The sequence below is a fragment of the Amphiura filiformis genome, chromosome 19 (assembly GCF_039555335.1).
Source record: "Amphiura filiformis chromosome 19, Afil_fr2py, whole genome shotgun sequence".
In the NCBI taxonomy this organism is placed as follows: domain Eukaryota; kingdom Metazoa; phylum Echinodermata; class Ophiuroidea; order Amphilepidida; family Amphiuridae; genus Amphiura; species Amphiura filiformis.
This window is the reverse complement of record NC_092646.1, coordinates 3,817,974-3,960,281: the sequence shown is the minus strand read 5'-3', so window position 1 is coordinate 3,960,281 and position 142,308 is coordinate 3,817,974. Positions and strand designations below refer to the sequence as shown.

Genomic DNA, 142,308 nt, shown 5'->3' with positions numbered 1-142,308 from the left:
CAAAAATGCTTGAAGGGTGCCTTCTTTTAATCCATCCATGATACCATGATGGTCACACAACTGAAAAAAAACCCCACAAAATTGAAATTAGACGTTACTGCAACTGCCACGCCTAACCGAACTCGGTCTTAAGGGGTCACACCACTAAATCAAGTTCCTATTCTTTTATGTGTTAAGAGGTACCTAAGAAATCGTCATTTTCTCATGGTTAGAACGTGCTAGGGCATTCAAAACAAAAAATTTCTAAAAGATTGTGATATATTCTACCCTAAAACCACCATTATTTTGGTAGGTGAGTGGCTCGATTTTTAGCAGTGGTGCATTGAACATGATGTAAACCATACCAAAACCTACATCTCAGCGCCTCTATGCTGTGACGTCATTTGGTGCATGGAACTAAAAAATCATCCTAAAATCTCAGAATTGTAATATTTTTGATTATTTTATGTTTGGATGATAAGAAAAACATCCAAAGAGCACAACTATCACCAAAAAATAGGCACATCAGCCTTCATTTTAAACATTTTTTCCCATTAAAATGCACCTGATATGGTCAGCGAATTAAAACACTGGTTGTTATTTCTGCAGTCAAATAAGGTTGAAACTGATTTAGTGGTGTGATCTCTTAAGGGAGCCAAAATTGTTTATAAAGACCACTTTACATGATATTCAGTCCTTCTTAGCATATCTTGACCAATTAAAAGTGAAATATTTCAAGTTTAAATATAATTCTGAGTCAAATTAATGCATGTGCATATTTGCTAATCATGCGCTATCTACTGAAGATAGCAACATTAAGATATGATAATCATGCAGGGCCTAAGTTTTTGCTTCTCAACCTTTCAGATGTTTTTAATTTAGTCACAGGACGCATGTGAAAGTTGAGACAAATGTTTATATATCCAGATCTATTGTCAAGTAGGCAATGCCATGTAGTTGAAATTACTACTGAAACCCAGCATCCCTATTTAAAGGTTTTTCTTGTTTGCTGTTTTCTTGATTAAATCTTGCTTGTAAATAGTCAAAAATGCTTGAAGAGTGGCTTCTTTTACTCCATCCATGATACCATGATGGTCACACATCTGAAAAAAAAAAGCACACAAAATTAAAATCAGACGTTACTGCAACTGCAACTGCCACGCCTAACCGAACTCGGTCTTGAGGGGTCACACCTCTAAATCAAGTTCCTATTCTTTTATATGTTACGAGGTACTCAAGAAATCGTCATTTTCTCATGGTTAGAACGTGCTAGGGCATTCAAAACAAAAATATTCTAAAAGATTGTGATATATTCTACCCTAAAACCATCATTATTTTGGTAGTTGAGTGGCTCGATTTTTAACAGTGGTGCATTGAACATGATGTAAACCATACCAAAACCTACATCTCAGCGCCTCTATGCTGTGACGTCATTTGGTGCATGGAACTAAAAAATCTTCCTAAAATGTCAGAATTGTAATATTTTTTATTATTGTATGCTTGGATGATAAGATAAACATCAAAAGAGCACAACTATTACCAAAAAATAGGCACATCAGCCTTCATTTTAAACTTTTTTCCCCATTAAAATGCACATGGTATGGTCAGCGAATGAAAACACTGGTTGTTATTTCTACAGTCAGATAGGGTTGAAACTGATTTAGTGGTGTGATCTCTTAAGGGAGCAAAAAATTGTTTAAAAAGACCATTTTACATGATATTCAGTCTTTCTTAGCATATCTTGACCAATTAAAAGTGAAATAATTCAAGTTTAAATATAATTCTGAGTCAAATTAATGCAGTATGTGCATTGCTAATCATGCGCTATCCACTGAAGATAGTATTAAGATATGATAATCAGGCAGGGCCTAAGTTTATGCTTCTCAACCTTTCAGATGTTTTTAATTTAGTCACAGGACGCATGTAAAAGTTGAGACAAATGTTTATATATTCAGATTTATTGTCAAGTAGGCAATGCCATGTAGTTGAAATTACTAATGAAACCCAGCATCCCTATTTAAAGGCTTTTCTTGTTTGCTGTTTTCTTGATTAAATCATGCTTATAGAGAGTCAAAAATGCTTGAAGGGTGCCTTCTTTTACTCCATCCATGATACCATGATGGTCACACATCTGAAAAAAAACCCACAAAATTAAAATCAGACGTTACTGCAACTGCCACGCCTAATCAAACTCGGTCTTGAGGGTCACACCACTAAATCAAGTTCCTATTCTTTTATGTGTTACGAGGTACTTAAGAAACCGTCATTTTCTCATGGTTAGAACGTGCTAGGGCATTCAAAACTAAAATATTCTAAAAGATATTGTGATATATTCTACCCTAAAACCACCATTATTTTGGTAGTTGAGTGGCTCGATTTTTAGCAGTGGTGCATTGAACATGATGTAAACCATACCAAAACCTACATCTCAGCGCCTCTATGCTGTGACGTCATTTGGTGCATGGAACTAAAAAAATCTTCCTAAAATGTCAGAATTGTAATATTTTTTATTATTTTATGCTTGGATAATAAGAAAAACATCCAAAGAGCACAACTATCACCAAAAAAATAGGCAATCAGCCTTCATTGTAAACTTTTTTCCCATTAAAATGCACCTGGTATGGTCAGCGAATAAAAACACTGGTTGTTATTTCTGCAGTCATATAGGCTTGAAACTGACTTAGTGGTGTGATCTTTTAAGAGAAGCAAAAATTGTTTAAAAAGACCATTTTACATGATATTCAGTCTTTCTTAGCATATCTTGACCAATTAAAAGTGAAATAATTCAAGTTTAAATATAATTCTGAGTCAAATTAATGCAGTATGTGCATTGCTAATCATGCGCTATCTACTGAAGATAGCAACATTAAGATATGATAATCATGCAGGGCCTAAGTTTTTGCTTCTCAACCTTTCAGATGTTTTTAATTTAGTCACAGGACGCATGTGAAAGTTGAGACAAATGTTTATATATCCAGATCTATTGTCAAGTAGGCAATGCCATGTAGTTGAAATTACTACTGAAACCCAGCATCCCTATTTAAAGGCTTTTCTTGTTTGCTGTTTTCTTGATTAAATCTTGCTTGTAAATAGTCAAAAATGCTTGAAGAGTGGCTACTTTTACTCCATCCATGATACCATGATGGTCACACATCTGAAAAAAAAAACCCCCACAAAATTAAAATCAAACGTTACTGCAACTTCCACGCCTAACCGAACTCGGTCTTGAGGGGTCACACCTCTAAATCAAGTTCCTATTCTTTTATATGTTACGAGGTACTCAAGAAATCGTCATTTTCTCATGGTTAGAACGTGCTAGGGCATTCAAAACAAAAATATTCTAAAAGATTGTGATATATTCTACCCTAAAACCACCATTATTTTGGTAGTTGAGTGGCTCGATTTTTAACAGTGGTGCATTGAACATGATGTAAACCATACCAAAACCTACATCTCAGCGCCTCTATGCTGTGACGTCATTTGGTGCAAAAAACAAAAAAATCTTCCTAAAATGTCAGAATTGTAATATTTTTTATTATTGTATGCTTGGATGATAAGAAAAACATCCAAAGAGCACAACTATTACCAAAAAATAGGCACATCAGCCTTCATTTTAAACTTTTTTTTCCCATTAAAATGCACATGGTATGGTCAGCGAATGAAAACACTGGTTGTTATTTCTACAGTCAGATAGGGTTGAAACTGATTTAGTGGTGTGATCTCTTAAGGGAGCAAAAATTGTTTAAAAAGACCATTTTACATGATATTCAGTCTTTCTTAGCATATCTTGACCAATTAAAAGTGAAATAATTCAAGTTTAAATATAATTCTGAGTCAAATTAATGCAGTATGTGCATTGCTAATCATGCGCTATCTACTGAAGATAGTATTAAGATATGATAATCAGGCAGGGCCTAAGTTTATGCTTCTCAACCTTTCAGATGTTTTTAATTTAGTCACAGGACGCATGTAAAAGTTGAGACAAATGTTTATATATTCAGATTTATTGTCAAGTAGGCAATGCCATGTAGTTGAAATTACTAATGAAACCCAGCATCCCTATTTAAAGGCTTTTCTTGTTTGCTGTTTTCTTGATTAAATCTTGCTTATAGAGAGTCAAAAATGCTTGAAGGGTGCCTTCTTTACTCCATCCATGATACCATGATGGTCACACATCTGAAAAAAAAACCACAAAATTAAAATCAGACGTTACTGCAACTGCCACGCCTAATCAAACTCGGTCTTGAGGGGTCACACCACTAAATCAAGTTCCTATTCTTTTATGTGTTACGAGGTACTTAAGAAACCGTCATTTTCTCATGGTTAGAACGTGCTAGGGCATTCAAAACAAAAATATTCTAAAAGATATTGTGATATATTCTACCCTAAAACCACCATTATTTTGGTAGTTGAGCGGCTCGATTTTTAGCAGTGGTGCATTGAACATGATGTAAACCATACCAAAACCTACATCTCAGCGCCTCTATGCTGTGACGTCATTTGGTGCATGGAACTAAAAAATCTTTCTAAAATGTCAGAATTGTAATATTTTTTATTATTTTATGCTTGGATAATAAGAAAAACATCCAAAGAGCACAAAAAACAAAAAAAAATAGGCAATCAGCCTTCATTTTAAACTGTTTTCCCATTAAAATGCACCTGGTATGGTCAGCGAATAAAAACACTGGTTGTTATTTCTGCAGTCATATAGGCTTGAAACTGACTTTAGTGGTGTGATCTTTTAAGGGAGCAAAATTGTTTAAAAGACCATTTTACATGATATTCAGTCTTTCTTAGCATATCTTGACCAATTAAAAGTGAAATAATTCAAGTTTAAATATAATTCTGAGTCAAATTAATGCAGTATGTGCATTGTTAATCATGCGCTATCTACTGAAGATAGCAACATTAAGATATGATAATCATGCAGGGCCTAAGTTTTTGCTTCTCAACCTTTCAGATGTTTTTAATTTAGTCACAGGACGCATGTGAAAGTTGAGACAAATGTTTATATATCCAGATCTATTGTCAAGTAGGCAATGCCATGTAGTTGAAATTACTACTGAAACCCAGCATCCCTATTTAAAGGCTTTTCTTGTTTGCTGTTTTCTTGATTAAATCTTGCTTGTAAATAATCAAAAATGCTTGAAGAGTGGCTTCTTTTACTCCATCCATGATACCATGATGGTCACACATCTGAAAAAAAAAACCCACAAAATTAAAATCAGACGTTACTGCAACTTCCACGCCTAACCGAACTCGGTCTTGAGGGGTCACACCTCTAAATCAAGTTCCTATTCTTTTATATGTTACGAGGTACTCAAGAAATCGTCATTTTCTCATGGTTAGAACGTGCTAGGGCATTCAAAACAAAAATATTCTAAAAGATTGTGATATATTCTACCCTAAAACCACCATTATTTTGGTAGTTGAGTGGCTCGATTTTTAACAGTGGTGCATTGAACATGATGTAAACCATACCAAAACCTACATCTCAGCGCCTCTATGCTGTGACGTCATTTGGTGCATGGAACTAAAAATCTTCCTAAAATGTCAGAATTGTAATATTTTTTATTATTGTATGCTTGGATGATAAGAAAAACATCCAAAGAGCACAACTATTACCAAAAAATAGGCACATCAGCCTTCATTTTAAACTTTTTTTCCCATTAAAATGCACATGGTATGGTCAGCGAATAAAAACACTGGTTGTTATTTCTGCAGTCAGATAGGGTTGAAACTGATTTAGTGGTGTGATCTCTCTAAGGGAGCAAAATTGTTTAAAAAGACCATTTTACATGATATTCAGTCTTTCTTAGCATATCTTGACCAATTAAAAGTGAAATAATTCAAGTTTAAATATAATTCTGAGTCAAATTAATGCAGTATGTGCATTGCTAATCATGCGCTATCTACTGAAGATAGTATTAAGATATGATAATCAGGCAGGGCCTAAGTTTATGCTTCTCAACCTTTCAGATGTTTTTAATTTAGTCACAGGACGCATGTAAAAGTTGAGACAAATGTTTATATATTCAGATTTATTGTCAAGTAGGCAATGCCATGTAGTTGAAATTACTAATGAAACCCAGCATCCCTATTTAAAGGCTTTTCTTGTTTGCTGTTTTCTTGATTAAATCATGCTTGTAAAGAGTCAAAAATGCTTGAAGGGTGCCTTCTTTACTCCATCCATAATACCATGATGGTCACACATCTGAAAAAAAACCCACAAAATTAAAATCAGACGTTACTGCAACTGCCACGCCTAACGGAACTCGGTCTTAAGGGGTCACACCACTAAATCAAGTTCCTATTCTTTTATGTGTTACGAGGTACCTAAGAAATCGTCATTTTCTCATGGTTAGAACGTGCTAGGGCATTCAAAACAAAAATATTCTAAAAGATTGTGATATATTCTACCCTAAAACCACCATTATTTTGGTAGTTGAGTGGCTCGATTTTTAGCAGTGGTGCATTGAACAGGATGTAAACCATACCAAAACCTACATCTCAGCGCCTCTATGCTGTGACGTCATTTGGTGCATGGAACAAAAAAACCTTCCTAAAATGTCAGAAGTGTAATATTTTTATTATTTTATGCTTGGATAATAAGAAAAACATCCAAAGAGCACAACTATCACCAAAAAATAGGCAATCAGCCTTCATTTTAAACTTTTTTCCCATTAAAATGCACCTGGTATGGTCAGCGAATAAAAACACTGGTTGTTATTTCTGCAGTCATATAGGCTTGAAACTGACTTAGTGGTGTGATCTTTTAAAAAGCAAAAAATTGTTTAAAAAGACCATTTTACATGATATTCAGTCTTTCTTAGCATATCTTGACCAATTAAAAGTGAAATAATTCAAGTTTAAATATAATTCTGAGTCAAATTAATGCAGTATGTGCATTGTTAATCATGCGCTATCTACTGAAGATAGCAACATTAAGATATGATAATCATGCAGGGCCTAAGTTTTTGCTTCTCAACCTTTCAGATGTTTTTAATTTAGTCACAGGACGCATGTGAAAGTTGAGACAAATGTTTATATATTCAGATTTATTGTCAAGTAGGCAATGCCATGTAGTTGAAATTACTACTGAAACCCATCATCCCTATTTAAAGGCTTTTCTTGTTTGCTGTTTTCTTGATTAAATCTTGCTTGTAAATAGTCAATAATGCTTGAAGGGTGCTTTCCTTTACTCATCCATGATACCATGATGGTCACACATCTGAAAAAAAAACCCACAAAATTAAAATCAGTCGTTACTGCAACTGCCACGCCTAACCGAACTCGGTCTTAAGGGGTCACACCACTAAATCAAGTTCCTATTCTTTTATATGTTACGAGGTACTTAAGAAATCGTCATTTATTTCATGGTTAGAACGTGCTAGGGCATTCAAAACAAAAATATTCTAAAAGATTGTGATATATTCTACCCTAAACCACCATTATTTTGGTAGTTGAGTGGCTCGATTTTTAACAGTGGTGCATTGAACATGATGTAAACCATACCAAAACCTACATCTCAGCGCCTCTATGCTGTGACGTCATTTGGTGCATGGAACTAAAAATCTTCCTAAAATGTCAGAATTGTAATATTTTTTATTATTGTATGCTTGGATGATAAGAAAAACATCCAAAGAGCACAACTATTACCAAAAAATAGGCACATCAGCCTTCATTTTAAACTTTTTTTCCCATTAAAATGCACATGGTATGGTCAGCGAATAAAAACACTGGGTGTTATTTCTGCAGTCAGATAGGGTTGAAACTGATTTAGTGGTGTGATCTCTTAAGGGAGCAAAATTGTTTAAAAAGACCATTTTACATGATATTCAGTCTTTCTTAGCATATCTTGACCAATTAAAAGTGAAATAATTCAAGTTTAAATATAATTCTGAGTCAAATTAATGCAGTATGTGCATTGCTAATCATGCGCTATCTACTGAAGATAGCAACATTAAGATATGATAATCAGGCAGGGCCTAAGTTTATGCTTCTCAACCTTTCAGATGTTTTTAATTTAGTCACAGGACGCATGTAAAAGTTGAGACAAATGTTTATATATTCAGATTTATTGTCAAGTAGGCAATGCCATGTAGTTGAAATTACTAATGAAACCCAGCATCCCTATTTAAAGGCTTTTCTTGTTTGCTGTTTCCTCGCTTAATCTTGCTTGTGAATAGTCAAAAATGCTTGAAGGGTGCCTTCTTTTACTCATCCATGATACCATGATGGTCACACATCTCTGAAAAACCCACAAAATTAAAATCAGACGTTACTGCAACTGCCACGCCTAATCGAACTCGGTCTTGAGGGGTCACACCACTAAATCAAGTTCCTATTCTTTTATATGTTACGAGGTACCTAAGAAATCGTCATTTTCTCATGGTTAGAACGTGCTAGGGCATTCAAAACAAAAATATTCTAAAAGATTGTGATATATTCTACCCTAAAACCACCATTATTTTGGTAGTTGAGTGGCTCGATTTTTAGCAGTGGTGCATTGAACATGATGTAAACCATACCAAAACCTACATCTCATCGCCTCTATGCTGTGACGTCATTTGGTGCATGGAACTAAAAAATCTTTCTAAAATGTCAGAATTGTAATATTATTTTATTATTAATTTAGTCACAGGACGCATGTGAAAGTTGAGACAAATGTTTATATATCCAGATCTATTGTCAAGTAGGCAATGCCATGTAAAATACTACTGAAACCCATCATCCCTATTTAAAGGCTTTTCTTGTTTGCTGTTTTCTTGATTAAATCTTCAGCTTGTAAATAGTCAAAAACTTGAAGTTGGCTTATTTCTCCATCCATGATACCATGATGGTCACACATCTGAAAAAAAACTGACAAAATTAAAATCAGACGTTACTGCAACTGCTTACGCCTAACCGAAGTCGGTCTTGAGGGGTCACACCACTAAATCATTTTACATGATATTCAGTCTTTCTTAGCATATCTTGACCAATTAAAAGTGAAATAATTCAAGTTTAAATATAATTCTGAGTCAAATTAATGCAGTATGTGCATTGCTAATCATGCGCTATCTACTGAAGATAGTATTAAGATATGATAATCAGGCAGGGCCTAAGTTTATGCTTCTCAACCTTTCAGATGTTTTTAATTTAGTCACAGGACGCATGTAAAAGTTGAGACAAATGTTTATATATTCAGATTTATTGTCAAGTAGGCAATGCCATGTAGTTGAAATTACTAATGAAACCCAGCATCCCTATTTAAAGGCTTTTCTTGTTTGCTGTTTTCTTGATTAAATCTTGCTTATAAATAGTCAAAAATGCTTGAAGGGTGCCTTCTTTACTCCATCCATGATACCATGATGGTCACACATCTGAAAAAAAAAACCACAAAATTAAAATCAGACGTTACTGCAACTGCCACGCCTAATCGAACTCGGTCTTGAGGGGTCACACCACTAAATCAAGTTCCTATTCTTTTATATGTTACGAGGTACTTAAGAAATCGTCATTTTCTCATGGTTAGAACGTATTAGGGCATTCAAAACAAAAATATTCTAAAAGATTGTGATATATTCTACCCTAAAACCACCATTATTTTGGTAGTTGAGTGGCTCGATTTTTAGCAGTGGTGCATTGAACATGATGTAAACCATACCAAAACCTACATCTCATCGCCTCTATGCTGTGACGTCATTTGGAGCATGGAACTAAAAAATCTTTCTAAAATGTCAGAATTGTAATATTATTTATTATTTTATGCTTGGATAATAAGAAAAACATCCAAAGAGCACAACTATCACCAAAAAATAGGCAATCAGCCTTCATTTTAAACTTTTTCCCCATTAAAATGCACCTGGTATGGTCAGCGAATAAAAACACTGGTTGTTATTTCTGCAGTCATATAGGCTTGAAACTGACTTAGTGGTGTGATCTTTTAAGGGAGCAAAAATTGTTTAAAAAGACCATTTTACATGATATTCAGTCTTTCTTAGCATATCTTGACCAATTAAAAGTGAAATAATTCAAGTTTAAATATAATTCTGAGTCAAATTAATGCAGTATGTGCATTGTTAATCATGCGCTATCTACTGAAGATAGCAACATTAAGATATGATAATCATGCAGGGCCTAAGTTTTGCTTCTCAACCTTTCAGATGTTTTTAATTTAGTCACAGGACGCATGTGAAAGTTGAGACAAATGTTTATATATCCAGATCTATTGTCAAGTAGGCAATGCCATGTAGTTGAAATTACTACTGAAACCCAGCATCCCTATTTAAAGGTTTTTCTTGTTTGCTGTTTTCTTGATTAAATCATGCTGATAAAGAGTCAAAAATGCTTGAAGAGTGGCTTCTTTTACTCCATCCATGATACCATGATGGTCACACATCTGAAAAAAAAAACCCACAAAATTAAAATCAGACGTTACTGCAACTGCCACGCCTAATCGAACTCGGTCTTGAGGGGTCACACCACTAAATCAAGTTCCTATTCTTTTATGTGTTACGAGGTACCTAAGAAATCGTAATTTTCTCATGGTTAGAACGTGCTAGGGCATTCAAAACAAAAATATTCTAAAAGATATTGTGATATATTCTACCCTAAAACCACCATTATTTTGGTAGTTGAGTGGCTCGATTTTTAGCAGTGGTGCATTGAACATGATGTAAACCATACCAAAACCTACATCTCAGCGCCTCTATGCTGTGACGTCATTTGGTGCATGGAACTAAAAAATCTTTCTAAAATGTCAGAATTGTAATATTTTTTATTATTTTATGCTTGGATAATAAGAAAAACATCCAAAGAGCACAACTATCACCAAAAAATAGGCAATCAGCCTTCATTTTAAACTTTTTTCCCATTAAAAGGCACCTGGTATGGTCAGCGAATAAAAACACTGGTTGTTATTTCTGCAGTCATATAGGCTTGAAACTGACTTAGTGGTGTGATCTTTTAAGGGAGCAAAAATTGTTTAAAAAGACCATTTTACATGATATTCAGTCTTTCTTAGCATATCTTGACCAATTAAAAGTGAAATAATTCAAGTTTAAATATAATTCTGAGTCAAATTAATGCAGTATGTGCATTGCTAATCATGCGCTATCTACTGAAGATAGCAACATTAAGATATGATAATCATGCAGGGCCTAAGTTTTTGCTTCTCAACCTTTCAGATGTTTTTAATTTAGTCACAGGACGCATGTGAAAGTTGAGACAAATGTTTATATATCCAGATCTATTGTCAAGTAGGCAATGCCATGTAGTTGAAATTACTACTGAAACCCAGCATCCCTATTTAAAGGCTTTTCTTGTTTGCTGTTTTCTTGATTAAATCTTGCTTGTAAATAGTCAAAAATGCTCGAAGGGTGCCTTCCTTTACTCATCCATAATACCATGATGGTCACACATCTGAAAAAACCCACAAAATTAAAATCAGACGTTACTGCAACTGCCACGCCTAACCGAAGTCGGTCTTGAGGGTCACGCCACTAAATCAAGTTCCTATTCTTTTATATGTTACGAGGTACTTAAGAAATCGTCATTTTCTCATGGTTAGAACGTGCTAGGGCATTCAAAACAAAAATATTCTAAAAGATTGTGATATATTCTACCCTAAAACCACCATTATTTTGGTAGTTGAGTGGCTCGATTTTTAGCAGTGGTGCATTGAACATGATGTAAACCATACCAAAACCTACATCTCAGCGCCTCTATGCTGTGACGTCATTTGGTGCATGGAACTAAAAAATCTTCCTAAAATGTCAGAATTGTAATATTTTTTATTATTGTATGCTTGGATGATAAGAAAAACATCCAAAGAGCACAACTATCACCAAAAACTAGGCACATCAGCCTTCATTTTAAACTTTTTTCCCCATTAAAATGCACCTGGTATGGTCAGCGAATTAAAACACTGGTTGTTATTTCTGCAGTCAGATAAGGTTGAAACTGATTTAGTGGTGTGATCTCTTAAGGGAGCAAAAATTGTTTAAAAAGACCACTTTACATGATATTCAGTCTTTCTTAGCATATCTTGACTAATTAAAAGTGAAATATTTCAAGTTTAAATATAATTCTGAGTCAAATTAATGCAGTATGTGCATTGCTAATCATGCGCTATCTACTGACGATAGCAACATTAAGATATAATAATCAGGCAGGGCCTACGTTTTTGCTTCTCAACCTTTCAGATGTTTTTAATTTAGTCACAGGACGCATGTAGAAGTTGAGACAAATGTTTATATATCAAGATCTATTGTCAAGTAGGCAATGCCATGTAGTTGAAATTACTAATGAAACCCAGCATCCCTATTTAAAGGCTTTTCTTGTTTGCTGTTTTCTTGATTAAATCTTGCTTGTAAATAGTCAAAAATGCTCGAAGGGTGCCTTCCTTTACTCATCCATAATACCATGATGGTCACACATCTGAAAAAACCCACAAAATTAAAATCAGACGTTACTGCAACTGCCACGCCTAACCGAACTCGGTCTTGAGGGGTCACACCTCTAAATCAAGTTCCTATTCTTTTATATGTTACGAGGTACTCAAGAAATCGTCATTTTCTCATGGTTAGAACGTGCTAGGGCATTCAAAACAAAAATATTCTAAAAGATTGTGATATATTCTACCCTAAAGCCACCATTATTTTGGTAGTTGAGTGGCTCGATTTTTAACAGTGGTGCATTGAACATGATGTAAACCATACCAAAACCTACATCTCAGCGCCTCTATGCTGTGACGTCATTTGGTGCATGGAACTAAAAATCTTCCTAAAATGTCAGAATTGTAATATTTTTTATTATTGTATGCTTGGATGATAAGAAAAACATCCAAAGAGCACAACTATTACCAAAAAATAGGCACATCAGCCTTAATTTTAAACTTTTTTCCCATTAAAATGCACATGGTATGGTCAGCGAATGAAAACACTGGTTGTTATTTCTACAGTCAGATAGGGTTGAAACTGATTTAGTGGTGTGATCTCTTAAGGGAGCAAAATTGTTTAAAAAGACCATTTTACATGATATTCAGTCTTTCTTAGCATATCTTGACCAATTAAAAGTGAAATAATTCAAGTTTAAATATAATTCTGAGTCAAATTAATGCAGTATGTGCATTGCTAATCATGCGCTATCTACTGAAGATAGTATTAAGATATGATAATCAGGCAGGGCCTAAGTTTATGCTTCTCAACCTTTCAGATGTTTTTAATTTAGTCACAGGACGCATGTAAAAGTTGAGACAAATGTTTATATATTCAGATTTATTGTCCAGTAGGCAATGCCATGTAGTTGAAATTACTAATGAAACCCAGCATCCCTATTTAAAGGCTTTTCTTGTTTGCTGTTTTCTTGATTAAATCTTGCTTATAAAGAGTCAAAAATGCTTGAAGGGTGCCTTCTTTTACTCCATCCATGATACCATGATGGTCACACATCTGAAAAAAACCCACAAAATTAAAATCAGACGTTACTGCAACTGCCACGCCTAATCGAACTCGGTCTTGAGGGGTCACACCACTAAATCAAGTTCCTATTCTTTTATATGTTACGAGGTACTTAAGAAATCGTCATTTTCTCATGGTTAGAACGTGCTAGGGCATTCAAAACAAAAATATTCTAAAAGATTGTGATATATTCTACCCTAAAACCACCATTATTTTGGTAGTTGAGTGGCTCGATTTTTAGCAGTGGTGCATTGAACATGATGTAAACCATACCAAAACCTACATCTCATCGCCTCAATGCTGTGACGTCATTTGGTGCATGGAACAAAAAAATCTTTCTAAAATGTCAGAATTGTAATATTATTTATTATTTTATGCTTGGATAATAAGAAAAAACATCCAAAGAGCACAACTATCACCAAAAATAGGCAATCAGCCTTCATTTTAAACTTTTCCCCATTAAAATGCACCTGGTATGGTCAGCGAATAAAAACACTGGTTGTTATTTCTGCAGTCATATAGGCTTGAAACTGACTTAGTGGTGTGATCTTTTAAGGGAGCAAAAATTGTTTAAAAAGACCATTTTACATGATATTCAGTCTTTCTTAGCATATCTGGACCAATTAAAAGTGAAATAATTCAAGTTTAAATATAATTCTGAGTCAAATTAATGCAGTATGTGCATTGCTAATCATGCGCTATCTACTGAAGATAGCAACATTAAGATATGATAATCATGCAGGGCCTAAGTTTTGCTTCTCAACCTTTCAGATGTTTTTAATTTAGTCACAGGAAACAAGTAAAAGTTGCAAAGTGGAAACAAATGTTTATATATCCAGATCTATTGTCAAGTAGGCAATGCCATGTAGTTGAAATTACTACTGAAACCCAGCATCCCTATTTAAAGGCTTTTCTTGTTTGCTGTTTTCTTGATTAAATCTTGCTTGTAAATAGTCAAAAATGCTTGAAGAGTGGCTTCTTTTACTCCATCCATGATACCATGATGGTCACACATCTGAAAAAAAAACCCCACAAAATTAAAATCAGACGTTACTGCAACTGCCACGCCTAACCGAAGTCGGTCTTGAGGGGTCACACCACTAAATCAAGTTCCTATTCTTTTATATGTTACGAGGTACTTAAGAAATCGTCATTTTCTCATGGTTAGAACGTGCTAGGGCATTCAAAACAAAAACATTCTAAAAGATTGTGATATATTCTACCCTAAAACCACCATTATTTTGGTAGTTGAGTGGCTCGAATTTTAGCAGTGGTGCATTGAACATGATGTAAACCATACCAAAACCTACATCTCATCGCCTCTATGCTGTGACGTCATTTGGTGCATGGAACTAAAAAATCTTCCTAAAATGTCAGAATTGTAATATTTTTTATTATTGTATGCTTGGATGATAAGAAAAACATCCAAAGAGCACAACTATCACCAAAAAATAGGCACATCAGCCTTCATTTTAAACTTTTTCCCCATTAAAATGCACCTGGTATGGTCAGCGAATTAAAACACTGGTTGTTATTTCTGCAGTCAGATAAGGTTGAAACTGATTTAGTGGTGTGATCTCTTAAGGGAGCAAAAATTGTTTAAAAAGACCACTTTACATGATATTCAGTCTTTCTTAGCATATCTTGACCAATTAAAAGTGAAATATTTCAAGTTTAAATATAATTCTGAGTCAAATTAATGCAGTATGTGCATTGCTAATCATGCGCTATCTACTGACGATAGCAACATTAAGATATGATAATCAGGCAGGGCCTACGTTTTTGCTTTTCAACCTTTCAGATGTTTTTAATTTACTCACAGGACGCATGTAGAAGTTGAGACAAATGTTTATATATCAAGATCTATTGTCAAGTAGGCCGGCAATGCCATGTAGTTGAAATTACTAATGAAACCCAGCATCCCTATTTAAAGGCTTTTCTTGTTTGCTGTTTTCTTGATTAAATCTGGCTTGTAAATAGTCAAAAATGCTTGAAGGGTGCCTTCTTTTACTCCATCCATGATACCATGATGGTCACACAACTGAAAAAAAAACTCACAAAATATAAATCAAACGTTACTGCAACTGCCACGCCTAACCGAACTCGGTCTTAAGGGGTCACACCACTAAATCAAGTTCCTATTCTTTTATGTGTTACGAGGTACCTAAGAAATCGTCATTTTCTCATGGTTAGAACGTGCTAGGGCATTCAAAACAAAAATATTTTAAAAGATTGTGATATATTCTACCCTAAAACCACCATTATTTTGGTAGTTGAGTGGCTCGATTTTTAGCAGTGGTGCATTGAACATGATGTAAACCATACCAAAACCTACATCTCAGCGCCTCTATGTTGTGACGTAATTTTTTGCATGGAACTAAAAAATCTTCCTAAAATGTCAGAATTGTAATATTTTTTGATTATTTTATGCTTGGATGATAAGAAAAACATCCAAAGAGCACAACTATCACCAAAAAATAGGCACATCAGCCTTCATTTTAAACTTTTTTTCCCATTAAAATGCACCTGGTATGGTCAGCGAATTAAAACACTGGTTGTTATTTCTGCAGTCAGATAAGGTTGAAACTGATTTAGTGGTGTGATCTCTTAAGGGAGCAAAAATTGTTTAAAAAGACCACTTTACATGAAATTCAGTCTTTCTTAGCATATCTTGACCAATTAAAAGTGAAATATTTCAAGTTTAAATATAATTCTGAGTCAAATTAATGCATGTGCATATTTGCTAATCATGCGCTATCTACTGAAGATAGCAACATTAGATATGATAATCATGCAGGGCCTAAGTTTTTGCTTCTCAACCTTTCAGATGTTTTTAATTTAGTCACAGGACGCATGTAAAAGTTGAGACAAATGTTTATATATTCAGATTTATTGTCAAGTAGGCAATGCCATGTAGTTGAAATTACTAATGAAACCCAGCATCCCTATTTAAAGGCTTTTCTTGTTTGCTGTTTTCTTGATTAAATCTTGCTTATAAAGAGTCAAAAATGCTTGAAGGGTGCCTTCTTTTACTCCATCCATGATACCATGATGGTCACACATCTGAAAAAAAAAACCCACAAAATTAAAATCAGACGTTACTGCAACTGCCACGCCTAACCGAACTCGGTCTTAAGGGGTCACACCACTAAATCAAGTTCCTATTCTTTTATGTGTTACGAGGTACCTAAGAAATCGTCATTTTCTCATGGTTAGAACGTGCTAGGGCATTCAAAACAAAAATATTCTAAAAGATATTGTGATATATTCTACCCTAAAACCACCATTATTTTGGTAGTTGAGTGGCTCGATTTTTAGCAGTGGTGCATTGAACATGATGTAAACCATACCAAAACCTATTAATATTAAACTATAATCTAGTCAACTGGACTTACTATTTTTTGAGTGGGAAATTTTCACGTCCATTCCTGAACGCATCATCAGCCCTACTGAGGTTGTGGCGGCAAAAGTTCATTGACCTGTGAAACGGATGTTGTAGTATCACAGGTCACCACCTTTGAGTTCAACCTGAGAGGTATCTTCCTGATCGCTGAACTGTAGGCCCCGGCCAAGTTGTGACGTAGGCCGCCTCCCCTGTTAAGTGAAGGCTCCTCCCGTTTCACGTAAATCGCTTCTTTGACCCCTCTCTCAAACCATCTGCTTTCTCTGTCCAAGATTTTCACATCCTTGTTATCAAAAGAATGCTTTGTAATGTCCAAATGCGTATAGACGGCGGAGTCACTGCAACCAGTGCTGGCTCGTCTATGCTGGTACATCCGTTTAGCAAGCGTTTGTTTAGTCTCCCCTATGTACAGCTCTTCGCATCCACTGTCTTGACACTGAATCGCGTAAACGATGTTGCTTTGCTTGTCTTTAGGTTGTTTATCCTTGGGGTGGACTAGCGCTTGCCGTAAAGTGTTCTTGGGTTTGAAAGATACCGGTACCCCTTTGTCGCGAAAAATCCGACGGAGTTTCTCTGAAAGTCCGGAGATGTAGGGGATAGTGATGTTCCTACCAGACGTTACTGCAACTGCCACGCCTAACCGAAGTCGGTCTTGAGGGGTCACACCACTAAATCAAGTTCCTATTCTTTTATATGTTACGAGGTACTTAAGAAATCGTCATTTTCTCATGGTTAGAACGTGCTAGGGCATTCAAAACAAAAACATTCTAAAAGATTGTGATATATTCTACCCTAAAACCACCATTATTTTGGTAGTTGAGGGGCTCGAATTTTAGCAGTGGTGCATTGAACATGATGTAAACCATACCAAAACCTACATCTCATCGCCTCTATGCTGTGACGTCATTTGGTGCATGGAACTAAAAAAATCTTCCTAAAATGTCAGAATTGTAATATTTTTTATTATTGTATGCTTGGATGATAAGAAAAACATCCAAAGAGCACAACTATCACCAAAAAATAGGCACATCAGCCTTCATTTTAAACTTTTTTCCCCATTAAAATGCACCTGGTATGGTCAGCGAATTAAAACACTGGTTGTTATTTCTGCAGTCAGATAGGGTTGAAACTGATTTAGTGGTGTGATCTCTTAAGGGAGCAAAAATTGTTTAAAAAGACCACTTTACATGATATTCAGTCTTTCTTAGCATATCTTGACAAATGAAATATTTCAAGTTTAAATATAATTCTGAGTCAAATTAATGCAGTATGTGCATTGCTAATCATGCGCTATCTACTGACGATAGCAACATTAAGATATGATAATCAGGCAGGGCCTACGTTTTTGCTTTTCAACCTTTCAGATGTTTTTAATTTACTCACAGGACGCATGTAGAAGTTGAGACAAATGTTTATATATCAAGATCTATTGTCAAGTAGGCCGGCAATGCCATGTAGTTGAAATTACTAATGAAACCCAGCATCCCTATTTAAAGGCTTTTCTTGTTTGCTGTTTTCTTGATTAAATCTGGCTTGTAAATAGTCAAAAATGCTTGAAGGGTGTCTTCTTTTACTCCATCCATGATACCATGATGGTCATACATCTGAAAAAAAAAACACCCACAAAATTAAAATCAAACGTTACTGCAACTGCCACGCCTAACCGAACTCGGTCTTAAGGGGTCACACCACTAAATCAAGTTCCTATTCTTTTATGTGTTACGAGGTACCTAAGAAATCGTCATTTTCTCATGGTTAGAACGTGCTAGGGCATTCAAAACAAAAATATTTTAAAAGATTGTGATATATTCTACCCTAAAACCACCATTATTTTGGTAGTTGAGTGGCTCGATTTTTAGCAGTGGTGCATTGAACATGATGTAAACCATACCAAAACCTACATCTCAGCGCCTCTATGCTGTGACGTCATTTGGTGCATGGAACTAAAAAAATCTTCCTAAAATGTCAGAATTGTAATATTTTTGATTATTTTATGCTTGGATGATAAGAAAAACATCCAAAGAGCACAACTATCACCAAAAAATAGGCACATCAGCCTTCATTTTAAACTTTTTTTCCCATTAAAATGCACCTGGTATGGTCAGCGAATTAAAACACTGGTTGTTATTTCTGCAGTCAGATAAGGTTGAAACTGATTTAGTGGTGTGATCTCTTAAGGGAGCAAAAATTGTTTAAAAAGACCACTTTACATGAAATTCAGTCTTTCTTAGCATATCTTGACCAATTAAAAGTGAAATATTTCAAGTTTAAATATAATTCTGAGTCAAATTAATGCATGTGCATATTTGCTAATCATGCGCTATCTACTGAAGATAGCAACATTAGGATATGATAATCATGCAGGGCCTAAGTTTTTGCTTCTCAACCTTTCAGATGTTTTTAATTTAGTCACAGGACGCATGTAAAAGTTGAGACAAATGTTTATATATTCAGATTTATTGTCAAGTAGGCAATGCCATGTAGTTGAAATTACTAATGAAACCCAGCATCCCTATTTAAAGGCTTTTCTTGTTTGCTGTTTTCTTGATTAAATCTTGCTTATAAAGAGTCAAAAATGCTTGAAGGGTGCCTTCTTTTACTCCATCCATGATACCATGATGGTCACACATCTGAAAAAAAACCCCACAAAATTAAAATCAGACGTTACTGCAACTGCCACGCCTAACCGAACTCGGTCTTAAGGGGTCACACCACTAAATCAAGTTCCTATTCTTTTATGTGTTACGAGGTACTTAAGAAATCGTCATTTTCTCATGGTTAGAACGTGCTAGGGCATTCAAAACAAAAATATTCTAAAAGATATTGTGATATATTCTACCCTAAAACCACCATTATTTTGGTAGTTGAGTGGCTCGATTTTTTAGCAGTGGTGCATTGAACATGATGTAAACCATACCAAAACCTATTAATATTAAACTATAATCTAGTCAACTGGACTTACTATTTTTTTGAGTGGGAAATTTTCACGTCCATTCCTGAACGCATCATCAGCCCTACTGAGGTTGTGGCGGCAAAAGTTCATTGACCTGTGAAACGGATGTTGTAGTATCACAGGTCACCACCTTTGAGTTCAACCTGAGAGGTATCTTCCTGATCGCTGAACTGTAGGCCCCGGCCAAGTTGTGACGTAGGCCGCCTCCCCTGTTAAGTGAAGGCTCCTCCCGTTTCACGTAAATCGCTTCTTTGACCCCTCTCTCAAACCATCTGCTTTCTCTGTCCAAGATTTTCACATCCTTGTTATCAAAAGAATGCTTTGTAATGTCCAAATGCGTATAGACGGCGGAGTCACTGCAACCAGTGCTGGCTCGTCTATGCTGGTACATCCGTTTAGCAAGCGTTTGTTTCGTCTCCCCTATGTACAGCTCTTCGCATCCACTGTCTTGACACTGAATCGCGTAAACGATGTTGCTTTGCTTGTCTTTAGGTTGTTTATCCTTGGGGTGGACTAGCGCTTGCCGTAAAGTGTTCTTGGGTTTGAAAGATACCGGTACCCCTTTGTCGCGAAAAATCCGACGGAGTTTCTCTGAAAGTCCGGAGATGTAGGGGATAGTGATGTTCCTACCGCGAGTCACCTCACCGTCATCCTGAGTCTTACGTGCGGGAGCGGTTTTTTCGGTAGATTTGGTCTGAGCGAGTGCTTTGTGAAAGGTCCAATTACGATAACCGCAAAGGTTCAGTGCTTTTTGTAGATGTTCCCGTTCCTGTTCCTTTGCGTCCTCACTAGAGGGAATAGTGTTCGCTCTATGAAATAAAGTGCGTATTACACCCAGTTTGTGCACCAATGGGTGGTGTGATTCAAACAACAGATACTGATCTGTGTGCGTGTCCTTACGGTAGACCGATGTTTCTAGGGTGCCGTCGCTTTGCACTGTAACCAAACAGTCTAGAAATGCAAGTTTGTTGTCTTTCAGTTCTTCCTGCGTGAACTTAATATGTTCATTGACATTGTTGATATGATTGTAGAAAGGGGCTAGTTGATCTAGCCCCTTTTGCCGCCACAACATCAGTAGGGCTGATGATGCGTTCAGGATTGGACGTGAAAATTTCCCACTCAAAAATAGTAAGTCCAGTTGACTAGATTATAGTTTAATATTAATACTGTTTACTACCTGGATGAATGATAATCTTCACAAACATACCAAAACCTACCACATCTCAGCGCCTCTATGCTGTGACGTCATTTGGTGCATGGAACTAAAAAATCTTCCTAAAATGTCAGAATTGTAATATTTTTTTATTATTTTATGCTTGGATAATAAGAAAAACATCCAAAGAGCACAACTAAAACCCAAAAAATAGGCAATCAGCCTTCATTTTAAACTTTTTCCCATTAAAATGCACCTGGTATGGTCAGCGAATAAAAACACTGGTTGTTATTTCTGCAGTCATATAGGCTTGAAACTGACTTAGTGGTGTGATCTTTTTCTTAGCATATCTTGACAAATTAAAAGTGAAATAATTCAAGTTTAAATATAATTCTGAGTCAAATTAATGCATGTGCATATTTGCTAATCATGCGCTATCTACTGAAGATAGCAACATTAAGATATGATAATCATGCAGGGCCTAAGTTTTTGCTTCTCAACCTTTCAGATGTTTTTAATTTAGTCACAGGACGCATGTAAAAGTTGAGACAAATGTTTATATATCCAGATCTATTGTCAAGTAGGCAATGCCATGTAGTTGAAATTACTACTGAAACCCAGCATCCCTATTTAAAGGCTTTTCTTGTTTGCTGTTTTCTTGATTAAATCTTGCTTGTAAATAGTCAAAAATGATTGAAGAGTGGCTTCTTTTACTCCATCCATGATACCATGATGGTCACACATCTGAAAAAAAAACCCCACAAAATTAAAATCAGACGTTACTGCAACTGCCACGCCTAACCGAAGTCGGTCTTGAGGGTCACACCACTCAGTGGCGTAACTAGGGTTGGTAGCGCCCGGGGCAAGAAACAAAATTTCTTGCCCACCCCCCCGACGTGAATATCTTAGAAGCGGGCAATTCTTGAAACAACTGCGAGCGCGCGAAATTTCGGACAAATAAGGCATACCACTAATTAATTTTGGTAACTAGAAGTTGAATATCTGTGTTAAAATGTTCTTTCAATTGATTTGATGCTGAAATGCGCGCGAAGCGCGCGAAAATTTTGACTTTCATCGCTTGGAGGGGCGCAGAATCGATGCTGAATTGGTCAATTTGGCGCCCCCTAAGGGTAGCGCCCGGGCACGTTGCCCCCCTCTGCCCCCCGGTAGTTACGCCACTGACACCACTAAATCAAGTTCCTATTCTTTTATATGTTACGAGGTACTTTAGAAATCGTCATTTTCTCATGGTTAGAACGTGCTAGGGCATTCAAAACAAAAATATTCTAAAAGATTGTGATATATTCTACCCTAAAACCACCATTATTTTGGTAGTTGAGTGGCTCGATTTTTAGCAGTGGTGCATTGAACATGATGTAAACCATACCAAAACCTACATCTCAGCGCCTCTATGCTGTGACGTCATTTGGTGCATGGAACTAAAAAATCTTCCTAAAATGTCAGAATTGTAATATTTTTTTATTATTTTATGCTTGGATAATAAGAAAAACATCCAAAGAGCACAACTATCACCAAAAAATAGCCACATCAGCCTTCATTTTAAACTTTTTTTCCCATTAAAATGCACCTGGTATGGTCAGCGAATAAAAACACTGGTTGTTATTTCTGCAGTGAGATAGGGTTGAAACTGATTTAGTGGTGTGATCTCTTAAGGGAGCAAAAATTGTTTAAAAAGACCATTTTACATGATATTCAGTCTTTCTTAGCATATCTTGACCAATTAAAAGTGAAATAATTCAAGTTTAAATATAATTCTGCCTCAAATTAATGCAGTATGTGCATTGCTAATCATGCGCTATCTACTGAAGATAGCAACATTAAGATATGATAATCAGGCAGGGCCTAAGTTTATGCTTCTCAACCTTTCAGATGTTTTTAATTTAGTTGCAGGACGCATGTAAAAGTTGAGACAAATGTTTATATATCCAGATCTATTGTCAAGTAGGCAATGCCATCTACAACCCTGGACAAAAGGGTTGGAATGAAATTAGTACGGTATTGCAAATGAGCCCCCGTTCCCCCCGATCAATGTTGAATCCTGACATTTTGTTCATGTGCGCTCAGTAGTACCCAACATTGATTGGTGGGGCAGGGGAAGGTATTGAGGGGTGAGGGTAATGTTTAGACTTGACACTCAAGAAAGTGCCATTTCATCACTCTAGAAATAACGAAAATATGGCCATTACAAGGTGCACATTCTATTTTTCATTCCAACCTATTTTGTCTAGCATTGTATTTAAAAAAAAAAAAAAAAATCATCTAATTTTGGTTTTTTTGGCCATAAAATAAAAAGTAAATAAGATATGGACCTGCAATTTGGAGGCTAAGCAGCTCTTATCATTATCCTTTACCACAAAAAGTAACAATAGCTAATCCGTCATATTTAGGGACTGGTCACTAAAATTCCTAATATCCTATTTTTGGCCCTGTCTAGAAACACAATTGATCACTTTAAATGCCAAAAAAATAAGTCTACAAACTTGTAAAACATTATTTAGATCAACAAAAATCTGAAATCTATTCTGTATAAATAAATACTAAGGAAAAATAAAATATCGGGATCAACAAAAAAAAAGCGACCATGCAGGATTCGAACCCACGCTGTCAAATCTGCTCGTTTAACTGGTACGCGCTCTATCAATGGAGCTATTTAATGTTACTCGATTTGTTTGCGATAATTTAGACCATATCAATGTATGAGTTTTACGGTATGCAGACACAATAAAGATTTTAATACTATGTCCCTATACTGTTTTCAGGTTTGCATACCGTGCATTTTTCTATTTATGTCAAGTTTTGGAATCTAATTTGTGAAGAAAAGGTCTGAATACCGTGGTTCTCTATTCAATAAGCCAATTATTGTTGCATAAAACAAGTGGATTAGTTTAAAACACTTTTTATTCATTTATAAAGAATCTCTAGTACAAAAGTGCACGTTGAATTACAACGCCTCAATAGCTCAGTGGATAAGGCGACTGGCAGTTAACGGAAGGGCTTGGGTTCAATTCCCGGCCTTTTTAAAATTTCTTTTGTTTTAATTTGCTTTTGCCAATGAATAAAAATTAAATTAAATGCTTCGTTTTTGTACTGAACATTTGATTTTAATTTTTCTTTCTACAGACTTACAATAAGAACAATATAGCTATAAAACCTGCAAAATATACTACACATGTTGACTATCTACTGAAGACGAAATAATGATTTTCTATGTGTTTTGTATATTTTTTAACTTCAAAAACATTTATTTCAGGTTTTCATGTTCTGTTTCTAAGATTATACTTTCATGAATTACATTTATGATATTTCATTTACATGTAAAGGGTAAAATGAACATTTCTTGGACGTACAACACTTATAATGCAATATATGACGTTATATGAGCTACTTTAGTTGAATTGCATGAACTTCAAATTAAAGGCTGCATGTACATGAATTGACCGCTCCCTTACACTAGTGACACTAAAACAATTTTGGTTTTGTCATTGAGGAAAAGACAATAATTTTTTTTATTTTGATGTAAATTTTCATGTAAATCGGACAAAGAATAAAAAAACTATAGCTATAAAACACGTGTCATTATGTAATTTCGGGTAGCCTTAGAGACATGTATTTGAAAAGTTGAAAAAAAAATCATCTAATTTTGGTTTTTTGGCCATAAAATAAAAAGTAAATAAGATATGGACCTGCAATTTGGAGGCTAAGCAGCTCTTATCATTATCCTTTACCACAAAAAGTAACAATAGCTAATCCGTCATATTTAGGGACTGGTCACTAAAATTCCTAATATCCTATTTTTGGCCCTGTCTAGAAACACAATTGATCACTTTAAATTCCAAATATAATAAGTCTACAAACTTGTAAAACATTATTTAGATCAACAAAAATCTGAAATCTATTCTGTATAAATAAATACTAAGGAAAAATAAAATATCGGGATCAAAATAAAACAGCGACAATGCAGGATTCGAACCCACGCTGTAAAATCTGCTCGTTTAACTGGTACGCGCTCTATCAATGGAGCTATTTAATGTTACTCGATTTGTTTGCGATAATTTAGACCATATCAATGTATGAGTTTTACGGTATGCAGACACAATAAAGATTTTAATACTATGTCCCTATACTGTTTTCAGGTTTGCATACCGTGCATTTTTCTATTTATGTCAAGTTTTGGAATCTAATTTGTGAAGAAAAGGTCTGAATACCGTGGTTCTCTATTCAATAAGCCAATTATTGTTGCATAAAACAAGTGGATTAGTTTAAAACACTTTTTATTCATTTATAAAGAATCTCTAGTACAAAAGTGCACGTTGAATTACAACGCCTCAATAGCTCAGTGGATAAGGCGACTGGCAGTTAACGGAAGGGCTTGGGTTCAATTCCCGGCCTTTTTTAAAATTTCTTTTGTTTTAATTTGCTTTTGCCAATGAATAAAAATTAAATTAAATGCTTCGTTTTTGTACTGAACATTTGATTTTAATTTTTCTTTCTACAGACTTACAATAAGAACAATATAGCTATAAAACCTGCAAAATATACTACACATGTTGACTATCTACTGAAGACGAAATAATGATTTTCTATGTGTTTTGTATATTTTTTAACTTCAAAAAACATTTATTTCAGGTTTTCATGTTCTGTTTCTAAGATTATACTTTCATGAATTACATTTATGATATTTCATTTACATGTAAAGGGTAAAATGAACATTTCTTGGACGTACAACACTTATAATGCAATATATGACGTTATATGAGCTACTTTAGTTGAATTGCATGAACTTCAAATTAAAGGCTGCATGTACATGAATTGACCGCTCCCTTACACTAGTGACACTAAAACAATTTTGGTTTTGTCATTGAGGAAAAGACAATAATTTTTTTTATTTTGATGTAAATTTTCATGTAAATCGGACAAAGAATAAAAAACTATAGCTATAAAACACGTGTCATTATGTAATTTCAGGTAGCCTTAGAGACATGTATTTGAAAAGTTGAAAAAAATCATCTAATTTTGGTTTTTGGCCATAAAATAAAAAGTAAATAAGATATGGACCTGCAATTTGGAGGCTAAGCAGCTCTTATCATTATCCTTTACCACAAAAAGTAACAATAGCTAATCCGTCATATTTAGGGACTGGTCACTAAAATTCCTAATATCCTATTTTTGGCCCTGTCTAGAAACACAATTGATCACTTTAAATGCCAAAAAAATAAGTCTACAAACTTGTAAAACATTATTTAGATCAACAAAAATCTGAAATCTATTCTGTATAAATAAATACTAAGGAAAAATAAAATATCGGGATCAACAAAAAAAAAGCGACCATGCAGGATTCGAACCCACGCTGTCAAATCTGCTCGTTTAACTGGTACGCGCTCTATCAATGGAGCTATTTAATGTTACTCGATTTGTTTGCGATAATTTAGACCATATCAATGTATGAGTTTTACGGTATGCAGACACAATAAAGATTTTAATACTATGTCGAGGAAGGTGCGATGATGGCTTATAGCAGAATTAGCGCTATTATGCTAACAATGCTATTAGCATTTAATTAGTATGCTATCTCTATGCATTATAGTGCTAATAGCAACGCTAATGAAAAATCCGTTAAAACTGCTATTACCATACCACTTTTAGCGGTTTAGCAGTTATTAGAGCCTCATTTGCAAATATGTCAATAACGCTAATAGCAAGTAATAGCACGTCATATGCAATTGTGCTAAATCTAAAAAGATACTAAGTCTAGGGAAAGCGTGCTATTAGCGCTATTAGCGCTAATAGCAAATAATAGCACTTCATATGCAATTGTGCTAAATCTAAAAAGATTCTAAGTCTAGGGAAAGCGTGCTATTAGCGCTAATAGCGCTATTAGCGCTAATAGCAAATAATAGCACGTCATATGCAATTGTGCTAAATCTAAAAAGATTCTAAGTCTAGGAAAGCGTGCTATTAGCGCTAATAGCGCTATTAGCGCTAATAGCAAATAATAGCACGTCATATGCAATTGTGCTAAATCTAAAAAGATTCAACGACCAGGGAAAGCGTGCTATTAGCGCTAATAGCGCTAATAGCGCTAATAGCAAATAATAGCACGTCATATGCAATTGTGCTAAATCTAAAAGATTCTAAGTCTAGGGAAAGCGTGCTATTAGCGCTAATAGCGCTATTAGCGCTAATAGCAAATAATAGCACGTCATATGCAATTGTGCTAAATCTAAAAGATTCTAAGTCTAGGGAAAGCGTGCTATTAGCGCTAATAGCGCTATTAGCGCTAATAGCAAATAATAGCACTTCATATGCAATTGTGCTAAATCTAAAAAGATTCTAAGTCTAGGGAAAGCGTGCTATTAGCGCTAATAGCGCTATTAGCGCTAATAGCAAATAATAGCACGTCATATGCAATTGTGCTAAATCTAAAAGATTCTAAGTCTAGGGAAAGCGTGCTATTAGCGCTAATAGCGCTATTAGCGCTAATAGCAAATAATAGCACGTCATATGCAAGTGTGCTAAATCTAAAAAGATTCTAAGTCTAGGGAAAGCGTGCTATTAGCGCTAATAGCGCTATTAGCGCTAATAGCAATTAATAGCACGTAATATGCAATTGTGCTAAATCTAAAAAGTTTGTAAGTCTAGGGATAGCGTGCTATTAGCGCTAATAGCGCTATTAGCGCTAATAGCAATTAATAGCACGTCATATGCAATTGTGCTAAATCTAAAAAGATTCTAAGTCTAGGGAAAGCGTGCTATTAGCGCTAATAGCGCTATTAGCGCTAATAGCAAATAATAGCACGTCATATGCAATTGTGCTAAATCTAAAAAGATTCTAAGTCTAGGGAAAGCGTGCTATTAGCGCTAATAGCGCTATTAGCGCTAATAGCAAATAATAGCACGTCATATGCAATTGTGCTAAATCTAAAAAGTTTGTAAGTCTAGGGATAGCGTGCTATTAGCGCTAATAGCGCTATTAGCGCTAATAGCAATTAATAGCACGTCATATGCAATTGTGCTAAATCTAAAAAGATTCTAAGTCTAGGGAAAGCGTGCTATTAGCGCTAATAGCGCTATTAGCGCTAATAGCAAATAATAGCACGTCATATGCAATTGTGCTAAATCTAAAAAGATTCTAAGTCTAGGGAAAGCGTGCTATTAGCGCTAATAGCGCTATTAGCGCTAATAGCAAATAATAGCACGTCATATGCAATTGTGCTAAATCTAAAAAGATTCTAAGTATAGGGAAAGCGTGCTATTAGCGCTAATAGCGCTATTAGCGCTATTAGCGCTAATAGCAATTAATAGCACGTAATATGCAATTGTGCTAAATCTAAAAAGTTTGTAAGTCTCAGGGATAGCGTGCTATTAGCGCTAATAGCGCTATTAGCGCTAATAGCAATTAATAGCACGTCATATGCAATTGTGCTAAATCTAAAAAGATTCTAGGTCTAGGGAAAGCGTGCTATTAGCGCTAATAGCGCTATTAGCGCTAATAGCAAATAATAGCACGTCATATGCAATTGTGCTAAATCTAAAAAGATTCTAAGTCTGGGAAAGCGTGCTATTAGCGCTAATAGCGCTATTAGCGCTAATAGCAATTAATAGCACGTAATATGCAATTGTGCTAAATCTAAAAAGTTTGTAAGTCTAGGGAAAGCGTGCTATTAGCGTTAATAGCGCTAATAGCAATTAATAGCACGTCATATGCAATTGTGCTAAATGTAAAAAGATTCTTAGTCAAGGGACAGTGTGCTAATAGCGCTATTAGCGCTAATAGCAAATAATAGCACGTCATATGCAATTGTGCTAGGGAATTGTGCTAAGTCTAGGGAAAGCGTGCTATTAGCGCTAATACCGCTATTAGTGCTAATAGCAATTATTAGCACGTCATATGCAATTGTGCGAAATCTAAAAAAATTTTAAGTCTAGGGAAAGCGTGCTATTAGAGCTAATATCAAATAATAGCACGTCATATGCAATTGTGCTCAATCTAAAAAGATCCTAAGTCTAGGGAAAGCGTGCTATTAGCGCTAATAGCAATTAATAGCACGTCATATGCGGCCTTGATGGTTTTTGCTGATGGTGGGGACAGCGGTCACACTAAGTTTCTTGCCCTGCGGGGCCCTTTTATATTTGAACTCACTTGGAGTGTTTAGTTGTCGTATGGAAGTCTCCGGCCTCGGGCCTACCGGCCCTGCGGCCTTGATGCTTTTTGCTGATGGTGGAGACAGCGGTCACATTAAGTTTCTTGGCCTGCGGGGGCCTTTTATATTGGAACTCATTTGGAGTGTTTAGTTGTCGTATGGGAGTCACCGGCCTCGGGCCTGCCGGCCCTGCGGCCTTGATTTTTTTGGCTGATGGTGGGGACAACGGTCACACTAAGATTCTTGCCCTGCGGGGCCCTTTTATATTGGAACTCATTTAGAGTGTTTAGTTGTGGTATGGGGGTCTCCGGCTTCGGGCCTGCCGGCTCTGCGGTCTTGATGATTTTTTTTGTTGATGATGGGGACAGTGGTCATACTAGCTTTGTTGGCCTGCAGGGCCCTTTTATATTGGAACTCACTTAGAGTGTTTAGTTGTCGTATGGGAGTGTCCGGCCTCATGCGTGCCGGCCCAGCGGCCTTGATATTTCTTGTTGATGGTGGGGACAGCGGTCACACTAGCTTTGTTGCCCTGCAGGGGCCCTTTTATATTGGAACTCACTTGGAGTGTTTAGTTGTCGTATGGGAGTCACCGGCCTCAGGCCTGCCGGCCCTGCGGCCTTGATGTTTGCTGCTGATGGTGGGGACAGCGGTCACACTAGCTTTGTTGCCCTGCGGGGCCCTTTTATATTGGAACTCACTTGGAGTGTTTAGTTGTCGTATGGCAGTCACCGGCCTCGGGCCTGCCGGCCCTGCGGCCTTGATGTTTGTTGCTGATGGTGGGGACAGCGGTCACATTAAGTTTCTTGGCCTGCGGGGCCCTTTTATATTTGAACTCACTTGGAGTGTTTAGTTGTCGTATGGGAGTCTCCGGCCTCAGGCCTGCCGGCCCTGCGGCCTTGATGTTTTTGTTGATGGTGGGGACAGCGGTCACACTAGCTTTATTGGCCTGCGGGGCCCTTTTATATTGGAACTCACTTGGAGTGTTTAGTTGTCGTATGGGAGTCTCCGGCCTCGGGCCTGCCAGCCCTGCGGCCTTGATGTTTGTTGCTGATGGTGGGGACAGCGGTCACATTAAGTTTCTTAGCCTGCGGGGCCCTTTTATATTTGAACTCACTTGGAGTGTTTAGTTGTCGTATGGGAGTCTCCGGCCTCAGGGGAAGCCTGCCGGCCCTGCGGCCTTGATGTTTTTTGTTGATGGTGGGGACAGCGGTCACACTAGCTTTGTTGGCCTGCAGGGCCCTTTTATATTGGAACTCACTTGGAGTGTTTAGATGTCGTATGGGAGTCTCCGGCCTCAGGCCTGCCGGCCCTGCGGCCTTGATGTTTTTGTTGATGGTGGGGACAGCGGTCACACACTAGCTTTGTTAGCCTGCAGGGCCCTTTTATATTGGAACTCACTTGGAGTGTTTAGATGTCGTATGGGAGTCACCGGCCTCGGGCCTGCCGGCCCTGCGTCTTTGATGTTTGTTGCTGATGGTGGGGACAGCGGTCACACTAGCTTTGTTGCCCTGCGGGGCCCTTTTATATTGGAACTCACTTGGAGTGTTTAGTTGTCGTATGGGAGTCACCGTCGCCGGCCCTGCGGCCTTGATGTTTCTTGCTGATGGTGGGGACAGCGGTCATACTAAGTTTCTTGCCCTGCGGGGCCCTTTTATAGTTGAACTCACTTTGAGGTTTTAGTTGTCGTATGGGAGTCTCCGGCTTCGGGCCTGCCGGCCCTGCGGCCTTGATGTTTTTGTTGATGGTGGGGACAGCGATCACACTAGCTTTGTTGCCCTGCAGGGCCCTTTTATATTGGAACTCACTTGGAGTGTTTAGTTGTCGTATGGAGTCACCGGCCTCAGGCCTGCCGGCCCTGCGGCCTTGATGTTTTTGTTGATGGTGGGGACAGCGGTCACACCAGCTTTCTTGCCTTGCGGGGCCCTTTTATATTGATACCGTTTATAACAATATTATCGTGATGTGCGCTAATAGTGCACATCATTCTATTAGCGCCTGCAAAGGTGAGAAAATTTTTAGAACATTTGTGCAAATAATACGCTATTTTGAATAAAAGCGCTATAAGCACATCTTATAGCGCCTATAAGCATGTTATGCTATTAGCGCTAATAACGTACCTGATGCTAATGAGTGCTATTAGCGCTATTAGCACACCTTACGCTATTAGCGCTAATGGCGCACCTCGTGCTAATGAGTGATATTAGCGCTATTAGCGCAAATAGCGCTAATAGCACCTACCATCCGTAGAAAATGGTCAATTTTAAAATTTGCAAACGATACACTAATGAGCGCTAATATCGGTATTAGCACACACTACGCTATTAGCGCTAATAGCGCTAGTAGCAGACCTTACGCTATTAGCGCACCTTGCGCTAATGAGTGCTATTAGTGCTATTAGCGCTAATAGCGTCTACCATTTGCAGAAAATGAACAATTTGGCACATAATACAATGAGTTGTAAAATCGTTATTAGCATACCTGTCGGTATTAGCGCTAATAGCGCTAATAGCACGCCTTATGCTATTAGCGCTAATAGCACATCTCATGCTAATGAGTGCTATTAGCGCTAATAGCGCTAATAGCACCTACCATCCGTAGAAAATGGTCCATTTTAAAATTTGCAAACGATACACTAATGAGCGCTAATATCGGTATTAGCACACACTACGCTATTAGCGCTAATAGCGCTAGTAGCACACCTTACGCTATTAGCGTTAAAAGCGCACCTCGTGCTAATGAGTGCTATTAGTGCTATTAGCGCTAATAGCGCCTACCATTTGCAGAAAATGAACAATTTGGCACATAATACAATGATTTATAATATCGTTATTAGCATACCTGTCGGTATTAGCGCTAATAGCGCTAATAGCACGCCTTACGCTATTAGCGCTAATAGCACATCTCACGCTAATGAGTGCTTTTAGCGCTATTAGCGCTAATAGCGCTAATAGCACCTACCATCCGTAGAAAATGGTCTATTTAAAAATTTGCAAACGATACACTAATGAGCGCTAATATCGGTATTAGCACACACTACGCTATTAGCGCTAATAGCGCTAGTAGCACACCTTACGCTATTAGCGCTAAAAGCGCACCTCGTGCTAATGAGTGCTATTAGTGCTATTAGCGCTAATAGCGCCTACCATTTGCAGAAAATGAACAATTTGGCACATAATACAATGATTTATAATATCGTTATTAGCATACCTTTCGGTATTAGCGCTAATAGCGCTAATAGCACGCCTTACGCTATTAGCGCTAATAGCACATCTCACGCTAATGAGTGCTATTAGCGCTATTAGCGCTAATAGCGCTAATAGCACCTACCATCCGTAGAAAATGGTCAATTTTAAAATTTGCAAACGATACACTAATGAGCGCTAATATCGGTATTAGCACACACTACGCTATTAGCGCTAATAGCGCTAGTAGCACACCTTACGCTATTAGCGCTAAAAGCGCACCTCGCGCTAATGAGTGCTATTAGTGCTATTAGCGCTAATAGCGCCTACCATTTGCAGAAAATGAACAATTTGGCACATAATACAATAAGTTGTAATATCGTTATTAGCATACCTGTCGGTATTTGCGCTAATAGCGCTAATAGCACGCCTTGCGCTATTAGCGCAAATAGCGCATCTCACGCAAATTAGTGCTAATAGCGCTAGTAGCACACCTAGCGCGATTGAGAGCATTTTTAGAACTTTTGCAAGTGATATGCTAATGAGTGCTAATAGCGTTAGTGATGAAAATAGCACGACTCGCGCTAATAGCGCTAATAGCACGCATTACGCTAATGGCCGCTATTAACGATATTAGCGCTAATATCACTTACCTTGCCGAGAACAGTTTTAGCACTTTTGGTAATAGCGCGCAATTGGTTCACCACAATTAGCACGAAATAGCAGAGGTTTGCTATTATCACGCTATCGGCGATATTAGCGCTATTAACGTGGAAAAAGCAGTAAATTGCAAATACCGCGCAATTTGCAAATTTGCTAGTGAGCAGCGCTAACGCGCTAAATAACCATCATCGCACCTTTATCACTATGTCCCTATACTGTTTTCAGGTTTGCATACCGTGCATTTTTCTATTTATGTCAAGTTTTGGAATCTAATTTGTGAAGAAAAGGTCTGAATACCGTGGTTCTCTATTCAATAAGCCAATTATTGTTGCATAAAACAAGTGGATTAGTTTAAAACACTTTTTATTCATTTATAAAGAATCTCTAGTACAAAAGTGCACGTTGAATTACAACGCCTCAATAGCTCAGTGGATAAGGCGACAGGCAGTTAACGGAAGGGCTTGGGTTCAATTCCCGGCCTTTTTAAAATTTCTTTTGTTTTAATTTGCTTTTTGCCAATGAATAAAAATTAAATTAAATGCTTCGTTTTTGTACTGAACATTTGATTTTAATTTTCTTTCTACAGACTTACAATAAGAACAATATAGCTATAAAACCTGCAAAATATACTACACATGTTGACTATCTACTGAAGACGAAATAATGATTTTCTATGTGTTTTGTATATTTTTTAACTTCAAAAAACATTTATTTCAGGTTTTCATGTTCTGTTTCTAAGATTATACTTTCATGAATTACATTTATGATATTTCATTTACATGTAAAGGGTAAAATGAACATTTCTTGGACGTACAACACTTATAATGCAATATATGACGTTATATGAGCTACTTTAGTTGAATTGCATGAACTTCAAATTAAAGGCTGCATGTACATGAATTGACCGCTCCCTTACACTAGTGACACTAAAACAATTTTGGTTTTGTCATTGAGGAAAAGACAATAATTTTTTTTATTTTGATGTAAATTTTCATGTAAATCGGACAAAGAATAAAAAACTATAGCTATAAAACACGTGTCATTATGTAATTTCAGGTAGCCTTAGAGACAACCCTGGACAAAAGGGTTGGAATGAAATTAGTACGGTATTGCAAATGAGCCCCTGTTCCCCCCGATCAATGTTGAATCCTGACATTTTGTTCATGTGCGCTCAGTAGTACCCAACATTGATTGGTGGGGCAGAGGGAGGTATTGGGGGTGAGGGTAATGTTTAGACTTGACACTCAAGAAAGTGCCATTTCATCACTCTAGAAATAACGAAAATATGGCCATTACAAGGTGCACATTCTATTTTTCATTCCAACCTATTTTGTCTAGCATTGTATTTGAAAAGTTGAAAAAAAATCATCTAATTTTGGTTTTTTGGCCATAAAATAAAAAGTAAATAAGATATGGACCTGCAATTTGGAGGCTAAGCAGCTCTTATCATTATCCTTTACCACAAAAAGTAACAATAGCTAATCCGTCATATTTAGGGACTGGTCACTAAAATTCCTAATATCCTATTTTTGGCCCTGTCTAGAAACACAATTGATCACTTTAAATGCCAAAAAAATAAGTCTACAAACTTGTAAAACATTATTTAGATCAACAAAAATCTGAAATCTATTCTGTATAAATAAATACTAAGGAAAAATAAAATATCGGGATCAAAAAAAAAAGCGACCATGCAGGATTCGAACCCACGCTGTCAAATCTGCTCGTTTAACTGGTACGCGCTCTATCAATGGAGCTATTTAATGTTACTCGATTTGTTTGCGATAATTTAGACCATATCAATGTATGAGTTTTACGGTATGCAGACACAATAAAGATTTTAATACTATGTCCCTATACTGTTTTCAGGTTTGCATATACCGTGCATTTTTCTATTTATGTCAAGTTTTGGAATCTAATTTGTGAAGAAAAGGTCTGAATACCGTGGTTCTCTATTCAATAAGCCAATTATTGTTGCATAAAACAAGTGGATTAGTTTAAAACACTTTTTATTCATTTATAAAGAATCTCTAGTACAAAAGTGCACGTTGAATTACAACGCCTCAATAGCTCAGTGGATAAGGCGACTGGCAGTTAACGGAAGGGCTTGGGTTCAATTCCCGGCCTTTTTAAAATTTCTTTTGTTTTAATTTGCTTTTGCCAATGAATAACAATTAAATTAAATGCTTCGTTTTTGTACTGAACATTTGATTTTAATTTTTCTTTCTACAGACTTACAATAAGAACAATATAGCTATAAAACCTGCAAAATATACTACACATGTTGACTATCTACTGAAGACGAAATAATGATTTTCTATGTGTTTTGTATATTTTTTAACTTCAAAAAACATTTATTTCAGGTTTTCATGTTCTGTTTCTAAGATTATACTTTCATGAATTACATTTATGATATTTCATTTACATGTAAAGGGTAAAATGAACATTTCTTGGACGTACAACACTTATAATGCAATATATGACGTTATATGAGCTACTTTAGTTGAATTGCATGAACTTCAAATTAAAGGCTGCATGTACATGAATTGACCGCTCCCTTACACTAGTGACACTAAAACAATTTTGGTTTTGTCATTGAGGAAAAGACAATAATTTTTTTTATTTTGATGTAAATTTTCATGTAAATCGGACAAAGAATAAAAAACTATAGCTATAAAACACGTGTCATTATGTAATTTCGGGTAGCCTTAGAGACATGTATTTGAAAAGTTGAAAAAAAATCATCTAATTTTGGTTTTTTTTTTTAAAATAAAAAGTAAATAAGATATGGACCTGCAATTTGGAGGCTAAGCAGCTCTTATCATTATCCTTTACCACAAAAAGTAACAATAGCTAATCCGTCATATTTAGGGACTGGTCACTAAAATTCCTAATATCCTATTTTTGGCCCTGTCTAGAAACACAATTGATCACTTTAAATGCCAAAAAATAAGTCTACAAACTTGTAAAACATTATTTAGATCAACAAAATCTGAAATCTATTCTGTATAAATAAATACTAAGGAAAAATAAAATATCGGGATCAAAAAAAAAAGCGACCATGCAGGATTCGAACCCACGCTGTCAAATCTGCTCGTTTAACTGGTACGCGCTCTATCAATGGAGCTATTTAATGTTACTCGATTTGTTTGCGATAATTTAGACCATATCAATGTATGAGTTTTACGGTATGCAGACACAATAAAGATTTTAATACTATGTCCCTATACTGTTTTCAGGTTTGCATACCGTGCATTTTTCTATTTATGTCAAGTTTTGGAATCTAATTTGTGAAGAAAAGGTCTGAATACCGTGGTTCTCTATTCAATAAGCCAATTATTGTTGCATAAAACAAGTGGATTAGTTTAAAACACTTTTTATTCATTTATAAAGAATCTCTAGTACAAAAGTGCACGTTGAATTACAACGCCTCAATAGCTCAGTGGATAAGGCGACTGGCAGTTAACGGAAGGGCTTGGGTTCAATTCCCGGCCTTTTTTAAAATTTCTTTTGTTTTAATTTGCTTTTGCCAATGAATAAAAATTAAATTAAATGCTTCGTTTTTGTACTGAACATTTGATTTTAATTTTTCTTTCTACAGACTTACAATAAGAACAATATAGCTATAAAACCTGCAAAATATACTACACATGTTGACTATCTACTGAAGACGAAATAATGATTTTCTATGTGTTTTGTATATTTTTTAACTTCAAAAAACATTTATTTCAGGTTTTCATGTTCTGTTTCTAAGATTATACTTTCATGAATTACATTTATGATATTTCATTTACATGTAAAGGGTAAAATGAACATTTCTTGGACGTACAACACTTATAATGCAATATATGACGTTATATGAGCCACATTAGTTGAATTGCATGAACTTCAAATTAAAGGCTGCATGTACATGAATTGACCGCTCCCTTACACTAGTGACACTAAAACAATTTTGGTTTTGTCATTGAGGAAAAGACAATAATTTTTTTATTTTGATGTAAATTTTCATGTAAATCGGACAAAGAATAAAAAACTATAGCTATAAAACACGTGTCATTATGTAATTTCAGGTAGCCTTAGAGACATGTATTTGAAAAGTTGAAAAAAAAATCATCTAATTTTGGTTTTTTGGCCATAAAATAAAAAAGTAAATAAGATATGGACCTGCAATTTGGAGGCTAAGCAGCTCTTATCATTATCCTTTACCACAAAAAGTAACAATAGCTAATCCGTCATATTTAGGGACTGGTCACTAAAATTCCTAATATCCTATTTTTGGCCCTGTCTAGAAACACAATTGATCACTTTAAATGCCAAACAAATAAGTCTACAAACTTGTAAAACATTATTTAGATCAACAAAAATCTGAAATTTATTTTGTAGTAATAAATACTAAGGAAAAATAAAATATCGGGATCAAAAAAAAAAGCGACCATGCAGGATTCGAACCCACGCTGTCAAATCTGCTCGTTTAACTGGTACGCGCTCTATCAATGGAGCTATTTAATGTTACTCGATTTGTTTGCGATAATTTAGACCATATCAATGTATGAGTTTTACGGTATGCAGACACAATAAAGATTTTAATACTATGTCCCTATACTGTTTTCAGGTTTGCATACCGTGCATTTTTCTATTTATGTCAAGTTTTGGAATCTAATTTGTGAAGAAAAGGTCTGAATACCGTGGTTCTCTATTCAATAAGCCAATTATTGTTGCATAAAACAAGTGGATTAGTTTAAAACACTTTTTATTCATTTATAAAGAATCTCTAGTACAAAAGTGCACGTTGAATTACAACGCCTCAATAGCTCAGTGGATAAGGCGACAGGCAGTTAACGGAAGGGCTTGGGTTCAATTCCCGGCCTTTTTAAAATTTCTTTTGTTTTAATTTGCTTTTGCCAATGAATAAAAATTAAATTAAATGCTTCGTTTTTGTACTGAACATTTGATTTTAATTTTTCTTTCTACAGACTTACAATAAGAACAATATAGCTATAAAACCTGCAAAATATACTACACATGTTGACTATCTACTGAAGACGAAATAATGATTTTCTATGTGTTTTGTATATTTTTAACTTCAAAAACATTTATTTCAGGTTTTCATGTTCTGTTTCTAAGATTATACTTTCATGAATTACATTTATGATATTTCATTTACATGTAAAGGGTAAAATGAACATTTCTTGGACGTACAACACTTATAATGCAATATATGACGTTATATGAGCTACTTTAGTTGAATTGCATGAACTTCAAATTAAAGGCTGCATGTACATGAATTGACCGCTCCCTTACACTAGTGACACTAAAACAATTTTGGTTTTGTCATTGAGGAAAAGACAATAATTTTTTTTATTTTGATGTAAATTTTCATGTAAATCGGACAAAGAATAAAAAAACTATAGCTATAAAACACGTGTCATTATGTAATTTCGGGTAGCCTTAGAGACAACCCTGGACAAAAGGGTTGGAATGAAATTAGTACAGTATTGCAAATATGCCCCCGTTCCCCCTGATCAATGTTGAATCCTGACATTTTGTTCATGTGCGCTCAGTAGTACCCAACATTGATTGGTGGGGCAGGGGGAGGTATTGGGGGTGAGGGTAATGTTTAGACTTGACACTCAAGAAAGTGCCATTTCATCACTCTAGAAATAACGAAAATATGGCCATTACAAGGTGCACATTCTATTTTTCATTCCAACCTATTTTGTCTAGCATTGTATTTGAAAAGTTGAAAAAAATCATCTAATTTTGGATTTTTGGCCATAAAATAAAAAGTAAATAAGATATGGACCTGCAATTTGGAGGCTAAGCAGCTCTTATCATTATCCTTTACCACAAAAAGTAACAATAGCTAATCCGTCATATTTAGGGACTGGTCACTAAAATTCCTAATATCCTATTTTTGGCTCTGTTTAGAAACACAATTGATCACTTTAAATGCCAAAAAATAAGTCTACAAACTTGTAAAACATTATTTAGATCAACAAAAATCTGAAATCTATTCTGTATAAATAAATACTAAGGAAAAATAAAATATCGGGATCAAAAAAAAAAGCGACCATGCAGGATTCGAACCCACGCTGTCAAATCTGCTCGTTTAACTGGTACGCGCTCTATCAATGGAGCTATTTAATGTTACTCGATTTGTTTGCGATAATTTAGACCATATCAATGTATGAGTTTTACGGTATGCAGACACAATAAAGATTTTAATACTATGTCCCTATACTGTTTTCAGGTTTGCATACCGTGCATTTTTCTATTTATGTCAAGTTTTGGAATCTAATTTGTGAAGAAAAGGTCTGAATACCGTGGTTCTCTATTCAATAAGCCAATTATTGTTGCATAAAACAAGTGGATTAGTTTAAAACACTTTTTATTCATTTATAAAGAATCTCTAGTACAAAAGTGCACGTTGAATTACAACGCCTCAATAGCTCAGTGGATAAGGCGACTGGCAGTTAACGGAAGGGCTTGGGTTCAATTCCCGGCCTTTTTTAAAATTTCTTTTGTTTTAATTTGCTTTTGCCAATGAATAACAATTAAATTAAATGCTTCGTTTTTGTACTGAACATTTGATTTTAATTTTTCTTTCTACAGACTTACAATAAGAACAATATAGCTATAAAACCTGCAAAATATACTACACATGTTGACTATCTACTGAAGACGAAATAATGATTTTCTATGTGTTTTATATATTTTAACTTCAAAAAACATTTATTTCAGGTTTTCATGTTCTGTTTCTAAGATTATACTTTCATGAATTACATTTATGATATTTCATTTACATGTAAAGGGTAAAATGAACATTTCTTGGACGTACAACACTTATAATGCAATATATGACGTTATATGAGCTACTTTAGTTGAATTGCATGAACTTCAAATTAAAGGCTGCATGTACATGAATTGACCGCTCCCTTACACTAGTGACACTAAAACAATTTTGGTTTTGTCATTGAGGAAAAGACAATTAATTTTTTTATTTTGATGTAAATTTTCATGTAAATCGGACAAAGAATAAAATAACTATAGCTATAAAACACGTTTCATTATGTAATTTCGGGTAGCCTTAGAGACATGTATTTGAAAAGTTGAAAAAAATCATCTAATTTTGGTTTTTGGCCATAAAATAAAAAGTAAATAAGATATGGACCTGCAATTTGGAGGCTAAGCAGCTCTTATCATTATCCTTTACCACAAAAAGTAACAATAGCTAATCCGTCATATTTAGGGACTGGTCACTAAAATTCCTAATATCCTATTTTTGGCCCTGTCTAGAAACACAATTGATCACTTTAAATGCCAAAAAAATAAGTCTACAAACTTGTAAAACATTATTTAGATCAACAAAAATCTGAAATCTATTCTGTATAAATAAATACTAAGGAAAAATAAAATATCGGGATCAAAAAAAAAAAAAAAGCGACCATGCAGGATTCGAACCCACGCTGTCAAATCTGCTCGTTTAACTGGTACGCGCTCTATCAATGGAGCTATTTAATGTTACTCGATTTGTTTGCGATAATTTAGACCATATCAATGTATGAGTTTTACGGTATGCAGACACAATAAAGATTTTAATACTATGTCCCTATACTGTTTTCAGGTTTGCATACCGTGCATTTTTCTATTTATGTCAAGTTTTGGAATCTAATTTGTGAAGAAAAGGTCTGAATACCGTGGTTCTCTATTCAATAAGCCAATTATTGTTGCATAAAACAAGTGGATTAGTTTAAAACACTTTTTATTCATTTATAAAGAATCTCTAGTACAAAAGTGCACGTTGAATTACAACGCCTCAATAGCTCAGTGGATAAGGCGACTGGCAGTTAACGGAAGGGCTTGGGTTCAATTCCCGGCCTTTTTTAAAATTTCTTTTGTTTAATTTGCTTTTGCCAATGAATAAAATTAAATTAAATGCTTCGTTTTTGTACTGAACATTTGATTTTAATTTTTCTTTCTACAGACTTACAATAAGAACAATATAGCTATAAAACCTGCAAAATATACTACACATGTTGACTATCTACTGAAGACGAAATAATGATTTTCTATGTGTTTTGTATATTTTTTAAAAAAAAAAAACATTTATTTCAGGTTTTCATGTTCTGTTTCTAAGATTATACTTTCATGAATTACATTTATGATATTTCATTTACATGTAAAGGGTAAAATGAACATTTCTTGGACGTACAACACTTATAATGCAATATATGACGTTATATGAGCCACATTAGTTGAATTGCATGAACTTCAAATTAAAGGCTGCATGTACATGAATTGACCGCTCCTTACACTAGTGACACTAAAACAATTTTGGTTTTGTCATTGAGGAAAAGACAATAATTTTTTTTATTTTGATGTAAATTTTCATGTAAATCGGACAAAGAATAAAAAAACTATAGCTATAAAACACGTGTCATTATGTAATTTCGGGTAGCCTTAGAGACATGTATTTGAAAAGTTGAAAAAAAATCATCTAATTTTGGTTTTTGGCCATAAAATAAAAAAGTAAATAAGATATGGACCTGCAATTTGGAGGCTAAGCAGCTCTTATCATTATCCTTTACCACAAAAAGTAACAATAGCTAATCCGTCATATTTAGGGACTGGTCACTAAAATTCCTAATATCCTATTTTTGGCCCTGTCTAGAAACACAATTGATCACTTTAAATGCCAAAAAAATAAGTCTACAAACTTGTAAAACATTATTTAGATCAACAAAAATCTGAAATCTATTCTGTATAAATAAATACTAAGGAAAAATAAAATATCGGGATCAAAAAAAAAAAAGCGACCATGCAGGATTCGAACCCACGCTGTCAAATCTGCTCGTTTAACTGGTACGCGCTCTATCAATGGAGCTATTTAATGTTACTCGATTTGTTTGCGATAATTTAGACCATATCAATGTATGAGTTTTACGGTATGCAGACACAATAAAGATTTTAATACTATGTCCCTATACTGTTTTCAGGTTTGCATACCGTGCATTTTTCTATTTATGTCAAGTTTTGGAATCTAATTTGTGAAGAAAAGGTCTGAATACCGTGGTTCTCTATTCAATAAGCCAATTATTGTTGCATAAAACAAGTGGATTAGTTTAAAACACTTTTATTCATTTATAAAGAATCTCTAGTACAAAAGTGCACGTTGAATTACAACGCCTCAATAGCTCAGTGGATAAGGCGACAGGCAGTTAACGGAAGGGCTTGGGTTCAATTCCCGGCCTTTTTTAAAATTTCTTTTGTTTTAATTTGCTTTTGCCAATGAATAAAAATTAAATTAAATGCTTCGTTTTTGTACTGAACATTTGATTTTAATTTTTCTTTCTACAGACTTACAATAAGAACAATATAGCTATAAAACCTGCAAAATATACTACACATGTTGACTATCTACTGAAGACGAAATAATGATTTTCTATGTGTTTTGTATATTTTTTTAAAAAAAAAAACATTTATTTCAGGTTTTCATGTTCTGTTTCTAAGATTATACTTTCATGAATTACATTTATGATATTTCATTTACATGTAAAGGGTAAAATGAACATTTCTTGGACGTACAACACTTATAATGCAATATATGACGTTATATGAGCTACTTTAGTTGAATTGCATGAACTTCAAATTAAAGGCTGCATGTACATGAATTGACCGCTCCTTACACTAGTGACACTAAAACAATTTTGGTTTTGTCATTGAGGAAAAGACAATAATTTTTTTTATTTTGATGTAAATTTTCATGTAAATCGGACAAAGAATAAAAAACTATAGCTATAAAACACGTGTCATTATGTAATTTCGGGTAGCCTTAGAGACAACCCTGGACAAAAGGGTTGGAATGAAATTAGTACGGTATTGCAAATGAGCCCCGTTCCCCCCGATCAATGTTGAATCCTGACATTTTGTTCATGTGCGCTCAGTAGTACCCAACATTGATTGGTGGGGCAGGGGGAGGTATTGGGGGCGAGGGTAATGTTTAGACTTGACACTCAAGAAAGTGCCATTTCATCACTCTAGAAATAACGAAAATATGGCCATTACAAGGTGCACATTCTATTTTTCATTCCAACCTATTTTGTCTAGCATTGTATTTGAAAAGTTGAAAAAAATCATCTAATTTTGGTTTTTGGCCATAAAATAAAAAGTAAATAAGATATGGACCTGCAATTTGGAGGCTAAGCAGCTCTTATCATTATCCTTTACCACAAAAAGTAACAATAGCTAATCCGTCATATTTAGGGACTGGTCACTAAAATTCCTAATATCCTATTTTTGGCCCTGTCTAGAAACACAATTGATCACTTTAAATGCCAAAAAAATAAGTCTACAAACTTGTAAAACATTATTTAGATCAACAAAAATCTGAAATCTATTCTGTATAAATAAATACTAAGGAAAAATAAAATATCGGGATCAAAAAAAAAGCGACCATGCAGGATTCGAACCCACGCTGTCAAATCTGCTCGTTTAACTGGTACGCGCTCTATCAATGGAGCTATTTAATGTTACTCGATTTGTTTGCGATAATTTAGACCATATCAATGTATGAGTTTTACGGTATGCAGACACAATAAAGATTTTAATACTATGTCCCTATACTGTTTTCAGGTTTGCATACCGTGCATTTTTCTATTTATGTCAAGTTTTGGAATCTAATTTGTGAAGAAAAGGTCTGAATACCGTGGTTCTCTATTCAATAAGCCAATTATTGTTGCATAAAACAAGTGGATTAGTTTAAAACACTTTTTATTCATTTATAAAGAATCTCTAGTACAAAAGTGCACGTTGAATTACAACGCCTCAATAGCTCAGTGGATAAGGCGACTGGCAGTTAACGGAAGGGCTTGGGTTCAATTCCCGGCCTTTTTTAAAATTTCTTTTGTTTTAATTTGCTTTTGCCAATGAATAACAATTAAATTAAATGCTTCGTTTTTGTACTGAACATTTGATTTTAATTTTTCTTTCTACAGACTTACAATAAGAACAATATAGCTATAAAACCTGCAAAATATACTACACATGTTGACTATCTACTGAAGACGAAATAATGATTTTCTATGTGTTTTGTATATTTTTTAACTTCAAAAACATTTATTTCAGGTTTTCATGTTCTGTTTCTAAGATTATACTTTCATGAATTACATTTATGATATTTCATTTACATGTAAAGGGTAAAATGAACATTTCTTGGACGTACAACACTTATAATGCAATATATGACGTTATATGAGCTACTTTAGTTGAATTGCATGAACTTCAAATTAAAGGCTGCATGTACATGAATTGACCGCTCCCTTACACTAGTGACACTAAAACAATTTTGGTTTTGTCATTGAGGAAAAGACAATAATTTTTTTATTTTGATGTAAATTTTCATGTAAATCGGACAAAGAATAAAAAAACTATAGCTATAAAACACGTGTCATTATGTAATTTCGGGTAGCCTTAGAGACATGTATTTGAAAAGTTGAAAAAAAATCATCTAATTTTGGTTTTTTGGCCATAAAATAAAAAAGTAAATAAGATATGGACCTGCAATTTGGAGGCTAAGCAGCTCTTATCATTATCCTTTACCACAAAAAGTAACAATAGCTAATCCGTCATATTTAGGGACTGGTCACTAAAATTCCTAATATCCTATTTTTGGCCCTGTCTAGAAACACAATTGATCACTTTAAATGCCAAAAAAATAAGTCTACAAACTTGTAAAACATTATTTAGATCAACAAAAATCTGAAATCTATTCTGTATAAATAAATACTAAGGAAAAATAAAATATCGGGATCAAAAAAAAAAAGCGACCATGCAGGATTCGAACCCACGCTGTCAAATCTGCTCGTTTAACTGGTACGCGCTCTATCAATGGAGCTATTTAATGTTACTCGATTTGTTTGCGATAATTTAGACCATATCAATGTATGAGTTTTACGGTATGCAGACACAATAAAGATTTTAATACTATGTCCCTATACTGTTTTCAGGTTTGCATACCGTGCATTTTTCTATTTATGTCAAGTTTTGGAATCTAATTTGTGAAGAAAAGGTCTGAATACCGTGGTTCTCTATTCAATAAGCCAATTATTGTTGCATAAAACAAGTGGATTAGTTTAAAACACTTTTTATTCATTTATAAAGAATCTCTAGTACAAAAGTGCACGTTGAATTACAACGCCTCAATAGCTCAGTGGATAAGGCGACTGGCAGTTAACGGAAGGGCTTGGGTTCAATTCCCGGCCTTTTTTAAAATTTCTTTTGTTTTAATTTGCTTTTGCCAATGAATAAAAAATTAAATTAAATGCTTCGTTTTTGTACTGAACATTTGATTTTAATTTTTCTTTCTACAGACTTACAATAAGAACAATATAGCTATAAAACCTGCAAAATATACTACACATGTTGACTATCTACTGAAGACGAAATAATGATTTTCTATGTGTTTTGTATATTTTTAACTTCAAAAACATTTATTTCAGGTTTTCATGTTCTGTTTCTAAGATTATACTTTCATGAATTACATTTATGATATTTCATTTACATGTAAAGGGTAAAATGAACATTTCTTGGACGTACAACACTTATAATGCAATATATGACGTTATATGAGCCACATTAGTTGAATTGCATGAACTTCAAATTAAAGGCTGCATGTACATGAATTGACCGCTCCCTTACACTAGTGACACTAAAACAATTTTGGTTTTGTCATTGAGGAAAAGACAATAATTTTTTTATTTTGATGTAAATTTTCATGTAAACCGGACAAAGAAAAAAAAACTATAGCTATAAAACACGTGTCATTATGTAATTTCGGGTAGCCTTAGAGACATGTATTTGAAAAGTTGAAAAAAAATCATCTAATTTTGGTTTTTTGGCCATAAAATAAAAAGTAAATAAGATATGGACCTGCAATTTGGAGGCTAAGCAGCTCTTATCATTATCCTTTACCACAAAAAGTAACAATAGCTAATCCGTCATATTTAGGGACTGGTCACTAAAATTCCTAATATCCTATTTTTGGCCCTGTCTAGAAACACAATTGATCACTTTAAATGCCAAAAAAATAAGTCTACAAACTTGTAAAACATTATTTAGATCAACAAAAATCTGAAATCTATTCTGTATAAATAAATACTAAGGAAAAATAAAATATCGGGATCAAAAAAAAAAAGCGACCATGCAGGATTCGAACCCACGCTGTCAAATCTGCTCGTTTAACTGGTACGCGCTCTATCAATGGAGCTATTTAATGTTACTCGATTTGTTTGCGATAATTTAGACCATATCAATGTATGAGTTTTACGGTATGCAGACACAATAAAGATTTTAATACTATGTCCCTATACTGTTTTCAGGTTTGCATACCGTGCATTTTTCTATTTATGTCAAGTTTTGGAATCTAATTTGTGAAGAAAAGGTCTGAATACCGTGGTTCTCTATTCAATAAGCCAATTATTGTTGCATAAAACAAGTGGATTAGTTTAAAACACTTTTTATTCATTTATAAAGAATCTCTAGTACAAAAGTGCACGTTGAATTACAACGCCTCAATAGCTCAGTGGATAAGGCGACAGGCAGTTAACGGAAGGGCTTGGGTTCAATTCCCGGCCTTTTTTAAAATTTCTTTTGTTTTAATTTGCTTTTGCCAATGAATAAAAATTAAATTAAATGCTTCGTTTTTGTACTGAACATTTGATTTTAATTTTTCTTTCTACAGACTTACAATAAGAACAATATAGCTATAAAACCTGCAAAATATACTACACATGTTGACTATCTACTGAAGACGAAATAATGATTTTCTATGTGTTTTGTATATTTTATAACTACAAAAAACATTTATTTCAGGTTTTCATGTTCTGTTTCTAAGATTATACTTTCATGAATTACATTTATGATATATTTCATTTACATGTAAAGGGTAAAATGAACATTTCTTGGACGTACAACACTTATAATGCAATATATGACGTTATATGAGCTACTTTAGTTGAATTGCATGAACTTCAAATTAAAGGCTGCATGTACATGAATTGACCGCTCCCTTACACTAGTGACACTAAAACAATTTTGGTTTTGTCATTGAGGAAAAGACAATAATTTTTTTTATTTTGATGTAAATTTTCATGTAAATCGGACAAAGAATAAAAAAACTATAGCTATAAAACACGTGTCATTATGTAATTTCGGGTAGCCTTAGAGACAACCCTGGACAAAAGGGTTGGAATGAAATTAGTACGGTATTGCAAATGAGCCCCCGTTCCCCCGATCAATGTTGAATCCTGACATTTTGTTCATGTGCGCTCAGTAGTACCCAACATTGATTGGTGGGGCAGGGGAGGTATTGGGGGTGAGGGTAATGTTTAGACTTGACACTCAAGAAAGTGCCATTTCATCACTCTAGAAATAACGAAAATATGGCCATTACAAGGTGCACATTCTATTTTTCATTCCAACCTATTTTGTCTAGCATTGTATTTGAAAAGTTGAAAAAAAAATCATCTAATTTTGGTTTTTTGGCCATAAAATAAAAAGTAAATAAGATATGGACCTGCAATTTGGAGGCTAAGCAGCTCTTATCATTATCCTTTACCACAAAAAGTAACAATAGCTAATCCGTCATATTTAGGGACTGGTCACTAAAATTCCTAATATCCTATTTTTGGCCCTGTCTAGAAACACAATTGATCACTTTAAATGCCAAAAAATAAGTCTACAAACTTGTAAAACATTATTTAGATCAACAAAATCTGAAATCTATTCTGTATAAATAAATACTAAGGAAAAATAAAATATCGGGATCAAAAAAAAAAGCGACCATGCAGGATTCGAACCCACGCTGTCAAATCTGCTCGTTTAACTGGTACGCGCTCTATCAATGGAGCTATTTAATGTTACTCGATTTGTTTGCGATAATTTAGACCATATCAATGTATGAGTTTTACGGTATGCAGACACAATAAAGATTTTAATACTATGTCCCTATACTGTTTTCAGGTTTGCATACCGTGCATTTTTCTATTTATGTCAAGTTTTGGAATCTAATTTGTGAAGAAAAGGTCTGAATACCGTGGTTCTCTATTCAATAAGCCAATTATTGTTGCATAAAACAAGTGGATTAGTTTAAAACACTTTTTATTCATTTATAAAGAATCTCTAGTACAAAAGTGCACGTTGAATTACAACGCCTCAATAGCTCAGTGGATAAGGCGACTGGCAGTTAACGGAAGGGCTTGGGTTCAATTCCCGGCCTTTTTTAAAATTTCTTTTGTTTTAATTTGCTTTTGCCAATGAATAAAAATTAAATTAAATGCTTCGTTTTTGTACTGAACATTTGATTTTAATTTTTCTTTCTACAGACTTACAATAAGAACAATATAGCTATAAAACCTGCAAAATATACTACACATGTTGACTATCTACTGAAGACGAAATAATGATTTTCTATGTGTTTTGTATATTTTTAACTTCAAAAAACATTTATTTCAGGTTTTCATGTTCTGTTTCTAAGATTATACTTTCATGAATTACATTTATGATATTTCATTTACATGTAAAGGGTAAAATGAACATTTCTTGGACGTACAACACTTATAATGCAATATATGACGTTATATGAGCTACTTTAGTTGAATTGCATGAACTTCAAATTAAAGGCTGCATGTACATGAATTGAGCGCTCCCTTACACTAGTGACACTAAAACAATTTTGGTTTTGTCATTGAGGAAAAGACAATAATTTTTTTATTTTGATGTAAATTTTCATGTAAATCGGACAAAGAATAAAAAACTATAGCTATAAAACACGTGTCATTATGTAATTTCAGGTAGCCTTAGAGACATGTATTTGAAAAGTTGAAAAAAAAATCATCTAATTTTGGTTTTTGGCCATAAAATAAAAAGTAAATAAGATATGGACCTGCAATTTGGAGGCTAAGCAGCTCTTATCATTATCCTTTACCACAAAAAGTAACAATAGCTAATCCGTCATATTTAGGGACTGGTCACTAAAATTCCTAATATCCTATTTTTGGCCCTGTCTAGAAACACAATTGATCACTTTAAATGCCAAAAAAATAAGTCTACAAACTTGTAAAACATTATTTAGATCAACAAAAATCTGAAATCTATTCTGTATAAATAAATACTAAGGAAAAATAAAATATCGGGATCAAAAAAAAAAAAGCGACCATGCAGGATTCGAACCCACGCTGTCAAATCTGCTCGTTTAACTGGTACGCGCTCTATCAATGGAGCTATTTAATGTTACTCGATTTGTTTGCGATAATTTAGACCATATCAATGTATGAGTTTTACGGTATGCAGACACAATAAAGATTTTAATACTATGTCCCTATACTGTTTTCAGGTTTGCATACCGTGCATTTTTCTATTTATGTCAAGTTTTGGAATCTAATTTGTGAAGAAAAGGTCTGAATACCGTGGTTCTCTATTCAATAAGCCAATTATTGTTGCATAAAACAAGTGGATTAGTTTAAAACACTTTTTATTCATTTATAAAGAATCTCTAGTACAAAAGTGCACGTTGAATTACAACGCCTCAATAGCTCAGTGGATAAGGCGACTGGCAGTTAACGGAAGGGCTTGGGTTCAATTCCGGCCTTTTTTAAAATTTCTTTTGTTTTAATTTGCTTTTGCCAATGAATAAAAATTAAATTAAATGCTTCGTTTTTGTACTGAACATTTGATTTTAATTTTTCTTTCTACAGACTTACAATAAGAACAATATAGCTATAAAACCTGCAAAATATACTACACATGTTGACTATCTACTGAAGACGAAATAATGATTTTCTATGTGTTTTGTATATTTTTTAACTTCAAAAAACATTTATTTCAGGTTTTCATGTTCTGTTTCTAAGATTATACTTTCATGAATTACATTTATGATATTTCATTTACATGTAAAGGGTAAAATGAACATTTCTTGGACGTACAACACTTATAATGCAATATATGACGTTATATGAGCTACTTTAGTTGAATTGCATGAACTTCAAATTAAAGGCTGCATGTACATGAATTGACCGCTCCCTTACACTAGTGACACTAAAACAATTTTGGTTTTGTCATTGAGGAAAAGACAATAATTTTTTTATTTTGTTTTAAATTTTCATGTAAATCGGACAAATTATAATAAAACTATAGCTATAAAACACGTGTCATTATGTAATTTCGGGTAGCCTTAGAGACATGTATTTGAAAAGTTGAAAAAAATCATCTAATTTTGGTTTTTTGGCCATAAAATAAAAAGTAAATAAGATATGGACCTGCAATTTGGAGGCTAAGCAGCTCTTATCATTATCCTTTACCACAAAAAGTAACAATAGCTAATCCGTCATATTTAGGGACTGGTCACTAAAATTCCTAATATCCTATTTTTGGCCCTGTCTAGAAACACAATTGATCACTTTAAATGCCAAAAAATAAGTCTACAAACTTGTAAAACATTATTTAGATCAACAAAAATCTGAAATCTTTTCTGTATAAATAAATACTAAGGAAAAATAAAATATCGGGATCAAAAAAAAAAGCGACCATGCAGGATTCGAACCCACGCTGTCAAATCTGCTCGTTTAACTGGTACGCGCTCTATCAATGGAGCTATTTAATGTTACTCGATTTGTTTGCGATAATTTAGACCATATCAATGTATGAGTTTTACGGTATGCAGACACAATAAAGATTTTAATACTATGTCCCTATACTGTTTTCAGGTTTGCATACCGTGCATTTTTCTATTTATGTCAAGTTTTGGAATCTAATTTGTGAAGAAAAGGTCTGAATACCGTGGTTCTCTATTCAATAAGCCAATTATTGTTGCATAAAACAAGTGGATTAGTTTAAAACACTTTTATTCATTTATAAAGAATCTCTAGTACAAAAGTGCACGTTGAATTACAACGCCTCAATAGCTCAGTGGATAAGGCGACAGGCAGTTAACGGAAGGGCTTGGGTTCAATTCCCGGCCTTTTTTAAAATTTCTTTTGTTTTAATTTGCTTTTGCCAATGAATAAAAATTAAATTAAATGCTTCGTTTTTGTACTGAACATTTGATTTTAATTTTTCTTTCTACAGACTTACAATAAGAACAATATAGCTATAAAACCTGCAAAATATACTACACATGTTGACTATCTACTGAAGACGAAATAATGATTTTCTATGTGTTTTGTATATTTTTTACTTCAAAAAACATTTATTTCAGGTTTTCATGTTCTGTTTCTAAGATTATACTTTCATGAATTACATTTATGATATTTCATTTACATGTAAAGGGTAAAATGAACATTTCTTGGACGTACAACACTTATAATGCAATATATGACGTTATATGAGCTACTTTAGTTGAATTGCATGAACTTCAAATTAAAGGCTGCATGTACATGAATTGACCGCTCCCTTACACTAGTGACACTAAAACAATTTTGGTTTTGTCATTGAGGAAAAGACAATAATTTTTTTTATTTTGATGTAAATTTTCATGTAAATCGGACAAAGAATAAAAAAACTATAGCTATAAAACACGTGTCATTATGTAATTTCGGGTAGCCTTAGAGACAACCCTGGACAAAAGGGTTGGAATGAAATTAGTACGGTATTGTAAATGAGCCCTTCCCCCGATCAATGTTGAATCCTGACATTTTGTTCATGTGCGCTCAGTAGTACCCAACATTGATTGGTGGGGCAGGGGGGAGGTATTGGGGTGAGGGTAATGTTTAGACTTGACACTCAAGAAAGTGCCATTTCATCACTCTAGAAATAACGAAAATATGGCCATTACAAGGTGCACATTCTATTTTTCATTCCAACCTATTTTGTCTAGCATTGTATTTGAAAAGTTGAAAAAAATCATCTAATTTTGGTTTTTGGCCATAAAATAAAAAGTAAATAAGATATGGACCTGCAATTTGGAGGCTAAGCAGCTCTTATCATTATCCTTTACCACAAAAAGTAACAATAGCTAATCCGTCATATTTAGGGACTGGTCACTAAAATTCCTAATATCCTATTTTTGGCCCTGTCTAGAAACACAATTGATCACTTTAAATGCCAAAAAAATAAGTCTACAAACTTGTAAAACATTATTTAGATCAACAAAAATCTGAAATCTATTCTGTATAAATAAATACTAAGGAAAAATAAAATATCGGGATCAAAAAAAAAAAGCGACCATGCAGGATTCGAACCCACGCTGTCAAATCTGCTCGTTTAACTGGTACGCGCTCTATCAATGGAGCTATTTAATGTTACTCGATTTGTTTGCGATAATTTAGACCATATCAATGTATGAGTTTTACGGTATGCAGACACAATAAAGATTTTAATACTATGTCCCTATACTGTTTTCAGGTTTGCATACCGTGCATTTTTCTATTTATGTCAAGTTTTGGAATCTAATTTGTGAAGAAAAGGTCTGAATACCGTGGTTCTCTATTCAATAAGCCAATTATTGTTGCATAAAACAAGTGGATTAGTTTAAAACACTTTTTATTCATTTATAAAGAATCTCTAGTACAAAAGTGCACGTTGAATTACAACGCCTCAATAGCTCAGTGGATAAGGCGACTGGCAGTTAACGGAAGGGCTTGGGTTCAATTCCGGCCTTTTTTAAAATTTCTTTTGTTTTAATTTGCTTTTTGCCAATGAATAAAAATTAAATTAAATGCTTCGTTTTTGTACTGAACATTTGATTTTAATTTTTCTTTCTACAGACTTACAATAAGAACAATATAGCTATAAAACCTGCAAAATATACTACACATGTTGACTATCTACTGAAGACGAAATAATGATTTTCTATGTGTTTTGTATATTTTTAACTTCAAAAAACATTTATTTCAGGTTTTCATGTTCTGTTTCTAAGATTATACTTTCATGAATTACATTTATGATATTTCATTTACATGTAAAGGGTAAAATGAACATTTCTTGGACGTACAACACTTATAATGCAATATATGACGTTATATGAGCTACTTTAGTTGAATTGCATGAACTTCAAATTAAAGGCTGCATGTACATGAATTGACCGCTCCCTTACACTAGTGACACTAAAACAATTTTGGTTTTGTCATTGAGGAAAAGACAATAATTTTTTTTTTTTTTTGATGTAAATTTTCATGTAAATCGGATCATGAATAATAAAACTATAGCTATAAAACACGTGTCATTATGTAATTTCAGGTAGCCTTAGAGACATGTATTTGAAAAGTTGAAAAAAATCATCTAATTTTGGTTTTTGGCCATAAAATAAAAAAAATAAAAAGTAAATAAGATATGGACCTGCAATTTGGAGGCTAAGCAGCTCTTATCATTATCCTTTACCACAAAAAGTAACAATAGCTAATCCGTCATATTTAGGGACTGGTCACTAAAATTCCTAATATCCTATTTTTTTTTTTTTTTTTAAACACAATTGATCACTTTAAATGCCAAAAAAATAAGTCTACAAACTTGTAAAACATTATTTAGATCAACAAAAATCTGAAATCTATTCTGTATAAATAAATACTAAGGAAAAATAAAATATCGGGATCAAAAAAAAAAGCGACCATGCAGGATTCGAACCCACGCTGTCAAATCTGCTCGTTTAACTGGTACGCGCTCTATCAATGGAGCTATTTAATGTTACTCGATTTGTTTGCGATAATTTAGACCATATCAATGTATGAGTTTTACGGTATGCAGACACAATAAAGATTTTAATACTATGTCCCTATACTGTTTTCAGGTTTGCATACCGTGCATTTTTCTATTTATGTCAAGTTTTGGAATCTAATTTGTGAAGAAAAGGTCTGAATACCGTGGTTCTCTATTCAATAAGCCAATTATTGTTGCATAAAACAAGTGGATTAGTTTAAAACACTTTTTATTCATTTATAAAGAATCTCTAGTACAAAAGTGCACGTTGAATTACAACGCCTCAATAGCTCAGTGGATAAGGCGACTGGCAGTTAACGGAAGGGCTTGGGTTCAATTCCCGGCCTTTTTTGAAATTTCTTTTGTTTTAATTTGCTTTTGCCAATGAATAAAAATTAAATTAAATGCTTCGTTTTTGTACTGAACATTTGATTTTAATTTTTCTTTCTACAGACTTACAATAAGAACAATATAGCTATAAAACCTGCAAAATATACTACACATGTTGACTATCTACTGAAGACGAAATAATGATTTTCTATGTGTTTTGTATATTTTTAACTTCAAAAACATTTATTTCAGGTTTTCATGTTCTGTTTCTAAGATTATACTTTCATGAATTACATTTATGATATTTCATTTACATGTAAAGGGTAAAATGAACATTTCTTGGACGTACAACACTTATAATGCAATATATGACGTTATATGAGCTACTTTAGTTGAATTGCATGAACTTCAAATTAAAGGCTGCATGTACATGAATTGACCGCTCCCTTACACTAGTGACACTAAAACAATTTTGGTTTTGTCATTGAGGAAAAGACAATAATTTTTTTTATTTTGATGTAAATTTTCATGTAAATCGGACAAAGAATAAAAAAACTATAGCTATAAAACACGTGTCATTATGTAATTTCGGGTAGCCTTAGAGACATGTATTTGAAAAGTTGAAAAAAAAATCATCTAATTTTGGTTTTTGGCCATAAAATAAAAAAGTAAATAAGATATGGACCTGCAATTTGGAGGCTAAGCAGCTCTTATCATTATACTAAACCACAAAAAGTAACAATAGCTAATCCGTCATATTTAGGGACTGGTCACTAAAATTCCTAATATCCTATTTTTGGCCCTGTCTAGAAACACAATTGATCACTTTAAATGCCAAAAAAATAAGTCTACAAACTTGTAAAACATTATTTAGATCAACAAAAATCTGAAATCTATTCTGTATAAATAAATACTAAGGAAAAATAAAATATCGGGATCAAAAAAAAAAGCGACCATGCAGGATTCGAACCCACGCTGTCAAATCTGCTCGTTTAACTGGTACGCGCTCTATCAATGGAGCTATTTAATGTTACTCGATTTGTTTGCGATAATTTAGACCATATCAATGTATGAGTTTTACGGTATGCAGACACAATAAAGATTTTAATACTATGTCCCTATACTGTTTTCAGGTTTGCATACCGTGCATATCTCTATTTATGTCAAGTTTTGGAATCTAATTTGTGAAGAAAAGGTCTGAATACCGTGGTTCTCTATTCAATAAGCCAATTATTGTTGCATAAAACAAGTGGATTAGTTTAAAACACTTTTATTCATTTATAAAGAATCTCTAGTACAAAAGTGCACGTTGAATTACAACGCCTCAATAGCTCAGTGGATAAGGCGACAGGCAGTTAACGGAAGGGCTTGGGTTCAATTCCCGGCCTTTTTTAAAATTTCTTTTGTTTTAATTTGCTTTTGCCAATGAATAAAAATTAAATTAAATGCTTCGTTTTTGTACTTTACATTTGATTTTAATTTTTCTTTCTACAGACTTACAATAAGAACAATATAGCTATAAAACCTGCAAAATATACTACACATGTTGACTATCTACTGAAGACGAAATAATGATTTTCTATGTGTTTTGTATATTTTTAACTTCAAAAACATTTATTTCAGGTTTTCATGTTCTGTTTCTAAGATTATACTTTCATGAATTACATTTATGATATTTCATTTACATGTAAAGGGTAAAATGAACATTTCTTGGACGTACAACACTTATAATGCAATATATGACGTTATATGAGCTACTTTAGTTGAATTGCATGAACTTCAAATTAAAGGCTGCATGTACATGAATTGACTGCTCCCTTACACTAGTGACACTAAAACAATTTTGGTTTTGTCATTGAGGAAAAGACAATAATTTTTTTATTTTGATGTAAATTTTCATGTAAATCGGACAAAGAATAAAAAAACTATAGCTATAAAACACGTGTCATTATGTAATTTCGGTAGTTTTAGAGACAACCCTGGACAAAAGGGTTGGAATGAAATTAGTACGGTATTGTAAATGAGCCCCTGTTCCCCCGATCAATGTTGAATCCTGACATTTTGTTCATGTGCGCTCAGTAGTACCCAACATTGATTGGTGGGGCAGGGGAGGTATTGGGGTGAGGGTAATGTTTAGACTTGACACTCAAGAAAGTGCCATTTCATCACTCTAGAAATAACGAAAATATGGCCATTACAAGGTGCACATTCTATTTTTCATTCCAACCTATTTTGTCTAGCATTGTATTTGAAAAGTTGAAAAAAAATCATCTAATTTTGGTTTTTTGGCCATAAAATAAAAAGTAAATAAGATATGGACCTGCAATTTGGAGGCTAAGCAGCTCTTATCATTATCCTTTACCACAAAAAGTAACAATAGCTAATCCGTCATATTTAGGGACTGGTCACTAAAATTCCTAATATCCTATTTTTGGCCCTGTCTAGAAACACAATTGATCACTTTAAATGCCAAAAAAATAAGTCTACAAACTTGTAAAACATTATTTAGATCAACAAAAATCTGAAATCTATTCTGTATAAATAAATACTAAGGAAAAATAAAATATCGGGATCAAAAAAAAAGCGACCATGCAGGATTCGAACCCACGCTGTCAAATCTGCTCGTTTAACTGGTACGCGCTCTATCAATGGAGCTATTTAATGTTACTCGATTTGTTTGCGATAATTTAGACCATATCAATGTATGAGTTTTACGGTATGCAGACACAATAAAGATTTTAATACTATGTCCCTATACTGTTTTCAGGTTTGCATACCGTGCATTTTTCTATTTATGTCAAGTTTTGGAATCTAATTTGTGAAGAAAAGGTCTGAATACCGTGGTTCTCTATTCAATAAGCCAATTATTGTTGCATAAAACAAGTGGATTAGTTTAAAACACTTTTTATTCATTTATAAAGAATCTCTAGTACAAAAGTGCACGTTGAATTACAACGCCTCAATAGCTCAGTGGATAAGGCGACTGGCAGTTAACGGAAGGGCTTGGGTTCAATTCCCGGCCTTTTTTTAAATTTTTTTTGTTTTAATTTGCTTTTGCCAATGAATAAAAATTAAATTAAATGCTTCGTTTTGTACTGAACATTTGATTTTAATTTTTCTTTCTACAGACTTACAATAAGAACAATATAGCTATAAAACCTGCAAAATATACTACACATGTTGACTATCTACTGAAGACGAAATAATGATTTTCTATGTGTTTTGTATATTTTTTAACTACAAAAAACATTTATTTCAGGTTTTCATGTTCTGTTTCTAAGATTATACTTTCATGAATTACATTTATGATATTTCATTTACATGTAAAGGGTAAAATGAACATTTCTTGGACGTACAACACTTATAATGCAATATATGACGTTATATGAGCTACTTTAGTTGAATTGCATGAACTTCAAATTAAAGGCTGCATGTACATGAATTGACCGCTCCTTACACTAGTGACACTAAAACAATTTTGGTTTTGTCATTGAGGAAAAGACAATAAATTTTTTTATTTTGATGTAAAATATCAAGAAAAAAAAAAAAAAAAAAAAAAAACTATAGCTATAAAACACGTGTCATTATGTAATTTCGGGTAGCCTTAGAGACATGTATTTGAAAAGTTGAAAAAAATCATCTAATTTTGGTTTTTGGCCATAAAATAAAAAGTAAATAAGATATGGACCTGCAATTTGGAGGCTAAGCAGCTCTTATCATTATCCTTTACCACAAAAAGTAACAATAGCTAATCCGTCATATTTAGGGACTGGTCACTAAAATTCCTAATATCCTATTTTTGGCCCTGTCTAGAAACACAATTGATCACTTTAAATGCCAAAAAATAAGTCTACAAACTTGTAAAACATTATTTAGATCAACAAAAATCTGAAATCTATTCTGTATAAATAAATACTAAGGAAAAATAAAATATCGGGATCAAAAAAAAAAAGCGACCATGCAGGATTCGAACCCACGCTGTCAAATCTGCTCGTTTAACTGGTACGCGCTCTATCAATGGAGCTATTTAATGTTACTCGATTTGTTTGCGATAATTTAGACCATATCAATGTATGAGTTTTACGGTATGCAGACACAATAAAGATTTTAATACTATGTCCCTATACTGTTTTCAGGTTTGCATACCGTGCATTTTTCTATTTATGTCAAGTTTTGGAATCTAATTTGTGAAGAAAAGGTCTGAATACCGTGGTTCTCTATTCAATAAGCCAATTATTGTTGCATAAAACAAGTGGATTAGTTTAAAACACTTTTTATTCATTTATAAAGAATCTCTAGTACAAAAGTGCACGTTGAATTACAACGCCTCAATAGCTCAGTGGATAAGGCGACAGGCAGTTAACGGAAGGGCTTGGGTTCAATTCCCGGCCTTTTTTAAAATTTCTTTTGTTTTAATTTGCTTTTGCCAATGAATAAAAATTAAATTAAATGCTTCGTTTTTGTACTGAACATTTGATTTTAATTTTTCTTTCTACAGACTTACAATAAGAACAATATAGCTATAAAACCTGCAAAATATACTACACATGTTGACTATCTACTGAAGACGAAATAATGATTTTCTATGTGTTTTGTATATTTTTTAACTTCAAAAAACATTTATTTCAGGTTTTCATGTTCTGTTTCTAAGATTATACTTTCATGAATTACATTTATGATATTTCATTTACATGTAAAGGGTAAAATGAACATTTCTTGGACGTACAACACTTATAATGCAATATATGACGTTATATGAGCTACTTTAGTTGAATTGCATGAACTTCAAATTAAAGGCTGCATGTACATGAATTGACCGCTCCCTTACACTAGTGACACTAAAACAATTTTGGTTTTGTCATTGAGGAAAAGACAATAATTTTTTTTATTTTGATGTAAATTTTCATGTAAATCGGACAAAGAATAAAAAAACTATAGCTATAAAACACGTGTCATTATGTAATTTCGGGTAGCCATAGAGACAACCCTGGACAAAAGGGTTGGAATGACATTGGTACGGTATTGCAAAGGTGCCCCCGTGCCCCCCGATCAATGTTGAATCCTGACATTTTGTTCATGTGCGCTCAGTAGTACCCAACATTGATTGGTGGGGCAGGGGAGGTATTGGGGTGAGGGTAATGTTTAGACTTGACACTCAAGAAAGTGCCATTTCATCACTCTAGAAATAACGAAAATATGGCCATTACAAGGTGCACATTCTATTTTTCATTCCAACCTATTTTGTCTAGCATTGTAGTTGAAATTACTAATGAAACCCAGCATTCCTATTTAAAGGCTTTTCTTGTTTGCTGTTTTCTTGATTAAATCTTGCTTGTAAATAATCAAAAATGCTTGAAGGGTGCCTTCTTTTACTCCATCCATGATACCATGATGGTCACACATCTGAAAAAAAAACCCACAAAATTAAAATCAGACGTTACTGCAACTAAGGGGTCACACCACTAAATCAAGTTCCTATTCTTTTATGTGTTACGAGGTATATAAGAAATCGTCATTTTCTGATGGTTAGAACGTGCTAGGGCATTCAAAACAAAAATATTATAAAAGATATTGATATATTCTACCCTAAAACCACCATTATTTTAGTAGTTGAGTGGCTCGATTTTTAGCAGTGGTGCATTGAACATGATGTAAACCATACCAAAACCTACATCTCAGCGCCTCTATGCTGTGACGTCATTTGGTGCATGGAACTAAAAAATCTTCCTAAAATGTCAGAATTGTAATATTTTTTATTATTTTATGTTTGGATGATAAGAAAAACATCCAAAGAGCACAACTATCACCAAAAAATAGGCACATCAGCTTTCATTTTTAAACTTTTTTCCATTAAAATGCACCTGGTATGGTCAGCGAATAAAAACACTGGTTGTTATTTCTGCAGTCAGATAGGGTTGAAACTGATTTAGTGGTGTGATCTCTTAAGGGAGCAAAAATTGTTTAAAAAGATCATTTTACATGATATTCAGTCTTTCTTAGCATATCTTGACCAATTAAAAGTGAAATAATTCAAGTTTAAATATAACTCTGAGTCAAATTAATGCAGTATGTGCACTGCTAATCATGCGCTATCTACTGAAGATAGCAACATTAAGATATGATAATCAGGCAGGGCCTAAGTTTTTGCTTCTCAACCTTTCAGATGTTTTTAATTTAGTCACAGGACGCATGTTAAAGTTGAGACAAATGTTTATATATCCAGATCTATTGTCAAGTAGGCAATACCATGTAGTTGAAATTACTAATGAAACCCAGCATCCCTATTTAAAGGCTTTTCTTGTTTGCTGTTTTCTTGATTAATCTTGCTTGTAAATAGTCAAAATGCTTGAATGGTGCCTTCTTTTACTCCATCCATGATACCATGATGGTCACACATCTGAAAAAAAGACCCCCACAAAATTAAAATCAGACGTTACTGCAACTGCCACGTCTAACCGAACTCGGTCATAAGGGGTCACACCACTAAATCAAGTTCCTATTCTTTTATGTGTTACGAGGTACATAAGAAATCGTCATTTTCTCATGGTTAGAACGTGCTAGGGTATTCAAAACAAAAATATTATAAAAGATTGTGATATATTCTACCCTAAAACCACCATTATTTTGGTAGTTGAATGGCTCGATTTTTAGCAGTGGTGCATTGAACATGATGTAAACCATACCAAAACCTACATCTCAGCGCCTCTATGCTGTGACGTAATTTTTTGCATGGAACTAAAAAATCTTCCTAAAATGTCAGAATTGTAATATTTTTTATTATTTTATGTTTGGATGATAAGAAAAACATCCAAAGAGCACAACTATCACCAAAAAATAGGCACATCAGCCTTCATTTTAAACTTTTTTTCCCATTAAAATGCACCTGGTATGGTCAGCGAATAAAAACACTGGTTGTTATTTCTGCAGTCAGATAGGGTTGAAACTGATTTAGTTTTGTGATCTCTTAAGGGAGCAAAAAAACCACTTTACATGATATTCAGTCTTTCTTAGCATATCTTGACCAATTAAAAGTGAAATAATCCAAGTTTAAATATAATTCTGAGTCAAATTAATGCAGTATGTGCATTGCTAATCATGCGCTATCTACTGAAGATAGCAACATTAAGATATGATAATCAGTCAGGGCCTAAGCTTTTGCTTCTCAACCTTTCAGATGTTTTTAATTTAGTCACAAGACGCATGTAAAAGTTGAGACAAATGTTTATATTGTGATGTACCCTGTATAATTGTATGTCATTAAATAGGGAAGTTACCTTTCTAATCATGCAATACTGCGACTCCCATCAATATTGTTTCTTTGTAACCCTGCGGGGCAACCTTGAACAATATTGTTTTGAGCAATATTGTTTTTTACCAAAGATGGAAACAAAATTGTCTGTGTTGCCTGATATACAATAAAATTACCAGCATATATTACCTAAATAAGACCTTTGTGGCATATGTAATGTACACATTATCGTGTTTTTTTCTTCAGAATTCTATATATAAATCATATAATGGTAGGTGTAATAATAAAGTGATTGTGTTTCTATAGTAACAAAAGAAGTTACCTGCAGAATCTATCATTAGTAATGCTTGAATTGAGTTCGTTTGGTCTTAATTATAATTATGATGATTACCTATTAGACTTCCATGTAACAAAGTAATAACAATAATGAATGTTGCCAAATCTCCATGGTAACAATAATCGTACCGTCAGGTGGAAGAGGTTTGCTTGAGCTATTAAATCATAATAGAAGCACTACGAATTAGTATAACATCAAATTCGTATTTGACTTTACGTATGGTACGTTGCGGCTGATACAGAGAATGAACAATAGATGGTTTTGCACGAAAGGGACCAAACCTCGAGTACATCAAGATAAGAAAGAAGGAGGTAAGAAAGAAAAATAAGTGATGTGAAACAGTGGTATATCCCAGCAAACACGAAACGTTTTCGACATCATTCGCAAAAAGTTATAAAAAGGTTGTCAGAAGACGTTTAAATGTCGGGTTATATAAAGGGTATATTAAGGGTATAAAACGTTTTCTTCATAGCATTAAAACACATTTTTTGATAATCTACTGCCCAGCACAGACAAAATGTTTTACAGAAAACGTTTGAATATTAGGTTTTATAAAGGGTATAAAAACGTGTTAATAACATTCCAAAAACATTTTTGAAAACTTGATACAAAACATTTTATACAGAATGTTATTTTGGGGTTGAAAAAATATTTTGCGAAAAATGTTTGCCCAAAATATTTGCAATAACGTTTTAAAAACGTTTTCATGACCTTTATATAACCCGACATTTAAATGGTATTAAAACGTTTTGTAAAACACATGTTAAGAACATTTCTGTATTTGCTGGGTGCAAATATTTTAACATAATGTTATTTAGGTGTTGACAAAATATTTAACAAAAAATGTTTGCAAAAATAGTTTACCATAACATTTTGAACACATTTTAAAAATATTGTTGTAGTGTGTTTTCATACAAAACGTTTTAAAACATTTTCATGACCTTTACATAACCCGACATTTTAATGTTATTAAAACGTTTTTACGTAAACTAAAAGCCAAAATATAACTTATTTAAAACGTTTTAAAAAAGTTTTTGTGTTTGCTGGGTAGTCAGCTTTTCGTGACCAGGTGTTACAAAATTGTAAATGCATCGACGGCCTAAAGATTTCAACACTTTTGTTTTGTTCTAGTGAGCCAAATTGAAGTAAATTCGGTTTTAAACAGACCATCAATCAGGTAATTATTTTAGTTGTATGTAGCACATAGCTCACAAGCTCTGTGTTGTACTCTGATACCTATGATGGTCCAAGATCGGTGCTCGCTCCGCTCGCTATTCGAGAAGCGTCGCGGTTTGTGAACGGGGCTAGTTCTGTTTGTACGTGACAAATGTACCGAGCTAAAAAAAGAAATATTTCCCTTTGTTTCATATTGTCTTGGAAACTCTTTAACTGCCCATATCTTTTGAACTGGTTGTCCAAATTCAATGGGGTTTCTGCAAAATATAGTGGTTTACAATCCCAACTATAAATTCTGCTTGATCACACAACAAAAATGATGTATGTGACGTCCTAAATTTGGTTGCCAAGTTCTAGTGTAAGCTGATGGATTTTCCCTTGTTGATTTACAGTACGGACATTATGAGCTCGGAAAAGTGTGATAATCCCTTGGGAATGAAAGACAGAAACGTTTATGCTGGTTTCATACTTTCCTGCCGCTTGCCGCTTTGAAGATGATTTTACTTCACTGCGCAATCTCACCAAAAACGCTAGCGGTGACCAGCGGCAAGCCGATATATCGATCACTCCACCGCTTTACCGCGGCGGCAGCACCGCTGGAAGTTGAATTCAAGTCAACTCGGAGCGGTGCCGCTCTGACGTATGAGAACAAAATACAATTTTGGAGCGGTGCTGAGCGGCAAGAGTGGCTTTCAGAGTCATACCGCTGTCGCTCAGCGGTGTGCCGCTCCGCTTGCAGAAAAGTACGAGCGGCATGATGAAGCGTCATGCCGCTCAGCGGCAAGCGGCTGAAAGTATGAAACCGGCATTAGGCGATTTTGTTTCTTTTAAGGTGGGTCAGAGGGGAGCATGACTTATCGATGTACAAGAAATGAGACAACTACAGTTGACACACAACAAGCAATGATAAAGGAGATATAAAGGCTTGATACAAAGGGCGTGCGTGTGTGTGGGTGTGTGGGGGTGCGTGTGTGTGCATGATTTTTCTTGAGAGGGGAAACGCCCGAAACTTTCGTTTTTATATATTATTCTTATTCAATGGGTGCGTCTAGTAAAGAATTCACGTAATTTGATTGGTTTTCTGGTGTATAATATCTCACAATAGTTGATAGTGATATTAGTCAGGGCACGAGCCGCCACGCAACGGCGGCACGCTTGTTGCGCCTCAATGATCGCGCGATAATGCATTCGCGTAATACATGTGCGAGAACTAAGAACGCGATTCGGCGGCTAAGATGTTCGTGATGGTTTCGTTCATTTAAAACAACGGGGATGTCCTCACAAAAGTAACTTTATTTTTTTCTGAAAAAGGCAGTTTTTCTCGCAAAAATTACATTAAAACTGAATAAGAATGAGAATAAATGATATGATTTTGTCTTTTGCCTATCCAATGCGCCGGCATCCACTACTCAAAATATTGGCCAGCCCATCCATTATGACACGATATTGGATAGGCAAAAGACAAAATCCTTTCATTTATTCTCTAATTGGCTGTAACTCAAGAACCGCAAGACATATGGAAATAAAAATGTAATTATTGGCTTCCTCGACTCATTTTCTATAAGAGCAATGCATTACTAAGTAATATAAAAAATACATACACTGCAGGTCCATTCTCCGTTAAAGCGTCCAAGTTTGGTCTCAGGAATGACAAAATGCCAACCACAAAGAATTCATAAAATTCATTCAGAATCGTAAACTTTAATAGTTTAAGAACACAAAACAATGCATGGGTGATTTTTCAACGATATTTCATTTTTAAGCAATATTACTTGTACGTATTGGGGGTAACGTATCAGTGGTAACGTATCTGTGAAACCCTTTCCCATCTTTGTCTTAATCGTGCAAGTGTAAAAACTGACCGACTTAATACCCATACTTGATCAGTCATCACCCAATGTACTAAAGTCTGGTATGGTATTTGGCTTCATTTATCACAGCGTTTTTTCCGAGGAGAGTAGAATTTAGGTAACGTATCTGTGAAGGCATGAACGTAACGTGAGGACTTTTGCCATTAATAGACCTGATTTTTTTACTTTGAAACCATTGTGTTTTGTTCCATATATATAATATAACTATGGAGCCTGCTTGATCCATCACATATGAGAACATTCATCTAGCCAATTATTTTCACAGATTGTTATCCATTAGAAATATGGTAACGTATCTGTGAACAATATTGGCGACATAGTCTGAAAGACCTGTTGGAAAAATTTAATAATCTGTGTTGTGATGATGTATACTTTATAATTAGGGCATGATACCAGCTAATGAAAAGTACCTATAATCCATTATGTGCGTGCATGTTTAGAGAGCAGGGACACGTTACACTGAACACACCTTGGCTGGCGACATGGAGGAAAACAATGGACATGCATAATCAGCTTTATTGTTTTATACTTTCTAGGCATGTTACAACCTCTAGCCTCACACATTTTAAAAAGCAACTCCTAAGTATAAGTTATATTATTAAAAGTTTTTTCTTTCTGAAGAAACAAGTCTGAATACGACTTGACACTATGGGCGACACATATTTGGCATTTTGAACACTTTATCGGAGAATGTGCCTGCAGTATTTTTAGTCAAATGAAAAAAACTGGAAAAATATGGCATCTGCCATGTCATCGTCTTAAGGCGTGTCAGAGTAGTCATGGTCGCTGAACTAAAAAAAAAGATTTTAATGTGCACGGAATACAAAACATGCACTTTCAAAAATTGCTTAAAGGGGGTACTACACCCCTAGATAAAAATGTGTCTATTTTTGCATTTTTCTCAAAAACTAATAACACACTGGTAACAAAAGTTATGTATATTATAGGGGCAAGGAATCCAATTACTACACTGGAATTTCAGTGACCCAAGACAAGCAGTTTGTTATTTATGATAAGAAATAAGGTACCGCTAGGATGTACCTCATTTCCTATCATATATTTTTGAATCAACAGCGGGAACTATTCTTGGTGGTTATTCAATGGAGCTCAATGGATTTTTCAACCGCAAACTTCTCACATAGCACTATAACATGATTAGTCGTTTGGATTTAAGTACCAGCATTCAGCAGTTGGGGAAAAAAAATCAGCATAGTTGAATGAAATACTTAATTGTTAGTAGTTAATGGCATTATGTCAAAGTCTGGCTAACTTTGCGACTAATTTATGAGACATTGCACTGTTTCACTGTTTGATGAACTCCAATAATAAACTAAAGGTTAGATCTGCACAATAATTATTTGTGAACAAAAATATTTACGGAAATGATTGTGCTCCTGGAGAACAAAACTATGGTAAAGAGCTCCAGAATTACTCCAATAATTACATAAACAACTGAATAATGCACCAACTGCCTGCCAAGATTATAATACAGGACATTGATATGATACAGGGTCTTTGAAAGAGCTGTGCAGTCAGAAAATTTAATATATAATGGCACAACAAAAATGATCAGAATAGAGTATGATGTTGCGTGGTATTAAGGGGGTACTACACCCTCGATAAATTTGTGTCTATTTTTGCATTTTTCTCTAATAACACAGTGATAACAAAAGTTTTTAGGGCAAGGAATCCAATTACTACACTGGAATTTCAGTGACCCAAGACAAGCGGTTTGTTATTTATGATAAGAAATAAGGTACCACTAGGATGTACCTCGTTTCCTATCATATACTAAACCGCTTGTCTTGAGTCACTGAAATTTCAGTGTAGTAATTGGATTCCTTGCCCCAATAATATACATATACATAACTTTTGTTACCAGTGTGTTATTATTTTTGAGAAAAATGCAAAAATAGTCACAAATTTGGTGTGTAGTACCCCCTTAATGTACTTTGGTTCTTGAGATATGTATCGCTTCATGACGATCTTTCGTTTCGACACTCTTTACATCATAACTCAAGAACCCCTAAAAGTGTAACTGTAATATTATTATTCGTCAAGCTCGCTTCAAAATCCCCACAGCAAGTTTCTCCAGAGGTTGTTACCGTCCAGAATACCATGTTGTGACCAATTCACGACAGCTAAATACCCCAGGCTAACTACTCTAACAGGCCTTAAAGAAAGAGCAAATTATCTTGATGCTACACACAAATATAATTACCATGATTACCACTCAAGTCGATTGAAGGTTGAATGTTAAACAAAAAACAATAAAACAAAACAAAAAAACAACGCATTTGTTCTGGCTCACGACGCGAAACTCCATTTTTCTTTAATTAACTTGAAATTTACAAAAATGACAATTACAGTAGTGTTTGTGCTGTTGTGGCTTCAAGGCATTGTGATTAATGAATTCATAATCATTGAGAACTTCACACAGATTGTGTTACGCTAATGGGTGAACCGGCAATGCCACACAGGCCTACGTATCTAGAACAGAATTATCTAATTCTGTGAGCAAAACACATTTTACAGGAATATTTGTTGACATTTTCATCAAACTAGTCCAAAAACATTAGACTTGTGCATTTCGATATTTATGTGATTTCTGGCCCTGTGATTGGTTGATTTAAGTCTACCGCGAATTTGGTGGACGTCCAAGACTCAGTGCATCTAGAATTCGAGAACAGTCGGGGACTGCAGCACCTTGAACGGTCGAGTTTGCATCTTGATCTTGGAAGGCCAAGGTTAGGCGATTAATTGTATGCCATCATATTATGATACTGCAGTGAGTATTGCTAACCATCACGGGACTAACAAAACCAGTGTTTATTTGTTTTTGCAATACAGTGTGAAAATGTGGATATCGTGGGGACCTTGCTTTGGGTGTCCTTGGCGCCAAGCAATTATTCTTCTCCAGATACTATACCTACTGCCTGGTAAGTTTTTAGTGCTATCTGTGGTCTATACAGGCCTTCCCATACAGGCCTCCTTACTACTCAGTTAATCTTCTCCAGATAGTATACCTACTACCTGGTAAGTTGTTAGTGCTATCTGTGGTCTATACAGGCCTTCCCATACAGGCCTCCTCAAACATTTCAAAAGCAACAAAATAATGTAAGAGATGTTCCAATAGACATGACGAGCTTTTACACCGTCCGTGCAAGCCCTATGGAAGACATAGGTTTAACACAGTGGTCTATACAGGCCTCCTTAATACCCCTTAATACTCAGTTCTCCAGATACTATACCTACTGCTACTGTGGTCTATACAGGCTTTCCCATACAGGCCTCCTTACTACTCAGTTAATATTATCCAGAATCTTCCTGGTAAGTTATTAAAAGTAATCAAACATGTCAAAAGCAACAAAATAATGTAAGAGATGTTCCTATAGACATGACGAGCTTTTACACGTCAACAATATTGAAAGACCATCCGTGCAACCCCTATGGAAGACATGACCTAAAATCTTTTAAAAAGTGGTAATTTAAAATGGGGTTACCCTGGATGGCTAACTCCATCTGAAATCCACAGATTTACAGATGACGTCCTGCTGGGAACTGAAGAAAGTGATCCGTGAACTGATGAATAAGGACGGGGAACATGGAAAGTAGAAGTTTATGAACATCAATAAGACAGCATGATTACCTTATACACTATTACTTCTCATGAACAAATCAAAGGAAAAGTAGACAGTGTAAAATATACTTGGGCAAAAAGATTTTCTTGGAAAATAAACAGCAAAAAGAAAAGGATCCAGCTGGCATGGGATATCCCACTGGGTACTACCTACCGACCTAACATTGCCTCTGATTTGTCAATTACATGATTTCTTCACTTTAATCACCAATCAGAATGGAGCTTTGGAAATAATTCACCCCAATTTTTTGTGTGGTGAAATTATTCTAACAGTGTTGCTGATTGGGCCAATTGATAATGAAAACTTCTTTTTGGCCAATCGGCAGGTAGTTCTCATGGGGTCATCTTCAGACATCGTGATGCGGACCTTCCGCTAACAAATAAAAAACAAATAATTATAGCGCTGTCCTAAAAGTCACCGGCACTTGTTGAAGTCCGTTTGTTTAAAGATATATATAATTGTAACACATTGGGTGGGTAATTTTGTAAACTGTTCTTTCTGTTATCATACATCCATCAGTTACTTTCATTTTTCCATAGAACTTGTTCGAGCTCACCCCTGTTACGTAGGACAAGAAAAGGACCGTAATAACGTATTGCGTTGGGTTTTACCGTATGCTGAACCTTGTCGATGCACAAGTGTACAGTTTGGGGGTTCAAACTACTTAACATCGCCTAAACGAGCCTTTGCTCTCACCTACCTTGATAAGGCGTTGCTAAGCAAGGATGTTACGGAAATAAGGCGTCATTATGGAATACAATGCTCAGGTAATTACATGAAAAAATCAGAATCTCAAATAAGTAGATAAGTTTCCTCGACGGGAATTCATAACGTACGCTGTCTAGCTTTCGTCAGATATCGATATGTCTCTGAATTTATCGGGACTATAAAGGAAGTCAGTCCTAATGAAATCAAAGACACATCTGACGCCGTCCTGATGCAGACAGACATATCTGACGAAAGCTTGACCTCTCACACAGAGCGTATATCAAGTAATCACCTGGTGGTCTTGGTATGGCGGCGCTCTCGGGCTATGGGTGACGTGCGCATTAAATTAATTGCCTTGAGTGTTGGTCGGATAGGGAACCTATAGACTTCTGAGATGGATGTAGTCATTCCTCCAAAAGGTATGGCAAGATCATCAAATTTGATGATATCATCTGGTCTTGTGACATAGACCTCGGATCACAGTAACAACAATGACATCTGGGGTCTTTACCGCTCAACGAATTCATGATATAAGTAAAATAATTTTGGCAGCGTCGCACGTCAAGTCTAAATTGCTCGGTTTCATAATCATGTGTGTTTTTAAAAATACTATTGAATAGTTGATGCTACGGGACCATCTATAACCCAACAAGACGACATAATCGTGAGAGTAAGCCCTGCGATGAATGGTTCATATGTATATTGGAATGAATCTACAGCTACAGACAATTCTGGCTCTAAAACACATTCCCCGGGATCGTTCTTTGCGGTTGGAATCAACCATGTCACCTATACATTTGTAGATCAGTTCGGCAACAAAGCCCAGATGACATTCATCGTAGAAGTTATCATCGAGAGTACGTATGTATTTCTTGTTTATGGCAATATTTCTTTTCTTAGTCGTCTCCGCAATAAAACAGATCCACTAAAACTGATTTAGTCCAACCAGTCAAGTTAGCTCAATCGGTAAAGCGTTCGACTATGGTGCGAGAGGTTGCGGGTTCGAACCCTAGCGGTGGTTTAGTAAGCTCTCGTGAAAAAATGGAGTTTGCTTGAAATTCTCTTGGACAAGGAACTTGCGGCTAATAATTATAGTCTCCTTGTAAGGCAATAGAAACAAATAAGTTCGATCTGTCGATCGACCATCGATGCTTGTTCGATCCTTACTATTTAGGAACATATTATTATAATAAATAATAAATTTTGGATTTATAAAGCGCCTTTCTCCAGATCTTAGAGGACTCAAAGCGCTGTAATTTCGCTGCAATGGTGAATCATCACAATCAGATCGCATCAACTAGGTTGCTGCCGAACGGCGCACACCTATCCGCATTTAGATTGTAACATCCACCAATTATCTGTGCAGCTCCACAAATTCACAAGTTTTTGATAACCAAACAACTAATCACCGATTTTTGCGATACAGGAGGAAACCGGAGATCCCGGAGAAAACCTGCGAGAGCGAGCATGGAATCGGGATAAACCAAGTGCATATGAGTCCTTGGGCCGCGCCGGGCTTGAACCCGGGACCTCAGTGGTGCAAAGCGAGGGAATTCCCGCTTCGCTAACTCGCCCTCCCTATTACACAGTGCCGTCTCCAGAGCATGCTCCTTATCAAGATCTAGGTTGGTTAGATCACACGTATATTGCGTATATTCGTGAGATTAATGAAAGTACTATATTTTTTATGCAGGTAATTGCGGTGCTGCACTAGGGATGGAAAGTGGAAGGATAAAGGACAACCAAATAACTGCTTCAAGTTCATATGAGGGATGGTCCTATGGGCCTGAAAATGCACGATTGAATAAGACAAGAGTAACAGGCAGCAGTATAGGGGGATGGTGTGCCTTGAGGAATAACGATGATCAATGGATCCAGGTGAACCTTATGGTTTCCACAACTGTAAGAGGAATTATAACACAGGGAAGGGAAGATAAGGACCAATGGGTGACGGAGTACAAAGTTCAGTCCAGCAGCGACGGGGATTCCTGGACTTGGATTGGTGTGCACGCGAGTGATGCGACTACTATCAATGCATTGGTAAGTTAGTTTGCGCCAAAACGTTCTCATTCAACAAAAGCTTTCTTTCTTTCTTTTCTTTCTTTCTTTCTTTCTTTCTTTCTTTCTTTCTTTCTTTCTTTCTTTCTTTCTTTCTTTCTTTCTTTCTTTCTTTCTTTCTTTCTTTCTTTCTTTCTTTCTTTCTTTTTCTTTCTTTCTTTCTTTTTTTCTTTCTTTCTTTCTTTCTTTCTTTCTTTCTTTCTTTCTTTCTTTCTTTCTTTCTTTCCTTAATGGAGGACTACAAAAGCAGTTTTGGTGTTGTATGCGAATTATGCCATTGGAATTGAGTGACATAATTTTAAAAAAATAGTTTGTACCTTGCATATCTTTGATATTTTATGAAGGTTTTCATCGGAAACTCCAATCGAAGTACCCCGGTAACAAATTATTTTACGAACTCTGTTGAGGCTAAATTTGTTAGAATACGACCAACTGCATGGATATCTCGTATTTGCCTACGATTTGAACTGCTTGGATATGAAGGTAAACGTTAAAGCCATATTATAACATTTCCATAAGAAATAGAATTGTATTTGTTTGGTATTAAATGTTAGTTTTAACTGTCAGATATGTCCTCTTTTATTTTGGCCCCAAGACGAGGCAATACAAAGAAAATCGCTATTAATACCAGTGCATATATGTCGCCAATGCGAGCCACTCATTCGAACATGAGTCGTGTCGGCTCTTTTGATATGTCACGACTGCCCGCACGCCATGTGTTATGCACATCGTGTATGCGTTTGATTAATATTTCCATCGTAATAATAAAACCACGGTTCCTGCATAACAATCGTGTAAACACAGAATTTTGAAAAATATTAAGGGAACGGCAAAAAAGTAAATGTGGCTTATTTGGAGCGGCAAAAGAGTAAAAGGGGTCTTTTGGAGCTACGAACAGTCTAAATCAAGGGTCATTCTTGACCTTCTGGTTGAAAAGCGCCTGGAAAAAATACAGAAATGTGAGATATGTGCAATTTAAGGGGGTCTTTTAGAGCTAAAACTATCAAAATTAAGCGTCTTTCGAAGCTCTATTTTGATCAAATTTAGGGGGTCTTTCGGAGATGCAAATCCAAAAAAGGGGGGTAATTCCAGGGAGCATACCCGACTGGTCATTTATATTAAGTGCCCCGGGGGCCTAATACCAATTAATTCCGTGTATATTGTTTCATATACAGGGTGTCTCAATAAAAATAGGCCCTATGAAAAGTAGTGCATAACTTAAAATATCGGCAGTAAAATAATAATTTTCTTAAAGATTCAAAACCCATGAAATGTCTGCTTAACAGTGGTGCAAAAATGATCCAAATCCGTTCACGCATCACTGAGATAATTAAGTTTGTACAAATAGACACATTTTTGGAACTTTCCAATGGGGTAATACACATTAACAATAATGTGTAGTTTATTATAAAATAAATAAAAGGAAACACCAAGTGTTGCTGAATAGGAGTTCAAAATCAATCAATCCATCTCCCAAATAATGTTTTTCACCCGTTTCTCTTTGGGTTAAGGGCTCGGATAGCAACGTTTGCACAGTATTTTTTGTGGGACCTGAGAGCACATCAGACATATCGAATTGCATTATGAATACGAGGAATGTCCTTCTGATATCAATGTTTTATTTTTTGAAATTCGCGATATAACACACATTTGATGGCAAATTATTAAAATTTGATATTTTTTGTATTTTTGATATTTAACCATGCTCGAAGTTAACTTCATAAATCTAATGATATGTACTTAGTGTATGTAGCTGGGTGAAAAGCCGACCTTCAATTGAAAATGTTAACCTTTCATATTGAAGATATCGATTTTCCCCCCAAAAGACCCAATTTTTTTCTGTTTTGTAATTTGGGAAAAAATCTTTATCTTCAATATGAAAGGTAAAAATGTTCATATGATAGACGGCCTTTCGTCGTACATATCATTACATTTATACAATTTACTTCGAGGACTGGTAAATTAAAAAAATATCAACTATTAATCATTTGCCATAAAATGGCATTATATCGCGAATTAAAAAAAAATTGATATCAGAAGGACATTCCTCGTTTTCGAAATGCAATTCGATATGTCTTTATACATTTGTAAACCAACAGTAGGGCTGAACTTTATATTGGCTGAAATATGTGATTCAAGAAAAATGAGTTCCCTCAAAATGAAATGGCCATGTATTGATGGTGATAAACAACATCAATAACAGAAACGAGGCATGGTTGCTGATCAATTATCTCTTACCTAGCAACACTGGGAGTTAAGGTTTGACACTATTTCAAACTATTGCGATTTGCTAGTTCACATCATATTGCAAATGGTAGTGAGCTTTGGAAAAAATTGCATTGATATTACAGATAGACTTTCGTAGGTCCTGTGGTTCTCGAGTTTTAAAGAGGGATGAAACAACATCACTTTTATAAAACGTACATAACTCATTAACAACAATAAATCAAGCAAGGTTTGAAAGTATGAAGTTTCACAAAACATCAAGGTGTTATTTTTCAATGATATATTATTGATTTAGATAATGAAAATCGATCTTTTTTACAGCTTCGACAAACAATACTTAGTCAACCATTAACTTCATTAATTTCTTCGATTCTAAACTACAATGCAGCCCATTATTGTTATTGTGTATTGTCCCATTGGAAAGGTCCAAAAATGAGTGTATTTGTAGTTTCCCAATTATCTCAGTGACGAGTGAACGGATTTTGATAATTCATGCACCAATCTATAGCAAACACTTCATGGATTTTGAATCTGCAAGAAAGTTTTAATTCTATTTGAGTTTCATTTCCCATATCATGTATAGGAAATCCACTTGGAATGGCGAATGGTAATATTATAGATGACCAAATAACAGCTTCCAGTGAGTACAAATCGCGATCTGTAGCATATGATGGTAGACTAAATCAAGAGAAAGCATTCGTTCAAGATGCATATCATTTGGGCTGCTGGTTAGCTGGTAAAAATGATAACAATCAATGGATTCAAGTCAATCTCATGTTGCCAAAACTTGTTACTGGGCTGGTAACGCAAGGGAGACCGGACGTCAACTATCCGCGATGGGTGACACAGTATCAAGTCCAATATGGCAACGACGGTAGAAACTGGCAGTATGTCATGCATGCAATCCGTGGAAATCCAAAGGTAAGATTTCTTACATCTAAAGGTCCATTCATACTAGGCCGCAATTGTTTGCGGTGCGGTGCGGTGCCAATTGATCGATTATTTTTGCCACAACTCAACGCAATAAAATGTATTTAACTTTATTGTGTCATGTGCCTCCCCTAAATATTGAAATGATATAAGTATTTTGTCATCAGACATTAGTTTTCACTTGTTTTAATATTTATCTCCATTGGTCTGTACATGGAATATTCTGGAAACTCAATGAAAGAATACTTTGTTTAATGGAAACATCTAGAATTATAGACATGAAGGCCACAGTAGTAAGTGGTGATTTTAGTACGGCAATCATGGTACAGCACAGTGCAAAGGTAGGTATTGTGATTGGTTTATGTTGAGGTAATGGACTATTTTTAGAATTGAAGCAATGTACCATATATGGGATGATTAAATGCTGTAATATGCCATAAATAGTTAAATTTGTTCTAAAATGGTAAGAAATGATATATTAAGCCTGGATAAGAAATTATCGGGAGAGGAGATTAAAGTTCTAAAAGGAAACTCTGTGAAATTTATGTTAGCCAATATTGGTACAAAAGTTACCATAATTGAAGTCTTCAATCTTCGGTTCGCGGTTCTTGTGTGTTGGAGAAAATAAAATACGCCAAAGGCGGTAGTAGGGCCAATGGTGCTCGATTGTGCTATCGACTCAAAGAAGCGGCAGATAGAAATATCTCCATCAACGAACTGTGGTAGTTTGCTGGACTAACATAGTGTGTTATTTGTCTGCCAAGTGGAGCAGAAAGCTTGCTCAAGAGATCTCCGAGAGAGGAGCTTATGGTCAACATAGACGACCATTTGGAGAACACTAGCATATTGCATAGCAGCTAGGATATTGAAAACATAGTCATCAGGACTTTAGACTGAGATTGTGGTACACCAGGGGTTTCCTTGGGTAGACAGAACCTTGGACATTGCCGGATCTTGGATCAAGAACTGAGACCATCAAAGGAATCTCATCAGAACCTCAGCCGATCAAGATCTCCAGGCTTAAAAAATGTAGTTAAGTAAAGATAACATAAAGATATTCTTGTAGTAATACGGTTTACGTCTACATTTGAAAAATCGCATTCTCTCTATTGCGTAGACCAAAATATCAAAAAACGCGCAGTGATTGATAGTGCGCCAGGTTCGGCCGCAACCTAGTTGATGTGATCTGATTGTGATGGTTCACCAAGACAGCGATTTGAATACTCCAAGATCTGGAAAAGACTCCATATAAATCCGAAATGTATTAGTTATTTATTATTATTTATAATATACGATCAGGGAGCTAATGCACGTATTGTAGGTTCTGGAATGAAGCTGCTCTCGTGAAGTAAACCACACAGACGACGCGGACGCATCGTTGTTAATCGGTGATAAACAACGGTGAAGCATGACGGAATCCCTAAATCAATTCTGTTCATAGACAACTCTAGCAGATCAGTGCATCATCTGGCTTATGCAAAGAGCAGACCTTACCTCTTGAAACGTCCCATACAGTAAGTGTTTCAAATGGACTTGTATTGAAGAAATGCTAAATTAATGAAATAGCGTAAAAACTCGATAGTTAGTATATGTGCTTACTATCGAGCACTTTTGAAAACATGACATTGTACCAATGTCCGACACTTTACCAACTGAGCTAATGGAGTTGAGACAGACATTTGCAGGTTTACCTGTTCGTGTATAACTATGTGTATCAATGATATGCTCAAAACCCTTTACACTTTTGTGGATGGGTCTCTTCATGTTTGCATGATTTAAAAGCGCTCGATAGTAAGCACATAATGCTAACTATCGAGTTTTTACGCTATTACAGCCCTAATGAACTTACTCAATTTCCTATATAAGAATTGATTGTTCTTGTTGCTTTTGAAGGAGTTCGCTGGAAATTCAGACTACTTCACTCCAGTTACTCGATATTTTGACTCACCAGTTGAAACTACCTATATTAGAATAATACCTACTCAATGGCATACGCGGATCAGTATGCGATTTGAAATTCTCGGATGTGACGGTATGTAAAAAATGACAAATTCGTGTTTTAGAATAATGTTATTGTTTGCGTTTAATACCAGTAACTTCAACGTCGGCAACATTCCATATCTATACGGTAACCTCCCAGCTGAAGGTTCTTTCCGTAGATTTTTGCTAGTCCGAATAAGACTTGATTTTCATAAAGTCAAAATTATTTGATACCATCAGGACATAAAATTCCCCGCATTCAGAATTCAATTTGATGTGCTCTCATGTCCCACAAAAATACTGCCGAAACGTTCATACCAGACCCCTTAACACGAACTGTCAAAATCTTTTTAACAACCTGCTAAAATTTTATTTACAGACTTTCCCAACTATCTTGGATGTTTCCATGACAACGATGATCATGCGTTGCCTAGCAATCTGTACATCTCGTCTGCGCAGACTCTTTCTAAATGCTTCAAAAACTGTCGGGCTCATGGCAAGAGATATGCTGGTGTTCAGTACGGAACACACTGTTTTTGCGGTGGAGACGGATTATCTTATGATAAATATGGGATAGCAGCATCCGAGGCAGATTGTGACGTCATCTGCTCTGGTAGCGAGTTGGAAAAGTGTGGTGGACGTCAGCGGAATAATGTATATGATTTGTGGGGTAGGTGACTTTGAAGAATTAAATAAAATGAGGTTTTGGTACGCTAATGCTCTGCTTGATAGCTATAGCCTTCAACATAAAAAGTGACAAGTTTTTTGACAAGATATTTTCTCAAAATATCATGAGCTATTTCAAGAACCACTGAACAAATACTGAAATACTGGACTTGTTTGTGTTCATTCTACGCATTTTTCATACTGATTCCAAATATGTTCATGAACATATACAATTCTGACATTTTGAATTGTTAAAGAAAATTTGAAACTTGGGTCCCGCTGAAGGGTAAGGGGATAGCAGGAAAATGACTCGTTATTTATCTTATATTAACACTTTATTCTATAATTTCTTGACATGTTATCAAACAACACCAAAAATATACAATAGAATGTATTTTGGGGATGGTTGGTAGATCAGATAGCACTTCATAGCATAGGGCCGCCAGTTCGCATCCCGCTTCGAGCATTTTTCTTTGCCCATACAGTATTAATTTGAACAGGAACATGAGCAACACTGTTAAATATTACAGGGTACATGTCAAGCATTATACATGTTCAATGCTTCCCCTTTGAAGGTACTGAATGGCAGATGGTTTTCAAAGCCGCAGCAGGTGTGACGAGTCCAGATCCTTACCATCTTTGGGTATCAACACAACATGATGCATCTTTACCGTATTCGACACGATGTCAGCTCGATGTAGGTACTCAATCAACTCACTGCAAGACTTACGGTATCCTGAACTGGGATAAGTTGAACATCAGTGAGGTATGTTTGTACGTTTTCTATTGTCCTAATCACGATGTCAGCCCGATGTAGCTATTCCTCAATCAACTCACTGCAAGACTTACGGTATTCTGAACTGGGATAAGTTGAACATCAGTGAGGTATGTTTGTACGTTTTCTATTGTCCTAATCACGATGTCAGCCCGATGTAGCTACTCCTCAATCAACTCACTGCCAGACTTACGGTATCCTGAACTGGGGTAAGTTGAACATCAATGAGGTATGTTTGTACGTTTTCTATTGTCCTAATCACGATGTCAGCTCGATGTAGCTACTCCTCAATCAACTCACTGCAAGACTTACGGTATCCTTAACTGGGGTAAGTTGAACATCAATGAGGTATGTTTATACGTTTTCTATTGTCCTAATCACGATGTCAGCTCGATGTAGCTACTCCTCTATCAACTCACTGCCAGACTTACGGTATCCTTAACTGGGATAAGTTGAACATCAGCGAGGTATGTTTGTACATTTTTGAGTGTAAAGTGTGCTACAGTGTGTGGGTCAACGTCTAAGCGTTATGCTTGTGCGTTGATATTAAAAGGAAAGACATTAGCGTTTTTGATCTAAAAGTACTCAGTGATTCCAAGGATGCTTTCTATTAAAACCAGAATAATACAACTGTTAGATTGAAGTCCGTTTATGTTGGTAATTGATAATTAAATACTTGACATTTATCATGACATTTGAATATAACAGGTCAAGATCAGCTTATATTCCAGTTTGGATGCCAATGATAAAGAAATCATCAGTAAAGTGTTCAACGTGACATTCAATGCTCTCAATACTACATCGGTTGGTTGGATGACAAGGAGTCGCTTGATGTTTCATGATATCGACGATGCCGTATCCTTTTCAATCGATGGGTAAGATATACTAGTAGTTAGACTATCCATTTGAAATCCATACACCACATTATGGAAGGCATGACCTTTAACACCTCAATCGAAGGGTAAGATATAGTTAATCTATCCCAGTTGAAATCCATAGACCTTATATGACAGGCACTCTGTCAATCTCACAACTATATATTATTATCTGCCATATACTATTTCGGTCATATTTACGGCACTCTGTCAATCTCACAACGATATATTGTTATCTGCCATATACTGTTTCGGTCATATATTTTGTTATCTGTTCATAATTGATGAATTTTCGGGTTTTTATATGGTAACTACCTGTGCCTATGACAATAAATATAGTCTGCTTTATTATGTATGCATACAGATACATCGATGGAGTTCAAACCGGTAATCGATTTAGCATTTATGAATCATACTTCGTCGATGAGTGTTATGGAGGGGGCTGGTTGGCTATGATAGTCAACAAGGACGAATGTGATTGGCTTGATGAATACAACGAATATTTACCAGTTTTTCTTTACAGCTCTGAAGAAAATGGTGCATATTTGTATTACAGTAAGTTGAATTATTGCCAATGAGCTATTCTAGTTAAAATGGAAGATAATGCATTAATCTCCCACACAGGGAGTGTGAATGTCAAATGGGGTTACCAAAATGGGTTGCTCCTTTTAAAATCTACACTCCCTGTGTGGCCCGCTGTGTGGGACATTAAGGTCACGTCTTCTATAGGCGGTGTATGGATTTCAACTGGAATAGCCCACTGTATAATCGGGAATGGAACTTGAAACCTCTTTTCCATTCATACACATTTGGTCTTGTTTGTGTTTATAAATGCATCCATCCACATGATGATTACAAATCGATGGTTTACATAGCTGCCTGGTATCATATTTAGATATGTACAATATACGAAAACCCAAATGTCTATAGGGCAACTATTGTAGAAAAAACATCGAAATCAACTTTCGACAAATTTCCACACTTTTCAACTAATATTTCAAAATGAACATTAGATGTACAAGATTTGAGAAATGCTCTTTTGAAAAAGTTGAAGTTTGTTTAGTTTTTTCCTTATGCGTTTACTTAAAAGCAATTATAATAATTATGTTATACATTCTTTTCCAGGTGCAACTGCAAGCCGGGCAGACATTTTTGCCTTGCACGTAAAAACACAGGTAAGCATGTTTTGTTTGGACAAAAAAATCGTTCAAAACTTTCAGAAAAATAATGAAATACACACCTGTGAAACCTGTTTCAAATTTATTCATTTATTTAAACTTGATTTGTTTGCTCTCAGATCGGAATGCCTACTGGACACTTTCCTGTAGCTTAACTCTCTTCACACTGCAGACGACAAGTTTCAAATTAAAAAAAAAATCAAAAATTTCAGAAATGTAAATTTTCATGACCCTACAGTCATAGAAATTGTTCGTTGGCATTACTCAGTAAGTTGATGTAAGTCGTTGCGTCAACTTTCCGAGTAATGCCAACGCGTACAATATTGAGTAACGCTGACTCGATATCATTATGTTGGTCGCACTCATTTGCACTTACCTTATTGAGTTGTTACAACTCAGAAAATGAAACTAGGTTAGCATAATTTTCTAGAGGTGTGCTATAGTATACAAAATTTTGCACTGATTACAAAAATAAATATTTGAATACTGCTAATTGTGCAGAAAATGATCCAATTACGTTGATTAAGTAACAAAGTACCAAATTGGAATAACTTAAAACAATAAGTACCAGTAACTTAATATGAACGAGTTACATCAACTTACATGTTGAGTTATAATAACTCAACTAATTGGTTCTTTGAACCTTGGTCAGTTTTCGCAGTTCCCTGAACTGGAATTCAGAAGTTGGCATTACTTAAAAAGTTGACGCAACGACTTACATCAACTTTTTAAGTAATGCCAACAAAGTTGATTAGTTGACGGAACTTTTGAGCTTTTTCAGCATTTTTAAGTTCGGATAACTAAAATGAATTTTGTTTTGGCAACTTTTACACTATTTTTGAGTTGTCCAAACTTACTCCTTTTGAATTGCGCCAACAAGGCGAACAAGTTTCTATGAGTGTATTTGGAATCAGTATGAAAAATGCATTAAAATGAGTACAAACAAGCCTAGTATTGGTTTAGTAGTTATTAAGATAGCTCTTGATAACGTTGAGAAAATATTTCAAAACTTGAACTTTTTCCGTTGAAGCGCAAGGCTAACACGCAGAGCATTAAGTTCAAAGCTTGTACAAAAGACCTAGAGATAATAAGAACACCGCACGCTGCTACTTGGAAAAAGTCACTGTAAAATTATTGCACAGTTAAAAAGCCAAACAGTGTCTGATTGGGCTATTCCAGAAATAATGCACATCCCCATGATGTGGGAACTCAAGACTTTTTCCCACTGTCAAAGAAGTGGAAATCCAGAATATTTTGTTCACGAAATATTTCATGATATGTTGCATTTAGCCTGAATCCTTCAGGTCTCTAATGGTATTTATATCCACAATTTTGTACGTCGCCCTATACAGCACAGTCCAACGGCCGTGCGTGTCTCACAGCATAAGTATTCGAGGACTGGAGGATCTAGTCTATCTTGCATATATTTAGGAATTTCAATTGTTTCACCCAGTTATACATGTACCTTGAAAGGCCGAGGATAATCTGAGCACCTTCGGATTTTCGAATATATTATTTGAATAAAAAAGTTTTCTGGAATAGCGCAAGACGCTTAGTCTTATATAATATGTAGCTATAGACTTTGTTCCACCTCTATTACGGTAATGACGCACTGCTTTTTCGAGGTTACACAGTAAGCGTGCCGATAAACCGCTCTTGTACGTGGGGGTGTGCGTGTGCGCTCTGCTCGATTAACTTTACGCGAGCGATTCGATACTGCGACCAGCGAAATATTCACCCACGTCACTACCAAACTTGAAGTATAGTTTAGCAAGTGGTGAGAATGTGTCTTTCACAGGGGCATAGCCAGGGAAAAGTCGGGGGGGGGGGGGTGATGTTGGCCCCCCCCACCAAAAAAAAATTCAGGGATACATTGGGGACGGAAAAGAGTAAATTGTCCTTAAAATGATAAAAAATTGTACAAAAATTGACAAATTGGGACGAAAATTTGGCTTTGTCCCCTCATACTAAAATCCTGGCTACGCTACTGGTTTTTCACTGTGTTAGCCTTCTTTGAGTCGGTGACTCATTTCTCAATGTGTATAAGTATTAATATTTGTATGTGTGTGTGTTTGTATGATTTGTTGAGGTATATGGTAATTAGGAACAAACCAAAAGATCGATGACGTCCTATAAACGAAACTAGTTTCGTTTAGGGGGGAGGGGGTAAAAATACTCGATTACGTTTGTACAAAAACATCGGTCTGAAGAATGTGTCATTATTATTATTATTATGTCAAAATATTCAACATTCCTTTATTACGTTTCTGGCAGGGAGGGAGGGGGTCGGCTGAGAAACGAAACTAATTACGTTTATAGGACGTCATCGATCTTTTGGTTTGTTCCCTTAGCCCAATCATCATTGGTTTCTCATCATATTTTTCTTCTTCACCTTGCGTAATATTATTGCATTATTAACCTCCGCTTGTATTACATGTGTTGTATTTTACTGTGGTTATTTATGCAATGTATTTTGATTAAAATACATTCCCAGGGTTGTCGAGTGCAGATCCGTCGGAACACGCTTTTCAATACGGAATAAATGCATGCTAACCTCATCGTGAAAAAGTGTTATCCGACGGATCTGCAGTGGACCATTTTGCTCCATAACACATGGAGCGATGGGAAAAGGTTAAAGGGCATTGGACTTAGACCATTGTCCGAAATAGGTAATGAAATTAAGCGTTACTAGAGACCTTGCGGAATGGAGTTAGAAATCACAAACTTTAACGTCTAGAGGATTATAGAGGATTATGTATTCAAAATCACTCTGCCATTAAAGCCGCTTGAAGTTAAAGTTAACGCGAGAATCTATAGTGTGCCGTAAATTATGATGAAATACGTCATACTTTACTTACTTTAGAACAATAGTTTGCCTATTTCCTCATAGACTACATAATTACCACTTATGTATTATCTAGTTAATAGACCAATTATTGGAAATCTAATTTGGTTTGGGTAAAAAACATGCTACATGTTGCTGAAAATTACTGATTGAATTAAATCAAAATAAATTTTGTTCCAAACGTCACACTTGATATATAATTTTGTGTGTGCTCATAACGTACACCAAATCAGCTCGCGGAACCAAGTTTTTGGCTTGACTTCAACGCCAAGGGGATTAAGTTCCCGTAAAATGGTCTGGTTTTACTTGAGCCAGCAGTGTACGATACTTCTGGAAGAGTAAAGCAGGTGCATAACATTTTTATATATAACCTGTCATAGGTTGTGCCTGGTAAGAGAGAGAGAGAGAGAGAGAGGGGGGGAGGAGGAGGAGAGAGGGTATTGGAAGTGGACAGGGAGGTGCTTTGCTGGTAGCCAAGGGGGGGGGGCTACCCCGTGGGACATCTTCTCTTCCTTCTTGACCCTTCCCTTTTGGATGCTGGCCGCCGTGATATTTTACGCTTTTAGGCCTTTTTCTGCCATTTTAAGCCCATTTTTGTAAAAACGTTTCCTTTGAGAATCGGCCCACGCCCTCCTAACAGAAAAACCCTGACAAAATCACTGGGGAGGGGGAAACAGGAGTGCGAGTGGGTAATTATAGGAGGGTCAAGTTTGAGAGAGCGAGTACAGATAGAGGGGAGAAGGAGGGGAAAATAAGGAGAATGCAGGGAAGAGGAAACAGGAGGGGAAGGGGGAGAGAGATTCAGAAGGAGGGAAAGAAATAAAGAATATGTATTTCATTAGGCTTTGCAGAAGTAAATTGGAATATGGAATTGACAAAGCTGACGAGCCTTTATTAAATAATATTATATATATATAGGCCTATAACTATCGTAAGAATATTAATTGAGACGTATAGGGCCTAGCTAGTTTCAAAATAATATGATAAGGAGATTAACGCTGGGTCCCGACATAATCCATGTTGAGTGGTATCGCGAGTTCATCCATGTTTACTCAAACGAAGCTCGTAAGGTAGAGTCTTTTGTCTTGAAGTGGGACTAATAACCATTTGACTAAACAAAAGAGAGACATTTGGATGCAGTTGGTAACAAGCTCTTACACATGCCCTTCTTTTGAACGCACATTGATACACATGTCCCGAGTTTAAGCAACAAGTACAGAAACCAATCTGACGTTCGCGTTGAAGTGAATTTGAGCAAGAAATCCAATCAATATTTTTGAAGTTGCCGTTAAAGTTCCAGTAAAGTTCTTAACGGCATTCCGCAAGGTCTCTGCTGATCTCTTGTTAACTGCATAGTGTTGATTCAGTGAGCACGTCAATTGATAATAATACCTGCACAAAAATAAAGGTTACACGTGAAACGTATTATCACCTAAAGAAGAAAACCAAACCCTAGGAACAACTGAGATCCATACAGATCTCAGACAAGGGAAAATACAAACATCAAATACATGAAATAGTCACCCTAGTAATGGAGAAAAAGTACAAAATATGGTTCACCCATGCATACAGTTTATTCACCAATCTTTGAACAAGAACAAATAATAACGAGACAAATTATCAGAAACGATTATGGTGTGTACATTACTGATACATGTGACTTTAGTCTGTGAATGCAAAAATCAAGACAAACAACTAAGGTAGGCATAAACTCTGGTGTTAAAACTCATCATTTGTTGTCACCTGCCTATATATAACTCACCCCAAAATCTCCTTTATGATTGGCCAATGTCAATGGTATTATTACATTAGGTGCACACACATGCTAATTAGAGGCTGAAGTGAGTTAAACGAAGCGTCCAAACGAATGCCTTTTGTGAAAGGGGAATCCCTTTTCAAATCCCTTTTCAGAGGAACCCTCAATTATCGGAGCATAGTGACGAAATACATCATGGCTTTAGGAAAACCTTTTGGATTGTAGCATCAATGTACATTATTTGTGAGATAGTAGCCTAGATGAAGCAAACACACAAACCCCAAGAACAACTGAGATCCATACAGATCTGAGGCAAAGGAAAGTACCATTAAAAAATACAAAAAAACAAACAAAAAAACAAACAAGAAAAACAATGAGGACATCTTTAGGATCAATGTACTTATTTGTAGTAAGATAGTAGCTTAGTTTTTCAGCAATTACTTGATGAAATACTTTTGCTATACAGGATGTGATCGATATCATCCAAAACTTTTAGATTGTTGTAACGATGAAGCTCCTTTACTGGAATGTTATCGTCAAAATAATAATAAATAATACAATTATTGAACTGCAACGAAAAATGGCAAATAATGAACAATTCATTGGCCAAACACGTAATTATTCAAAACATAATCCATATTATGTTGAGGGCTTGCCTGGAGTTGACAATTCTGTACGGAATAAGATGATACAGATTTAACAGTCATGCCGTCGTAACACGTATCAGGAAAAGTAATCCCACCAGGGACCGGCAAATACGACTATAAGTTCGATTATATCGTTATGAACACGGCAGAGTGCCGAATACGCAAAATTGCTGTTTTAAGTAAACGGCGATTGAAAATCTTGGTACCATTCCATTGGTCCTTCTAAAAATTTAGAACATTCGTGAGCACTCATTTGAAATGTATATTATAGCAGTGAATGTACAAGATTTATTTGCAATACTCGCATGTTTTGAAACAATCGATATATCCCCTCAAAACGCGTTTTAACAACTATTCGGCTTTATGATGTATCCAAAATGCCTCTATCACCGCGCAGAGAGTCGTATTCGGGGTCGAATACGCATTCAGCTACGTGTAAACCATGGCACGAATCCTTGATTTGGGGCTTTTGTGTAGAAATTAGTGGTTGTGCTAAGGCTATGTAAAATTAACTTGGTGTATAAGTTATAAATAGTCATCCCTGTAATATTGAGCAAAAACTCGAGGATTTTAAAGCAGAAATTATAATATTAGCCTATATTTTGCGTATAATTTTATGGGATTTTTCAATTTCACGGGGGCGCACTCACATTATTGTATCATGTGGAGAATGTTTGTACTTATTTTGGTATCACCGGAGAGAGGATACCTACAGCTATACGTTGGTATCAAATATGTTAGTATAGGACATTTAATATAGACAATTCGGGGTTTCCAGCTTTACAATACTATAGATCCACCTGATTTGCTGAATTCATTAATCGCTGTTAGGTGCGATTCGTCCTAATCAAGATTTCAATATCTACGTCGGGGAGTAAGATTTATCATTGATTTTTGGTGGAAATAAAAGATAACCTGAAACGTAATCATAAGCATACAAAAACTCAATTTGCTCAAAATTCTCGTTTCGTCACTCTGCCGAATTCATAACGAAAGTGGTCAGCCACAGTAATAACGCCCGAGTAAGATAATGTATTGATGTATAAATTGAATCACTGTAAAAACATCCAGAATAATCAACATGCTTAACTCTTTTGAACAACATTTTGTTGAGTCTATTAAAGCAGCATTGTAAATTGTAGTGAAAAATTGGCAGTTTTCTGGTGTGTGTGTTTCGTTATTTTATCATGGTTATCATTATAGTCTATATTATATCTATCTCGAGTCACCAGCACCAGCTTTGAAGTTCAGCGTGTTCTGTGTTAGCTTATCGTTACTTGGTGCGTGTACATACGTGCGATCAACGTGCCGCAAATGTACAAGCAAGAAACCACGCTAAGCAACGCAGCACACGCTGACTATATAGACTATAGCTATATTCTCAAAAGACTGACATCATAATGCCCTCCTGACATCTGACAACATAATGTCCTCCTCATACTGTCATGCCGCTTGTATCCGTTTGTCTGCAATGCGCGTGCGTCACGCTGCCCAGCGGTAAGCGGCATGGCATACCAGCGAAATTCTTTTAATTGTGATCGCGGCATACTGCCGAAAAGAATCAAGTATAAACCGTTCACCGCTTAAAATCAGGAACGTCGCTCTCTTTTGACAGAATTAAAACAATATCAAAGCTTGATCGTTACTCGCGCTCAGCGAATCGCCTAAAGCGCTTCACGTGTTAATGTAGATAGGGAAGATTTATAGTAAACTGTTATTCGGCACTCTGTAATTTTCATAACGAATTATGATCATACATCATAAATGGGCAATGATCGATTTGCGAAAGTTGACGCGAAACTGATGGTTGTCCGCATGCACCCCTTTCCTTCATTGTATAATAGAAGTTGCACTATTCTGAAAATTTTCTTCGGTATAAAAGAAGCGACGAAAAAAGCCTGTTCTACGGGCGGACGAACCTTTCAAGTAAGGTCGGTCTTTCGCCGTGTTTTTATTTATTTTTTTCTGGTAAATGAATAAGCGTTGTTTTTACAGTTAAAATAAATCTACTTTTTGCCCAAAACAGCTACACGCATCAAACAATTTCCGTCTTACTCAGTCCACTTTTGCTGATTTTACAGCAAGTTAAAAAAAATCTCAAAAACGAAAAATCTGGGTCAGTCGGGCCCGTAGAACAGGGTTTGTTTTCTCGTCGCCTAATGCTAAACTCTACGTAGCTGATACCGTGATTAATAAAATAAATGCGTGAATCACAAACGTATCAAATCGCTGTAACTATAAAAAAATCATCAAGGTAATGATTTGGCAGCTGTAACCATATTGGCCAATTTCTGCTTCAAAATATCCCTGGGTAGAAAACCCAAGCCACAATCCGGTGCCACGAGGAGTCGCTCTGCTGGTATATGCTTCAAAGCTTCTTGCAAACGACTTCTTATTTCTTGAGTGGATTCCACGCGGCTTCTAGCCACAGTTACTGATCCAAGAATGATTTTGGATTTCTTGAAGTGGTCCAAAAGACTGAGATCGTTTTTGCATTCAGCATCCTCGATTGAAACTGGAATGTAAAAAAGTTAAAAGGATTCAGAAACCGTATAGACGTTATAGACTATTGTACCCTGTGCAATACTGCTTCATCAAAACCCAGTCCTCAAAGATTCCAGAGAGTAATCACGAATACCAGCGAATTTCAAGGGAAATGGGCACAAACTCAACTGTCTATGCACAGGGCTGGATTACTATAGGACCCACAATCTAGAGGGGGGCCAAAATTGACGCTTGTGTGGGTGTGGTTTTGACCAAACTAATTAACATTTCAGCTAAAGTGATCATTTTGGGGACCAGGGGCCAGCAAAAGGTAAATCCAGCCATGTCAATGCATAATACTGAAATATTTGTTCTGCTCGTTAGGCAAGTCCCATTTAAATTTGAGTAAATTGCACAGGTGAATTTTAAACTTTACCGTAAATGAAGTTTCACGATATTTAATTCACCTAGCCGAATTGGAGTTCAACAGTTCAAAGAGGAAGTCTTTAAAATTTTACCTGCTGATTGGTTACAAGAAGACTTATGATTTATTAAGCCAATCAACAACATGGTAAGAATGGTCCCAGCAAACACAAAAACGTTTTAAAAACGTTTTAAATAAGTTATATTTTGGCTTTTGGTTTAGGTAAAAACGTTTTAATAACATTAAAATGTCGGGTTATATAAAAGTCATGATAACGTTTTAAAACGTTTTGTATGAAAACACACTACAACAATATTTTTAAATGTTTTCAAAAATGTTATTGTAAACTATTTTTGCAAACATTTTTGCCAAATATTGTGTCAATACTTAAATAACATTATGTTAAAATATTTGAACCCAGCAAACACAGAAATGTTCTTAAAATGTTTTTTCAAAACCTTTTAATAACATTTAAATGTCGGGTTATATAAAGGTCATGAAAACGTTTTTAAAACGTTATTGAAAATATTGTGGGCAAACATTTTTCGCAAAATATTTTTTCAACCCCACAATAACATTCTGTTTGGAATGTTTTATATCAAGTTTTCAAGAATGTTTTTGGAATGTTATTAAAACGTTTTTATACCCTTTATATAACCCGACATTTAAACGTTTTATGTAAAATATTTTTGTTTGCTGAGCAGTAGATTAGCAACAAATGTTTTTTAAGGTTATGAAAACGTTTTATACTCTTAATATACCTTTTATATAACCCGACATTTAAACGTTTTCTGACAACCTTTTATAACCTTTTACGAATGATGTCGAAAACGTTTTGTGTTTGCTGGGGTGATAGGGATGAAAAGGATTGAGCTTAAATATTTAAAAAGCTGCATTTTTAATTGTTTACTCAGAGGAATATATCGCGTAACCATACGTTATAATATGTCGCGTAACCATATTTTATGGTGCTTTAAGAAAGTCCATGTTCACAGGTGATACCCCTTTGTCAATATGAAGTTGGTCGCGGTTTTCTACTTACTTCCATCGAATCCCAAACCATCTAATTTATCAGCTAGTTTAAGATATGAACCCTTATCGGCTTTCACATAGTCATCGTGGTCCTGTATTGAATAATTATAACAACAGAAAATAATGAACTATTATAATGTTGAAACGTGATGCATTAAATTGTATACTTTTCGGTTTCATCGTATTCCTTCAAAAGCTTCAGAAATCAGGATCCAATAATAAGTGAGTGATACCGATGTCTCCAAAATTGCGTCAAGTTTTTCGTAACGTACGAAACTAATGCTTGAGGTACGAAATAAGATTACGATATCTCATTATTGACCAGAGTGAAATAATATTAACGTCGTTATTTTGGACACTGTAAAAGTGATAGAGTTTAAGGGATCTAGAATGAGCGTTTATTGCGTTTCGACAGTATTTTTTGTGGAACATGAGAGCACCTCAGACCTCAAATTTTGATATATAACAGTCCTCGAAGTAAATTATATAAATCTAATGATATATTCTTAAAGTGTATGTAGCTGGGAGGAAAAGCCGACGGTCAATTGAAAATTTTGACCTTTCATATTGAAGATATGGATTTTTTCCCAAAAGACCTTTTTATGTGTGTGTTTTTGGAAAAAAATCCATATCTTCAATACGAAAGGTCAAAATGTTCAATTGATCGTCGGCTTTTCATCCCACCTACATACACTTTAAGTATAAATCATCAGATTTATAAAGTTTACTTCGAGTACTGTTAAATATCAAAATATCAATTTTAATGATTTGCCATAAAATGTGTATTAAATTGCGAATTTCAAAAATTATTTGATATCAGAAGGACGTTCTTCGTATTCAGAATGCAATTCAATATGTCTGATGTGCTCTAATGCCCCACAATAAATACTGCCCAAACGTTCATACCCCATCCCTTAAATTCGTCTTTAGAAAATATTAATGGGAAAGTTACATCTCATTATTATTTTCTAAACATGAATTTAAGGTCCATCACTTTTGCAGAAAAGCGAATTTCAGTGTGTGCAGAAACGACATTATTTTTGTACACTGAGCATGGGGGCGACTCGCTGTTCTGCCAAAGCGATCGAGTATAAATTCTGGCTAAATTCTTACCATATAATCCGGATAGCCCCGACAAAGATGAATATACCTCGCTACATTGGGTCCTACATTCTGGAAACATAACACTACATTGTCCATTCCATATGCTAAAGCATTGGCTGGTTCACGGGCGAATACAGGTTCGTCTAGTTGAATATGTTTGCATCCTGTAAACAAAAAAGGTTCACTGTTAGAAATATTTCAGTAAAAGAACGGTAATAGCCCATTGTCAGAGGCAGATTCCGTGTGCATGAAATGTACCCTAAGTCACTCTTCACAGTTATGGAGTAGACCATGAAACATGACAAAAAAGTGAGGGTAGAAATTGTGTAACCTGGTAACAACTCTGCTAGGGGGCATTTTTTCAAAATGGCCCCCAAATCCCATTTAATTACGCTTTAAGGCTTAAAAACGGGTACTAATGACAAACCGATCCTTTTTACAACTATTTATTAATGACATAGGTACAGAAAGGCATCATGACTCAATACAGACTGAAGATGAAGACTATTATAGAGGGAGCTTTTCAAAATGGCTGCCAAATCCCATTGAATCCCAAATGTTTGAAAAACAGCCTCTAGCAGATAATAAACTGGTTAATTATGTTAGCCAAATCCAATAAATATTACTCACGGAACTGAGCTTTCGCCATCTTGGCTGATGGCTTGATCACAGATTCGCGGGAAAAGCAGTGGACCAGTTCATCTGTGATCAAGCCATCAGCCAAGATGGCGAAAGCTCAGTTCCGTGAGTAATATTTATTGGATTTGGCTAACATAATTAACCAGTTTATGATCTCAACAATCCTACCAAATGAATCTCTTTGCTGGAGCCTCTAGCAGAGTTGTTGCCAGGTTACGAAATTTCTACCCTCACTTTATTGTCTTCATGTCTCATGGTCTAGTCCATCACTGTGAAGAGTAACTTAGGGTACATTTCATGCACATGGAATCTGCCTCAGACAATGGACTATAAAGCAGCAGCCGGTAATTGTCCGGTTTTTTCCACAGAATATCAGCTTTTTATAAAATACATGTTAAGGTTTATCTTGATATACCTTAAAAAGATTTGCCCTCATAGTTGCTTGCAAAAATGTGGTAACTCGTGCTGCGGTAACTCGTGCTACAGTTTGTCCGTCCAAAAAGATGGAAACGAATAGGGAATAAAAACAAAATAAAAAACATAAAAAAGTTTTCATACCTGCTTCCACAAGCTGCAGTATATGCGCATTGATGACAATCGCCAAATCTTGGCATAATTCTTTTTCATCAGAGTAATATTTATCTGAAATATATAAAAAGAGCGGGTGTGGCCGTTTCATCATTTTACCACAAAACTAAGTACAAGGGGGATCTTTCGTACATACAATATGATTATATTTTTTCCTTTTGCCAAAATGTAGTTATTTCAATTGATAAATATATATGTAGCCGATTGGGTTTGTAAGGTCACGAGTTCCATTGACCTTTTTGGTAAATCCCATAATTCTTTGCGCTTAGACCTGAGATGACGTCACTCCGATGCACAGATTGTTACTGCGCATTTCACGGGCTTGATATACGCAGTAACAATGTTCGGTTAACGATGTGAAAAATCGTCATGACGTCAACTGACGACATCTCAAATCCAACCGCAAAGAATTATGGGATTTACAGAGATGGTCAATCTGTTTTGCTGGACGGTTTATAGTCACAGCCTCCTCTCCCCTTTAAGCCTACGTGGTCCAGGCCCGGGGTCCAGGTTACTATTTCGGACCGAGATAGTAAGTCGAGGTTCGTGTTACTATCTCGGAACCCGATGTGATGCCCTAACGGAAACTGTACACATCAAGACATCACATGTCTATCAATAAGGCAACGACCAATATCATAATTGGATGCAACATAATAAATGACGTAAAAATAGTAGATGTACTATTTCTATGATTCAAACAAACCAGAAAGTCTCTTCCACAGTAAAGGGTAGTGCACACATGTACTGGATACACGCGTATACCTTGGCTGACCTTGTAGATTTCCTGGTCCAGCGAAACTGATCACATGGGTTTGGGGAAGATCCCGAGAGGGTATTATTATATGCAATACTCATGCAAAATATTTGGTATTATCCTGGACTGTATATATCACTTATACAAGGATTATCGTCGTGACCATAAAGGATTGACACCATAAATGAACTCACTTGCTGTGGTACTGATAATCGTCATAGGTCCTGGAACCGTCATTTTGAGAGGTTTACTTGATTTAGCCTGTAAGCAAACGAACAAATATCCTCTGATGGTAATGCATGTTTAGAAAAAATATCGGACAACACAAACACAAGTTAATTGTAATTCAACAACTTTTCCTATACCTTTGTACAGGAGCCAAGCGTTGTTAATACGTGATGAATCCACACTTTTCCAGTACCGTATACGCGAACACAAGGTTACGCGTACGTGTTAAAAATTTTTTTTTTAAAAGCGCAGTGATTTATAGTGCGCTACGCACAGGCACAACGCTTAGACGTTGATCCACACGCCTCAGCACACGTTACGCGAGAGCGAGTAAAATTCGCCATGCCTGGAACTTGTGTAAGCACTTTCTTAATCTGTTATTAAAGTAACAGCTAAACATTACCCCTTTATTCTTTTGTTTTATTGCGGATATCAACAGAGAAATCATCGACCTTCTTGTAAGGTTGTGTGACAAAGACAAACGGATATTCCGAATGAAAAATCATGTGGATTAGACTTTAGCTTGTTTTCGTTGTTGAAAGGGATTCATGTTTCACCGTTGTTCATCACCGATTAACAACTAGCGTCCGGCGCGTCTGCATGGTTTACTTCATCATGGCGAAGTAAACCACGCAGATGACGCGGATGTATCGTTGTTAATCGGTGATGAACAACGGTGAAACATGATTGAATTGAAGTGACTATCGGTAAACAAAATATGCCTCATGTTATGAATATTAGGGTATAGAATATGGAACAAAGATGTGATTTTGATTAGCACCACATGTTTAGAATATTCCTCTGCACTATGCGGGGAAATCAATGGCGTAGACGGTGAGCATTTTCATTTGGGCCCACCCCTCCTTGCAGTTGTAGAGCTGTTTTTTTGCCATTTGCGTCTAAAAACTAGGTGTGACATATTTTTGTTGTTGACTATATTGGGAACTAAGTTGGGCTCTCACCCCATCCCCCAACATGGACTTGTCTCCTTGTAAAATACCAGCTACACTACTGAAATAAATCTAGAAAGATGTACTCTGGAGGACGGAATTATTATAGCATCCCTTGCATGTTTATTAAGCTATAATCTTGGTGACTAGGCCCACTATAATTTCGGATTTCGTGATTTTTACGAGTTCGTGAATATCGGTAGTTATAGCCTATATACTAACCTGAGCCTTTTTCCATTCCTCACCAATCCACGTGACGTCATCAGGGCATTCTGTGAAGACAATGCGATATTTACAATATTAACATCGTAAACGCTTATTCAAATTATATTCAGAATAACAGTAATCTTTCGTTACATTTCAGTCCTGATAAGAAATCACGCGTTGGTTGCAATAATCAAATGTCCCGCGCCACCAATAGAGGGCTGAATACAGAAACGTTCACCGAATTAGTGTATAAATGAGTCCGGATTCTCCATTTTATTTTGTTAAGGGGGTACTACACCCCTGGCCAATTTTGTGCTTATTTTTGCATTTTTCTCAAAAATTATAGCGCATTGGTGACAAGTAAGATATGTATATTATAGGGGCAAGGACTACAACTACTGCACTAGTAATTTTATTTTAGCACAGACAACAGTTGTGGAGTTACAGTCAAAAATGAGGGAAAACCAATATTTGATCAATATTAAAATCAATAACTACTTGCCTTGAGTTGCTGAATTTTCAGTACAGTTGTTGTGGTACTTGCCCCTATAATATACATATCTTACTTGTCACCAATGCGCTATAATTTTTTTAATTGGCCAGGGGTGTAGTACCCCCTTAAATAAATGTCCCGCATGAATTATTTTGAATTATAGAATTTGGGACAGAGGGCAGCACACCAATATTGTAACGTTGATCAGCGTCGACCATACGGCACTGCACCGTTAGCTAACCCAGCATGCCGCCCTCTTTTGCTTAATTATCTCGCTGAACACCGTTAACAATTGATATACTGCCCTCTTGAGCTTGATCCCCTGTTTTCTAATTCAAAATAGCTCATTCGCAGTCGTAACATGAATTTACCAAAACGATGAATCCGGATTCGGCCATCTACCAAATTCATAACGATATTATAAGAATGCTTACCTATTTTGCCAGCGATCACGGGTACATCTGCTGACCATCCCCCTTTTCGACACTCCTTCCACATCAAATTCTTAAAGTCAAATGCTTTGATTCGCCGACTATAATGAGAGTTCAAATAAAATATCGACAGGATAAGGCTTTGAGATTTGAGAATATGGGTCACTACACCAAGTCTTTTGAACATGTTGAATAAAAACTACTTGATTACAGGTTATAGAGTACGTAACAATACACTGGCGAAGTTATGTGATAATCGAATAAACTACCATAGTAATATGTGAAAACAATTTTTGAATATACCGCGCCACACTGGTACGTCCACGCGGTACCTCAACAATAAACCATATCATGTTGATCACTAGCACCTGCAAGATTAGTATCTTTGAAAAGACCGGTATTGTATTCAATCTATGATTGCAGACCGCAATGATTAGTGTAACCTGCTTGTAGTGAGCGCGATATATTTAAAATTGTTTTCACATATGGCTATGGTAGTTAATCCGATTTATTACGTCACTTCGCCAGCGTATATACTATATATTAATTATGACCCACACAAAATAAGTCAACATAAAGTGATAGTCCGAAGTTATTGGTCGCGCGTGTCTTTGGAATGCGATCACGTAGCCAATAGACGAATCCAATTTCACGCATTCCTATACCTCAATGGCTGCCAACGTTGGGTCCCCGTCGGCTCAATCTCACCTAAAATGTGAAATAATGCGGCCTTGGAGGATATTTTAAACTGCATTCTATCACCCGTGTTACACGTAGACAAAAGAATGATGCCAGTTTACAACACAAAAGAATCTAACATCGATTTTTAGCAGCTTTTTGGTGTTGCGGGGACCTAAAGATGGCCGACCAAATCCTGACCATGACTTGGCTCGTTGGATTCGTCTATACGTGTCTTACCAGAAATACCAGATGTAGTTCTCTCTCCTTAGCTCTCCATCGGTTATAATATCAATTCCAAGGTCGATCTGTTCTCCAATTACTTCACGTTCTGCCTTTTCAATGCATGTTTCCAATTCTATACGAAAAAATATATAAATCTTTGTAGATATTATTTTTCGAAGGTGAAGCATAAGTTTGCAGCGCCCCCACGTGTCAAATATTGGGACTGAAGAGAATACTAGATGAAAGCTTTCTCTCGGTAAGCAATTTCAAGTTTGTAAGAAATAAGCAAAAGTTAAAGATAAGTTTACATGTTGTCAGTTACTTTTTAGTATCAAAAGCCGCCTTATCCTCGCAAGTAAATCAAATAGACACGAGTTCTAATTACCCCAATACCTTTATTGATTCACTAAATTGGAACATTCCTCATAACATACTACACAAAAGCAATATTGTATAAAATGGGCAAAGAAAATTCTAATAATTATGTGTGAAACCTGTAATGTTGTTGATCATATTAATGCCATTTGGGATAGAGTCAAACCGGGGAGTCAAAACAGTGATATCCAGGAAAAAAATTTCACTCAATGTTTAATATTTTATTTATTTATTTATTTATTTATTTATTTATTTATTTATTTATTTATTTATTTATTTATTTATTTATTTATTTGTTTATTTATTTATTTATTTATTTATTTATTAATTAATTAATTTATTTATTACAATAAGCTAGAAAGTCTGGACAAGCTCAATAGTGAAAACACTAAATTAAAACAAAACAAAAAAACAAAACAAAACATAACAAAAACAAAAACAAAACAAATAATACACAAGGACAAGGACAGGTGATAGGGAGCTAAAAGGAGACCAAACGAAAGAAAATAAAAAGGAAACCTGGCTACACGAGGTGGAGACAAACAACAGATTTAAAGGCTGGAAGTGAGGTGCATTTAACAACACCCTCAGGCAGGTAGTTCCACAAGGTGAGACAATTTTAGTCGATTATGTAATTATGATTATTGCCAAGCTTTGTATTAGAAAATTCAGGTATGGTAACCACCCCAATCTTCTCATTTTGTTTGACAATGAACTTTAAATTCGTCAAACTGATCAATTAAATTCGCTGTAGTGTAATGCAGTAGTCTTTGTGTTCTAAAAATGTTTGATTAATGATTTAAATATGTCTAATTTTTCGTAATGTCGATAGTTTCTACAACTCAACAAGTCAACTGCTATATAATAACATTGTTTTTTTGTTAATATTTCGTAAACCATCTTTTTATTTAATCTAAATTAATAAGCAAACAAGAGTAGACCTTTAAGTGCCACACTTATGTAATTGTATTGTTTGATACTAACATAACATAACATAATAGGCATTTATTGAGCGCCCCACAAAGAACGGAGCGCTTTACAAAAGAATATATACAGCTACATGAAACTAATACAAACAATACAAAGCATAATATATGTCAAGACAATTGGATAAGAGCATGATAAAACTACTTGAATAGGTATGTTTTCAGATTTGCTTTGAAAAGCTGGAGTGTACCAGCTTCCCTGATGTCACGAGGTAGAGTGTTCCATAACCGGGGTGCACATGATTCAAATGAATGATCACCGGTACGTGTCTTGGTTTTTGGCTGAGATAGAAGTGTTTTGTCCTTTGACGAACGTGTGGCATAAGCAGATGTTTTAACCGAGATCAGTTCTTGAAGATATGATGGAGATTGTGAATGGATGCATTTGAACACGTAGACCAGTAGTTTAAACTTGATACGTTCGCGAACTGGTAGCCAATGAAGGAGACGTAGTAAAGGATCACTGGGATGGTCTCGGCCAACAAGCATAATTAATCTGGCGGCCCTGTTCTGAAGGCGTTGCAAACGCGTTAAGTCACCTTCATTGGCACCATAGAGCAAAGCATTACCATAGTCAATCCGGGAGAAAATGAGCGACTGAACAGCAAGTTTACAAGCATCTTGTGTTAAGTAACGGCGGATGCGTGACAAATTCCGGAGATGATAGCTAACACATTTAATGATGGAAGAAATTTGGACTTTCATACTCAACGGAGGGTCGAATACGATGCCAAGGTTCCGCAAAGACTTAGTAGGTGTTATTGTTACATTACCAAGAGTCAGAGTGATGTTATTGAGTCGGGCAGCAAACCCTGAAGAAACAGCAACAAAGAACTCGGTTTTAGCCTCGTTTAGCTGCAATTTGTTTAAAGTCATCCACTGCTTGATTTCAGACACGCAGGATTGTAGTTTCTTCAAGGCAAGTTGACACGCCCGTCTACTCTCGGATCAAAGCTTATGTAAATCTGCGTGTCGTCGGCGTAGATGTGAAAGCAGACACCGTTTGCACGAAGAAGTTCTCCAATCGGGTGAGTGTAGGCATTGTATCCCAACGGTCCCAATATGGATCCCTGTGGCACTCCAAATTCCATGATATGATTGTCAGAAAATGTACCAGATAGGCAAACTCTGTTTGAGCGATTCCTGAGATATGTATCAAACCAGTTCAAGGCGTTACCTTTGATATAAAAGGTATCACGAAGTCTATTGATAAAAATGACATGGTCAAGCGTGTCAAACGCCGCCGAAAGGTCGAGCATTACAAGAAGAACAGCATGTTGTTTGTCAATAGCAGACGCTATGTCGCTTTTTACCCGGAGGAGAGCGGTTTCAGTTGAATGAGCTGGTTTATAAGCGGATTGAAACTTTTCAGAAAGATTGTTTCTGTTGATATGTTCATTTAAGCGAGTTGCCGCTGCCATTTCCATGATTTTTGCCACAGCTTTTATGTTCGACACTGGCCGATAGTTCTGTAATGTATTTGCGTCCAATGTTGGTTTCTTTATTATTGGAGAAATAATCGCCTGTTTAAGGGAAGTCGGAAACACTCCAGCCGTAAAAGACACATTAATCATATTAGTCAGAACCGGAATGAAGAGAGTTGAGTTCTCCTTAAGAAGCCAAGTTGGTACTTGATCAAGAAGGCACGACTTATTTGACAGTTTTTTAATAAGATCAGCCACTTCGTCACAATTCATTGATCTCAGCTCCAAAAGGTCACAACTGTTAGCTTCCAAGGGGACATCAATCTCCTCATTGTGGTTCATACTTGTACTTAATCTGGAAGCATTGTCATTTGTTAAACTACTGCTACAGAAGTTGGCATTTACAGGATCCAAACTGTCCTCAACATTAGAGTCAAGGTTTTGCCTTATCTTCTTGATCTTATTTACAAAGAAAGTGGCAAACCTGTTTGATAGATCAGATACGGAATCACAAGTGGGGAGCACTTTGGAACTTGCATTTAGAAGAGAGTTAAGAATACTGAACTGGTCTTTATTACACGCAGAACACGCAGAAAACAACTAGCAAATGTAGCCGACGGCTAAGCACGATTCTGCCCATTACTACAAAAAATAGATATCAGTTCAAAGTTCACTGATAAGCCTCTTATCATTTGCAGTATTTCATTTGTACAAATGCATTACGTGGTGTTGCATATTAATTGATAATTGTACAGAAGCCTATCAAAGCATTAGGCGTAGTAACTTATGTTACTCTTGAATCATTCAACAATTTTATTATCAAAAGTAATTGCTTCTTGCACCACATTATAATAACTATAATAGCGATGTATAGGCCTTAGGCCTCGTATCCATAGGCTGTTCCCTTGTGGCGTGTGCCCTTGTTCCATGTTCACTTTTTCCCATGTGACCTGCCACACAGACAACGAACCTTTGTTTTGCTAAGTGGCCGCTACGGTTCGTTGTCTGTGTGGCAGGTCACATGGGAAAAAGTAAACACGGAACAAGGGCACACGCCACAAGGGAACAGCCTATCATATGGATACGAGGCCTTAGTGGCGGAGGCACGGGATGGGGCACTGTGTCGCATTTCCACCAAATTTGAGCCGTGCGCCAAAGACAGAACGACAACGACAATTACCAAATTTCCCACTATTTGGGGCAAAAATGCCAAACAGTTTCTATTTCTGCCCCTCCCCCATCACCACTGCATGTTGGGGATGTATATTTACCTACCTTTTGGATCTCCTGATCCCATATATTTATCATAGCTACCAGGTCCACAGTTCTTCATATCTGACTTATCTGGGAACCATCTTGGTACGTGGAGGTAATCTGGACACGCATAGGCACCTACTACAGTGGTTTGAAGAGGCATCGTAAACTTGCTTTTAATTAATTCCAAAGTGTCGTTGTGAATTCCAAGATGCACTACACGATGAATATGGTGGGGATATGGCAATACCAAGGGTCTGACAATCAATTCACGGTTTCCTTTAACAACGCAAACCTATGACAAATTCCGGTGGTCTGCGAGTAAAGAGCTATCTGCGCTATGGACTGATTACGTATTAGGAGAATATCCAAACTGAGATAGGCGGATAAAACGGGAACTATACATCTCTTGATTTCCTTCCCCCCTGAAAATAAATCATAAACGGGTTCCTCCTGGCGCCATACAACAGGCCCATTTTCTTGTTAACCATAATTAGGTGCTTCTATATGCAAGTTTCTCATCGACGATTAACCGCAGAAAATTGCCGAATTATCGGTGTCCCGTTGCTTACATGATACACAATACATACACCCCTACATACATTTTACATACATACAATGTCCCCCGGGACATTATCATTTATATGTAAACACATTATTGATTTACTAGTCACTAAATTTTATACCGGATACCACAGCAGTGGACGCCAAAGTCCAAGTGTTTCTAGAATCTCTTTAGAATAAGATTATTTTAATGCCAATTTATTGCACATGCTAAGGAAGCTTGGATTCCTTTTTGAAATAGCCGAGTGAGAGGGTTTTCAATGAAACATTTTTTGTGTAAAAACTGAAGCATCATATGTATAAAAGAATATATGAATATTAACTGTACATAGCCAGTGTGATAGCCAATCGTGGAACAGTAGATGAGGTTTAGAAGGCAGAGTACATTTATATGCGCCAAAATATTTTTTGAATTTAGTGAAAATGGAGACTGAAAAGATGATCAAAAGTACATGTAAAAGTTACATCAGATCCCGCCAAAGATTACTGTTTCGTTTTTATGGTAATCTAATCTTCTATTTTCTGAAAAAGTTGGGGTGGGGGGGTGGTTGTGGACGAGGCTGTGGATCACGAAATGCCATTTTAAGAAGTAGACCCTTTATTTGCCATCCTTATGTCATTGGTCTGTGGAAAAGGTGAATGTCTAAATATATCACTCGCTGTATGGGAAAATGACTTTTTAGCAATTTTTGAATACCTAATTTTCCACCTTTTCAAAAAAATTAAAAACTTGACCTTTCATTTATACAGAATTAGATATCTGTTCAAAGTTCACAGGAGTATAATAATATGCCTCTTAGGGACGCACCAATAGATTCTCAGGGGGTAGGAAGTTTTTGAAAAAACCTTCCCCTACTACATGAGCAAAACAAACACTTTCCCCACCACCTAACTGTGTATAAATGCATGAAATTAAAACAAAAAAACTTGGCGGCGAAAAAACAACAACTTCCTACCCCCCTGAGAATCTAATGGTGCGTCCCTTATCATTTAAGTATTTGATTTGTACAAATGCATTACGTGCTATTGCGTAACGTAATCAAATCATTTAGCCTAGTAACTTATTTTTCTTCTTGAATTAATCAACAATTTGACTATTTGCATTATTAAATCATGTGTGTTTATGTATGGGGCCACGGGGTGGGGCATGTGTTGCATTTCCCCAAACTTGGGCTTTACCCCAAATTACCGAATTTCACATTTTTTGGGCCAACAAATGTCAGATTGTTTAAGGGGTACTACACCCATTGCATTTTTTTTGCATTTTTTGCATTTTGTGAAGAAATGAGAAAAGAAATTGGACAAAGTAGTATGCAAAATGAAGGGGCAAATCTTCTCGTTCAATTGGTGGCATCAGTATCAATGACGCGTACATGCTTCTAATGGTATAAGCCCAAAAGTGGTACATCACTGATGTTTTAAATTCACTTCATTTTGGAAAGCTTACTATCAACGGATTTCGTTAAAATGTTGGATATGTGTTGCAACACATTAGGGAAATAATGTTGATATGTAAAATGGGAATAAGTGGTCCCTGATTTCTTTTATGACTTCATGAACCTGGTGCTCCACAACTATAAAAAAACGAACCCGTTAAAATGCTTATATTTTCAATGTTGAGCTATATTTTGTATTTTGAACTTGCGACACTATGTCACAGGTTACCACAACCACACTACAGCAATGTTGAAATGTTGTATTTTTTGTTACCTATACCACCATATTAGGTAGTTTTCCGTAAGCTTCATCTTTGTGATTTTGGTAACTATTTTATATTTATTTGCCCAATCCATCTCAACTAGGCAATCTAAATTGTACTCACCATTTACATCCCAAGGTATTTTAGTATATCCACCTCACACATTTCCATTATATATCCAGTAACAGACAAAATATCAAAATTGATGCCTCATTATTACATGTATGATATCACAGACTATCACATGTATTCAAAATTGATGCCTGAATTTGACCTGAACCAATTGACCTATAACCTGACCTTTGATGACCTTATAGCCTTTTTAAATCTCTGTTCCTAACAGCACATTATAGAAGATACATACATGGTGTAGTATTAAATTGTCTATGTGGAAGAGATTAGGCGTATTTAATTTATTCAGTGTTATAATCAGTGAGTACATTTCTATAGATAGTATAACAAAGGATTTAATGTATTCTATTCATGTATTCTACTTGGACATGTTCAATAGAATAAATTATGGTTTGTTATGAAACACACATCTCAGTTACCAGGATACAGTAAACAAAAAAAATATATAGGGCTAAAATGATCTTCTAAAATGGTTTAAAACCACTTTGTATGTATAGATATTTTATAAGTTCAGGACATGAGATGATGAACATATTTATATACTTCATAAATTTGCAACAAAAAAAGAAGATGGATACTGATGAAAATCAGGGTATTATATCGCCTTAAGCAAGCGTTGATCCTCCCCAATTTCCGCCACCGGGTGTTGGGGTTGTGTGCTCACCTACGAGACAATTCTGGGGGCAAAGTTAATTCAATGGTGGTGTTGTGTGTGCGACAAGTGTAAATGTAAATGTAAACCTAATTTCAGATAGAGTATCGAGCTCGAGCTTAGACTGCGGAACTCAGTCTTCAATGATAGTCAGTCATTTATCTATTCAGTATCGAAGTTACGTAATGTTACTATGTCAACGGGATCACGCGCTAGAGTAATGAACCACGATCGAAATGATCACCACATAAAGTATATGGCACTCGAAGGCATACCAAAGTAGCGTGATCCGGTAACCAAGAGAATTACGTAACCACTTCGATGCTGAATTGGTCGTTATATGACTATCATTATTTTGAGGACTGAGTTCTTATGATACATCCTCCGAGGAGCAGTTTCAGACAATAGCTTGGGATTATTGGGGCAGGGGTTATCTTTGAATTCTTTCATGAACACTGAAGCATAGTCAAGTCTGTCAAAGGTCATAATACACCAATTTGGTGTCTTTCCGCTCCCAAGAATATGCACCTAAAGGCCTATGTTCTCGAGCTAACCTACCTTGTGGATCTACTGATTCCATATATTTATCATAGATATCAGGTACACAGTTGTTCATATCTGGGAACCATCTTGGTACATGAAGGTAATCTGGACACGCATAGGCACCTACCACAGTTTAAGCAGCATGTTAAGGGATGGGCAACACAAGACAGTGTAAATGTAAACCTGTAATTTCAGATATAGAGTATCGATCTCGTGCTAACCTACCTTGTGGATCTACTGATTCCATATATTTATCATAGATACCAGGTCCACAGTTCTTCATATCTGGGAACCATGTTGGTAAATGAAGATAATCTGCACACGCATAGGCACCCACTACAGTGGTTTGAAGAGGCATCGTCAAATTGCTTTTAATTAATTCCGAAGTGGCGTTGTGAATTCCTCGGTGAATTACACTGCTATGTACGATTAATATTGCAGGGATATGGCAATACGCTGCTTACACAACAAGTGTTTTCAATCAAACAAATTTCACGATGTAATTGTCAATTATGATAATTATGCCTAGCCTTGGGCAATGCTATTGAACTCTACATGGATAGCGGGCTCGCACATAATTTTAGGATAGTCACCGATTGAAACCACTGACTATGTTTGTTTGCCCTCACCAATATGGTAGAGGCCAGTAAGTACAATGGTACTCAAAGACGACCTGAAATTATACAACTGATTTTGCAGCTCATACATGTCAAATGGTTTAAAATACTTCGTGTTTATCTTTTTAATATTTATTATAATAACTTTTTCTTTTTTTATTTAATTGTAGTGCAACTTATATTACTAGTTTAATGATTTTCTCTTTTTTTGGTTTTAATCTGTATAATAATATTTATGTAATGTATTCTAATGCTATACTTATGTAAGCTCAGTTTTATAGGGTTCTTATAATGTATGATCTACGTGTATTTTAATGCTTTTATATGTTTGTCCCAAGGGCCCTACTGAAAATCAACATTGTTATTTTTATTTCAATTTTAATGTATCTCTTTATACATACAAACTTGGGTGTGGAATGTTTTTGTACTCATCAGTGAGGTGAAATTTTTGTTGCCATCACCAATATGGCGGCCAAGTGGTTGCAATAATATGCTGATTTTTACAGCATGTGGAGGTGCTTGCTACGCGCCTAATTTTCACCACAAAAATATTATTTTGAAAGTTAATTCATGATATATGGATGTAGTGGTCCATAATCTACCAAAATATATGTTTTTTGCTAACTATAATATTGTGGAAGCACAAAAATACGTTTAAGCAGCATGTTAAGGGATAGGGTATGAACGTTTGGACAGTATTTATTGTGGGACATTGTTTTTTTTAAATTCGCAATGTAATACACATTTTATGGCAAATGATGAAAAATTGATATTTTTGATATTTAACAGTACTCGAAGTAAACTTTTTAAATCTGATGATTTATTGTTAAAGTGTATGTAGGTGTTCAATTGATCGTCGGCTTTTCTTCCCAACTACATACACTTTAAGTACATATCATTAGATTTATATAAAGTTTACTTCGAGGACTGTTAATATCAAAATATCATTTTTTAATCATTTACATACATACATCGATTTATATTGCGCCTATACAATTTTAGCTCTAGGCGCATTACAATAAGAGAAAACAAAGAAAGAAATAGCAATGACAAGAAATGGATTAAATTGGAAAAAGATGGGTTTTTTTTGCCATAAAATGCGTATTATATCGCAAATTTCAACAAATCAAAATTACTTGATATCAGAAGGACATTCTTCGTATTCAGAATACAATTCGATATGTCTGATGTGCTCTCATGTCCCACAAAAATACTGTCCAAACGTCCATACCCAATCCCTTGCTGCCTTCGGCAGCAATTTTTAAATTTTATTTGAATTAGGATTTATTTTTTAATTTTAATTTTAATTTTAATTTTAATTTTAATTTTAATTTTAATTTTAATTTTAATTTTAATTTTAATTTTAATTTTAATTTTAATTTTAATTTTAATTTTTATACAGAGTTGGGTGGGGAATGTTTTTTTACTCATCAGTGAGGTGAATTTTTTTGCCCTCACCAATATGGCGGCCAAGTGGTTTACCTTTTTCACTTTTCGGTCGTGACAATATTTTTCAACACCAAAGCTGGCATAAACTAGCATTAAATCTGGTTCCATTGGTACTAATTCGGACAGGGTATACTTTTCTTGTGAAATTGATTTGTATAATTTCATATCTATAGTACCTAAAGCTTTTTTGTGATTAATAAGCTAGCATCTTTCATTGAAATCAGAACACGCCAACCTCACGAAGAGCATGTTCCCTAAGGACACCGCATTGTCTCCAGTAGCCATATAATTTTAACCGGAACTCATTGCTAATTTTTTATCTATGGTCCCATATTGCCCTTATGAACTCTGACCTTCCTGATTCAACTCTCAAACATTGCAGTAAACCTGAACTATTCACGTGTTACATTCTGTATGCTTTTTGAGAGTTGATTGGACGACGTGCAACTTTCAAAATTGCCTCTTTTTTGCGTATATAAATTCATATGAGGCATTGTGACTGAACGTAATGATGTGTGACATAGGATCATGCGTGTAAAACAAAATAGAAAACCAATGACATTTTTTTTGCGCATTTTTCTTAATTTCGCGGAACTCTTTTTGATTTATTTTAAAAATCTTAGAGGAAACTTAAAAAGTAGTCCTAGATCCTTTTATTGCCATCCAATATGTTATTGTACTTTTGGGTATTGACCAAAAATGAAGCTGTCATTATTCTGCAAATTGCTACATTGGCCATTAAAAAGTGATATACCAATCGTACTCGTTGAGTGGGATTATGATTTTTTAACGTTTTTTGACTACCTATTTTTCATCTGTTTTTAAAATTAAAAATTTACCTTCATATTTATACAGAATTAGATATCCGTTCAAAGTTCACAGGACGATAATGATATGCTTCTTATCATTTATGTATTTGATTTGTATCACAGTATAATGCAGTATGTGGTATTGCATAGTGAGTCGTTCAGCTACAGGTATATGCCTATTTAATATAATCCTATCAAAGCATTTAGCCTAGTAACCTTTTTTCTTGAATCATTCAACAATTTGACTATTAAAAAAAGTAATTATTTCTCGCATTATTATAATTATGATCTGAGTGTTTATGTATGGGGCTACGGGTGGGGCATGTGGTGCATTTACCCCCAAACTTTGGCTTTGCTCGACATTACCCATTATTTCACATTATTTGGGCCAACAAAATGTCAAATTATTTAAGCAAATGTTGCCACTCCCCAATTTCCGCCACCGGGAGTGTTCACCAATTCTGACGAAAAAGCGGAGCAAAGTTAATTAAATCGTGTTGGGGTTGTAATGGTTGTGTATAAATGTAAATGTAAACCTGTAATTTCAGATATAGAGTATCGAGCTCGTGCTAACCTACCTTGTGCATCTACTGATTCCATATATTTATCATAGATATCAGGTCTACAGTTGTTCATATCTGGGAACCATCTTGGTAAATGAAGATAATCTGGACACGCATAGGCACCCACTACAGTGGTTTGAAGAGGCATCGTAAACTTGCTTTCAATGAATTCCAAAGTGTCGTTGTGAATTCCCCGGTGAATTGTACTGCTATGCACAATGAATATTAGAATGAAAGTTCATCTGTGTTGGTAATAAACATAATTTAGTGGTTTAAACCTTTGATCACAACACATAAATTTGTGTACCTGGATTTTTTCAGTTGACACTTCGACTTTCATCAGCAGACTGGCAACCCAAATTAGAGGTCAGCGACCTTTCGGACACTTGACCTTAAAATAGGGTCGTAGACTCTAGGTAGCCTGTATCGGCCCCTGTCTCTGTTCAGCGATGGCTGGTTCACTCTGATATACAGCCTGTCTCAAAAAAATTGTGCAAGTGAAAAGCGCCCTCTACCGTTGTGACATGATGCTTACATCAACGTCAAGGGCGCAGCCTTAGCTCTCAAATGCCGTTTGTTCTGTTCAATTTGCTTGTTTTAATTTTCGAGATATGTTTAGTTAACAACGAAAGGGTAAAATCACAATTGTGCCACTTTTACTAGGGAAGAGGGCTGCACAAGTAAATCAATGATAGCTGACGTTGATGCGTCAAATGCCCTCCCCCTTCGGGCTCGTGAATAAGACGCATCAACATCAGCGCGCATGCAATATTTTGTCTAATTTCTCTCCCAACAAATAATACGCGTTCATTAACCTATAAGTTTGCAATTTTGTTTGTCTTTTAACATGTCTTGAGTGATAAAGAAAACAGTATTTACCATGATAAAATCATTGATATGCACATGTATTTAATTTTACAGCAGAATGTAAAATATCTATTTCTCTTTCTACTTATTTTAAGTGGAAAAAGAGAATCATATAATACCTGGTCATGATAAAACAGTAAAAACAGTAAAAACTATTTTTATTGTTGTATAATTGATGCGTTCTTTTGATTTCACGAAGGAACTCTTGATAAACTTGATGCTATCATTGATTTACATGTACAGTCCTCTTGATCTTCCCTAGTAAAAGTGGCACAATTGTGATTTTACACTTTCGTTGTTTACTATACATATCTCGAGATTAAAACAAGCAAATTGAACAGAACAAACGGCTTTTGAGAGCTAAGACTACGCCCTTGACGTTGATGTAAGCATCATGTCACAACGGTATTTTCTAGTTGCCATAGAGGGCACGTTTTACTTGCATAATTGTTTTTGAGACAGGCTGTAGATGGGTTCTTTGTCCAGAATTTGAACTTTGTCCAAGTCTATATGTTGGCCGGGATACTCGATGTGGATATGTTTGGAAACCTCAGACGAGGTAGAGTTGGGGCGACGATGTTCCAAAAACCCTTTCATGTTTGTCCTTGGCATGGGATAAAATTACCTGGCCCGCTATGTCCTTCTTCTCGGTTTTGTTTTTTGAGGAAACAATCAGTTGTCTAGCGTTTGACTTGAAGCTCGTTCTTACCGTAGGTGCCAAAAGTTCATCTAAGATGTACCCTTTATATACGGCAAAACCACTTGTCCCTTTGTCTCAGTGTTTGTCTTACGGTTAACCTTTTCCTGTCAAAGGCCCAATTGGGATAGCCGCAATTTTCAAGCGCAGCGTTGATATGCGACTTCTCCTCCACCTTGTCCTCAGCATTTGTGACGATGCAATCAGCCCGGCGATATAGAGTTTAAATGACACCAAGCTTGTGTTGGACAGGGTGATTAGATTGAAAATTTAAATATTGGTCCGTATGAGTGGGTTTACCATAGATCTTAATCTTTATACTCCCATCTTCTTTGATCACAGTGTGGGTGCCTAAGAACGCGAGGGCGCCATCTTCTTCACCTTCTGTCGTGAATTTGATATCAGGGTCCAAAGAGTTGAGATGGTCCGTAAACTCCTGGGCGTATTCCTTCTTTAATTTTGTGTGAGTATCGTATCATCCACATAACGATACCACCACAACGATGGGTGCAGTGCTGATTTTATTGCTTTTTGTTCAAGATTTTCCATGTACAAATTGCAGACGATTGGTGACACTGGGGACTCCATCGCCGCCCGTGGAATTAATATTGTGGGGATATTTAGCATCGAAATGATCACAACACAAAGCCAATGTCATATCAAAATTCGGAACAGGTGTATGAGCCCAGGATTGGAGCAGTAACCAATGGTTACTAACATGCACTACGACAGCAAATACTTTGTGTGGTGATTGTTTCGATCGTGGTTCAATCAACATAACGTAGCAATACTGGATACGGAGTCGAAATGAAATTGAATGAGGGCATGACAAGAACATTGTTTGGTTACCTCAAATAATTTTTTTTTGCTATAGTTTAGCAAACTGTTTTCAGATGCTGCAATACATTTCTCAGATTAGATATTTTTGCATTTGGTGCAAATAAACGGTATATGTAATAGCTGCCCTATAGACAATTGGACAATTTCTGTATTCTGTATTGTATACACATACATGATATATGACACCTGGCAGCTATTACTGATATGCCTTTCTAGCACTTCACCCTGATTAGTCAGGCATGGTAATTAAATTAAAGGAACATAGTGGAAAAAGCGCAAGACTGGGCATGTAGATTCTTTAGTTCATTAATCCTTATAACTTGAGGAATAAGTTGTTGTAGTTTTAACTCAATCTAAGCATTTTTTGTTTATCTGAATGACCTTTGACCTCTCTGCTTTTTATAGCATCCGGAAGTGGGTAGTTTTTGGGCCTATTCTGAAATTGATCATTACGATATAAATTGGTGGTTTTAATGAAATCGACCTTTATGTTGAAATCGAAATTGTATTGATCAATATGGACGACGACGCGGATTAATTATTACATGAATAAATGCAAAGAAAAACAACAAAATATAAATATACACACAGATAGAATGGTTACGTTTCCACTGGGTTTGTTCAGGTCACTGCTTATGGTAATTTGAGTGCGCTGCTGGGGGTATAGATCGAATCTATAAGGACCAACGCCTGACGGCGTTGATTATACTGCTAAATATTGCGTTGGTCCTGTATGGACTACTATAAGCACAAATCTGAATCATGGTCTGAAACGTATGTCACAATGAGTATGGATGAATATTTTGGCAATTGTTTATGTATGCTATTATGTAAACAATTTACATGTAATATATAAGCGCCCTGGGTGGCTGATGTAATGAAAAGGATACTGCACATTGCACATTAATTGAAACTTGGCAAATGATAGGCATATACAGTAAGCCACAAAATTAAGGTTTCTGTATATCCTAAACAGAGACAGATATGTCATAATTGGAACCAGCAGCCAATAGCTGCATCTTTTACCCTGAATTTAAGACCTCATTCGTTGAAATTGTTCAAGAAATAAGACACGACGATCTAAAACCCCAATGACGATCCCAATTTAAAAGATGCAATTTCTTCCATTGCATGCCATTGATTTGTACACATAGCGTTAGAACACAAACGTGCAACTTTTGATTTCGTCTCTTCAGTAGGTTTTAGATCACCGTTTCTTCAATTCTCAACCAATTTCAACACATAAGGTCTTGAATCAGAGCTAAAGAGTTCAGATATTAGTTGTTAGTTTTAATTTTGACATTTTGTCTTTATTTAGGATATACAGGGTGAACACAACTGGTACCTTAATTTTTTTTTTGGCTTACTGTAATAATGTATGTACTCTGATTATTGTGAGTTGTTATTATGATTACCTGTAAACACTTATACAGGGGCTAAGTTTGGTTGGAATTTTATAAGTTACCTGCTATGACTTTCAACACCAGCAATAAATGATGGCTCTTAATAGAAAGCCTTTAATGGTCCGTGCCTTTTGGACAAGACACAATTCAGATCAGACTACACAAACATTCCTGGAGCTACATGTACTAGGGCCAGAGCCAAAATTCCAGTTTGTGGCGGGACGGAATTTTAATAGACCTTTTGAATTGTAGCTCTGTGCCTGTTTATTTTATGGATTCTTCATGTTCTTAATACAAACAAGTAAGTTACAGACTACATTCACACACAAAAAAAATACTCCAAAGAATCAACATGTGGCAGGCGACAGCTGCTGGCTGGACTCCAATCTGCAAACCAGCAGCAGTACCAGTATACTTTCCAAAAGTGTGGAGTGCAGAAACCAAAGAAGTGTCGGTAGCAAGTCTGCTCTCGTACTGGGTGACCATATCTTTTATAGCTGGAGCAAACATATCTGGATGCAGATCAAGCTTATCTGTAAGCCCATCATACATTCTCTTCAATCTTGCCTTTAGGTCAGATCTTGGCTTTAGGTCAGCATTTGCGTCTGGAAAGAAACCTAAAAATAACAGGGCACTATGTTATTGCTTGTCTTCTTATTCTTTGTCAAAATGACAAAGCATTAATTATCAGTACTAGGCCTACTTGCTATGTACATTATATTGAGGCAATTCCGCAACAGTGTGACTATAAAAATACTTTTTAAAGTTGAAGAAACTGATATCAATTATCATGCTTTGATTAATTAGATACTTTCAAAATATTTTGCAATGGAGTAATGATTAAGCTCTTTGGTGAATGTGTCTGATGTCTGTATACATGTACACTTTTGCGTGGAATTGCCCTTTAGTCATTTTCTGAACAAAATGAAACATGCTTTTATTGATTTGTTTATAATTTGAACATTCCAATGTAACATGGAAACTATAGGACCTGTTGGTAATAATTAGTCATGTTATTATCTAACATAGGTCCTTCTAGACGTCATACTTATCTAGTTTTAGTTCAATGACGTCACGGTGGGGATTCTCCTGATCTATACGTATTGGGGAATCCCCTTATTCTATATTTAGCATCTTGTTTCTAGAAAAAACGTTAGGTGTTTGTTTTGTGGGGAATCCCCTGTCTAAATTATGGGAGAATTCCTTGTATGATGATATGACGTTGTAGGAATGAGTACAATAAGTATAGGCATCATCACCAAAATGGCACTTCACGTGTGTGTTTTTGAATCTTATAAATTTTTAAACAGCAATTCACAGGGCTTACCTGGATGGTCGATAAATTCACATATTGCCCATTCCACGTCTGAACCCAAGAAGTTTTCTACTCGTAAAGTATAGTTCCCATTGTCAAAATGAGACGGTGTTTTGATTGCCAAGTAGCCGAAATACAGACGTGGACCACGCGCAACTTTCTTATCCCAAATTGTTAATTCTACATTCACCTTCGTATTGATAGGTTTACCTTCATGAACGAAAGTTATATACGGTTTTGGCATACCGGTGTAATTAAATGGGATACGCCAGTGAAAATGCGTTTGAGGCAATCCTAGATGCAGAATATGTGGAGCAGCTGTATAAGAGAAAGAACAAAATTATGAATCAGACATAAAATGACAGAATCTTGACGGGTTATGTATTCATGAAATAAGACAGACGACCATTCTCTACTTGCAAAATTGAGATACTGCCAACATGCTGCGCTCCGGTCCTTCAACCAATGGTATGACATAAGTTCATCAAGCTGTTATGCTCCATGAATACAGCATAATCATTCTAGTCCGATGCGACGGTATGATGGAAATTACACAATGGCTCTAAAAAGAGCTGTTCACTTAAATCTGCAACAACAATAGCCTATATCTGTTGAATCTTAATACACGTATCATTCATAGTTAATTGTCTTTTAAAATCTACCAAAAAACGTTTCAAAACGTAAAAAGGGGGAAAAGTTTAAAAAATCTTTCCTGTGTGGCTTTTCACCCTTTTTTAAACTTGGTCCCATTCAGTATAGTAGTAATTTCTACAATTAGGTTTAAGACTGTTCAAAAGCATAGGCTATGTATTATCAAAATCATTTGAAGGTTTATGTTTCATTATATTGCGTGTTCATAGAGAGTAGTAGAGTATTATATATACTTAGCAAATTGACTGTCTGTCAACTTGCATATAGGCCCTACATCTGTACATGAGGCGCAGAATCGCACAAGACGATGAAGAATTTAACAAAGTGAGTATTTGCTACTTTTGCTTAAATCAAAATACATTATAACGTCTTTACGGAAAAACTTCAATCACGCACGAACATTAATTCATTTACTCTACAAAATGAACAATGACAACTAAGAAAACAAACAAGTAGCCTAAAGATGACTTCATATGGGTCTTTAGAAACTTTCATATTATGGGACCAAGTTTAAAAAAGGGTGAAAAGCCACACAGGAAAGATTTTTTAAACTTTGGCCCCTTTTTACGTTTTGAAACGTTTTTTGGTAGATATTAATTCTTTTTTTGAGGTAAAAAAATATTGCGCAGTAAGTGGGTTCTTTGTAGCCATGCGAGGCGAACTAGTTGGATATCCATATTTCGCGGTTAATGGTTCTTTGATTTGCGGGGCAAACTAGTTGGATATCCATATTTCTGGATGAGTGGTTTTTTGAAGCTTCGAGGGGCAAACTAGTTGGATATCCATATTACGCTGTTTGTGGTTCTTTTTAGCCCTGCGGGGCAAACTAGTTCGATATCCTCATTTCGCGGTTAGTGGTTTTGACGACCCATAATCACCCCATCAGCTGCATGGGGTAAGAATTATTTAAAAAAATTAATAGCTGAACCCAATAGTTCAGCGAGGGACTGGAAACGACATATTGATGACTATATATAGAGTGTATTCAATAAACCCAAGCAGAACGAGAGCTGCTAAGTAACCGTTATCCATAACCAGTCCCAGAACAACGCCAAATATGGATTAAAAGACCTTTGACCTTGGATGTACAACAGCATGTTATGATCTAATGGGAAACTGTGCACATCAACAAACACCATTTCTATCAAAAAGGCGGCCGATATAATTTGAAACCACATAAATTACTAGAGTTGGTTCTTCTCTTGGATTTGGACCAAGCTTTAGAATATCGACTGTTGCGTTTTGAAATAAAACAAACCAGAAATTTATCACCCATTGTAAAAGATATGGCACATGTACCGAATACATGTACAAACATTGGCTGACCTTGTGGATTTCCTGGCCCAGCCATGCTAACCACATAAGGAGATTATACGATTAACCTAGTGCAGCTATTGTCATAGCAGGGTATTATTATGTAATACTCCTGATCCATATTTGGCGCTCTCTTGGACTGATAACCATAAACACATGCATGATCAGACAACGAGTGTTCTATTTCCCCATAGCCTCCCACGTTGTACACACGTCAGTCGAATTTGGCGGTGTTGGTTTGTTAGCCCTCCAAGCTATAACATCGTTCACTTTTTGTTGAACTTTGTATGTGGGCCTCACTGTAATAACATAAAGATCAGTCTGATCAGTGTGATATCATTTCAAGAGGTCACTTCACATGATTAAGCTAAACAGCCTAATTCGGCCCTGATTTGGTAAAATGATCTAACTTGAAATTAAAATCGCTGTTTCGAGAAAAAGAGCTTTAAAGTTTGAACACTTGACGTTTTTCTTTTTGAATCAAATAAATTATTAAACAGATCTAATGTCTTAGAAAATATATAAATCTCATTATTTGGTGCAGAAAAAAATTAAGAGTCCCACGTAACATCGCATGGTAAAAAGTGAAAAGTAAAGTTTGAACACTTGACGTTTTTCTTTTTGAATCAAATAAATTATTAAACAGATCTAATGTCTTAGAAAATATATAAATCTCATTATTTGGTGCAGAAAAAATTAAGAGTCCCACGTAACATCGCATGGTAAAAAGTGAAAAGTAATTGAACAAAATGGTGTTGTTCAACGATGTTTAAATATAAAATTATACACTGACTTTCGTACAAAAGTACTTTATCAAAGTGAGCAAAAAGAACGGTGACACTCCCATCACGCGCCACTACAACGAGATTCCCCATATTCCGTCTGATCTTAAAGTCACTGGCCTTCTCCAAACCTCAGGTTCAGATCACTAGCGTTGGTTGAAGGAACAACATACAATCAATCAATCAATTTATTTCATCCATTCATATACATACTATATGCCATTACGGCACCCTTGCTGGCCCTGATATCATCGGACTTAATGTCCAATTTTCTGCATTCAAACTTTAATTTCCTTTTGGTCACGCCCTGCCCATTTGGTAGATCTTCATTCTCTCCATTATAGCAGTTTTTTGTATTAATTTCTTTCTCTCTTTCTTTCTTTCTCTCTTTTTCTTTCTCCCCTTCTTTCTTTCTCTCTTTCTTTCTTACCTCCTTTCTTTCGTTTTTCTTTCTTTCTTTCTATCATAGGCCTACTTTCATTATTCCTTTCCTTTTTAGTTTTTTTTCTTTTCTTTATTTCTTTCTTCTCTTTTCATTTTCCTTCCTTGCTTTTTTCCTTTCTTTCATTCTTTCTTTCTTCCTTCCTTTCTTTCTCTCCTTCTTTCTTTCTTTCTTTCTTCCTCTTTTTTCTTTCTTTTTTCTTTCTTTCTTTCTTTTTTCTTTCTTTCTTTCATAGGCCTACTTTCATTCTTTCCTTTCCTTTTTCGTTTCTTTATTTCTTTCTTCTCATTTCTTTTTCCTTCCTTTCTTTCTTTCCTCCTTTCTTTTTTTTTTTCTTTCTTTCTTTCTTTCTTTCTTTCTTTCTTTCTTTCTTTTTTCTCTTTCTTGTTCATTCTTGACTTTGTTCCTTTATTTTCATCAGTCTCTCTTCCTCTTTCTTTGCATTTCATTTAATATCTAGAGTTTGTCTGCGACTGCTTTCGCTCGCGCTGCTTTTAATTTGCGTGTTGCGCCATTTCACGATTTAAATTACTATAGGCCTATGGCCCTAGATTGCCGAGAAGGATTGTGAAATGCTCCAAAGGTTCAAGGGCGTAAATCGGGTGGGGAACAGGGGGACACGTACCCCTCACTTTTTAAAGTGGGGGGGACACAATATCAAATGTCCCCCCCACTTTTTGGTCCCCACCCCTAAAAAAAAGGAAAAGAGAGAAGAGAAAGGGAGAAAAAGAGAAGAGAAAAGGGAGAAAAGTCAGTTATATATGAGGCCTGTGGTTATTTTAGGCGTTGCGGGAAGGTGGGTCCACTGCCCATAAGCGTGTGAAAATTCCTGCGGGCCCGCCTATATGCAGGGCCTGTCACATTTTATCACCATAAAAATGATTTCAACATCAATCCATGCATGCATTAGTAATTGTGAATCTCAAATCTCAAGTAAAATTTTGACAGAATGACTTCAATTGGACCTTCATTTTGTAAAATTTTCCAACGTCTCAAGGGGAACATCCCCCTCAGACACCCCCTACCCCTTGTGTGTATAGGCCTATAAACAAGTGGTCGCTTTCACTTCTACACCCGCAGGCGCGGATTCAGGGGGGCAGGTCTTATAGGCCTAACATATCAGTGGCAGGTCCGTACGCAGGGGGGCTGCGACCGCACCTCCCCAAGTATACAAAAAGACTTTTTTACGCTTTTTTGGTCAAAAAGGTCCAAATTTGGGGAAGAAAGTCCACTTTTTACAAAATTGCCCCCAGAAAAAAGTCCACTTTTTCAAAATCAGCACCCCTCCCAAAAAAAAAATCCTGGGTACGGGCCTGATCAGTGGACCTGTGTAACATTTTGCTAATTGAGTTCGGACCCTTTTTTCTGTTTAAGCAATGATTTAAATAGTGTAAATATGATGCCCCAAATGGCTTCAACTTCTCAGGGTGGAACATCCCCCCTCAGACACCCCTGCGTAGTGGGTAAACAAGTAGCCATTTTCGGTTCTGCTTTCCACATTTGCCAATTTATGTAATTTAATAGGCCTCTAGTGAAAACTTTTCCACAAAAGGCTTCATGGACCGTCATTTCACAAATTTTTGGCTTTTTTAAACTAAAATTTTACACACTAATAGTGCCAAAATGGGCTACCAAATCGCTTCAATTAGGTATTCATTTTGCAAAAGTTTCTTACTTCTGAGGGGGCACATCAGACACCCCCTGTGTAGTAGCTAAACAAGTAGCCATTTTCACTTCTGCTTTCCACATTTGCCAATTTATGTCATTTATAGGCCTAGGGAAAACTTTTCCACAAAAGGCTTTATGGACTGTCATTTCACAAATTTTTGGCTTTTTTAAACAAAAATTTTACACACTAATAGTGCCAAAATGAAATCGCTTCAATTAGGTATTCATATTGCAAAAGTTTCTTACTTCTGAGGGGGCACATCCAAGCGCAACGCGATGGCCGCTTTGCGCCCATTTTTACTGTATTTATTGATTTCCCCACTGTCTGTGTGTCCCCCACTTTCAAAAATGGATTTACGCCCCTGCAAAGGTTAATGAACGAGAATGAAAAGAACAGATTAACTTTATCATGTTTGTCTCCCTATGCATGAGTGCGTATATTTATGGCCTTTACAATATTTCCTTATGTTCTTGTTAGGTATGGGGTATTATTAAAATAAAAATAGTTATATTAAATGAAATCCTGGCATAAATAAATCGTCTTCATTCAATTGTGCTCTCTCTAAAGCAAGTAGAAATAGCTTGTACACTTTCAACATGGGAACACGTTTTGACGTATCTATAATCAGTAAAAAGATGTAGCTCAGCGGCCAGCCAACAAAAAGAAAATGTCTATAGTAGGCCCTTAGCTGGCCCTATACGTGAAACAAGATTTGGCCGTATTTTACGTGTAAGAAAATCAATCGCATTATCGTGTTCACTCAAAAATTTAGAAATGGGCACTTCTGGGTTGGGTATCTATATAGATTCTATAGAATTTAAGTATGATATATTTTCGATGGTAAATATATTTCACTTTCAAAGTTTGTAGTTTTCATAATTGCAATTTCTGAATATGATATAAAAAGCGGTAATAAGTCTATAAATGTAAGAGTATCGGATCATTTTGAATGTTAATAAATGCGAAACGCCGTCGGTAGACACCTGCAATATCAGGGATTGCCGCGATTCTTGCAGTAGCTTTTATGAATAGAATACAATAGTGGATACAATAGCGGATACAATAGCGGAACAATAGAGCTCTAATACGGGCAAATAAACCTCGTCGCGTTTTGCTAAATTTCACTTCTTCTTTTTCATGAACTAACCGTTATTTTTTTAAACCTTTGGCAAAACTTCGACCGAAGTTTTTAATCTGATCTTCCGCATTATGAACACATATGAGATGCGATCAAGCAAAATTAGTCGGAACTCGGAAATATTGATTTTGAGATATAGCCAAACAAAGGAAATATTTCCTTTTGTTTCCTGTTGTTTTGGAAACTCTTTAATTGCTCATATCTTTGGAACTGGTTGTTCAATTTCAATGGTGTTTTCCGCAAAATCCAGCTTTGTAAATGCTTTTTACTATCCTATAAGAAACTGAAAATTTATTATTGCCGAGTTCCGACTGATTTTGCTTGATTGCATCACAATCCAAAATAAGCAAGTAAGGTGGTAAATTATTGTTAGATGATGTGTTGAAGATGTGAAGAATAAGACAATGTAGTGAAAGACTAATTTGGTATCAGTAAAGTGAATCTTTATTGTGAATTTACCATTGACTACGACATGTACGTCCAGATAGGATCTTTTAGCAGCATTACTACTATGGCATGTTATAGGGCCATAATCATCCTCTGTTACGTTATACACCCTGAGTTGTTGACCTCCTGATATAGGCACTATTTCATATTCCGACTGTATCCCGCTGGTATCCCATCCCACTTCCGGGAGTGGTTCCCCGTAGGAAGTACAATTCACGATAAATGAATCCGTTTCATTGACCTCTATTGATGGTGGGGAAATAATCAGAACTGGATCAGCTGAAAAACAAAATGTATAATTGTGTTATTGATCTGAAGAGTTTGGGGATATCTTATAGACATGTTAAGTAGACATGGTAGAGGGCATTGGACATTGGTCAGAGGGGATTGGACATTGGTCAGTGCCTGAAATAGGAAACAGGATTTACATATTCATTATAGCCCCTCTTCCGGGATAGTTTAACATCTGCATTGTCATAGTCTCAATGCCTGAATAACCCCCTTAAAGACCCATTCAGTGATCCCAGCGCAAGTGTAAAAAATAAAATTGTTTTTAAATTTCTGAAAAAAGTGAAGGATATGCCTAATTCATTCAAAGTGTCGTATTTTTGAAATAAAAAGATTGGCAAAAAAACCGAAGAAAACAGCAGTATAGACAATGTGGAAGCCCCATTCAAATACATGCAGCAAATTTATATGCTGTTAGTTGTTAGTAATATCATGTATAATGTCAAAAGTTGTCTTATATAAACGGCTTTCGGCTGAACCACTAGCAAGATATGTTAGCACAGATTTTTGATGATTTTTGCGAACGTCCAAACCGCTGAATGTGCCTTTAATTGATTAAAAAAAGTGCAATGCAAAACATAGTCCTGTGAATCTGCAAAAATTCCTTCCAAAGTACGTAGCAGACGATATCTACATCGCCGCCAATTCATGTTTCAATCGCTGCGATAAGCAATCGTTGTTCTTTGGTCCATAAGCAGCATGATGATTGATCCATCTCATTGGCAACGCTCGATACTAGCGACTGAACTATAAATTTACATTTATTGTTTGTATCTGTGTAAATCAACCACGACTAAGGGAAGATTACTTTTGCATAAGGACAAGATTACTTCGTCTCACCTAGCTTCCTAACAGAGCCTACAGCATTAAGAGTAATTTTGTTTTTTCTTTCAAATTAAACCCGCGAGTGTTAATATCATTTCCAGCTAGGTATTAGCGTACTTCCAATTTGATTTCTTACAAATCACGGTTGAGATCGCGATATCAATTTCATGATAAAATTCAAAACATCATCAGTTATTACGGTCGTGATGTTTGTTTGAAACAAATATTGTTTGTTACGCTTTCCATGTAAAACGTTTGCTTTTAAGTTTTTTTTAATGCAAAGCAGATCATTGTCACGTGCTTGAAAATCTAGCATTAATGTGAAAACACCTGTTGAGATATTTTTCATTAGTTTGTCAGTTCTTTAAGGGGGAAATTAGATGCATTTGACACAAGCCAATACGGCAGTCTCATAACGCATAAATTATTCTTTTTGGATATTTGCGCAATGCCCAATCCGCAAACAATGTGTTGTGATATTGTCAACACCGTTGACAATTTCTGTAGAAAATAATTAATAGATTGTTCTGCTCTGAACGATGTGTATAGGCTACTTACAACAGGTTTTGTTGTCAAAGCTAGCATCAGCGATTAGTATTGCTTCTTGGGATTCCTGGTAGCATTCAAGATTTTCATCTATTTTCCCCTCTGTTATCACGATTTGAATCCACCGATTTCGACACGCAGAACATCGCAAATTATTACCGGTCAGATGTCTGTTGAAATGGCAGGAAAAATGGAAATAAAGTTTTAAAAAATGTGTCATTTTATTGAAAGAACCCCCTCCCTCCTCGCCCTCGCCATCCCCCTCCTCCCTCCCCCAGGAAAATTATGACCTGTCATATTATCTGTTGAAATTAAAAAATGGCGGGATTTAAAAATGGCGGGAAAATATGGTTTTTAAAATGTGTCATTTGCATCGAAAGAAAAGCAAAACAAAGCAATTATAATGAAGTCTATAATGGTCCAGAAGGATTTTAGTTCTTGATCAGTTTCCACCTAAATCGCATGTTCTATTTTTCCTCTACGTGAACAGCTGTCAGTCTACATTAAAACTAATGAAACCAAAGAGTTTACTCAGAAAAGTGCAATAACACAAGTGGTTTGTATCCTGAATTCTTTGTTACTTATTATGACAGTTAATGTTTCTGTGCGCAAGTTTAATAATCTTTAGCCTGACGAGGTTATAGAGCCCATGGTAAGAGCGAGATCAGCCGACTGATTCATTTTGGTTTGTTGACGGCAAATTCTTTCCTTTGATTGCTTAGTTAAGGTAATAATACACTATTTTAAAGTGTTGTGATTTGGTAGTTCACAACATCTTGCGAATGGCAGTGAGCTTTGGCAAAAATTGCATTGCTCATTTCCTTGTGAGCGTGTAGAAGAATTCAAATATCACAGAAATACTTTTGTAGGTCCTGTGGTTCTTGAGTTATGTTGTAAAGACGGCTGAAACAACAACACTTTTGTAAAATGTACGTAACTCATTAACAACAATAAATTAAGCAAGTTTTCAAAGTATATGATTTGTAGAATGTACTTTTGCAAAACATCAAAGTGTTATTTTTTATTAATATATTGATTTAGTCAATAAAAATTGATTTTTTTTGACTGCTTCGACCAACAATACCGTATCTACCCTTAAGTTGTTATGCAACCGAGAAACATTTGAATTGATCGATCAGGACAAATTTTTACATGAGTTTAAAACCGGAGACCATAAAAAGTGCCGTTGAGCGTGACAACAACATATCATCCAGGTGAACCTATTGGTTATATTAGTTTTCTAACAAAACATCATATAATGTTCAATTCTTGAATTAAGACTTGGACAATGCCAAAAGCTTCACACTAATTAATATACACAAATACATTTTGTAGCTATTTTTATATCGATTTTCCTTTCATTATTAAAATATTCATCTTTTTCTGCTTGTTTGTGGTATTCTATAAACTGTATATTTGTAAAATTGAAAATTTAGGGCACAATTTACATATATCTTACATTTACTTTAGCCTTATAATATAAGTTATTCATTTACTTTCATGACAAAAATTATTTTTGAAAATTTCCGTGTTCTTTGTTACTCAATTTTATTATGTTTTAATGCCAGTAAACAAGCGTCTACCATTTGTAAATGTAAACAAGATTTAAGATCAATAGCGCCATCAGTGTTCACATTTAGTTTAAAATGGTTATAGTTCTACATGGATATGCCATCAAACAACCATGTATCTACACCTAAGTACACATAACTGTTAGAAAACCGATCCTGAAATGATTTTTACAAACATTAATGTTACACATTGGCCGGCCATGGAAATTATAGTTTTATAACAGACATGTAAAGTATGCGGTAACTATTCAAAAAACAGTCTGGTTTGTTTAATACATTTGCGTACGATAAATGCGTTATGCGTAAAAGTGATTTTTTATGTTAGTACAACTTACATATATGTGAAGTTCAGATTGAGGAATATCCGCCAAGAAGCCGCCAGTAGCTCGTTATCTCTCAGATCACTGCATAAAAACGGTAATATCAATTATTATATATGTTATAAGACGTATTAAATCCTTAATGATAAAAAACCCATATAATTTCAAAACTATTTTCAACTACAATCATAACGTAATTATGTTGACTCAATTAAGACAGGCATTTCAAGGATCGATGTCAAAAATGTCAAAAGCCCATTATTTTGTAATTAGAACTATAGTTTACCTGTAGCTGTGAGAGTAACTGATAGCGATGCTATGTGACCCCTGATGACCCCTTTTGACATGTTCCTGTCATATCGATAATTCTTTTTACCACTTTCAAGCACATTGGGCATATTGACCCCATATGACCTTCGCCCTCGAGTGACCTCGATTTGATTTTGTTCATGCTCCCGTGATATGGAGAATTACTTTCACCAAGTTTAAAAATCAGACGAAGTTTAAAATGTAGCCCCTGGATGCTGGATGACATTTGACCTCGGATGACGTCGATTTTATTTTTTACGTGTACCTCTCATATCAAGGATCCCACCCGCCAAGTTTGAGCCTAACCGGACAAAGTTTGAAATTTGAACCGTCCGTGATGACCCTTGACCTCGGTTGACCTTAATTTTATTTCGCGTATTTATTCCCCTCGTATCAAGGATTCCACCCACCAAGCTTGGACCCGATCGGACAAAGTTTGAAATTTTGACCTTTGACCTTGACCTCCGATGACCTTCAAAATCAGCCGAAGGACATGCTTTTCCCGATACCTGTCCATGTCCGAAATATTGGATCGATGAGTGGCGAAACGCATAGCCGGACAGACAGACAGACACACTTCTCTGATTATTTTAGTATAGTAGATAGATGCAATTCAATTGATTATTAGTATGTCTGAGAATTGATAGTATATAATTATATTCTAAATTCACTAAGCTCTCATAGGTGAGAATTTGACTTTAAAATGTGGGTAAGAAAAACTCCTGTGACATAATCATTAAACCTGTTCAAGTGGTATATTTTCAGCATTTTATCTTTTCAGAAAAGGTCATAACATCATAATTTTTGGTTATTTCGCACAATTTGTAATCAACACTTACACGACGATCAAATCAGTATTGTGATCCAGTGCTTCGTCTGATATTGTCTCTAGTCCCGTCTTTGTTATCTGCCTGATAAAATCAATAATAAATGTGAAACGTGAGTGGTATTATTGAACAAAATAATATATCAGTCAAACTATCAATCTAAAGCCAGGTGACAATGACGATGTTTTCCCGTCTGTGGCTCAAGGCATCATGCGATTAACTAAATTAGCGACCATTTTGCACACGACATCACAAGAATGCTTAACCTTAACATATTTTTCATATACTTTTTAGGTCCCGTGAAATACTCAACTATGAATGCATGTACGTTCTTTCACGTGGATCTTTCCAGTACAATTCAGAATTGTACTACACAAACTACACATACCATGCCGATAATATCGCCTAGACACAGTGTTCTTAAAGGTATATATCAGACATGTTAGATGCATACACTGAATGTCGATTGACTTTATGATAAATCGTGTTGCTCATAAGTTTACAGAGGCGAACACGTCTTAATATTTGATGCTATAAGTTGTATATTAGTTAAGGGATGGGGTATGAACGTTTGGACAGTATTTATTGTGGGACATTAGAGCACATCAGACATATCGAATTGCATTCTGAATACGAAGAATGTCCTTCTGATTCAAATATTTTTGATTTAAAAAAATTCACAATGTAATACACATTTTATGGCAAATGATTAAAATTGATATTTTGATATTTAACAGTACTCGAAGTAAACTTTACAAATCTGATGATTTATACGTAAAGTGTATGTAGGTGGGATGAAAAGCCGACGATCAAATGAAAATTTTGACCTTTCGTATTGAAGATATGGATTTTTTTCCCAAAACACACAAAAAAAAGTAGGTCTTTTGGGGAAGAAAATCCATATCTTCAATATGAAAGGTTAAAATTTTCAATTGATCGTCGGCTTTTCCTCCCAGCTACAAATTTTAATAATTTGTCATAAAATTAGTATTACATCGTGAATTTCAAAAATGAAAACTATTTGATATCAGAAAGACATTCTTCGTATTCAGAATGCAAAATGCAATTCGATATGTCTGATGTGCTCTCATGTCTCACAAAAATACTGTCGTAACGCTCAAAACGCTCATACCACTCACAAAAATACTGTCGTAACGCTCAAAACACTCATACCAGATCCCTTAAGAGACGATTTCATAATCGTAATTCATCAAGCATTTGAAATGCTTAAATGTTTGTACAGTACACTTTGGTGACATTGAAATGCTTTAATGTTTGTACACTTAGAAACGACCAAGAAACGTACATATTACAGTCATAATCAGAAAGTTTTATCATCTATTCCAGCTCCAGTGACACATCATCATCCCCGGGGGTTCGCCGGGGTGCTAACGAACGCGTCGCCAGCACAAACGTCCTACGCGATTAATAACGCGTATAGGGCGCATTCAAGTGCGCCGTAGCGACCGGTAGTTCATGATACGCGATGACAGGGTCAATGGCCGCTTCCACGCAGTAACATACTTCTGAACTCACTGTCAGGGTCCTGGTCATAATCAGAAAGTTTTATCATCTATTCCAGCTCCAGTGACACATCATCATCTTTTGGATGCATTGAAATACATGAAATAGGTCATCATTATAATTTTACGTTGAAAAATCATTATAACTGGGCCGTAGTGTTAGTTTTCATGCCTCTCCAATAAACATTGGCTTCATTCTACCAGGACAATATGCATTGAGGAGTTGGAACACAGGAGTTGGAACATAGCTCGTCTCAAAGCCCCGCGCGCATTTTAAATCTTAATAAAATTCTTCATCTTGACCACAGTGAAACCCATGCCCGTACGCATGGTGGGGTGGTGGAGGTGGGTGGGGGGTGGGGGTTGGTGCAGGGGATGCGTCGCACCCCCATTTGCAAAAAGTCTAAAAAAGTCCCAAAATATCACAATCAAAATCATGTTTTTACGACTTTTTGGCAAAAAAGGTCCAAATTTTAGGAAGAAAGTCCACTTTTCTCTAAATTGCCCCCCATCCCTGGAAAAAAGTCCACTTTTTCAAAATCAGCACCCCCCCCCAAACAAAATCCTGAGTACGGGCCTGGTGAAACCTCCTTGAGAAATGAAAAGGTGGACTATTCTTGTCAAAAACCTCGTCCCACAGATTAAAAAAAAAACAAGTAAAGAAACAAAACAAAAAAACGCATTCCGCATTAGGTTTTTAACTTGGGAAGGGCTTTTGAGACGAACTATTAATTAAGCTATTCTAACAGCAGTAGCTTTTATGGATGAAGTGCTATCAATACTACTTGAATCGATCTGTATAATGCACCCGGAGCATTGGAGCGTAACGTAGTAAATAAGATGAATCGATCTGTATAATGCACCCGGAGCATTGGAGCGTAACGTAGTAAATAAGATGAATCGATCTGTATAATGCACCCGGAGCATTGGAGCGTAACGTAGTAAATAAGATGAATCGATCTGTATAATGCACCCGGAGCATTGGAGCGTAACGTAGTAAATAAGATGAATCGATCTGTATAATGCACCCGGAGCATTGGAGCGTAACGTAGTAAATAAGATGAATCGATCTGTATAATGCACCCAGAGCATTGGAGCGTAACGTAGTAAATAAGATGAATCGATCTGTATAATGCACCCAGAGCATTGGAGCGTAACGGAGCATTGGAGCGTAACGTAGTAAATAAGATGAATCGATCTGTATAATGCACCCGGAGCATTGGAGCGTAACGTAGTAAATAAGATGAATCGATCTGTATAATGCACCCGGAGCATTGGAGCGTAACGTAGTAAATAAGATGAATCGATCTGTATAATGCACCCGGAGCATAACGTAGTAAATAAGATGAATCGATCTGTATAATGCACCCGGAGCATTGGAGCGTAACGTAGTAAATAAGATGAATCGATCTGTATAATGCACCCGGAGCATTGGAGCGTAACGTAGTAAATAAGATGAATCGATCTGTATAATGCACCCGGAGCATTGGAGCGTAACGTAGTAAATAAGATGAATCGATCTGTATAATGCACCCGGAGCATTGGAGCGTAACGTAGTAAATAAGATGAATCGATCTGTATAATGCACCCGGAGCATTGGAGCGTAACGTAGTAAATAAGATGAATCGATCTGTATAATGCACCCGGAGCATTGGAGCGTAACGTAGTAAATAAGATGAATCGATCTGTATAATGCACCCGGAGCATTGGAGCGTAACGTAGTAAATAAGATGAATCGATCTGTATAATGCACCCGGAGTATTGGAGCGTAACGTAGTAAATAAGATGAATCGATCTGTATAATGCACCCGGAGCATTGGAGCGTAACGTAGTAAATAAGATGAGTCGATCTGTATAATGCACCTGGAGCATTGGAGCGTAACGTAGTAAATAAGATGAATCGATCTGTATAATGCACCCGGAGCATTGGAGCGTAACGTAGTAAATAAGATGAATCGATCTGTGTAATGCACCCGGATCATTGGAGCGTAACCTAGTAAATAAGATATAAATAATAACTACTTACAATTCCCTCAAACCCGTCAAATATTGCAGTGCAGTGGACGATAAGTCGGTCAGACGCGGCTGATTTTCGATGATCCTGTAAAATATTTAAAAAAGAGAGAAAACGCGATTTATTTTGTGTGATAACAAATTTCACAAATAATATTGATCCATTATTTACCATGCATTAAAGGAATCTTGTGAATTGTGACTATCTCATTACTATTTTAAAAAGTTTTAGTTTATTAGTGTTAGAAATTTTTATATAAACATGTTAAGATTAACCAATTCAGGTGTATAATTTATTGTTTATGTTCATGATTCGCATTTAAATTAAATGGGTAACACTTTGAGCTTGATTCGTAGAACACATAATAGAATTACTAGAAGGGATTTAATAGAGGACAGATGGAAATGAAGTGCTACATATGCTTAACATCATAAGAACTACCTGCCGATTGCCCAAAAAGAACTTTCCATTATCAATTGGACCAATCAGCAACATTGTTAGACTAATTTCAACACAAAAAATGGGGTGAATTATTTGCAAAGCTCCATTCTGATTGGTGATTAAAGTGAAGATATCATGTAATTGACAAATCAGAGGCAATGTTAGATCGGCAGGTAGTGCTCAGGGGTTTAATGGCAACAGGAAATAACGGACTGTGATTTCAACCCGTAAAGTACGCTTCCATGTGAAAAATGAATGAGTAATAAAATACCAAATGTACCTTGAAGCAAACACATAATTACACCACAAAGCATGAAACCCTTTCTCTACACTGTAAAAATCGGTGACGTGTGACGCGTTTAGAAACTAAATATATGAAATGTGACACGTTTAGAAACTGAACACAATGTTTAGCTGGGAAACTAAGTGTTTAGCTGAGTGGCGTAGCCAGGATTTTGGTGTGATGGGACAAGGCCAGATTTTCGTCCCAATTTGTCAATTTTTTGTGTTGTCAAGTCAAGAGCCATGGGTTTGACGTCACAGACGTTTCAGGGTATACCACCTTATGCGATCGATTCGAGACAATTAGGTCAAACTGTTCGTGAACGCCATTTTATCTTCAGGGTTTGAGAAACATTAGAAATGAAAGTAATCAACTATTCTCTTGAATATATAATGCTTTGCATTTTATTCTTGAAAATACTATCTTTAAAAAACACAAATCAACCACCATGGAAGCACAGCAGTGTTTAGTAGAATATATTTGCTCAACAAATATATTTCTTACAAAACTTTCATAACACTGGGTCTTTTCACATTTCTTCTCCCTCATCCACCAACGTCTGTCCTGTCTGTCTGCATTTCAAATCATAAACATCTCAAAAGTAACTAACTCCCCTTTAATAATGGCCATTATTCAAAAACGGGCGATTGTATTACATATCTGTAAAATGCGCTGGAAGCAGATTTTATTTCTGCGATTTTGACACCTCATTTGTAACAATTGACTAAATATTAACGCCATAGCGTACATTTAAATCAATGTAACCCAAGATTTGAAAGTTGCAGTAAATTATTTCAGTATAATGGAAGGATATCATTCTGTGAAATGATATCTGAGTGCTGTTGTATTGTTGCAAGTGCAACTTTCAAATCTGGACCTCACTACGTAAAATTGACCGGTGTTTTATTGTTTTATGGGCTATCGTATCAAATGAGGTGCTTCCAAATTCCGCTTCTAACGCATTTTTCAGATTTGTAATACATTAGCGCGTTTTTGAATAATGGCCATTATTTAAGGGGAGTTAGTTACTTTTTTGAGATGTTTATATCACTGAGATCAATATTCGCTGTAATGAGTAATTTGGTTTGTTTTAACCAAAACCCTTATAAACTGTAAGCAACTTTTGAAGGATTTGATGAACGAGTTGATTATTGCAAGCGATGTCATACTACCGCCTGAAGTGTGTGCTTGAAATTTCATCATTACATTTGTTTTTGTCAAAGAAAATGATTTTGTGTATGTCTTTAGCAACCACTCTCCAAAAATTGGGCACTCACAACACCTGTTTGGTGCATGCGGGGAACCAATAATGGCTGACCACGAATTGGCTCGTTGGATTCGTCTATATGATGAAACACAAAAACTCAGGCGTCCAATAATAATTATTAGAAAGCACAGTAGTTATATCATAAATATACCCATGCAAGTGAATATTTCATAGAAATATTGATGAAGTCAAAGAGCTGACATATATATTCGCTGTAATGAGTAATTTGGTTTGTTTTAACCAAAACCCTTATAAACTGTAAGCAACTTTTGAAGGATTTGATGACCGAGTTGATTATTGCAAGCGATACCATACTACCGCCTGAAGTGGGTGCTCGAAATTTCATCATTACATTTGTTTTTGTCAAAGAAAATGATTTTGTGTATGTCTTTAGCAACCACTCTCCAAAAATATTTAATTTGCTCTACAATGATGTTAACGCTACCCTAGACAGTTACAATATTTTTTGCATGGTAACAGATCTCCCGAATCATAGGAATGCTATGATATCAAAGGTATCGACTAAACCAATATGTCAAACCTTTTGGGAAAATAAATTCAAAAACATGAAATTCATGAAATTTGGAAAAATATTCTGGCAACAAAAGAACCCAGGCTAATGACATTAAATTGGAATATAACCAGTAATATTTATCGGCAACAAAAGTCTTTCTTAACAAAACAGGAAAAGAAAAAAGTAATGTATGTGAAATTTGTAACGAAGTAACACTTTTTGTTTTGGTTGCAAAAAAAATAAAAAGATATGGAGCGAAGTGGACAAAATAATTTTGCAACACTACAATGTTAAAATTAAAACCACACAAGCAGATGTTATCTTTGGTTACTACCATGCAGGAAAATGTAATACTATCTATATAAATAAAAGGAAGGTTGCCCATCTTGTGCGCGAGTGTTCTCCGAATTGCCTAGACTTTCGGCTTTGATTTAGTGGTATAATGATCGGGTACATATTGCCATTTTTCCATCGGACATTCGTTTTTGCAAAATTTGATGGTAACTAAGCGAATAACATAAAAAACTGTCGTGTTGCTATGCAAAATCGCATGCAGTGGCATTGTGGGTAATAAGGACAGTGTGAACCGCGTAATAGTATTTCCATTAAAAAACCATACGCAGAGCAACATTGCACTGTTTTCTGCCAACTGCGAGGTGGCCATTCAGGCTATCTAGATGCACAACATCGCGTACTTTAAGAATGATCTCGAGCTTTTCGCCCCTACGCAGAGCTACGCACCCGATTTTCCGCCACTGCACCGAAGTTGGCAGCCAAGAGATTAAGGCTACGTCGCGTGAATTTTATTATTTATTCTAGGCCTATGAATCGTCGTTTAGTTTTACAGCCAAATTCATACGGGAGATTGAGGAATATACGGGGAACGCATTGCACTTTATATGGTTGAAAACGGTCAAGACCAAGAATTGGCCTCAAAATCAGTGAAAATATGGTTAAAACCGGGGTTTTTCCCGGGATTTTTTGTTGTCAAAACTCAGTGGTAGCGCGCGAACTAACTAGCAGCAGCGCGTTGGCGTTAGTGCGTTGGCGTTAGTACGTCGCCGTACTCCCAGACAAACGAGGTATGTCTATGGCCGTACTGAGCAATGTGACGCGCACGTAGGCCTACGGGGTGCATATGCACAGACCAACTTTCCGTGCCAGAGAAATAGAAAAGAAAAGAAAGGAAGACAAAACTGAAAAGGTAGGCCTATGGATGGGTTGTGGATTATATGCATGGTACTGGATTCGGTTAAGAGATTACCCGCCAAGATAATAAAAAATCGTGAGGATACGAGAGGAAGGAAGGAAGCTAAAAATGAAAGAATAAATAAAAAAATAAATAAAAAAACAGGAAATCACAAGCTAAGCAGGAATATGAAAAATGGGAATAAAATGTAGAAAAAAGCCAAAACTAAAAGGAGAAATGTAAGAAATGGTAGATTTATAAAATAATGCATGGGAACGGGGCTCAATAAATGAATAACGTGGAAACGGAAATCACAAGCTAAGCAGCATGGGAACAAAATAGACCTATGCAAAAGAAACTGAAGAGAAAGAAAGGAGCTAAATGAATTTTTAAAAAAGAGAAAAAAGAAGAAGACAAAAAAGGTACGGGTAGGCCTATTATACGGGTTATGGTTACAGTAACTAAATGAAACGGGAGCAAACTAAAGAGGGAAAGAAAGAAACTAATCAGGAAAATTAAGGGAAAAAAAGAAGTTAAAATTAGAAACTAATCAGGAAAAATAAGAAAAATAAATAACAACTGAAGGAAACGGAAATCACAAGCTAAGCAGCTAATAAAAATGAAGCTATAAAGGGAAACGTATAAGAAAGGATAGATTTAGAAAATAAAGGAAATGGGGTTAGGCCTAGATAGATAAATAACATGGAAACGGAAAATGACAAGCTAAATAGCATTTTGTTTTAATGGAAACAAACTAGGTCCGTGCAGAAGAAACTGAAAAGAAAATGGAAATGCAAGAAGGGACAGGTTTAGAAAAATAAAATTTACCTTTCAATGATTCTACCTTTTCATTTTTCAGTAATTCCTCCTGTTTTAGTGATCGCTCCCATTTACTCATCTAGCGGGGACCCGCGCGAAGCGCGGGTATCCCGCTAGTTATCAATAAAGTAATAAGTGTTAGTAAACTGTCAATTAGTAAATATCGTTATGGGAAATATCCCGATTTGATCAGTCCATTACATTCTGAAAGCTTATGTAGTAATTGTAGTAATCAGTAAAGTCAGAAATTAGTAAAGTGAGATCAAAATGAGTTATGTAAATATATAATGTGATGTCATCAACGAAGCAAATAAAATAAAAGATAAAAAAATGTTGCGAACCTTTAATACATCTCATCCATATTCCGAATCTTTTGCTTAAACACTGCGAGATTCACCTCGCGTACGTGCTGATTTATCTAATACGGGGAATCCAAACCCACAGTGCCATTTGTGTAGCTCGACATGTTTTTTATATACGGTAGATCGCCGTTTGTAATAACAGAAAACGAGTTGTGAAAAATATGTATGAGTGAATGACAAGATACACAGTTCATCGTTTATGTGTGGCATAAAATTTCTTTCCATTATTAATTCTATTTTGATGCCTTTATCATGTTGTGGTATCTTTTATGTAACCATGCATGTACTGTAAATTTAGTTTTCATACATTTGTTGCAAGTTAACAAAAATGTGGATCACACTTTCGCTAAAATAAACATCGACACAAAATTACAGTTGCAATATGTTGATTGTGTTTCGCTTAAAGACATTTAGAAATGAGGCGTGAAGAGCGCAGAACGTACTAATCAAGATGTAAAATAATGCTAATGTCAGACTTGATGACTCGTAATGTGTTTTTATAAAATGTTTTGCATTAAGGGTACTTGCCCATCAGTTTCATTCAGGGGCGTGTTTGAAAAACGGCACAGCGCATTAGTAAAAAGAATAAAAAATACTAAAATTTTCACCGGGGTTCGAACCACTGCCAATTGCACTATGAATGCTAAAGATGCCTACTGTGCCACGGTGACTGTGGTTAACATTCGGTGATTTTCAAAGATAACATATCAACACGTTTCTAGTGTATTGAAAATCAGATGTTGGTAGGATTCATACTGCAGTTACTGTCCGTTTTCCTATACACAATACACAGTGCTCTCACCATTGACGCGTGACCTCAACAAATGATGTATGTTGGAAAGAATGGACACTTGCCTAGTTAACATCACTGTGTGAAAAATAACCAGCGAATATTTTATTTATTCTCCAAAACTTCTAGAAAATATATTTCTCTAACATGACCTAAAATTACAGCTAGGTTAGATGTTCAGAAATGGTCGCACTTTTGTAAAATATGAGTGAGGGCAAGGCATAGCTAGCCAACTCCCCGTGTTAATTGAATGGAGATTTGACCGAAAATATTGGTATCGGACCGCTCACTTCTGAAGGATGCCACAAAAAAAACGGTAAAAGCTACATTTAAATTATTCTAAATAGGTTCTAGAAAATAAAGTTTTGTAACATGTCCTAAATTTTTAGCTAATTTAGATGTTTGGAGAGGGTCGCACTTTTGTGTTTTAGGAAGGATATGTAAACGACAGATAACACCAAAAATATGAAGAAATTATTTCCAAACCGTGTTAAGTCAACAATCATTATGTTGCTCGTTTTGAAGAATGCTGGTTAACAAAAAGCAGGTCTTTGTCTCATTTCGTGAACAAAAGTACACATACCATTGTTTCCTTTCGTTTCCTTTATAATCGGTTACCCAACTGAAGCTATAAATACCAGCTTTATTGCGATGTCGCACATTGAAAACAGACACTTGTTCACAACCAGAGAAGATCTGATTTAATCAGTTGAGCTGCTTCAATGAGTGTTATCTTGGTTTAATAGCTTTTAATGGGGTTTAATCCTGCAAAGGTCGAGATGAGTTCTACTGTAGACATGACTGCATCATGTACGGTCATAGAAAGACGTATGACTCTACTTGTCTGTTTGTTTTTCATTTAATACAATTTAATTTTGATCAATTGAACTGGTACGACTCTTAGCACTCGTGATAAACGACGATTAATTTAGTAATAATAAAATGAAAACGCTGGGTCATTCACGACATCATTTGTAATTCATGTCAAAACCTGGGGAGGACCACACACATCCGTGTTGCATACGTGCGCAATCGATACTCAATGATCCAGACAATAGCATTTGAATATACCGCCCTGCTTGACACATCCTGTCACTTGCGGGAAGATATACTATTATAGGCCTACCGTAATAGCTTACAATAGATACCCCACCGTAAATAGCTCTCTTTATTACCTTGCTGTGCCCGTTTATACGCGCAGTGTACGCACTTTTGAACCATATTTTGTTCAAAAATGATAGGAAGGGACTGTTTTCAGCTAAAATGTTGGTTATCAGATGCTTAATGATACCGGGAAGTGGTGCAGAAAGGTAAGCGTCCTCTTTATTTATTCAAAATATCACATATCAATGAATTTAAATTGGAAATCCAAAAAGGAAATTTCAGGTCAAAATTCTCACCTTAGAATTATTGTGAAATAAAATCAAACCCAATTTAGGCTACGCAAACAACGTCCAATTATTCCCATTGGTGTTTGCTACACGTGCATATAATAAATTATGATTTGGGGCTAATTTGAGAAGAGTTAATGCCTCGAGTTTCAAAATACACCGAGTGATGTTTTTTGATCAAAAACGTCGACAATTCAAGACTCTGTAAAAACAAATCAAGAATTTTCTGGGATAATTGCAACTAAGTATAATGAAAGTTATGATCTAAGCTACCAGATGCATGATTAATTTCCTGACTATGATATTTAGTTGTCGGAAAAGATTACTATAATGTTTTGGCGGGATTATTTCCCGCCAAAAATTTCAACCAAAAAGAGCATGTAGCCTTAAATGCTCGCTTCGTTGCTTCCTTGTCGACACATTAAGCCATTTGCTTGAAACGTCAATAATGGCTTATACAAAAGTAATGATTTGTTATTTTCAACCTGCAAAAATGTGGTTATGACGCTGTGATCAAGTTTTTTCAACACATGGGTAGCCTACATGTATGATTTTTTTCCTAATTCCATCTTTCTAGGTGTAGTTTCCTGCTGTCTATTTTATTTTCTCTCTCTATCTTTTTCAAATATTTCTATATTAGCTTATTTTTAACCAGGTACAGTCGACTAGACTGCTTCTGGCAACCGCACGTGTTACATAACACGTATAACAACTTTAGTGAGTAGCTTTAAGAGTAGCAATGAAGAGAAGACACAAGACAGAAAAATTGTCTTAACCCCCTGAGCACTACCTGCCGATCTAAGATTGCTATCTTCATTTTAATCACCAATCAGAATGTAGCTTTGCAAATAATTCACCCAAATAAGTTTGCGTGGTGAAATTATTCTAACAATGTTGCGAATTGGTCCAATTGATAATAAAAACTTCTTTTTGACCAATAGGCAGGTAGTTCTCATGGGGTTAACAATGTTTTCACCAAAGACAAAAAAAAATCTTTACTTACAGTCTCTGTACAGCTGCTGCTCCTGTTGGCACACTCTTTCCCAAAGTAGGTATGTAATCCAATGTATCAGTCTTATTACATGCAAGTGTTAGTAAATTCTCCCCGTCTGGGCCCGCACTAAGTTGAATACACATACAAGATTGCAGGTATTTAGTATTTAATATTTTCCCACATTCGTCAATAGATGCTGCCATTTGACTTGACATTGTCCTGTAGTTCGTCTGGTACGATGACATTACAATATAAGCCAAAGGAATAAGGTAGAGATGCGTCATGATGGTTAGTGTAATATGCTGTGCGGTGTGCGTGTAAATAACTCCAAAGTGGTAACATCCGTCTGTACGATCTTCTGCTTTAAAGGGGCATTGAGAGATATCGCACATGCGGTATAGGACACGCGACACGTGACGTTCGAGGCTGGCGAAAATACAAAGCTGACAGCTCCATTCAAAATATACGGTTAGCAGTTATAAATTGAAAAACAGCATACTTACAGCGTGGTACATTGTCGTACCCCCAACGGTTTTAGAGTAAGATAATTTTGCTTTGACACCACATAACAAATTTAGAATTGTTTGTGAAGATTTCATGATTATGTATTAATCCAATGGCGACGTCAAAATGGCGATATCGCATCCGCCACCACAGAACGCCCTCAATTTATTTTCTCGAGTTGCCAGTTGCAGCGCCTAGTGGCAGCTTTTCACACGCATGTTAAATTTTCCCGTTCTAAAATATTTGTGAATTTAACATTTTTTCTGGTGTCTTGGTTACATGCATGGATCACCTTTATAAACTGGTCCCAAAAAGTAACTTACCAGGTAAGAAATTCGTCTGTCAAGTTCAAACGACAAATCGTATTATACTGAATAGCATATGAGTGGAAGCGGTGTACATTTACGCGGAGTTTGACACCTCATTTGTCGCAAACAGATCAAAACTTTTGAAGTTATGCTCATTTGAACAAGCCTACTATCAAATTTGAAAGTTGCAGGTCCGCCCCAATGAATTCACACAATAAACAGACACATGAAAGGATGTTCAGAACTTTTATTCTTTGTCAACTCACACTTGACTGATTACACCTGTATACTGCCAACCATGGAGCTATTATAAGATGGAGAGGAAATAGATTACGTAACGCATTGAAACCTTGTGCCGATTTGAAATCTGACAAGCTATTCATCGAAAGGTACCTTTTGTTTGGGACAAAGGGCTTCCGCCATTAAATCGGTAAGCTGACCCGACAGTGTATTAACGCTTTACCTAGCAGGCTACTGTCAATAAGTGATCAAATGAAAGTCGCGTGAAAGCGCTTAATGGAACGAAAAGTACCTATTGTTATACATAAACCCAAGGGTGTGATTGAGTAGCCGTAAGCACAAAAGGCACACATTAGCCGCTAATGCATATTTCGTTGTCACCCCACTGACATTAGGTGCTTCATTTAAATAAATTGAATGCGCTTGCTGAATGATTACGCATCAAGGCTGCCATGTGTCTGCATGTCAATAGTACATTAATAATGGTATTAAATATCTACGTCCCGGGAGCTACGTATACATGTAACATAATAATAAGTATCCCGGTATAGGCCTATATAAAAGTTGTTTTACAAATTGAGATTTTATTTTATTTTATTTTAAGAAGGGGAATATCATAATCAGTGGCGTACTGAAGGGGCAGCTCTTTTGTGAGAGGTCTTGGGAGGGGATGAGGGTGGAGGAGGGGATATGAAGAATGAGATGGGACTGGAGAAAGAGGAAGAAATAAAGATAAATAAATAAATAGACGTAAATAAATAGAAAGGTAAGGAAAATGATAGGAATGAGAGGGGACAAAACGTAAGAGGGGATGGAGAAGTAAAGGGAGATAAGAAGAGGGAGTGATACTTTAGCAAGTACAGAGAAAGGAAAAGAAATAAATGACAAATAATTGTAGGCCTTTTATAATAATTATTATAGAAACTAAACACAGCCCCCCCACACACACACACATAGGCCTAACACTAACAGCACTATAGGCAGCCATTCGATGATGGCAATGCCTTTATGCGTTACGTATTTAAAACGCCCAGTCAGATGTATTTTACACCTGCAAAGCACAAGTCACCCAATTTCGAAAATTGGACGTTGAATGTACACTCTCATGAATATTGATTGGCAACATTTTCCAATATGTCAGCGCTCAAATCGGACACAATAGAACAATAGACCATTCAGTGCGTTGCTGCCAACCATCTCAAGTGGTATGAGTGCAACTTTCATTCCAGTGGATAGGGTCGGTTAAATAAGAATAACTTCAAAAATACTCATCCGTTTGCAACAAATGAGGTGTCAAAATTCGCGTAAATTAACACTGCTTCCACTCATATCCCATTTAGTGTAACACAATTTGTCGTTTGAATTTGACAGACAAATTTCTTACCTGGTAAGTTTCTTTTTTGGAGCAGTTTATATGGAATTAGCAGATCGAGACCAAATTTTGATAGACGACTGATCATCAGAAAAACGATTTCTAATTTTGATGATTTGTAACAATCAACGTGTGAAATGGTATAAAGACCAAACAAATCAAAAGAAAAGTCGTATCGCTGATTTCTATACTAAAAGAGTATTGATATCATTAGTTATAACTGTTCACAGATGAGTAGATGTGGCTTTATGGTATACATATAAGGCAGGTGCAGGATTCCAATTGATATGTGATGAAACACAAAAACTCAGGCGTCCAATAATACTTATCAGAAAGTAGTTATATCATAAATATATGAAAAATATAAGAAATTGATGAAGTTAAGGGGGTACTACACCCATTGATTTTTTTTTGCATTTTTTGCATTTTGTGAAGAAATTACAAAAAAATTGGACAAAGTGGTATGCAAAATGAAGGGCAAATCTTCTCGTTTTATTGGTGGCATCGGTATCAACGTAGCTTACATGCTTTTGAAAGTAGAAGCCAAAATGTGGTACATCACTGATGATTTAAATTCACTTCATTTTGGAAAGCTTACTATCAACGGATTTCGTTAAAATTTTGGATATGTGTTGCTAACACGTTAGGAAATAAAGTTGATATGTAAAATGGGAATAAGTGGTTCCTGATTTCTTTTATGACTTCATGAACTTAGTGCTCCACAACTATCAAAAAAGGAACTGGTTAAAATGCTTCTATTTTCAATGTTGAGCTATATTTTGTATTAACTTGCGACATTATTTCACTGAAACTTAATTAAGCCACAGGTAACAGGTTACCACAACCATACTACAGCAATGTTGAAAAATATTGTATTTCTTGTAACCTATACCACCATATTGGGTAGTTTTCCGTAAGCTTAACTTTTGTGATTTTGGTAACTATTTTATATTTATTTGTGAAATCTATCTCAACTAGGCATTCTAAATTGTACTCACCATTTACATCCCAAGGTATATTAGTATATCCACCTTGCACTTCTCGATATATATCCAGTTAAAGACAGAATATCAAAATTATTCCTCATTATGATACATTTTGTATCACAGACTCTCACATGTGTATTCAAAATTGATGCTTAAATTTGACCTGAACCAATTGACCTATAACCTGACATACGGTGACCTAATAGCCTTTTCTTCTCCTAACAACACATTATAGTATCGAATTGACTGATGACTATACATCCATTGTGTAAGTGTTTATTTAATTTATTCAGTGTTATATATTTTGCAAGCACCACTAGATTTTCTATAGAGAGTATAACAAAGGATTTAATGTATTCTATTCATGTACCCTACTTGAACATGTTGAAAAGAATCAATTATGGTTTGTTATGAAACACGCATCTGAGTTACCAGGATACGGTAAACAAAAAATATATAGGGCTAAAATGACTTACTATACAATGGTTTAAAAGCACCTTTTTTTATTTATTTTTTTTATTTTTTTATTTCACATGATTCGTGCATATATCGCCTCGCTATAAATATATGGGTGTAGTACGCCCTTAAAGAGTTGACAAGACATGTATAGCAATATCTAGTTGTAAATCTTTTAAGACATTTTCTTACTCCTCCAAGCATCAGTAAGCTTATCATTCAATGATAAAGTCCCAGTGTGGTATTAACTCATCAGGATGTGGGTTGCAGCTTCAATGAAGATAAATCACATAATAATGGGCACACGACGGTCTATGTCCTGACAGCTATAGGCTATCATGGCCTTTGGTATGCACCAAGTCTAGGAGGATGGCGCATCACATACGGTAAGTATTATACAGGGTGTTCCCCCCCCAAAAAAAAGGCCACACATTGCACCCTATTTTTCTCCTATTTCTGAAAAGTTGATCAAATATATTTTGGTATATAAAGACACCTTCAATCGTTAGCTTTAATAAACCAAAACAATTATTTCAATCGTCTCATAACTTTTGAAGATATGTCCTTTTAAAGAAATGTATCCGTTTTTCATTCTGTCCACGGAGGAGGTTTGGCTACTTCAAAGATTGAAAAGTGCATATACCATGCATGAATATAAAACATTCCTCGATAATAACTTTATAAAATAACAACTTTATTTCAGAGAATGGGCTTTACAGGTGGGCTTATGGGTTATGGAATTTGTTAAGTGCCATTAATTTGGGCGAAATTGATGTGGGATGGGACTTCTTTTGCTATACTTGCAATTACTTATGTTTTTCTCGTTTCTTGCTTTCTTTTTATTGACAACATAAGTCATTTCTCTTTTTGGAATAAAAGGTAGCCCTGAAAAGGGCTGTTTAGTTCGTCTTTCGTTCTTTTGAAGTGAGTTTACTGTGCTGTTCTGCCCTCTACCTGGTTGCCTCCATGACGAATACAGGTTTCAGCCCTAGTTCTCATTGCATTAATTGCGTTGCGTACCATCATTATGCGCCGGCTACTTGCGAATGCAGCAGAAATACGGGGTTGCGAAGATGTTTGAAGCTAGCTGGTGATCCTCGCTTATAGTGAATGCTTTCCCAAGCCTAATGATATGACCGTACACCACGAATGAGCCGTAAATGTCCTCAATTGTATTCTGAGTTACAGTGTAAAATGGGCATGAAGGTCATATTCATAGGTATTTCAATTTGGTGCTACGTGTATCTCATTAAATGAGGTACACGTAGCACCAAATTGAGGTACCTATGAATACGACTTTCATGTCCATTTTACACTGTAACTCAGAATACAATTGAGGACATTTACGGCTCATTCGTGGTGTACGGTCACATATTATCTATCCATGTCATTAACCGTGTGTTTCGTTTAAATCTTTGATGTAGCCAAACCTCATCCGTGGACAGAGTGAAAAACGGGTACATTTCTTAAAGAGGGCATATCTTCAAAAATTGTGAGCCGATTGAAAGAATTGTTTTGGTTTATTAAAGCTAACGATTTAAGGTTTCTTTACATACCAAAATATATTTGATCAACTTTTCAGAAATAGGAGAAAAAGAGAGCGCAATGTGGGACCTCTTTTTTTTTGGGACACCCTGTATGAGCAACGTCAATGTGGAGGCTGTTGCAAGCTGCTCAGTGCATATTCCATTAATTTTTGAGTCGTGGATAATGCCTTTATCTTGAATATTCTTGAATCCTGTTTATAAACCAATATATGGTGATGTTCCTAGGAGTGAGGAATGACAATGGAGAGAGGCTTGTCGACTTTTGTAATCTAAATAACCTTGTCATTACTGGAACATTTTTTACTCATCGACAGATACACAAGCAAACGTGGGTTTCTCCAGCTGGAAGAACTAAGAACCAAATTGATCATGTAATGGTAAGCAGACAGCACAGGACATCTGTACAGGATACAAGGGCCATGCGGGGAGCTGATATATACAGCAATCATCAACTATGAATTTAAGTTTTAACTTCAACACTACACTATTTTTCGCTCACCTGGAACGTTTGATGTGTTGATATCTTGTCTACAATTGGGATATCTCTCACTGATGACGTCATAGAATGACGTCATCAGTGAGAGATATCCCAATTGTGATTTTACCCTTTCGTCGTTAACTAAACATATCTCGAGATTAAAACAAGCAAATTGAACAGAACAAACGGCATTTGAGAGCTAAGACTACGCCCTTGACGTTGATGTAAGCAACATGTCACAACGGTATTTTCTAACTGCCACAGAGGGCGCTTTTCACGTACACATTTTTTTTAGACATGCTGTAGATTGGCGCAGAGATGACGAGACTCGTTCGTGACTGATGTTAGAGCGCTCACGAGATATCACTGTGCAGGTTAGTTTGACATAGCTTAAGCTCCTGCTTTTTTCAACTGCTGTTCTAGAGGGCGCCTGTCTAAACGATAGACGTGTGTAGGCGGCATGGGACACGCGACACGTGACGTACGAGACTGGCGAAAATACAAGTCTGACAGTCCCATTCAAAATGTACGGTTAGCAGTTATAAATTGATAAACAATATACTAACAGTGCGGTACATCGTCGTGCCCCAACGGTTTTAGAGTAAGATAATTTTGCTTTGACACCACATAACAAATTTAGAATTGTTTGTGAAGATTTCATGATTATGTGTTAATCCAATAACGACGTCAAAAATGGCGATATCGCATCCGCCACCGCCTGGTCATGTGTATGACTTTCACTTTAAAAAATAGCAAAAGGCGTGAATTGATAAAAAAGAGCTTTCTACTGTAGACAGCTCATTAGGTTTCACTGAGTGAACAGAATTGATCATGTATCACCTCCTTTTTCAACCAAATCGACGGTAATAACTCTTATAGTGGAGGGATCAACATTTACCACAAATTGCCTTAGGGAAAACTCACTTTCTGGGAACTTAATACCACACAAGGTCATTTTTATGTAACTCATTGACCCATGTGTGTCATATACTGCCTCCAGCTATAATGACAGCCTGGTGATCTGGTTAAATCATTGGCAGATACTAACTTCAATCATAGACTCTGAAGACAGAGTCTATGCTTCAATAATTCATTTGAAATGGGATTACTTTTTTTTAGTTAATTTACTAATTTGTTTCAATCGCGATGAACAACTTGACTTTGATGACGAGTTGCAGGTTGAAATAATTGACTGTCAGTGTGACATTGCTCTAATCATTGCATTTATTCTAGCTATAAATGAGACTATGGAAAGTCATTTTGTGAACAACAAATCCAAGACATGATACTTACAGAATGTTAACTGCAGAGAAGATATTAACCACCTCCCAGATCAAAGATGTCTTTTTGGAGATAACTTTACCAAAGATCACATTTCAAAGGCTGTATCAAAATGATTGGTACCCATTGGTTTTGATGTTTATCAAAACCCCCGCTTCTAGTTCCAAGTGCAATATGGAATTTTTTCACATTGATGAGGCAATCTTGTTCATAATCATTGAAAACCGATGAGAACCAATCATTTGTATACATAGTGGCGGCACCGGGATTTTGTTGGGGGTGGGTGGGGGGGTCAAAGTGAATTTCGGAGGGGGGGTGGGGCAAAATCAACCACTTTTGCACAAAAATACCATTCACAAACACTTGTAATGGGGGGAGCTGAAGGGGGAAAACGAAAAATGTTATCCCTCTGAAGGCCTTTAAAATAGGTAGGGTTGACGTTCATTTTTCATGGCCAAAAAAGGAAGGTCCTGAAAATAATTTTAGGTCTGAAAGGGGGGCGCTGAAAAAAATATTATGTGAAATTTTAAAGTAATAATACTTTACTTTTATATAGCGCAATACATCAAGCGACCACAAAGCGCTTTACAGCAAAAACCTAAGATATAAATTTACAAGATTTTTGGAATTAAAAGACATAAAAACATTATTTAGAAGAAGGCAAATATACAAAAATACTAGAATTAGCAAAAAATTTCACACACACAGTGTGACGAGTGTTTGTGAACGGTCCCTAACACTAAGTTATTTTATTGGTTAATAGTATGAAATTTTCCGTCCAGGTAGTTCTACTTAATGGTTTAATCCCCGGAGACTTAATTCTAGTTCCCCGAATTCATTTTATAAATTTTCCACCATGCAATTGAATAAATTCGTATGATTAAAAGTATACAATATAAACATTACGATGACAAATCATAAATCCAATACATTATAATTCATTTATCCCCCTGATCAAACATCTGTAGCGATTGCTACATCAGCTAATACCAGGGAATTCCCCTGCATGTCGCAACTGCCGGCTGGCCTTGTGCTCTCATCGCCAGGAGCACAGTTACATTTTGCAAGCGACCTCTACACATGAACCTGATGACTAAGCAATCATAACACCAATGAGGGCG

At 35.7% G+C, this 142,308-nt stretch overlaps 4 protein-coding genes across 5 annotated transcripts; 2 read left to right on the top strand and 2 right to left on the bottom strand.

Moving 5' to 3' along the window:
- Nucleotides 1-61,747: 61,747 nt before the first annotated feature.
- On the top strand, nucleotides 61,748-76,806 carry LOC140141692 (lactadherin-like). The gene is made up of 9 exons (XM_072163604.1): nucleotides 61,748-61,849; nucleotides 67,436-67,524; nucleotides 68,766-68,993; nucleotides 69,555-69,791; nucleotides 70,628-70,974; nucleotides 71,337-71,475; nucleotides 73,802-74,139; nucleotides 76,042-76,180; nucleotides 76,508-76,806. The coding sequence occupies exons 2-9, from the start codon at nucleotides 67,443-67,445 to the stop codon at nucleotides 76,804-76,806; spliced, it is 1,809 nt and encodes a 602-aa protein (XP_072019705.1). The 5' UTR covers nucleotides 61,748-61,849; nucleotides 67,436-67,442.
- Nucleotides 76,807-77,381: 575 nt separating this feature from the next.
- LOC140140254 (uncharacterized) lies at nucleotides 77,382-80,214 on the top strand. Its single transcript, XM_072162044.1, has 5 exons — nucleotides 77,382-77,560; nucleotides 78,278-78,444; nucleotides 78,809-78,999; nucleotides 79,570-79,619; nucleotides 79,742-80,214. Exons 1-5 carry the CDS (start codon nucleotides 77,384-77,386, stop codon nucleotides 79,775-79,777), a joined length of 621 nt encoding a protein of 206 aa, XP_072018145.1. The 5' UTR covers nucleotides 77,382-77,383; the 3' UTR covers nucleotides 79,778-80,214.
- A 6,738-nt stretch (nucleotides 80,215-86,952) lies between these two features.
- On the bottom strand, nucleotides 86,953-103,183 carry LOC140140844 (5-methyltetrahydropteroyltriglutamate--homocysteine methyltransferase-like). Its single transcript, XM_072162596.1, has 9 exons — nucleotides 102,965-103,183; nucleotides 95,126-95,243; nucleotides 94,211-94,308; nucleotides 93,299-93,348; nucleotides 92,093-92,159; nucleotides 91,112-91,195; nucleotides 89,924-90,078; nucleotides 88,821-88,902; nucleotides 86,953-87,385 (listed from the first exon to the last, which is right to left on the bottom strand). Exons 1-9 carry the CDS (start codon nucleotides 103,095-103,097, stop codon nucleotides 87,120-87,122), a joined length of 1,053 nt encoding a protein of 350 aa, XP_072018697.1. The 5' UTR covers nucleotides 103,098-103,183; the 3' UTR covers nucleotides 86,953-87,119.
- Nucleotides 103,184-109,914: 6,731 nt separating this feature from the next.
- LOC140140253 (BDNF/NT-3 growth factors receptor-like) lies at nucleotides 109,915-134,312 on the bottom strand. 2 transcript variants are annotated; one of them, XM_072162041.1, is made up of 8 exons: nucleotides 134,025-134,312; nucleotides 125,978-126,052; nucleotides 122,441-122,512; nucleotides 121,308-121,376; nucleotides 119,414-119,571; nucleotides 117,755-118,021; nucleotides 111,312-111,617; nucleotides 109,915-110,601 (listed from the first exon to the last, which is right to left on the bottom strand). In XM_072162041.1, exons 1-8 carry the CDS (start codon nucleotides 134,297-134,299, stop codon nucleotides 110,291-110,293), a joined length of 1,533 nt encoding a protein of 510 aa, XP_072018142.1. In that variant the 5' UTR covers nucleotides 134,300-134,312; the 3' UTR covers nucleotides 109,915-110,290. The 2 variants fall into 2 exon arrangements, with proteins under 2 accessions (XP_072018142.1, XP_072018143.1); XM_072162042.1 differs by lacking the exon at nucleotides 121,308-121,376.
- Nucleotides 134,313-142,308: the final 7,996 nt, after the last annotated feature.

Bases quoted from the DNA above. Each gene is read 5' to 3' on its own strand.
- LOC140141692 (XM_072163604.1), top strand. From the start codon at position 67,443: ATGTGGATATCGTGGGGACCTTGCTTTGGGTGTCCTTGGCGCCAAGCA. The intron at 67,525-68,765 runs GTAAGTTTTTAG...ATTTTTCCATAG, and splicing joins GATACTATACCTACTGCCTG to AACTTGTTCGAGCTCACCCC. The intron at 68,994-69,554 runs GTAATTACATGA...ACTATTGAATAG, and splicing joins TTATGGAATACAATGCTCAG to TTGATGCTACGGGACCATCT.
- LOC140140254 (XM_072162044.1), top strand. From the start codon at position 77,384: ATGGTTTTCAAAGCCGCAGCAGGTGTGACGAGTCCAGATCCTTACCAT. The intron at 79,000-79,569 runs GTAAGTTGAATT...ATTCTTTTCCAG, and splicing joins TGGTGCATATTTGTATTACA to GTGCAACTGCAAGCCGGGCA. The intron at 79,620-79,741 runs GTAAGCATGTTT...GTTTGCTCTCAG, and splicing joins CCTTGCACGTAAAAACACAG to ATCGGAATGCCTACTGGACA.
- LOC140140844 (XM_072162596.1), bottom strand. From the start codon at position 103,097: ATGCCTCTTCAAACCACTGTAGTGGGTGCCTATGCGTGTGCAGATTAT. The intron at 95,244-102,964 runs GTAGGTTAGCAC...TTTTTCGTATAG, and splicing joins GGAATCAGTAGATCCACAAG to AATTGGAAACATGCATTGAA. The intron at 90,079-91,111 runs GTATGAAAACTT...TTTTGTTTACAG, and splicing joins ACTGCAGCTTGTGGAAGCAG to GATGCAAACATATTCAACTA.
- LOC140140253 (XM_072162041.1), bottom strand. From the start codon at position 134,299: ATGACGCATCTCTACCTTATTCCTTTGGCTTATATTGTAATGTCATCG. The intron at 126,053-134,024 runs GTAAGTAAAGAT...AATATTTTACAG, and splicing joins GCAGCAGCTGTACAGAGACT to GATCATCGAAAATCAGCCGC. The intron at 111,618-117,754 runs GTAAATTCACAA...TCTCTTATACAG, and splicing joins CGTACATGTCGTAGTCAATG to CTGCTCCACATATTCTGCAT.